Here is a 144179-nt window from a genome sequence, read left to right as displayed (position 1 = left end):
GAGAAAGACCAGTTTAGCGACGGATGTTTTCAGTTAGCGACGGATTAAATCTGTTGTTAAACCAAGAGATTTTTCGTCCGTCGCAAAATTACGTCGCAAATTGCCCATTTTGGCGTAGTGTTAGTTGACTGAGAGTGACCACACATTCTTGCCCTATTATTATCACCGTGCTTGCGGGTCCTGCTTATGCGGGGATAATGAATTCCACGGTTGAAAGATTCTTAGGGCCCACACACTGATGTTTATTACCCAACCTGTTTATTAGATCAGGCAGATATGGATGAATGGAAAAAACAAATATTAAGTTGATTCAAAACTTTTGTGTCCCTCAAAAAATTTTCAACAGTGAATATTCAATTCACACTATTTCCTGAGGTGTGGTCCACTTAAGCTTTGGATATGCTTCTTTTTTAGGCTAAATTCCTAAAATTATGTGATAAAATGAATGGACGGAGTGGATAAAATAAATAAATCAAGGTGAGCTCCACCCAGTTACTCAGCATGCAATCCACTTCCGGTACACGTTCCTCGTGACCACGCATGGTCAGGCCAGCTCTGTAAATTCCGGTATCAATTGGCTAAAAGTGACCGCACACTCTTACCGTACGGGTCCTGCTTTTCCATGGAAACGGATTTGCTACTCCCCCTGCCATAGTCGGTGCTCCATGGGCCCACCACTATGTATGTGTTTCATCCATTCGGTTCATCCATTTGAGAGGGACCTAAATCTTAGGTGGACCACGACAATAGGAAAACAATACTAATTGGATATCCACCATTAAAATCCTCCTAAGGCCCACTGTCCTGTATATTTGACATCCAATCTGTTGATTAGGTAATAGGAAAAAAAAACAAAGATCATCTTAATCCAAAACTTTCATGGCTCCAAAAGTTTTTAACGGTAAACGTTCATTCAACATTGTTTCCTATAATGTGGTCCACTTGAGATTTGGACATACCTCATTTATGGTCTCACACCATAAAATGATCTAGATAAATAAATGGACGGTATGGATGAAACATATACATCATGGTGAGGCCCACATAGCACCGACCACTGGGCTATTGGTTGGTGGCAGGGGGAGTAGCCATTCCGCACACACTTTCCACATTCCAAACGTGGTCACTATCTTCATGCTGGTGCCTGTACTAAATGTCTCTTGAGAGTGGGGAAGAGATGGTACGTAATTGTCTAGAAATCAATAATTGCCTAAAAAACAAATGAAGAAACGAGACACATGTTACATGAAGAGACGATACGTAATTGTCTAGAAATCAATAATGATGCTCAGACGAAAGAACGTGAATTGTATGGTCAGCAACACTATTTCCTGTGCTGGGTCTACTTAAGCTTTGGGCATGCTTCATTTTGGAAGCGGATTGGATATGACTGGTGTATGTTGATGTAGAGAGGTTCGCAGACAGTTACATGACCAAGATGGATAAAAAAAGGCCCGACAACCAAAGTAATCCAGACCATCGGACCTTAAATCAGATGTATCTCGTAATCCGGAATGAGTTACTAGACGTAAAATATATGATTTTGGGGTAAAACGAACTACTTTAGCCACCCAACCCTGCTACGTTGGGTTACCTAAGCTGGATTTGTGAAATACTACCAAATCGACAATCATTTCCCTATTTTAATTCCGTTTTTACTATAAATAGTAAGTTTTAGTTTGATTATAACTCTTCATCCGTTGAGCTTTAGGAGTTGCGCCCAACGCGAAAATAGCTTAGAAAAATTAGGAGAACAGCTTGGTAAAGCCAAATAGGACACTTAGTATTTTTAGCCGAAAACCTTGCGCACTAGTAGACATCACGACCGTTTATAAATAGTAAGTTTGCTATTTATAGTAAGTTGCGAACTCTAGGAGTTTTAGCCGCAGTTTGATTCTGATTTCTCTCCCATTGCTTAGTATCCCTATTTAAAGGGTTGTTAACCCGTTTTTATGCATTCATCAATCAATTTCGAATTTATTAGAATTTATTTCTATTTTCTTGCTTTCTTTCCTTGTAGATTCGAGAAGTCTCTATGAGGAGTACAGAGAAATTCCTCTTGAGGAAGACGGTGCTCGACCTCACGTTCTCCCCAGCGTTAGTTTGGTATCAAAGCGAGGTTTTCTCTTGGATTAATGGCTTCTAACGATGGGTCGGGCAACAATCGCATAGACGGTTAAGGGTGTACACGAGTTGATTCGAGTCGAACTGGGCTTAACCCGGCCCGGCCCGGTCACCAGCCAAACCCAGCCCGAACTCGGCTCGGCCCAGTCACCAAGCCAATATGTCCAACCCGAACTCGGCCTGGTCAACAATCGGGCGAGTTCGGGCCAGTTTCAGACCTTACAACAAGTTTATGGGAAGGGCTTTGACAGGTAAACCGCGTCCCATTACAAGGCTCTCGTTCAACGGTTTAGATAGTTGAACTATGGGATGAATGGACACATGAAGAAGGATTGCACAAATCCTAAAGCGAAGAAAGAAAATTCAGATGCTTCTTCCAGGAAGGCCTGTTGTCACATCTGATAAAGAGTCAAGCACAGGTGATGTGTTGTCTGCGTCTATGATCGACACTTGTTTGATGATCGTAGAGATGAGTGGATCCTTGACACAGGGGCATCATATCACATAACTCCTCATCAAAGTTGGTTCACCAGTTACAAGGAATGCAATGATGGACAGGTTTTTATGGGTAATGACAATGCCTGTAATGTTGTGGCTATTAGTATTATAAGCATCATGATGTTTGATAGGGTGGAGCGTACCTTGACTGATGTCAAGCAAGTTCCTGATTTAAAGAAGAATCTGATTTCTCTTGGTGTACTTGAGGCAATGGCCTGCAAGTTTACTGGATTTAATAGTGTCCTTAAAGTATCTAAGGGAGCACTGATAATCATGAAAGCATAAAGGCACAGAAACCTTTACAGGTTGATAGAGAGCACTTCAACAGGTGGAGCTGCATGACTGTAGCAAATTCCACCTCTGCACGTGTGTGGCATGCTAGGCATGGGTTTTTTTCTTTTTTCTTTAATTATTTTTTTAACACACGCACACACACCCCACACACTCACGCTAGTGGAATTTCACCACCTATGGGTACTCGAACCCTTGGCCGGGAGTTGAAACTCCTCGGAGTCTAGGCATGGTTACATGAGCAGATAAGGCATAAAGGTTGAGACACGCAGACAGATATACGGATTAGGTGGATCAACCATCTATGAGAAGATCACACCACATAATCGCAGGTAACCGACGAGGTAAATGGACGACTCCAATATCGCATATGCTCTCGTTAAAGACGAAGGGGATCCGTTTACTATTCAGATGGCTCTAGGTGAGCCTGGTGCTGAGAAGTGGAAGGTGACTATGGACGATGTGATGGACTCGTTGTACCAAATCGACACATGGGAGCTGGTGGAGTTTCCAGTGGGTCGGAAAGCGATTGGATGCAAGTGGATCTTTAAAAGGATACAACATAGATACAGAGCGAGGCTGGTAGCGAATGATTATGCTCAGAGAGAATGGATCGACTTCTCAGAGATATTCGCGCTGGCGGTATTGCATGTGTCTATTATATTCGTATTAGCACTGGTTGCCCAATGCGATCTCGAACTGGAACTGATGGATGTGGAGACCGCACTTCTGCATGATTAATTAGAAATATTGTTATTCATGAAGCAAGTTGTACGACCTATCGCCTAGGCAGTGGTATAAAAAATTTGATTCTTTCATGTTGAGTTAAAAATTTACTCGGAGTGAATACGATCACTGTGTCTATTACAAGACATTAAGTAATGACAAATTCATCATCATAATATTGTATGTTGATGATATGTTGATCGCTAGTCATGATATGTCTAAATCAACATACTGAAGACTTGGTTATCGGACATTCGAAATGAAAGATGTGGGGGCTGAAAAGAAGGTTCTCGGCATAGATATTCATAGAGACAGGAAGAGGAGCAGACTTTGGTTATCAAAGACAGAATACCTTGAAAATATGTTGATCAAGTATGGGATGGACCAGGCAAAGTTAGTGAGCGTTTCATACACGGCTCACTTCAAGCTTTCCTCAGGACAATGTCCCAAAACAGATGAGGAAAAATAGGATATGTCTCATGAGTCTCATTCGAATGCGGTTGGCTGTGCATGCCATGGTCTGTATTAGATCGGTTATTTCAAAGTCAATCGGTGTTGTGAGCAAATACCCCGGCAGACAACATTGAGAGGCGGTGAGATGGTTACTTCGATACATTCGAGGTACAAAAGACTACGTCTTAAGTTTTGAGAAGACAGGGATAAAGTTGGTAGAGTATGTGGATTCAGACTATGCAGGCGGTGTGGATTTCAAAAAGTTAACTTAAAGTTACTCGTTCGTACTAGCAGGTAGAGTAATTAGTTGGATGTCAAAGCTTCAGTCCGTGGTGGCTCTTTCCACGACCGAAGAAGAATACATGGCAATGACAGAAGCGTTTAAGGAAGATGTTTTGTTAAGGGGCATGATAAATCAGTTGGAGCTTCAGCAGGAGGCTGTGCTGGTTAATTGTGACAACGAGAGTGCTATCAATTTGGCTAAAAATTCTGTTTATCGCTCACGTACTAAACACATTGATGTTCGTCGCTACTTTATCTGACAGGTGCTTGAGGAAGGAGGCATAACACTGGAGAAAATTCACACCAGCATGAATCCGGCAGACATGCTCACCAAGGTTGTTCCTATAGAGAAGTTCAAGTTCTGTGCAATTTCTGTGGGCTTGGCGATGACATAAAAGGAATACGGAGTGTGCACAAGAAGTATTGATTGAAGCTATAATGTGATGTAGAAATAAGAGAAGAGGTCAAGAAACTACACGTTTAAAAATTAAAGACATCTGAAATGTTCGATTAGCCCTGAGAAAGTTTGGCTCGAAATCCAACAACAATGAATTTGAAATTTTTGAGATCTTCGACTAGTCGAAGGTGCCCTTCAACTAACCGAAGCCCTGCTTCGCCTAGTTGAAGGTTATGTAGACTGTTCGCGGACTACGTAAATTTGAGGCGGTTTCTACACTATTTCAAGTTGGTGCAAAAGTGGGGTTTCCTAAACTATAAATAGGAGTTCCTAGGGCTATTCTAACACAATCCTAAGACTTTCTAAAGTATTCCAAAGGGTTTCTAGAAGAGGTTCTAGGGTTGCGAAGGATGTAGCAAGCGTGAGATTCAAGCTTATTTAATCAAGTAAGTCTTTTCTCTTTGTAATATATGCTTTCATAGTGGATTTCTGTCGCTTTGCGCCGTAGTTTTTTCCTTAAAGGGTTTTCCACATTAAATCTTTGTGTTCTCTTATATTTGCTTAGTGCTCTTGGATTGTTATCTTAGATCCATCTTTGTGTGATTCCACAACACAATCCCTAAAAGCAGAAATTACAAAGAGAAAGGACTTATCAGACTTGAGCAATCCTCAAATCTCTCCCTTGCTCCACAATTTTAGAAACCTTAGAACCTTTTTAGAAAGCCTTAAAATCCCTTAGAATACATTCCAATCCCATTTACACCCATATATATAGTTGTAGAAAGAATCTCAAACAAAATAGGAAATAAATCTCGTGCTTTCACAATTTTGCGAAAAAAATCTGCCGAGAATCTGATTAGATTTAAGACATCAAATACAACAAGGGCATTGGGTAACCGCCCAATTCAAGTTTGGGCTGGAATTTTGGGCTTGCCCAGGCAACTTGGTAGCGAGACCCACATGAGCTTTTGTCTTGGGCAAATCGCTTCATCATTTATCTTCCTGGATGACTTGCCACGTAATCTGTTTGTGCATGAAAAGGATAAAAAAGCCGAACCTACACGTGCCATGTTGAACCTACAGAAACAAAGAGGAGAGAATGAGAGAGAGGAATGAATGGTAGAGATGGAAAGGAGTGGTGCGAGTTTGGTGGTGTTGGTGTTAGTGGCCTTCCTTGCCACTTGTCTTGCGCTTCAGTCACATATTTGGAGCAGGCTCTCTCTCTCTCTCTCTCTCTCTCTCTCTCTCTCTCATTTTCCGAGGGTGGAAATGGGCCACGTCCGTCGGCACATTTATTCTCAGGCCCGGGCTAAGTCCATACATCCATTTGTTTTTCAAGCCTGAGCCAAGTCTGCACGCAATCCTAGTACCTAGGGCTATCTAACTGGTAAGGTTTAAGCCAGACGAAGTCTGTCCATGGCTAGACCGCATGGTAAAACCAACGCCCGAGGCCATCGGGCCACCCATTCACAAAACATGTCCAAGTTACGTTGGGCTCGCCTGAGGATCATGGACCCAGTGAGCCATTACAATCCATCTTCAGCCCATTGCCTGAGAAGCGAATGGAAGCCCATCAGTGTTGTATAAGCCCGGCCAAGACGCATTTGCATGTTGGGTCTTGGGCCTCGAGACAGATAAGAGCTAAGGAAAATTACCACAAGCTACGTCGTGAGTCATGTGGAATGTGTGCATGCAGCCATGCACTAGATCCATCCCTCCAATGTGCTACTGCTTGGACATGAAGAACATTGGAACGAATGTGCACCATCCGATATGTTCATTAAGTGGGCCCCATTAGGTAGGTTCTCTTGTTCAGTTGGCAGGCAAGCTTAGCTCATCAGGTGGTGTACATATGAATATTGAAACTGGACCATTGGCTAACCCTTGTAACCATTCGTTTGTTTTTTTTTACACTATGGACGATCTGATGAGCGGACATTTTGATTCTTGGCCCAGGAATTCTACACATCGGGGTCCACATAAAACATGCTTGGATCAAATACACGTGCAACTTGTTAGCACATGGGGCTAGGCTATACGCGCACGTGAGATTAGCAAACCTCTCTCTTTCCGTCGGATTCTCCCCGAATCATTAACTGACTCACCAAGTCGCATCGGATTTGGTATTACCCAAACCGATTCGATACCACGAGTCCCCTGGGCCCTTCATGTGTCGGAAGTTGGGTAGAGTCTACCTAGTAAGATGACTGTGAGCACTTATTCGAGCTTACGACATGATCTAAAAAATGAGATAGATCCAAAATTTAGAGGAACACACTACTGTAAATAGTGGGGATGGAGATCACAGTACCATTGAAACCTTCCCAGGGCCCACCTATTTATATGCGATGAACTGAAAACACAAATAGTAGCCAGACCCAAAACTTTTGTGGCACTTTCAAGGCTTGTGGGTGTTACATCCTCACTGTTTCTTGCAGGGTGGTCCATTTGGGCTTTGGATCTGTCTTGTTATTAGGAACCTGTTCTAACGTGAGTTGGAGAAGCAGAGGGACGGGGTAAATTTCTCACAGACATTTGGAGCCCACGCAACCAGATGGGATACCCCTGCGGGCCCCACTCTATGGGGCCCACTGTGATGCATGTGTTTTATACAATCTGTCTATTTTACCAGCTTTTTTTAAGGGCATGAGCCCATAAAGTGGATCTTTGAAATATCTTGGGGCACCATGGTCCACTTTGATCTTTAGATTGCCTCATTTTTAAGCCCATGCCCTAGCATGAGCTGGAAAATAAATGGACGGGTGGAATTCTCACAACCATTAATGTAGGCCCATGCACGGTTCAAAGAAGAGAGAGAAGACGGAGAGAGAGGGAGAGAGAGTGAAGGGGAGAGAAAGGACGGTGGTTCTGACGGTCGTACGGTGAGGTAGGTGGGGTCGGTGAGGTTTTAACAAGAGAGTAATGCTCTTATTTTAAAAAATGAAATAAATGCGGTTTTACTTTTTAATAACACGTGTACTTCTCTATCCTACCCTTGTACTGTTCAACCAATGCACACGCATTATACATTGAGATAAATTGTTAGATTAAAAATGAGTTTTGTCAAGAAACTAATAGATGGAATGGTGTAATTACTCACTTGCTAATAAAGCATTCCTTAAATTACCACTTATCAACAATTGTACTCTTAGTAACAAGTTTTAATGCACATAAGAATTTTTTTATGGTCAGTCATAACGTGTTTCTTGTAGTGTAGTCCACCTGATATTTGGATTTACTTCACTTTTGGGCTCATGTCCTCCCAATGCTCTCGTGATATGAAAAAACAATTGGCCAATATGGATATGTAATACATACATCAAGTTGGGCCTCACAGCTAGGGCCACAGCTTGTTAAGAGGTACAGCCGTACAGGCAGCATCTAAAGGGCGGAAAGGTGAATAAACACTGTATATCGCTTCTTTTTCAAATGAAATATAAAACGATACGTAGCCTACCAGATGGGCTATGCCTTCATGTTCATGTCAAATCTACTCTATACATCAGGTAGCCCATTAAATTTTATGTATAAAGACAAAATATGAAGGCTAACATTGATTCAAGTGGGCCACACAAATGGAAACTGTTTTGAGGACAGGTGTTGCCCCGTACTCTTTTCGATATGTGGTCCACTACAATCACGTGTTGACAAGAAATTTGGTCCTAGATTGGTGTGATGAAGTGGTGGAATAGATGGATTTCAAATGCATATCACAGTGGACCAACTAAAAATTTAATGTCAAGAAAAGAAGATAATTGCATCCTCAGGCAGTTAAAAGACTCTGCCCTTGTGATCTGTGGGCCCCACTATGATGTACATAATTTATCTACACAAGTAGTAAATTTTCTATAATTACTTTAGGGCACGACCTCAAACATCAAGTTTATCCAAATATCTAGTGTACCACATCACAATAAAAATTGATGATTGAACATGTGCCCTATAGGTCCATGTACTGATTATGTACGTCACACCATTTTGGATCAAGCTATATTTGTGCTTTCCCTTCTTCCAGGCCTGTGTGACCTAATCAAAGGGTTGGATGGCAACATTACAGCGGCCCCATGTAGCTTTTCATGATAGATGTTCAATTGTAAAACAATTGTATGGTCCACTTAATATTTGGATCTACTTCATTTTTTTAGCTCATTTCTTAAAATAATTATCCAACAAGGATAAATGGCCTAATCAAACAAAGCCATTATTGTGTAGCCCACAACAAAGTCCCATTACACATGGATTCAACATAAGTACCTCCCCACGATATGAGGGTTCAATTAATTTAAAACAAGGGGTAAAATAATCTTTTGTACAAAGATAACAATTTAACCCATTTGCAAGATGTTAGTCAAAGTTAAAATAACAAGTTTTTGACCTTATTTTAAAATAATAAGTAGGTATTTGGAAAACATTTAAAAGCAGGCATGTCTTTTACAATAGCTAGTAGATAAATAGGATGGTAAATGGCTAAAACTCTTAAAAAATATAAAACCAAAACCAAATAGGCATAAGGAGGCTAACAGCTAATAACAGCAAGCACCTAAATAGCTAATAATTTAAAAGGCATGCAATGCCGAAAGAATTTTAGAAAATAGGTCTCTTGGATGCCTATATAAGTCACTCCAGCCAGTAAGATCACTCTCACGGTAAAAATCACTCTCTTGGATGCCTAATACACATCGTTTTATATTTTTAAAATACCAAAGTTACTCTCATTAAAACTCCACCTACTTCACACACCCACGTACAACCCTCATAAAACCCCTCATCTCTCTCGTTCTTTATCTTCCCTCTCTTTTCACTGCACGTGGTCCACCTGGATGTTTGTGAGAAACCCACCCGGTCCATCTGTATGCCCCAAAATGTTCAAAGAGAGCTCAAAGGTGGCCCCAAAAATTTTCAATGGTGGCTATTCAATCCTCACTCTTTCATGTCGTTTGGCCCACTGGAGCTTTGAATCAACCTCATTTTGACACCGATGCCTTAAAATACGATGTCAAAACAGATATTGGACATCCTTTACCCCGTGAATGTTTCAATGGTGGCATTCAATCCCCACTATTTCATGTTCATTTGATCCACCTAAAGTGACTTATATAAGCATTCAAGAGACCCTACTTCACCTGCACATATACAACCTTCATAAAACCCCTCCTCTCTCTCTTGGTTCTCTTCTATTCCCTTATCGGGACATGATCACTTATATAGGCATCCAAAATACCCATTCATGACACTTTTGGACCATTCAATGCACATTTTGACCAATTTTAAACTGATCATGTTATTTTAGCTTAATGCGGAAGTCCTAGAGATCTTGCTATGCATAGGACATAGAGATCGTGGGTTTAGAAGGCTTACCTGAGACGCCATAGATGAAGAAGCAAAATACCAGAAAAATAATGCTAGGATCTTCCTCTCCTTCACACCCGTTTGTAGAACAGTAGATGGGATTTATCTTTCTATGATGGTGTAGGATCGGGGACGTAGCTAACTTATATAGATTATGTGGGGGTGAGAGTTTGAAACCCATCACAACTCTCTCCCACGGCTCCACACTGCTTATCCCAGTCAAACTCAAATAGCTTTGCGTATCAAGCTTTAACATTCCAACCCCTTATGCATTCATACGCAGATATTTTGTGTGAATCACCCTAAATTGGGGTCCACTGGTTTACCCGATCACACAATCCAACTATCAAGACAATCTAGACCGTTGATTAATAAGGCTCATGTTCACTCCCCAAGTATAGGGTTGTGATGTAGTAATAAACTCGGTAAGACCGAGGTCGAATCCACAGGGACTGATACCTGTACGTTATCTGAAACCAAGTAGAACTAGAACTAGACTAAGATGTGATCTAAACCAAATAGAATAATTGTGGAAGAATTATCTAAGACTTTAAGTAATTCAAAGGAAGGAAAACTAGGGATTCAGAGGATCCACTCGTAGAGATCAGGGAGATCTTTTTCCTGCATCAGGAATCATGGAAATCAAACTGAACTTACTTGATCTGGTTTTCAAGAGATGAAAGGTGTATGAATTAGAATGGATTCCATCACCAAACCTTGCCCAGGAGACAAAGCAAACAACAGAATTAATCTAATTACCAATCAATCAACATGCCATGAAAGTTAGGCAGAGTACCGTCATCCGACCATGCCCATAAGACGATGGTGAACAATAGGGCTTCCTGACTTCATAAACATGAAAAGGAGAAAAGGAACATGCTCAAAGCTATCACAGACCCATTGTAATTTCAGTCACAATAGACCATTAAAAACTACAAACATTCCCTTAACAATTAAACCATAATCAAGTTCAATTCACGATTAAATAGTTAACCCAGCAATCAGAGTCTCCCATCTCACTACAAGCTTCACCTCTTAGCCCTTGCTAAGAGGTTTAGCCCGTCATGATGCGGGCTAAATTCTAATTAAAAGAAAAAGAAGAAGAAGGAGAAGAAGAAGAAGAAGAAGGAAAAAAAAACAAAGCAAGGAAGTAAAGTAAAGGAAGAAAAAAAACTTCTCTCTCTTCTCCTTGTCTTCCCGTATCCAGATCATGTCCCTACGGCACCCCACCTTGAATGCTCCAAGCGCTCCCTCCTTCACGTTTCTCTTTCTTCCTGCTGTCCTCTCAGCCTTCCCAGCTCCACGTTCGGCAGCCACCTTCTTCCAGTAGCCTTAGCAAAAACAGCCGCTGCTCTCTCTCCAACCCACGTTCCCAACAGCCCCCACTCACTTTTTTTCTTCCCGTCCTCTCGTTTTTTTCTCCTCCCTTTCTTTTCTTCCTTTTCTTCCTTTAATAGCAGCAAGGCCGGTGGAAGGGAGTCCCGGCTGGAGTCGGTGCGTGAGGAGACTCCTTTCACAGCAAGGAATCGGCAAAAGAAGCGCGGGTCAGCTTACGCAGCCAGTAATCAGAGACTTCGTGCGGCCCGCTGTTCACTTTCTGATCAATTCTGCCAGCGTGGAAGTGGATGCATCTTCCCTCTCTATCATTTAGACGGTTCAGATCATCGAGAAGATTGATGATCGTGGCCCACAACTCCCCCGAATCTCCGGATTTCCCGGACGCGCGTAAGGCGTACGCAGAGGCGCTGACGTGTTCGGTGGGCCCCACAGAGGTATTTTTGAAGAAATCCACCCCGTCCATTGGATTCAGGACGAAATTTCGGTCAAGAATGGGTAGTTTTGAACGTCCATTGACGCGAAATCAGAGAAGAAATCTTCCAAACATCAATTTGAACGTTGCAGGGCAGTCCACTTATGGCCTCTGTATCGTGCACGTGTGCTTGCATGGGTCCAAAATTTTAGCATGGGTTTGAAGAAATCATGGCCCTCTACAAGATGGCTGGCTTGGATCATCCGAAAATTTACGCTATGGGGCCCACTACCATCCGCAAAACGGTCCGTCCGTCTTGCCGCGTGAAACGGCCACCGCCGTATTTGAAGAGGAGATGCGGGTCAGCGCTGCTGACCCGCGTAGCGTGGTTCGGTGCACGGCCAGTGCCGTGTACATGGTGTACACGCACTGGCCCTGTGGGGTCCATCGTGATGTATATGTAACATCCAATCCGTCCATCATCTTTAGTACTTCCATTAAAGGGGTGAGACCAAAAGTGAAGCATATCAAGATGTCAGGTGGGCCCCATATCATTATTTTGGTAGCTGATCTGTCCGTTGGGCTGCTCCCGCGATGATCCGACGGATGAATTTCGACATGTACGGTTCATTTAGAGTCCTTAGGCCCTGTATAGAGTTTTGACCTGAACGGATAGTGGGAACCCTATGATCTTTCATTATGAACCAATTTTGGGCCACTTGAACTTCAGTTACTTGATTTTCACGGATCTCCGGTGTGTAAATTCGATGATCTTGGTCCCCTGGGGTCCGTCCCATGCTTTAGTGTCATCAGATCGGTAAATCCATGCTTTTTAGTGTCCTTTCCCAGTCCAAGCTCATGAAGACGCCCTGCATCACAAATACAATTAAATTAGGCTATTAAACGGTGTCATGCTTGTAAATCCATACAATAAATGGGTCTGATATGCAATATTTGACCCTCAACACAACCCCCAACCAGCATTTTGCTAGTCCCGAGCAAAGTATGCGAAAAATAAGTTGAGAATTACAGGAGAATTTCTATGAACTCGAGTGATTTTGGAAAACAATCTAGATATTCAGAATTCAACAATTCATGAATGTTGGGCCTTACTCTCTCCTAGACTCAAACACACGGTAAACTTCATTCAAAGTATTAGTCCCTTAATTAGAAATAATCCTAAACATTGAGTTCCACAGATGTAAAGTGTAATCCCAACTTTCAACATTAATATTCAATTCTTTATTTCAGGATATCGTTGGTAATCAACAAGAGAATTCATAATAACCAAAGCTTGCCTCAAAGATCATCTTTTCATTCCTTCAGTTTTTTTTTTTTTTTTTTTTTTTTACACTAAAAACAAAGAAGGGGAATGAAGTCCACACTTATAGGGAGCAAACCTATAGTGAAGATTCTTTGCCTAACCTTTTTCAACGGTATCTCTTCCTTTTAATTGATCTTGACGGGCAATTGTTCAAGTTGGTTCCTTCTATGCTTACTGATCCCCAAATTAACCCTTCAGTTTTAAACTGAAATCTTGATGTGTAAGCGAGATGTGACATGTGAAATCATGACTCAATCAATGTTTACAACTTCTAATCATGGATTAATAATTAAACTTAACTGTGGAATCTAACGAGCAACTGAATCCAAGAGCAGTAAATCACCAACATTCCATATCCTGTGATTCTAAATCAAAGATGGTTGTCAAATCACTTTGAGTTCACCAGAAAGTCCAGAAAAAATTTAAAAATTTTTCACACTTTTTGCTCAAGATGAAAGAACACTGATTAGGTAACCTAATCTCCCACCCCCAACTTAAAAGCTACATTGTCCTCAATGTAAAGGATATGAGTATGGAATGCGCATAGGACAACAAAAGTAAAGAAAAAGTGAAGGGAAGATAGTACCTGGATGATGAATCGTGAGAGACTTTCCAAGAGATCGCAGCATGGAATCCGGTCGGCACGAGAGAGAAAGTGACACAAAACTAACAAGAATAAAATCCTACCTATACCACTTTCGCAGGTGCTCTCGATTGCATTTAGCGCATGCAACAAGCCTTTAAACCCCTAGGTTACCCCTAGTGGACGAGTTGTAGTCTCGTGAGGGTTTGCAGTAATGTTACCCACAAACATTGAACTAATGAATGAGAAAAGTGAAATGAAATGAAGAACTGGGTTGCCTCCCAGGAGCGCTAAGTTTACCGTCTTCAGCCAGACAAATAAAGCAACTACCCTAGACCTAAGAAAACACGAAACCTACCTATACCTCCATCAGACTAGGAGATCAATCCTGGTAAACAGGATCAGTCAGAGGCATGGACATGTCCTCTGAATCAAATTTCTCGACAAATGGTTTCAATCGATGGCCATTGACTTTAAATTCCTTGCCATTGTCGGGATCTCTTATCTCAACGGCCCCATGAGGAAAAACAGTAACAACAATGTAAGGGCCGGTCCAACGAGATCGAAGCTTACCCGGGAAGAGATGTAATCGAGAATTGTACAAAAGGACCTTCTGACCAGGCGTGAATGATTTTCGCAAAATGTGTTGGTCATGAAATGCTTTCATCTTGTCCTTGTAAATTCTCGAATTATCGTACGCATCATTCCGGATTTCTTCAAGTTCATTCAATTGAAGTTTGCGTAGCGAGCCAGCGTTGTCCAGATTGAAATTAAGATTTTTGATCGCCCAGTACGCTTTATGTTCCAACTCCACAGGCAAGTGACAAGCTTTTCCATGGACAAGTCTAAAGGGAGACATTCCAATAGGGGTTTTAAAGGTATTACGGTATGCCCATAAGGCATCGGTCAATCGGATTGACCAATCCTTACGATCTGGGTTAACCGTTTTCTCCAAAATGTGTTTAATCTCCCTATTGGAAATCTCAGCTTGTCCACTTGTCTGCGGATGGTATGGGGTGCTTACCTTATGAGAGATACCGTATTTCTTCATTAAGCTCTCGAATGGTCTATTACAAAAGTGTGAGCCCCCATCACTAATGATGGCTCGAGGCGTTCCGAATCGAGAAAGGATGTTTTCTTTTAGGAATTTAATGACCGTGCGATGGTCATTCTTTCGACACGGAATCCCTTCAACCCATTTAGTGACATAATCCACTACGAGCAAAATATACAGATTTCCAAACGATTGGGGAATGGTCCCATGAAATCGATGCCCCAGAATCAAATGCTTCAATGATAAGGATGGGATTCAAAGGCATCATATTTCGACGGACAATGCTCCCAATTTCTCGACAACGCTCACAAGCTTTGCAAAACTCATGAGTGTCCCCGAACATAGTGGGCCATAAAAGCCACACTGCAGAATCTTGGCCGTGGTCTTTTTAGCGAGAAAAGTGACCACCACAGGCCTCGGAGTGACAGAAGAGATGACGCTCTGATGCTCATCGTCCGGTACACATCTCCTTAGAATTTGGTCCGCAATATTTAAATAAGTAAGGATCATCCCAGAAAAAGTTGCGCACCTCGGTGAAAAATTTCTTCTTATCTTGCGCAGTCCACTGTGTCGGTATGGCACCTGTAGCAAGATAATTAGCAATATCAGCGAACCAAGGTGAATGGGAGACTCTGAACAGCTGTTCATCGGGGAACATGTCATTGATATGGGTCGCCTCAAGGGAATCAGAGGTATTAAGGCGAGAAAGGTGATCAGCCACTACGTTCTCTACTCCCTTTTTATCTTTAATTTCCAAATCAAATTCTTGGAGTAGAAGGATCCATCTTATCAAGCGGGGCTTAGAATCATTCTTAGAAAGAAGATACTTCAGTGCCGCATGATCTGTATATATAATGATCTTGGATCCGATCAGGTAGGACCTAAATTTGTCCAAGGCGAACACTACGGCTAAGAGTTCCTTTTCCGTAGTCGAGTAGTTCACTTGGGCAGGATTTAGAGTTCTACTCGCGTAATGAATGACGTAGGGCTTCTTATCTTTTCTCTGGCCTAGGACTGCCCCAAGAGCATAATCAGAAGCGTCGCACATAAGCTCAAAAGGAAGGCTCCAGTCGGGTGGCTGCATGATAGGTGCAGTGGTTAACGTGCCCTTAAGCTTGGTGAAAGCTTCCTGGCATTGCTCAGTCCACTCGTACGGAACATCCTTTTGAAGAAGATTACATAAAGGACGAGAGAGAAGACTAAAGTCCTTTATGAATCGCCTGTAAAATCCTGCGTGTCCTAAAAAGGATCGCACGTCTCTGATGTTCTTGGGTGGAGGTAGGTTAGAGATAAGATCTATTTTTGCCTTATCTACCTCGATTCCTTTGGACGAGATGATATGCCCAAGGACAATTCCCTTCTGAACCATGAAATGACACTTCTCCCAATTGAGTACCAAGTTCTTCTCTTCACATCTTTTCAGCACACATTTAAGACTTTCCAAGCACTTGCTGAAAGATGGACCATAAACAGAGAAGTCGTCCATGAAGACCTCTAGATATTGCCCTACCATATCAGAAAAGATACTAAGCATACATCGCTGAAAGGTAGCAGGGGCATTACATAGTCCGAAGGGCATCCTTCGATAGGCAAAGGTGCCGTAGGGACATGTAAATGTGGTCTTTTCCTGGTCTTCAGGGGCTATCTCTATCTGGTTGTAGCCCGAATACCCGTCAAGGAAACTGTAATAGGAATGACCAGCTAACCTTTCCAGGATCTGATCAATGAATGGTAAAGGGAAGTGGTCTTTCCTCGTGACGGTATTCAACTTCCTGTAGTCAATGCACATTCTCCAACCAGTAGTGACTCTAGTTGGCACGAGTTCATTATTAGCATTGGCTACGATGGTGATTCCGGACTTCTTAGGAACCACTTGAGTTGGACTCACCCATTGACTATCAGATATAGGGTATATAATACCCACATCCAATAGTTTAAGAACTTCGGCCTTAACCACTTTCTTCATGTTGGGATTTAGTCTACGTTGTGGTTGCCGAGCGGTTTTTGCATTATCCTCAAGATATATGCGGTGAGTACAAATCGAGGGATCGATTCCCTTGAGGTCCGCTATCGTCCATCCTAGGGCTCCTTTATGCTCAATGAGAGTAGATATAAGCATACTCTCCTGTTCTTTCTCCAGGTGGGCAGAGATCACCACCGGGTATGTCTCATCTTGACCCAAATATGCATATTTCAAATCAGAGGGTAAAGGTTTTAGGTCAAGCTTCGGCGGCTTGAGGTTAGACGGTAGAGGCACTACATCAGTTTGTGGTAATTCTTCAAATTGTGGCCTCCATCGGTTAACTTCAAGTACCGGTGCAGTATCAAGCAAGGCGCACGTCTCCCTAATCATGTCATCATCAAAATCATGGGAGTGGGCCAGGCACGTCTCTAGATGGTCGGAGGATAAGGTCAGAGGTGTCGTATCTTCCACGAAAGAGTCAATCATGTTAATGTCGTGGAAATCGTCATCATCCTCTGAGTTGCTGCCGTTATTGAAAAAAATGTTTGACTCCAATGTCAAATTTCCAAAAGACATAGTCATGATACCATTCCTGCAATTGATAATTGCATTTGATGTGGCAAGGAATGGGCGACCAAGAATGACAGGAATCTGAGTGCTCATGTTATTGATGGGTTCAGTGTCCAGGATGATAAAGTCTACAGGGTAGTAAAATCTATCAACTTGGACCAACACATCCTCAATTATCCCTCTTGGTACACGAACAGAGCGATCAGCAAGTTGTAGTGTGGTTAGGGTGGGTTTTAATTCCCCCAAACCTAACTGTTTGTATACCGAGTAGGGAATCAAATTGACGCTCGCTCCTAAGTCAAGAAGTGCGTGATCAATTCGATGGTTCCCGATTACACATGATATGGTTGGGCTACCGGGATCCTTGAATTTCTGCGGCACGTCTTGCTTCAGGATGGCACTCACTTTCTCAGTCAAGAAGATTTTCTTTTGAATAATTTTCCGTCGCTTGGTCGTGCATAAGTCTTTTAGGAATTTGGCATATGAAGGTATCTGTTTAACGACATCAAGCAGAGGAATGTTGACTTTCACCTGTTTCAACACCTCTAGGATATCCTGAGAGTTAGAGAGAGGTTTTGGTGAAACCAACCGTTGGGGGAATGGAGCAACTGGCTTCTCTAAAAGTTCTGGTTCTACTTTTTGTGGGGCATCACTGGATCCATCATTGTTGTCCTCTTTTGGTTCTTGAGGCTTTTCGGGCCTAACCGGAAGAGTTTTATCAATGATCTTCCCACTCCTAAGAGTGGTGATGGATTTAGCATGTTCCATCTGATTTGAAGAGCTGGGATCATTATTCTCGTACTGCGGTTTAGGATTGGGGAGAGGTTGTGCAGGAAGCATCCCCTTTTCTATAACCGTCATACGAGAATCTATCTTTTGCATAAAATCTGTAATTCCCCGCATTGCCTGAGCCAGCTCTTGTATGGGATTTTAAACCGGTTCCTCTTGAGGTTTCACTTGATTTGGATTTTGATTGAAGAAACCTGGAGGAGTTGCCGTTTGTCCATTTCTCCAACTGAAGTTTGGATGATTTTTCCAGCAAGGATTGTATGTGTTAGAGTTAGGTCCAGTAAAAGGTCTTTGATAATTATTTACGGCATTGGCTTGTTCATTCAACACTCCTCGAAAGGCAGGTATTGTAGGACAGTTTTCAGTTGTGTGAATGTTGCAATCACAGATGCCGCAAACAATTTCATTGACCTTATCCTTCTTTCCTTCCATGGCCTCAACTTTCCTTATGAGCGTAGTCACCTTACACTTGAGATCATCCTCTTCTTTCAAGAGATATAATCCACCTTTCTCCTTTAATTGAGTCGGCCTAGACGTGGTGTTCGACTTTGGGTAATAGTCCCAAGATTGTGTTTTTCACAAACTATCGAGGTAGTCCCATACCTCGTCAACATCTTTATGAATGAACTCTCCATTACACATTGTCTCGACCATTTGGCGCATGGAAGATGTCAGTCCATCATAGAAAAAATTTGTAATGCGCCACGTTTCAAATCCGTGTTGTGGGCATGAACTGACCAAATCTTTGAACCTTTCCCAACATTGAAAGAATGTTTCATCTTCCTTTTGGGCAAAGTTCATGATTGCTTTTCTGAGGGTAATCGTTTTATGATGTGGGAAGAATTTTTTTATGAATTCCCTCTGCATGTCGTTCCATGTGCCAATGGATCTAGGACGCAGTGAATGTAACCACGTCTTAGCTTTCTCTTTTAAGGAAAAAGGAAAGAGTTTCAGCCTAATTGTATCTTCAGATACATTAGGAAAACATAATGTAGCTATTATTTCATCGAACTCTTTCAAATGTAAATATGGACTTTCAGATTCAAGTCCATGGAATTTGGGAAGGAGTTGGATAACTCCTGGCTTGATGTCCATTTGTCCTGTGTTTTCAGGAAAAATCATGCATGAGGGCGTACTCACTCCCGCCGGTTGTAGAAAATCTCGTAAAGTACGAGGCGGGGGTGCCTGTTGCACCTCATTCTCATCTTGGGTATCCTCCACCCTGGGTGGGAGTAGAGGAGGTTGGTCTTCAGCCATAACTTCAGTTAACTCAGGGGATTTCGAGCGGTGTCTAATCCTGCGATGGATAGTCAACCCCTCAACTAATCCTCCTTCAGTCAAGAGACGTCGAGTGTTGTCACGGGCCCACTTGGGCATGAAACACTCGCAGCCCTCAATCAAATTCAAAGTCTAATCCTAAGAAAGGAAAAGGAAATCTAAAAAGAAAAAAGAGAGAGGGAGTTGGAAAGAAATTACCAAATTGATGCCCCTAAGTTAAGGACCTGCAAAATAACACAAAAATAAGTTAGATTCTAAAAAGAAAAATAACAGTAAATCAATTTCTAAAAGAAGGACTTTTTAAAAGAAAGTGGAGATTTCTAAAATAAATTAGGAAAGATCTAAACTAAAAAGTAGATTATTAAAAGAGAACTGAAAGATAGGGAGTAGGGAAAGAGCTTACCAAATTAGAAATTTCTATCTTAAAGGCCTACAAAATAAGAAGGTTAGTTCCTAAAAAAAAATATTCTAAAAATAAATTAGGAAAATAAATTAGATTCTAAAAGTGCTAGAATTAGAAAATTTCTAAAATTTAAACCCTAATTCTAAAAATATGAAAAAGTAGAGAGATTAGGAAGGAATTACCAATTGAGAAACTTATGTCCAGATCCTACAAAATAGGAAACAAGTTAGTTTTGAACTCAAATAGAAATAAATAAATAAATAAATAAAACTAAGGTCAGTAAAATCCTAATCTTAAACTAATCTTAAAACCAATTAATTTCAGAAAATCGTAACCGTCAGTCCCCGGCAACGGCGCCAAAAACTTGTTCACTCCCCAAGTATAGGGTTGTGATGTAGTAATAAACTCGGTAAGACCGAGGTCGAATCCACAGGGACTGATACCTGTACGTTATCTGAAACCAAGTAGAACTAGAACTAGACTAAGATGTGATCTAAACCAAATAGAATAATTGTGGAAGAATTATCTAAGACTTTAAGTAATTCAAAGGAAGGAAAACTAAGGATTCAGAGGATCCACTCGTAGAGATCAGGGAGATCTTTTTCCTGCATCAGGAATCATGGAAATCAAACTGAACTTACTTGATCTGGTTTTTAAGAGATGAAAGGTGTATGAATTAGAATGGATTCCATCACCAAACCTTGCCCAGGAGACAAAGCAAACAACAGAATTAATCTAATTACCGATCAATCAACATGCCATGAAAGTTAGGCAGAGTACCGTCATCCGACCATGCCCATGAGACGATGGTGAACAATAGGGCTTCCTGACTTCATAAACATGAAAAGGAGAAAAGGAACATGCTCAAAGCTATCACAGACCCATTGTAATTTCAGTCACAATAGACCATTAAAAACTACAAACATTCCCTTAACAATTAAACCATAATCAAGTTCAATTCACGATTAAATAGTTAACCCAGCAATCAGAGTCTCCCATCTCACTACAAGCTTCACCTCTTAGCCCTAGCTAAGAGGTTTAGCCCGTCATGATGCGGGCTAAATTCTAATTAAAAGAAAAAGAAGAAGAAGGAGAAGAAGAAGAAGAAGAAGAAGGAAAAAAAAACAAAGCAAGGAAGTAAAGTAAAGGAAGAAAAAAAACTTCTCTCTCTTCTCCTTGTCTTCCCGTATCCAGATCATGTCCCTGCGGCACCCCACCTTGAATGCTCCAAGCGCTCCCTCCTTCACGTTTCTCTTTCTTCCTGCTGTCCTCTCAGCCTTCCCAGCTCCACGTTCGGCAGCCACCTTCTTCCAGCAGCCTTAGCAAAAACAGCCGCTGCTCTCTCTCCAACCCACGTTCCCAACAGCCCCCACTCACTTTTTTTCTTCCCGTCCTCTCGTTTTTTTCTCCTCCCTTTCTTTTCTTCCTTTTCATCGTAATTGAGGAAAAGAACAACCTACATGTAGCTCTTAGTGACTCCTTTCACGAAGGAATCAGCTTTCGTATTTAGCTTCTCAGGCAACTTGATTAGATGAGTTTTGATCAACTCTGCCAGCGTGGAAGTGGATGCATCTTCCCTCTCTATCATTTAGACGGTTCAGATCATCGAGAAGATTGATGATTGTGGCCCACAACTCCCCCGAATCTCTGGATTTCCCGGACGCGCGTAAGGCGTACGCAGAGGCGCTGACGTGTTCGGTGGGCCCCACAGAGGTGTTTTTGAAGAAATCCACCCCGTCCATTGGATTCAGGACGAAATTTCGGTCAAGAATGGGTAGTTTTGAACGTCCATTGACGCGGAATCAGAGAAGAAATCTTCCAAACATCAATTTGAACGTTGCAGGGCAGTCCACTTATGGCCTCTGTATCGTGCACGTGTGCTTGCATGGGTCCAAAATTTTAGCATGGGTTTGAAGAAATCATGGCCCTCTACAAGATGGCTGGCTTGGATCATCCGAAAATTTACGCTGTGGGGCCCACTACCATCCGCAAAACGGTCCGTCCGTCTTGCCGCATGAAACGGCCACCGCCGTATTTGAAGAGGAGATGCGGGTCAGCGCTGCTGACCCGTGTAGCGTGGTTCGGTGCACGGCCAGTGCCGTGTACATGGTGTACACGCACTGGCCCTGTGGGGTCCATCGTGATGTATATGTAACATCCAATCCGTCCATCATCTTTAGTACTTCTATTAAAGGGGTGAGACCAAAAGTGAAGCATATCAAGATGTCAGGTGGGCCCCATATCATTATTTTGGTAGCTGATCTGTCCGTTGGGCTGCTCCCGCGATGATCCGACGGATGAATTTCGACATGTACGGTTCATTTAGAGTCCTTAGGCCCTGTATAGAGTTTTGACCTGAACGGATAGTGGGAACCCTATGATCTTTCATTATGAACCAATTTTGGGCTACTTGAACTTCAGTTACTTGATTTTCACGGATCTCCGGTGTGTAAATTCGATGATCTTGGTCCCTTGGGGTCCGTCCCATGCTTTAGTGTCATCAGATCGGTAAATCCATGCTTTTTAGTGTCCTTTCCCAGTCCAAGCTCATGAAGACGCCCTGCATCACAAATACAATTAAATTAGGCTATTAAACGGTGTCATGCTTGTAAATCCATACAATAAATGGGTCTGATATGCAATATTTGACCCTCAACAGCTCACCTTATAGAGTTCTTACATTCTCCCACTTGGCCATATTGAACAATGCCAATGGTTTATCTGTAAAAATTCTTTTGAAAAATTAATTTTGATTTTAAGAAAACATCCAAATGATTGACTAATGCAACTGTTGGATAATACGGGTAATGTTATTCAATCTAGTCCATCAAGACTGTCAGTATCGAATCGCGGTAGTCATCACAACATTTAATCTAGGCGAAGTAAGGCTAAACGTTGTCACAAATACCAACAATTTTGATGACATAGATCTGAAACTAGGAGGTGTGGTATAAGGATTACATACTTAGTGTGATGATGTGTGCCTATTCTTAAGAGGTCCTGAAGCTTTCAAAATGTCTCCAACGAGACATGACTAAAGTTCTACTTACTCAAATTAGATTGCGCATACTAAGCGAGAAACATAAATAAAACTTTATATCAAAATCATAAAAACTGTATATAATGAGATCTCTAAATGTCTGTGAAAATCAAAGTACGCTCAACTCCCATTAACTGAAAATATCTGTAGGATCAATGACTCTTATGGATGTCACATGCTCCTGAAATGACGTGATAGGGAGCCCTTTAGTGAGCGGATCTGCAATCATCTGCTTAGTGCCGATGAACTCCATGGACACTTGATGATTCTGAACTATTTTCTTTACAACAAGATATTTATGTCGATATGCCTCGACCTTGATGAATGCTTGTTGTTACTAGAGAAGGAAATTACAGCTGAATTGTCGCAAAATATTCTCAATGGTTTCGAGATATGCTCCAGTACCCGCAAACCTGAGAAGAAACTCTATAACCATAATGCCTGATTAGATGTCTCGTGACAGGCAATGAATTCAGCTCCCATGGTGGATGAGGTTGTGGTAGACTGTTTCACGCTTTTTCAAGACACAACTTCTCCAACCATCATGAAGATGTATCCTGAGGTAGACTTTTTAGTGTCAACGCAGCCTGTAAAATCTGCGTCTGAATATCCAATCAATTCCAATTGATTAGATCTTCTGTATGTGAGTCTGAAGTCCTTCGTTCTCTGTAGATATCGTAACACTTTCTTTGCAGCTATCCAATGTTGCATTCCTAGATTAGATAGGTATCTTTCTAACATTCCAACAACAAAAGCAATATCCGGTAGCGTACAGACTTGAGTATACATGATGCTCCTTACTATTGATGTGTACGAAAATTCCTTCATTCGATTATTTTCCAAATCATTCTTTAGACACTGGAATAGGCTAAATTTGTCACCTTTCACAATGGGCGACTGTTCGGAAGCACAATTTTGCATGTCATATCTTTCGAGTACCATAATAATATAGGCCATTTATGACAGGCTGAGCAGTCCATGTGATCTGTCATAGCGAATCTCAATGTCGATGACATAAGAGGCGTCACCAAGATCCTTCATTTCAAATATTTGAGATAAGAATTTCTTGGTATCGCTCAACATCACTGCTAGCCAACAGAATATCGTCAACATACAAAATCATCATAACGAACTTACTCCCACTGATTTTAATGTAGATACATTCATCTGCAGTGTTTTCTACAAAACCATATGAGGAAATTACTTCATGAAACTTTAGGTACCACTGTCGCGATGCCTGTTTCAACCCATAGATGGATTTCTTTAGTTTGCAAACCAATTGTTCTAAGTCATTAGCTACAAAACCTTCGGGTTGTAACATGTATACATTCTCATTCAGATCCCCATTGAGAAATGTTGTCTTTACATCCATCCGATATAACTCTAAGTCCATATGAGCTACAAGAGCCATTATAATCCTGAATAAGTCTTTCTTAGATACTGGTGAGAAAGTCTCTTTAAAGTCAATGCCCTCACGCTGGTTAAAACCCTTGGCAACAAGTCTTACTTTATATCTTTCGACATTACCCTTGGAGTCTCGCTTAGTTTTAAATATCCATTTACAACCAATCGGCTTTATTCCAGTGGATAACTCAACAAGATCCCATACTTTATTATCCCTCATGGATTTTAACTCATCTTTCATGACATCAAACCAACGAGAAGGATCAGCACCTTATTTGACTTGTGTAAAGGATTTAAGATCCTTTTCCACCCCTATGTCAAAGTCGTGCTCTTGTAAGTATACGATGTAATCGTCTCAATTTACAGGTCTTCTCTCTCTTTCGAGTCTTCTTAATGGTTCAGCCTCTAGGGTGCGATTTCCGTTTTCCTCACAAATGGGTTGTATTTGAGGCTCATCGTGGTCTTCTACAGTGATTACAGGGTCGACTGTAGCATTTATATCCACGTGATCTTGAGTGACTATGACCGGAGTCACAGTCATTTCTTCCTCAAATACAAAGTTTCTTCTGTTCGTGCTCTCACTGTTTTCAGTGTCCTCAATGAATCTGGCATTCCCAGTCTCAACAATCCTGATAGAGTAGGAAGGGTAGTAGAATCGAAAACCTTTTGATCTTTCTGGATATCCAATAAAGAAACAGTTTATGGTTCTATGATTGAGCTTCCTTTCATGCGGGTTGTAAATTTTGGCCTCAGCAGGACATCCCCAAACGTGTAGATATCGGAGACTTGGTTTTCTCCCATTTCATAGCTCAAAAGGGGTTTTGCTTATTGTCTTGCTGGGGACCCTGTTAAGAATATGAACTGCGGTTTTGATCGCATCACCCCACAGAGATTCTGGCAATGTCGAATAGCTAACCATGCTTCGCACCATATCCACAAGGGTGCGATTGCGCCTTTCAGCCACACCATTCTGCTTTGGAGTACTAGGCATAGTGTACTGGGCGACAGTGCCACAATCATGTAGGTATCTAACGAATGACCCTGGATTGCGTTCTGATTCGTCATATCTGCTTAGTATTCACTACCATGGTCAGATCTGAGAACTTTAATCCTTTTATCGAGTTGATTTTCAACATCGGCCTTATAGATTTTAAAAGCATTCAGGGCATCTGATTTCTCACTGATAAGGTAGAGGTACCCAAAACGAGAGTAGTCATCTATAAAGGTAATAAAATATTTGTGTCCACTCCATGAAGCCGTAGGGAATGGTCTACAAATGTCCATATGTATCACCTCTAAGAGACCTACACTCTTTGTTGCACATTTCTTTCTAGTTCTGGTCTATTTTCCTTTTATGCAATCAATGCACACTTTATAATCGGAGAAGTCTAGAGAATGGAGAATTCCTTCTCGCATAAGCCTGTCCAATCTCTTACGAGATATATGACATAGTCGCCTATGCCACAACATGGAGGAATTCTCATAGTTTAGCCTTCGCTTGGATCCTACTTTATTTCCATGTAGGGCATTAACATTATAGACGTGTGAGGCAATCAAGTCTAACTGGTATAAGTTGTTCACCATAAAGCCAGTTTCAACTTTAATCGAATTAAAATAAATACTAAAACTTTTATTCTCAAATTGAAATGAATATCTCAACTTATTCAAACGAGAAATAGAAATTAAATTATGCCTTATAGAAGGCACACAAAATGTATCTATTAAATCCAAAAAATAACCAGACTCTAACTTAAGCCTATAGACTCCAATTGCCTCCACGTCTACCTTGACACCATTGCCTATGTATACTGAGCGCTCTGCATCAGTTGGTGGCCTGACCTGTAGTAATTCCTGCATAGAAGTGCATATGTGAATAGTAGTTCCCAAATCCATCCACCAGGAATCCACCGACACATCGGTCATATTAGATTCAAAACAGACAAGAACAGAGTTATTACCTTTTTTTTATGAGCCATTTCTTATACTTTTTGCAGTATTTCTCTAGATGACCCACCTTTTTACAAAAGAAACAATTATTGCCTTTAGCTCGTTTGCGGTTCGATCCATTTCTTGATTGATTCTCATGGTTTCCTGATGGAGGACCAGAGGATCCATTATTAGAACCTTGGTTTCTTTTCCTTTTCCCTTTACACCCATGTCCTGAGGTCACCATATTAATATTTTGTACTTTGCCCAACTGCCGAATCCTATCCTCCTCTTGAACGCATTGAGAGATCAGTTCGTCTAATATCTACATGTCCTTTAGAGTGTTCTAGTTCACCAAGAATGTACCGTATTGAGGAGATGGGTTGTTCATGATTAAGTGAATCAGTTGGTCATCAGTAAGTACAAGGCCTAGAGAGCGGATCTTAGATACAACTTCGATCTGCTCTATAATGTATTCATGGATATTTCCTTCTCCGTCGTAGGATGAGCGAGTTGATTTATTCAAAAGAATACTCACTTTAGTTTTATCAGATTTCTTAAATCGTTTTCCCATTTCAGTTAGGAAAGCTTTGACATTATCTACTTTAGGCATGACACCTTTCATAGACTCAGAAATCGAGTACTTTATGACTTTTAGGCACATATCATTTGATCTAAACCATGCCTCGTAACGATTAATGTTTGATTCAGGGGCATCATGAGATGGTTTTGGTGGTTCTGGTGTTATCAGGGCAAGGTATAATCGCAGGCAACCCAAGACAACTTCAATGGATTCCTTCCAATAAGTATAATTAGATCCATTTAGGGTAGAGATGTGGTGCGTACTAGTTGGAATTGAGACTGAAATGGAAGAGATATATATACTCACATTAGTTCATTATTTCATAAAGCAATTCATGAATATAAACAAATATCAGGCAAAGATAATCAATTCAATTGCTGAGGGAGGTATCAACTGAATCATCCAAGATGAAGATGGGCCCAACCATCATATCCTGGTGAGGATCTGTTACATCATCATCATTCCTCTTGTGGGAGGTAATGATAATATGTCAGTGATCCTGCTAAACATGAAGCTAAGCAATGCTAAATATGTAAATATGAGACACTCGATACCTGTGGGTAAAATGAGTCTTTCAGCTTTACATTAATGGCGCCATTTACTCCACCCATTCATATCTCTGCTAAAAAATGATCATTTGTGTTTTCGTCACAATCTGCATGGAAACCGAACGCAACTGTATGCAATCCTCTAAATCTCAAAATTCACAAGTTTGAATTCGTGAAAATTTTCACTGATTGAGGTCACTATGGTGGCTAACACAACCAGATCCAATTCCATGAATTTAGACTCAGGATTGCAGTTATAATCTTGCCTCTCAATGGATTATATCTAAATTAGTCTAATACGGCTCACAAAGTGGTTGGTATTAACCCTTAGAAAATTAGAAACTTTTAAAGTGTAACAGATGATTATGTTCCACTTTTCCTTATTCTTAAAAGGTCTATATCAACTCTTAAAAGATGGATAATGGACTCTTAATAATGCCGACTCAAGACTCTGTATAATTTGGACATGTTCAGTGAGCATAACAGTTTTAACTATCGACATTCACATGATAGATGGTCAGCATGGAAATTTGGATGGATAGATGCATGCGTAGGTGTCCATGAGATGGATACCTCAATCCAAAATTCTTAATACTTATTAGATCATCTTCTTGGTAAATGAGTTAGGTTATATGCTTTGATTGAATAAACAGACGGTTCAGATCATTGCTCAAATATGGAATAAAATCCAATGGCCCAAAATATGGTCAATGGGCCCAAATAATAGGCAAGGGCCCATCAACACAAACAAGTAAACGTTAGCAGGTCCTAAATTCGGACCTGCAAGCCAACAGTCAGGTCTGCTGACCCGATTCCATATATAACCTCTTTAGTCCGAAAAAAGGGGAAGAAATCCCTAATTTCATTCCAACGACGATGAGCTGCAGAGGGTTAAGGCAATGCTCTCTCTCTCTCTCTCTCTCTCTCTCTCTCTCTCTCTCTCTCTGGGCCAGCGATCGGACGTTGGAAGTGAGAAGATGTTGGACAATATCCCCATAGTTTTCGGCGATAGGCTACTTGCAGATGGGCTGGATAACGAGTGGCATATTCACCGGAATCTCTAGAAGGACACCGAATAATGGAAGAGAGGGAAGATCGAGAAGAGAGTGGTGTGGCTGAAGATCAATCTACTGTTTTCCTCTATCACAGTCAACATAGGCGGCAACAGAGGAAGTAGGTTCGAAATCTTAACTTGTGATTTAGGTATTTCAAAATCCCTAATCCGTGACTAAATTTCGAGATGTAAGATCTGAAATCCCTATAGTAATTTGGGAATCACAGTCCCTAATACTGAGATTGGAGATTAAAATCCCTAACATGATCTAATTTTGGGGTTGTAAAATCCCTGATGGATGCTGGATTTGGGATTCGAAACAGAAATCCTTGACTTCTGATATGGGATTCGAATCGAAAATCCCCAAATTGCTGATCCGAGATTCGAAATCCAAAAAATCCAAATCTGAATATGGGAAATAGAATTTGAAATTCCCAATTAGGGATTCAGGTTTCGAAATCCCTAGACATTGATATGGGATTCGATTTCGAATTCCCTAATTGACTTCTGGATACAGGGATTCGAAATCCCTAATTTTAACTGGATTTGGGGTTGAACTAAAATCCCCAATTCTGTATTTGGGTTTTGAAATCCCTAATTTTGGACTTGGGATTCGAAAATCCCTAATTATTAATACGGGCTTCGAATTGAAAAAAAAACCTAATTACCAATATGGGTTTCGAATTCGAAAAACTTTAATTTCTAATATGGGTTTCGAATTGGAAAACCCTACTTTCCAATATGGGTTTCGAATTCGAAAAACCTAATTTGAATCTGAATCTGTAATAGATGAATTCGATCATCCATACATATGCATAATGGCTCTGATACCAACTGTTATTTTAGCTTAATGTGAAAGTCCCAGCGATCTTGCTGTGCATAGGACATAGAGATCTAGGGTTTAGATGGCTTACCTAACTAAGATGCCATAGACAAAGAAGCAGAATACTAGAAAAATAATGCTAAGATCTTCCTCTCCTTCACACTCATTTGCAGAACAGTAGATGGGATTTATCTTTCTACGATGGTGTAGGATCGGGGACCTAGCTACCTTATATAGATTATGTGGGGATGAGAGTTTAAAACCCATCACAACTCTCTCTCACGGCTCCACACTGTCTTATCCCAGTGCAAACTCAAATAGCTCTGCGTATCAAGCTATAGCACTCCAACCCTTATGCATTCATACGCAGATACTCTGCGTGAATCACACTAAAGTGGGGTCCATTGGTTTACCTAATCACACAGTCCAACTATCTGGACAATCTAGACCGTTGATCAATAAGGCCCACCTTATAGAGTTCTTACAGATCAATGTAACTGTTAATTCACTCAAAAATCATCTTAATTTTGATCTGCAATATAGGTTTGATCGACCGCCGTTTGGGCACAATGTTAGCATACCATATCAATCAATCAACTTAGCAACCATTTTGCACGACCCAAATCCTTAGTCAGACCCATAGTTTGCAACATGGCTCTACTTGGTTTTGGATCACATTCAGAAAACTTTAAAGGCTTCTTATGATTCTTGTGAAGATGCGTAGGTAAAAAGTGCACCGAAGGCACTCAAGCAGCCCTATTGCTCACATCGTGTGTGCTTGGATGGTGTTACACACTATTCTGGTGAAGTTTGGCGCTTACATGCAAAAATATCATCATCTAAGGGGGTGTTTGGCACGTGGTATTATATGGGATTAGGTGGGATAAAATTAATTGCATTTGGTCCCGTGCAATTCCATCCATCATCCTGGTAGGATGGAAAAGGTTGGGATTAGGTGGGATGGAATTGCATTTGATCCCATGGAATTGCAATTGGTCCTATGTGGGGTTTTTGTGAATTTTGAAATCCACTATACATGTGGGCCCCACATTCCTACATATGTTTATCCATGCCGTCCATCCATATACACCATTTACACGTGACATTCTAGTTATATATGTGTACAAGTGACTGTCGTTGATTACAATTCCATGGCCACCTAACAAGATTTTGGTTCACCCAGTGTTTTCCCTATAGCAAGAATTTTATTCCAAACATGGGATTGGATGGCCATGATACCATGGTATTTCTAGACATGCAATCAGTCCTTATCCACTGCCTCTTGAGCGTGGGATAAAAGTGGCATGTGGTTGCCTACGTGTTACTTTTTAATTGGTCTCATTGATTGTTCCATCATGTATAAATGGGAGATGAAGGGCTGGGAAAAAGTTCAAGGTGATAAGAGAGATAAGGGTTTCTGCAAAGGATAGGTGGACATTGTGGAAATAATCCATACATCATCATGCATGGACTTATAGAACTTGCTCACATCTATAAAAAAATTTAAACATTTAGGGTGGAGGCATCCTAATTCAATAGGAATCAAATGGAAAGTCATCTGACCTAATTACAGCCTTTCCGATCCTCTCAAATACAGGGTGAAATTTGTATGGTACCAAATGCAATTCCATCGGTCCAAATTTCATATAACAACGTGAGCCAAACGCCCCCTAGTGAGCCAAACGCCCCTAAGATTCCTTGTGATCCTTGTGAAGATGCCTAAATAAAATGTAATAGCGATATTATCACCGTGCTTGCGTGTCCTGCTCAGTAACCAATGAAATCTCATACATACTTTCCACGTGATAATTATCTTCCCACTTGCGCCTGCGCTTCTTATTCAATGCCTCTTCAGCATAGGATAGAGGTGGCACGTGATTGCCTAAAAATAAGGTTAGAAAAAGAAAAAGAAAAAAGAGGGAATACACGTGTTATTATTCAATTGGTCCAATTGACTGTTCCGTGGTGTATAAATGGGAGATGAAAGGCAGGGAAAGAAGTCGGAGCTACAAGAGAGAGAAAAGTTTCAGCGAAGGGAGATGGGAATGGAGAAGAAAGGTTTGAGCGTTATGTTGATAGTGGCTCTCCTTGCCACCTCTTTCCTGCAGCTTCACGCTCGCGTGGACTTATTCACTCCACTTACTGCTGGAGGTAATATAGTGCTTTCATCCTCACCAAACACGTGTCAAGCATGTAGGAACGCTGGGTCCATCAGATCCGGCTATTCCCATTGGTGGATTGAACTGCCTAACCGTCTTATGTCTTTTGGTTCAGCCCCTTCATTTTTATTTTTATTTTTTTCTGTTATGCCCAGCGAGTCAACAGTGGCCTGGGCTCCTTACCACTACATTGAGATGTATTGATCGGATCCTCCAACACGTAAGAACCTTGACACCAATGCGTGCCATCCGTTAAGTGGGCCCATTACGTAGGTTTTCTGGCTCAGAAGGCAGACAAGCTTGTTCATGAGGTGGTGTCCACATGATCATTATATCTGGACCATTGGCCAACCTTTCTAGCCATCCATTTGTTTTGTACACTGTGGACGATCTGAAGCTACCTAATTACTGATTCTTGGGCCGGGGATCCTATACATAGGTGTCCGTCTAAAATATCTTGTCATTATCCTTACTTTTTTCTGTGGTGTGGTCCACTTTAGCCTTGTATCTACCTCACTTTTGGGCTTATGCCCTAAAATGAGCAGGCAAAATGGATGGATGGCATGGATCTAACAAATATATCATGGTGACTATAGAGTCACGCCACCAAGCAAACTGCTTCCTACTAAAGTTGGGTCGAATATCCCGGTGGTGGGTGCTGCAGCCAATAAGTTTCCGGCTATGTTGGGCCGGTTCATCTATGATTCCAGTGGTTCCTGACTTCACCTGGGTTCAAACCAGCTGAATGGAGTCACGGAGTGCTTTGACCATGCCATGAGTAGATCAACCAGAATGATGAGATGCTTTCAAGCTATCTAAGAATCCAAACCATGCATCTTGTTCGTCTCCTCAAGTTCACCGTACATCCAACAGTTAACCTGATCCAAAAGCTCAGTTGGGATACACCACAGGGAGAAATATAGAATCACTCGTAAAAACAATATATTTAGGTGGTTTGGCCCACCTGAATTTCAGAATGGTCTGAGGTTAAGTCATGTCCCTTCATCCTGTTGTGGCACATCAGATGAAGGGGTTGGATGGCAAATAAACAACACGGTAGAGCCCACATTTCATCTTGAAGTTTCTACAGTGGACGTCACCCTCCCAACTTCCCACATTGGTACCTTCGGTGTTATCACCTGAGTTGTAATTTGATATTTAAGCCTAACACGGTGGGGCTCAGGCTGGATGGCAGTCCCGCCTCCTGGTGGGCCCAACACAGCTCCAACACGTGCTAGTTACTAATGAGTTGGAAAGCATGTGATGAATTCCCAAAACCCATATTTACTTCCTCAAATCCACACAGAAGATATGATGGTTAGTGGTAATGATGATAATATTAAAATAATAACCGTTCACATTACTAATGCTTTTTCAGTACATGGCGGAGAAGATGAACCATGTTGTAACAGGTGCCTCGCCCTTTTAATCTGGCCACCGCGATATGTATGCACCTATGTGAAGAACTACTGCCCCACGGAATGCAAGAATGATTGCCTTTGCACCAAGTCCATACCCCCCATATGCATATGTACGGTAATCAAGGACCAATGTGAGATTTGCGCGAGCCCAGGCATTGAGAAGTAGCAAGGATCCACGTACCGGTCTCTTATATATGTCTAAATAATGAAAAGTATCTTAGGATGATGCTTCGTCTGGGATGACCGGTTCTCTCTGTAATAGGCAGTGTTATTATTGGATAACGCGCCAGTGTTACTTTATATTTCCTATTCTGTAGCTCTCTTGATGAATGGATAGGTTGATGTTGACTGGGTTGGAGACTGACTGGAGAGCCTTGGTATCCAATCAAATCGGGTAGGATTGAATCTGAGTTGTTTTGAACTAGTCATATGTATCAGATAAGAGTCTAATTAAAAGAATGAGTTATAACCTGTGGCCTCTGTTAGGGCTGGCACTTAGAAAAAGGCTTACTAGCATTAACCTGCATGAAATCAACACCATCCATTAGGTACACCACCTTTTTTGCCCTTATCTCAAAACACCGGTGGATTCAACACTTTAGGCGAGCCACCCTATTAAAAGTATACTTTAAACTCCTATATTCACATGGTGTGGCCCAATTAAATTTTGAAATTAAGTGATTTTTATTTTTATTTTAAAAAAAATTCATCTTGACAAGGCACATCAGGTGAATGGATTGGATTGCATATTGATGCCAAGTATGCCTTATATTTATGGTGGCATTTGTCCATGGGCAGCTGCATTCAAACATCATGAAAGAATTCAGCAATTCAATTTTAAGAAAGCCAAATGCATTTCAAATGACATATTCAAATTCAGAAAAGCTCTATTAGGAGAATAAACCAATTGTAAACTAAACCAAAAGGAAAATGGCTCAAGTCATGTTACAGAATTATTTTCTTTAAGACGGTATTTGTCTCCACTATGAATTGCATCGAGACAGCTTGTGAAGGTTACCAGCAATCTGTTGCCAATATACAATGAAGGCTAGTTTCTCTTAATTAATTTGCAACAATCAATGTAGGTGATCAATCCACGTCACTCTTGAAACAAACCCAACAAAAAGAGCATATTGTATTATGTTTTTGGAGTTGATTATACATAGATAGAATACTCCCAAAAAAAAGAAAAAAATGGCACGAAAAAACATAGAATTTTAGAAAATACAATTTCACGGAGAGCTGTATTGGTATTGATGGCAAAACCTACATCTGGACCTGACTTATATAAGTAAGAGGCCTTGCACATGCTAGTTCATGACAGTCTTTGACCATTCAATGCACATTTTGATCTGCCGTGCAGGCACGATCGACGGCCACTTAGGTGCAATGTCAATGGAGAGCTCAACAAATCAACTTAGGAACCATTTCGTACCATCCAAATCCCTAATCAGACCATGGTTTGCAACACGTACGGCTACAATCGAGTCTGGATCACATTGGTAAAACTTGAAGGCTAATTGAAAGTGTACCAAATGCACCCAAGGTGCCCTATTACCCAGAGCCACATGTGAACAATTGGTGTTTCGTACTATTCTTGTGAAGTTTCAAACATTGACCTTGCATGGCAAAATGCCATCACCTTACTAACTTTCTAAATTCAACTCTTAGCAAGAAATAAATTTTCACAGTTGACTGTTTTCTATGTTCCGTGTTATCGGTCATTAATTACATCAGTTTGATTTTCTCCCTCCAATAGACTGAGTACCACACAACATAACTTTTAATATGTGGTACATTTCTTTGCCCCACCATAATTTGTGCATTAGATCCTATAACACCTTGTACTTTTGCGTACTCGGGTGTTACCAATAATCCAAATTTTGCATAACGGTGCGAAAACACATAATAACCTTAGCATTAGTAACCATCATTTAATAAATCACAACCCACCACTGAACCTCAACCGATAGAGTACAAAATCCACTATTTCAACCATCAATTTAAAATAAGTCGATAACCGTAAGTTGAGGCCTATTTATTATGACCCGCTTACAAACTGAAATAGCCAAATCTTTAGTCAAAGCCATATAGGAGAAGGGATAAACGACACTGATAAGGGTGGACCCACAAATTATAGAGGAGTGGAAGAAGTGAAACAAAATAATAATAATAACAAAAATGATAAGTGATAATAAGGTTATTAATGTATAATAGGACATCTAATCCCTAATCCAACCATCTGATTAGGATAATAATTGTTAATTTTTCCTATGATCAACTAAGGACCACTAGGAACCATGAAGATCAAATCTGAAGATGATCTGAATGCCGGATTTACGAGAATCCACAAGTAGGACTCAAAATTCAATTGTATGGCCCACCTGAGCGTTGGATCCGCCCCACTTTTGGCTGGATCTGCTACTTGAAAATATATAACATCCTAGATGGCGTGGATCTCAAAAGAACATCATTTGAAAGGCCCAAATCACCAAGTCCATTGTTCACCAGTTTTAAGGTTAAGTTGGGAGTAAACACAACTGAGATTTACAAGCCTTGAATCCCGCTAATAATCACGGTATGGATAGCCCTTGGGCCCTTAAAACCCTTTTGATTGGTGGTGATCAAATCTAGAAGAAATCCAACCGTTGGATTAGCGTGAATCATTAGTTGTCCGTGAGATCACAAGTGTGGCTTACTTACAAATTAAAATAATTTAATTCTGATTAAAGCGCTATAAGGGATGAGTGAATAAATAAATGGTGCTGATCAAGATGAGACCCACCTAAACAACTTTAAAATAAAATAAAATAAACTAATAGTAATGATTATAATAATAACAATATTAAAAACATTGTAATTAAGTATAATGTGTATTAGGCCATCCGATCAACAATCCAGCCACAAATTTCTAGTTTGGTGGTCCCTTGGTCCCTTTTAACCGTTGACGATCGATGTCGGAATGACTTTATCCTCAGATCAACTTAAATCCATGAATAGGGCCCAAATTAAGTTATGGGACCCACATAAACTTTAGATCTACCTGATATTTGTCCAAAGGCTCTGAGTGGACTCCTAGGAACGAATGGATGATGTGGATAAGGAAAAACAGATAAGTGGACCCCACCTCTAGGTCGTGAACGTGCACAACAGAGTGTGCACCTGCTGTGCACTGAGCCAAGTGGCTCGGTCCGATGCCTCTGACCCGTGCCTAGCCAAAAGAGGCAAAGACCTCTCCTGTTTTCCCGCCAGCGTACGTTTCAAACGGACGGACGTTTTTGCTCAATCAATGGCCCACCATCGTGTCCCACATGATCAATCTGAACCGTCCATCGTTTTCAGAGCTTGGGTATTACTAAAAAAAACACTTTTTATGCGTTGAAGTCCACGAGGATGTGCACAGTTCCAGCTGAACTGGGCATGCGTACAAACAAAGTTGTGTTTCCAGCCCTCTTAAAACCGATCGTTTGTGATCTGCATGGGCCACATTGAGCCAATCCAAACCGTTCATGTTGTAGGTCTCTTAAATTCATCCAGGATGGTGGACCTAACATAATTTCATGCATACGTGTGTGTGCTGAAATCCGGCCCAAAAACACCATCACACGACCCGTTCCAAAAGTGGAAAACTATCCCCACCGTTTTCTCCGGCCAGATGTTGTGATCCGTGTAAGGATCTCTCCTCCAATCACAGATCCCTGTTTTAGACCATCCAAAACTGTCTTAGAGTTTTCTACCTGCGGTGAAGAGAAACCACGACCGGTTTCATATTACTGGTGGTATTTGGAGCCGTTGCAAGGACAACACCATCCGAGCCACCCATTTCGGATCCTACGGTTTAGGATAGTTAGAGAGACCCCATACATAGCTACAGATCGAGCGTATTAGGGTTCCTCACCATTCCTCGTGACCGGAAGGAGAAAAACAGCCGTTTTCTTCTTCCGTCAAAACCACCACCTAAACGTTCATGGAGCTTCGATTTGAGGCATCCATAAGCTTCACAGCAATGATTCAGACCCTCCAGCATGCTCGTTTCGAAGGAACGTGCTCAGTAGTGGAATCCGCCATTAATGGCTAGTCATCTTCCTCGCCAAAACTCCATGCACGACCACCGTTTCGGCTCACCGAGTTGCTGCGATTCCAAGCTGGTTCAACCTCAGATTGTAGGTGGGTGGAAGGAGAAGAAAGAATGGGGATAAGTGGGAGGTTCGGCTCGAGCTGGGATGCACTGCACCGCGACTCACTGCCAACTCGAGTCGGGGCGAAATCGGGTTGAGCCTTGGGGTCTGCTGAGAATCCAGAGAAGCAAAAAATGAAGAAGATCTTGAGAGAGAGTGAGCTGAGTCGAGTCAGGGCAATTGAGCCGCTGCCAACTCATTTCAGCTCGAACCAAGCCTGTGACTCGTTGGCTGACTCAGGTGAACGATCTGACTTGCGTTTGGGGTCCAAATGGAGTTCCGGACTTGCTGGTCATTTCAGAAGAAAGGGAGAGAGAATAGAGAGGTGGTGCGTGTTGCACCAACTCGACCAGGCCGAGGTCGGCCTGAGTTGGGTCCGGGTCAGGCCAGGGATCTTGCCGGTGTGCTGGTCCGAGTCGGGTCTGTTTCGGGCTATGCTAAGAAGCCAACAAATGTAAAAGAAGGAAGAAAATGAGAGAAGAAAGAAAGAAGAAGATAGGATGGAAAGGGAGTTGAGTCGGGTTTGGTTGCTGCCGAGTCAACTGGACTCGACTCGATTTGAGTCACAGTTCGGTGATTTGGGGCCCGCCTGGTATCTGAAAATGCTTCAATTTTGTTCTCAACGCCTTAAATGGAGTGACACATCAAATGGACGGAGCGGATGTCTCACGAACATCACAGTGGACCCTACATATACAGTGCATATACATAGTGTACACGCAGCGGCCGTGCACCAGACGGTCAGCCCGGTCAAAGATGGGCTGACCCGTCTTCTTCTTACACAGGGACAGCGGACGGACGCTACCCGTCCATTTTTGGCTAGTGGGCTCTACTCATCAGCTGGTTCGATGATCTGAACCGTCCATTGCATCAAGGGGGTAGCTACAACCCTCACCAAGCTCACCTTTTGGTCCCATGCACGTGTACGCACGTGAATTGTTAGAGAATGCAGGATGAACGGCGGAAGAAAAATAGCAGTGAACTGCACCAAAACTCGACAAAAAATCAATCCATTCTGACCAAAATTTTGAGAGGAATCTGATTAACGAGGTGGATTTCATCAAAAGCATCACTGCGAGGCCCACTGAACATGTCAGCACGATGACGTGCGAATAGCGTGCGTCCGTGAAAACTGAAATTTTCGAGGAGTTGCATGGCCCAAATCACAATATTTTCAATGATCTGAACCGTCCATCATGTAGAGGACCCAAGAAAGTCCTAAGAGACGGTGTTTCTTTGGAATTTGAGCGAGGAAAGTGGCGATTTTTGAAGCCCCGAACTTGGCTGTCTGCGATAGCTTTCCAAATCCGATTTCTACCACTCCAACTACTCCAAATATAAAAAGAGTTCCAAACGTGGAGGAGGGTATGGAATCTGGAGGGCAGCCAAGCTTTTTGGACGTGGAAGAGAGAGTAGAAAATTTGTTTCCTTTTCCTTTTCTTACTTCTTTTTGTTTAATAGAGATTTAGCCTAATCATGTTTAAATTAGGCTAAAACTCTTAGCTAGGGCTAAGAGGTGAAGCTTGTAGTCTGATGGGGGAATCTTTCACTTGTTCTTTTTGTTTATACTGAATTGATGTGGATTTTAGTTTATTAATGAGAATATTTTTAGTTTTTATTGGTCTGTTGTGACTGAAATTATAATGGGTCTGCGATAGCTTTGAGTATATTCCTATCTTTTTTTTTTATGTTTATGACGTTAGGAAGCCCTGTTGTTCACCATCATCTCCTGGGCATGGTTGGATGATTTTCTCAGTTATGATGATGATTGTTAGAATTTTAGATCATTTATTTACTCTGTCTCATGGGCATGGTCTGGTGATGGAATCCATTCTAAGTCATATACCTTTCATCTTTTTAAAATTATATCAGAGGAAGTTCAATTTAATTTCCATGATTCTTGAAGCAGGCATAAGATTTTCCTGATCTCTACAAGTGGATCCTCTGAATCCCTAGTTTCTTATCTCTGATTTCTCTTAAGTTTTACATAATTATTTCACAATTATTCCCTACATTCCATTTGATTTAGATTTCATCTTAGGCTAGTTCTATTTCTACCTAGTTTCCGAGTTTATTACTACATCACAACCCTGCACTTAGGGAGTGAACATTGAGTAGTGATCTAAATGGATCATTGATGTGGACCTACCATCTAGAGTTATTATTTCTAAGTGATTTTCGAGTATGGTCTTTTATCACATGGTTTTAATATTTACCCTATGTGACTTATTTTGATATTTACCCTATGTGGCTTGTTTTGATATTGGCCCTACGGAGATTTGTTTTGGTATTTTTTCTCTATGGGTTCGATGTTTTATACTGTGCAATCATACGATGGTAAGCCCCATATACTGTAATATAGTGGTCACTAGTCGACGGGTTTCCATTAAACATCCTAAAATGGTAGTCTCATGAGACGGGGATTGTGGTATGAGACCTATGCCCTAGTTGTCGGCCTACGCTGGTGACGAGCCCCCGTAGTGACCTTGAGCATATTTAAATTGGCTGTTTGTAACTGAACTAATAATGGTTTGGCTAATCATGCATACATGACACAGACCAGCATCTATTATTATTGTACGAGCCCACTGTCTGCACGGATGAGCATCCCCAGGGCGATGATTGCATTCACGCATCCATGCATCTAATAAGACCCGCATCATGTATTATTTTGTATGCTTTATTTTATAACTATGCTTTCCTAATGCGGCAGTGGGTAATCTTGAGGAGAATTCACACTAAGTTAGCTACTCATCCATCAAATATATAACCGTACAAATAATACAAGTGGCTTAATTGAGTTTCAGGTTTAGGCTGATAAGGATCAGAGTATCACTGTTGAAGATGCATGATTGTATTGTCAAGAGTTGCTACATGGTTTATAGTCCTAGATTTGTTATATATATATATATATATATATATATATATATATATATATATATATATATATATATATATATATATATATATATATATATTGTTACATATAATATCATTTCACTTGTAATTGTAAGTTTGGGACATTTGTTTGTAGCATCATTATGGGCAACTTCTTGTATATTTCAAATGTAAATGAAATTTTCTTTTATGCTGATTTGTTTACTCTTAAGCTCATCTACTTACTCTAAATGAAGAAAAAAAAATGTATACTCGAATTTGACCATCCTTTAAGGTTAGCACTCAGGTTTTTAGGAAACGAGTCATATACTCGAGTCCTGAAAAGTCGGGGCGTTACAGATCCACACCATTCATTATTTTTTCTAGATCATTCTAGAGCAAGAGGCCAAAATGTGGCACATCCAAAGCTCTATCCGACCACACCACATAAAGTAGCAGGGATTGAATTATTACCCTTGAAATCTTCAAGGGTGCACCGTGAGGTTTACTATTGGATGTACCTCATTTTTGGACTCACGCTTTGAAATGGTCTGAAAATAATTGATAGGTAGTATGGATCGAACACAAATTATGGTGGGCCAGAGAAGCTCCACACGATAAAAGTTAAATTTTGTACTGCAATTTTTATTTTTTATTTTTTACACACGCGCACACACACCACCACACACTCACGCAGTAGTGGGATCCTTACTCTTCCACACGTTAACAGCTAGATTGTGTACTATGATTTCCATCATGAAAACCTTCCTAAGGCCCATAGTGATGTTTACTTATCATCCAGCCTGGTCACACTACATCTATACAAGTAAAAAGACAAATATCAAATTGATCTAGAACTTTTGTAACACCTAAGAAATTTTTAACAGTGGACGATCAATTCACACTATTTCTTATGGTGTGATTCACTTGGGCTTTGGATATACTTATTTTTTAAAAAGCTAAAGTCCTAAAATGATCTAGTAAAATTAGTTGATATGAGATGATAAAATAAATAAATCATGGTAGGCCTCACAAAGATTACTACCCATACTGAGTTGCTCATTAGCAATCTGCTTCCAGAATACCTGACTTAGGGCGTGTTTGTTAACGCTGAATTTTTGCACTTAACGCGGAATTGGGAAAATGTTCCGTGTTTAGTGGTGTTTGTTAATGCATTGTTAACGTGGAAGAAGGAAAGCGCTAAGTGGTTTTTCACTGAATTCTTTCCGTGATAGGACTCTGTCTTAATGGCGAACGCGGAATGCGCTTCGTGATTTTTCATTAAACAAAAATTTTTGCTTCCAAAATTACCCCTTTTCAAGTTATTAGGGCAAATTTTTTTATTTTTAATTGTTTACGCAATACAAAATCAACCTTTAACCCGTGACCACCATGATTTATGTGTTTGATCCATACCGTCCATCAACATTTTCAAATCATTTAAGGTGTGAGCCTATAAAAGAAGCATGTCCAAGGATTAGACCACAAGGTGGGGATTGAACGTCCACCGTTAAAAACTTCTTAGGAGCTGGAGAAGTTTCGGATCAAGCTGATATTCATGTTTTCACTTCATCCACGTCTACATGACCTAATGAATAGGTTGGATGGTAAAAATTAAAAAAGAAGAAAACATCACAGTGGCTCTTAGAAAGGATTCAACGGTGGATGTCTGCAGCATCCTTTGGTGTGGTTCACTAAAGCTATGGACCTGCTTGATCTTTCGTATCATATATTAAAATAATATGAGAAAAACGATGAACGGCTTAAATAAAATACTTACATCACGGTGGGCCCCACAAAGCCCTGTCCAAACGGTAATCCGTCCGGGCGGGGGTAGGATGCAATCCGCGTTCGAAGCAGATGGGCTGGGACGGATTGGGAAGCAGAATGGCTGGTGTATTGATGTCAGCAAGTTCTGTAGTTCCCATCATGACGTATTTGTTATATCCAAACTGTCCATCCATTTTGCGAGCTCGTCGTAAGGCTTAAGCCGAAAAATAAGACAGATCTAAAGATAAACTGGACCACACTACAAATAGCAGTGGGGGAATGAATGTCTACCATTGAAACCCTTTTGGGGTCACAGAAGTTTCGGATCAATATGAAATTTGTTTTTCCTCCTCATCCAGATATTTTTGACCTTATGAGTAGATTAGATGGAAAATAAACGTTATACTAAGCCCTGCGAATTTTTTAACAGTGAAAATCATTATCCTGCTATTATTTTTTGTGTGGTCCATTTGAGTTTTGGATATGATTCATTTTTTGGATAATACTCTAAAATGATCTTGAAAATTTGATGAACGGTGTGGATATAATAAATACATTATTGTGGGGCCCATGTAACTTTGATCTCTTTAAACCGTTCGTACAACCCGACCTCGAGGAGCATCGGAAATGGATTGGCTACTCCCCCTACCACCAGTTCCGTGGCTTGTGGTCGGTGCTCTGTGGGACCCACTATGATGTATTGGTTTCATCCATTCCATTCATCCATTTTTAAAGATCATGTTATGGCTTGATCTCAAAAATGAGAGGAATATAAATCTGTGACCCCGATGGGTGTTTGTCGGTTCTCTGTGGCCCCGATGATGTATGTGTTTCATCCATTCCGCTCATCCATTTTTACATATCATTTTATGTCTCTGTCCCAAAAATAAGAGGGATATAAATCTCAGGTTGACCACACCACAGGAAAACAATAGTGATTGGATATCCACCATTAGAATCCTCCTAGGGCCCACTGTACTGTTTATTTGACATCCAATATGTTGATTAGGTCATACATGGCCAGATGAAGTGAAAAAACAAAAAAGATTTATTGATTATTGTCTTGAAGAAGCACATAAGGGTGGTAGGTCAGGTCAAGCTTGACCAAACAAGCACGGAACAAATTATTATATCCAATATGCAAGAAGAAATTGCTGCCACACTTTTACATGCAAATCATTAATTTTTTTAATCTGTTTTTATGAATAATGATATTTTAATTTTCTATTAAGTACTTTATAGTTGATTTGAATTAAATAGAATACTTTTATTTTTATTTAATAAAAAATAATTTCTTTATAATGTAAAGCATTTCCAAACAGGAGATAGATAGGGGCAAATGTGTCAAATTAACATATTTCAGACATTTTTTTTTTTTTTTTTTTGTTTTACACATGCACCCAACACACACCGTAGTGGGATTTCACCACCTATGGGTATCGAACCCAAGACCTCGTGTTGAAACTCCTCGAGGTCTACCACTAAGGCAAGGACTCGAACCCTCGGGTCGTTGCTCTTACTCAGGTGGTAGACTCTCGGGAGTTTCAACGACTGGTTGAGAGTTCAAGTGCCCATATATAGGTGGTGAAATCCCACTACGGCGTGAGTGTGTGGTGGTGTGAGTGCGTGTGTAAAAAAAAAAAAAAAAAGACTCGAACCCTCAAATTCAGTACCTAATTTTCAGACCTCAGCCATAATTACCAAATAAGTTTTTCAACTTTATATTCCAAATTCAGTTAGATTTTAGATTCAGTCTTTAGACTTCAGATAATACCCGTTAGTATGAGTTGCTCATTAGCCATATGCTTCCAGAATAACTGATTGGGGATGAGTTGATCATTAGCAATCTGCTTCTACGATACCTGACTCGTGACGACATACGATCATGCCAATTGTAAACTCCCGTCCTAGTTGGCTGAGAGTGACCACACAGTCTTACTATATTACTATCACCGTCCTTGCAGGTCATGCTTAAGCGGGGATAAAGATTTCAAGGGTTGAAAGATTCTCGGGCCCACACACTGATGCTTATTACCCAATCGTGTTCATTATATCACGCAGATATGGATGAATGGAAAAAAACAAATATTAAATTATTTAAAACTTTTGTGTACATCAAGATATTTTCAAGAGTGAATGTTCAATTCATACTTATTTCCTGAGGTGTGGTCCACTTAAGCTTTGGATATGCTTCATTTTTAGGCTAAAGCTCTAAAATTATACCATAAAATGGATGGACAGAGTGGATAAAATAAATAAATCACGTTGAGCACCACACAGTTACTCAGCATGCAATCCACTTCCTGTGCACGTTCCTCGTGACCACGCATGGTAAGGCCAGCTATAAATTCCAGTCTCAATTGGCTAAAAGTGACCACCTTCTCTTACCGTACGGGTCCTGGTTCTGCTTATCCATGGAATCGGATTGGCCCCTGCCACCAGCCACTGTCGGTGTTCTGTGGGCCCAATGATCTATGTGTTTAATCCATTCGGTTCATTCATTTGAGAGATATAAATCCCAGGTGGACCATACAGCAGGAAAATAATAATGATTGGATATCCACCGTTGAAATCCTCCTAAGGCCCACTGTACTGCTTATTCGACATCTAATATGTTGATTAGGTCATAGAGACCCAGATGAAGGGAAAAAACAAAGATCATCTTAATCCAAAACTTTTATGACCCCAAAAAGTTTTTAATGGTCAACGTTCATTCAACACTATTTCCTTTAATGTGGTCCACTTGAGATTTGGATATACTTCGTTTATCGTCTCATGCCATAAAATGATCTAGAAAAATAGATGGACGGCATGGATGAGACACATACATCATGATGAGGCCTATATAGCACCACCAACCACCAGCCATTGGCTGGTGACAAGGGGAGTAGCGAATCTGTTTCCCTTGTCCATTGAAATCACACACACTATTCACATTCCAAACGTGATCACGATCTTTACCCTAGTGCATGTACTAACGCCTCTTGGGAGTAGGGAAGAGATGGTACGTAATTGTCTGCCAATGAATAATTGCCTAAAAAGACAAACGTAGTTGCCTACAAATTAATAATTACCTAAAAAGACAAACGGAGAAACGAGACACATGTTACATGATGAGATGGCACGTAATTGTCTAGGAATCAACGAAGACTTTCAGATGAAAGAAATAATATATTGGTGGGCTAACTTGGGCTTTGGGTGCTTTATTTTGGAAGCGGATTCACTATGGCTGGTGTATGTCCTGCTCAACAGCCATTGAAATCTCTAGAAGCAGATTCACCATGATGCATGCTGTCCACATATTTTTACAGATCATTTTATAATATGAGAATATAAATAAGGTATATCCAAATCTCAATTAAACCACATAACAAGAAACAATGTTGAATGAGCATCCACCATTAAAAATATTTAAGGGCCATAAAAGTTTTGGATCAAGTTGATATTTGTTTTATCCCTTCATGTGGGCTTGTATGACCCAATCAACATATTGGATGTCAAATAAAAAGTACAATGGCCTTAGGAGGATTTTAATAATGGATATCTAATCACTATGGTTTTCCTTGTGGTGCGTTTAACCTGATATTTATATCCATCTCATTTTTTTTTGGATCAAGCTATAAAATGATCCGTAAAAATAGATGAATCGAGTGAATGAAACACGTACAAAATGGATGAAACCTTCCCAGAGCCCACCTGTTTATATGTGATGAACTGAAAACACGAGTAATAGCCACCAGCCAATCTGCTTCCGTAGCCAGATCCAAAACTTTTGTGGCCCTATCAAGGCGCGTAGGTGTTCCATCCCCACTTTTTCCTGCTGTGTGTTCATTTTAGCTTTGGATCTGTCTTGTTATTAGGAACATGTTCTAACATGAGCTGGAGATCATGTTGGAGAAGTGGAGGGACGGGTTAAGTTTCTCACGGACATTTTGGGGCCCACGCAGCCAGGGATACCCCTGCTGGCCCCACTCTATAGGGCCCACTGTGATGCGTGTGTTTTATACACCGTGTCCATTTTACTAGCATTTTTCAAGGCATGAGCCCCGAAAGTTGACCGTACAAAATATCTTGGGGAACCATGGGTCCACTTGGATATTTGGATTGCCTTATTTTATTTTTGAGCTCATTCCCTAGCATGAGCTAAAAAATAAATGGACGGGTGGAATTCTAACAACCATTAATATAGGGCCCAATGTACTGTTCAAAGAAGAGAGAGAAGACGGAGAGAGAGGGAGAGAAAAGACAGTGGTTCTGAAGGTCGTACGGTGAGGTAGGTGGGGTTTTAACCAGATAGTAATGTTAGCATTTTAAAAACGAGACAAATGTCATTTTACTTTTTAATCGCACGTGTACTTTTCTCTCCTTACAAATGAATTTTATCAAGAAACTGATAGATGGGATAATTTGTTTCCAACCAACAACTATATCTAGGAAGGTTGGACGGTGTAATTCCTCACTTGCAAATAAAACATTTGGTAAACATTGGTGATTGAACACGTGCACTATAGCTCCCTGTACTGATTATGTACGTCACATCATTTTGGATCAAGCTATATTTGTGCTTTCCCTTCTTCCACGTCTGTGTGACCTAATCAACAGGTTGGATGGCAAGTCAACATTACAGCGGCCCCTTGTAGCTCTTCATGATAGATGATCAATTGTAAAAGAACTGTAGGGTCACCTAATATTTGGATCTACTTCATTTTACTTATTTTTTTCTCTTTTCTTAAAATAATTATCCAACAAGGATAAACGGCCTGATCAAACAAAGACATTATTATGGATACCACAACAAAGTCCCAAGATTCAACATATGTACCTCCCTACCATATGAGGGTTCAATTCATTTAAAACAAGGGGTAAAGTAATCTTTTTACAAAGATAAGTACAACTTAACCCATTTGCAAAATGTTAGTCCAAGTTAAAATAATAAGTTTTTGACCTTATTTTAAAATAGTAAGTGCGTATTTGGAAATGATTAAAAGCAGACATGTCTTTTACAATAGCTAGAAGATAGATAAGCTGATGAATGGCTAAAACTCTTCAAAAATATAAAACCAAAACCAAATAGGCATAACTTATGCCGCATAAGGAGGCTAACAGCTAACAACAGCAAACACCTGGATAGCTAATAATTTAAAAGGCATGCAATGCTCAAAGAACTTGAGAAAATATCTCTTGATTGCCTATAGAAGTCACTCAGCCGATAAGATCACTGTCACAATAAAAATCACTCTCTTGTATGCCTTTTACACTTATGGTTTTATATTTTAAAAAACCAAAAGTTACACTTATTAAAACTCCACCTACTTCTCGCACCCACGTAGGACCCTCATAAAACCCATTATCTCTCTCGTTCTCTATCTTCATTATTTCTTTTCAAAGCACGTGGTCCACCTTGATGTTTGTGAGAAACTCACATGGTCCATCTGTTTGCTAACTCATGCTAAGGCATGGCCCAAAAATAAGGCAGATCTAAAGTTCAAAGAGAGCTCAAAGGTGGCCCCAAAATGTTTCAACCATCATAAAACCCCTTTTCTCTCTCTCCGTCTCTCACATGTTCTCTTCTATTCCCTCATCTGAACCTGACTTGTTATACAGGCATCCAAAATACCCATTCATGACACTTTTAGACCATTCAATGCACATTTTTTTCAAACTGATCAATGTAATTGTTAATTCATACAAAATTCATCTTAATTTGGATATGCAATATAGAGGTTTGATTAACTGCTGCTTGGGCACAATGTTAGCAGAACATATCAATCAATCAACTTAGCAACGCATGACCCAAATCCCTAGTCAGACCCACGGTTTACAACATGGCTCTACTGGAAATGGATTGGCTACTCACCCTGCCACTAGCCAATTACTAGTGGTCAATGCTCTATGGGCTCCGCCATGATGTATATGTCTCATCCATGCCATCCACTCATTCTTCTACATCATTTTATGGTATGAGTGCAAAAATGAAGTTGATCAAAGGGGATTGCACAACATTGATTGAATGCCCACCGTTAAAAACTTCTTAGGGGCCACAAAAGTTTTGGATCAAGCTAATATATATATTTTCCAAGTATGTATGACCTAATCAACATGTTAGATGTCAAATAACCATTGCAATGGGCCTTAGGAGGTTTTTAATGGTGGACATTCAATCACTACTGTTTTCTCATGGTGTGGTCCTCGAGAGTTATATCTACCTCATTTTTAGGGTTAAGCCTTAAAATCATCTTGCAAAATGGATGGACGGCATGGATAAAACATATGCATCATTTTTGGGGTCAAGCCCTAAATTATCCTTCAAAATGGATGGATGGCTAGGATAAAACACATAAGTCATGGTGGGCTCCACATAACACCGACCGGTAGCCACCTGGCTGGTGCCAGCGTCACTAGCCTAACCGCATCCGGCTCTACTCCGGTTTGGATTGCATTGGCAGGATGAGTAAGTAAAAAGTACGCCGAAGGCACTCAAGCAACCCTGTTGCTCACGTCGAGTGTGCTTGGACGGTGTTTCACACTATTCCGGTGAAGTTTCGCACACTGGCCTTACATGCCAAAATATTATCATCTAATCCACTTTCTATATTCAACCTTGGTAGGAGATACGTTTCCACAATTAAAAAAACACGCCTGGAAATAAAAGTTAAGAAATAAAACAAAGCTAGAACTGAATATTTTCATTTTTAAAATAATAAATTAAAAATGTGATGAACAGCTATCCACCCAGTGCTGCGTCAGCTGTAGTACCACCTTACTCATTGACCAGTCCTTACCGGCTAAGAGATTTTTATTTTTTATTTTTACCGTCAGAGGCTCTATTACCACAGTGAGAGTGATCTTAGAGACTATTACCACAGTGACAGTGATCTTACCGGGAGCATCCCCATCTCACTCTATTATCACCGTGCTTGCGTGTCCTGCTCGATTATCAAATAAATCTCATACACACTTTCCAACATGATAAGTATCTTCCTGTTCACACCTGCGGTTCGTATCTACTGCCCCTTGAGGGAAACGGATTGGCTACTCCCCCTTCCACCAGCCATTGGCTGGTGGTTGGTGCTCTGTGGGCCCCACTATGATGTATGTGTTTCATCCATGCCGTCCATCTATTTTATAGGTAATTTTATGGTAAGAAAAAAAAATGAGATATATCTCAATCTCAAGTGGACCACATTAAAGGAAAAAATGTTGAATGAACAGGCTAACATGGAGTTCTACAGTGGATCGTCACCCTCCCAACTTCCCACATTGGTACCTTCATATTTTAGCCTAACACGGTGGGGCTCATCTAATGAACAGGCTGGATGGCAGTCCCACCTCCCTGTGGGTCCCAACACAGCTCCAACACGTGGTAGTTACTAATGAGTTGGAAAGCATGTGATGAATCGCAAAACCCATATTTACTTCCTCAAATGCACACGGAAGATATGATGGTTAGTGGTAATGACGATAATATTAAAATAATAACAGTTCAAATTACTAATGTGTTGCGTAGCACGCCAACAACGTAGTGAATCGAGATCCAATCTCCGGCCTCACTAACAAACGATAAACAAGAAAAAATATATACTAGAAACATAATCAAAGCATTCTAAACAAATCATAAGACAAGATATACATGAAAAAATCCCAACAAGGGTAAAACACCATGGATGCAAACTTCCACTAAAAAAAAAAATGAAGATTACAAGGCAATATACTAACCTCTCCCTAGGAAGTACAAAGAAAACCCTTTGCCCAGACCTTAGAATTATTTCTCATACCCTAGAAAAGCCCTAGAGACACCTATTTATAGTTTAGGCAACTTTCCTTTCGCACCTCTGCGTAAACCGACTCAAAAATCTGCAGTCCACATCAAATTTGGAAACGAATCTGTATAGTAGGCTGCTCGACCGGTCGAGCGGACACTCGATTGGTTGAGCATGGGCCTCGACTGGTCGAGTACCGCGAAACCAAAAAATTGATGCTCGCTAGACTTTGAGTTGAGCTAGTCCACAACTAGTCGAGTGGGCCACTCGACCGGTCGAGCAAGGCACTCGACTAGTCGAGTAGCCCCCAGATGTGGCTTCACATCTCAACAATCTCCCACTTGGAGACACATCGCTATAAACAATCGTCTTCTACATCCAGAGTGTACCACCTCCCCGTCTTCAAGCATGAAGACCAATCAAAGCTGAACAGAGCTTCAACTTTTCTCGTGTGACCGCCTTGGTTAGCATATCCGCGGGATTCTCACTTGTATGAATCTTCTTTAGAGCAATCGATCCATCTTCTAGTAACGAACGTATGAAGTGATATCTGATGACAATATGCTTAGTCTTTGAATGAAAGACTAAATTCTTAGCCAAGTGTATTTCACTCTGACTGTCACTGTACAGCTTGCAATTTACGTACTTCTTACCCAACTCTTCCGTGAAATCTTGCATCCATACCATCTCCTTGCACACTTCTGTAACCGCAACATATTCTGCTTCCCTCGTACTGATAGATATTATCTTCTGTAACTGAGAGACTCAACTGACTGCAGCACTACCCAAAGAAAAAACATAACTTGTAATGTTTCTTCTGCCATCGATATCTCCTACCAAATCTGAATCCACATAGCCTTGTAACTTGATTTTTGATCCTCCATAACACAGCCCTACATCCTTAGTACCTACCAGGTATCTGAAGATCTACTTCACAGCTTCCCAATGCTCCTTCCTGGGGTTGTTCATGAACCTGCTAACAACTCCCACTGCCTGAGCAATGTCTGGCATCGTGCTCACCATAACATACACGAGACTCCCAATAGCTAACGCGTATGAGACTTTAGCCACGTAGTCCCATTCCTCTTGCGTCTTTGCCCCCTTGCTCCTTAGATAGCTTAAAGTGGTTAGCTAACGGAGTGCTAACCGGCTTAGCACCTCCCATATTGAATCGATCAAGTACCTTGGCTATGTACTCTACCTGTGATAAAACTAGTTTCTTGTTTTCCCTATCCCGCTTTATCCTCATGCCTAGGATTTGTTTTACAGCTTCTAAATCCTTCATGGCAAATTCTCTAGACAGTTGTCTTTTGAGATCTGAGATATCCTTCGTGCTTGAACTGGGTACAAGCATGTCATCAACGTATAGAAGAAGGATGATGTACGACGTATCAAACTTCTTCAAATAGCAATTGTGGTCTGCATGACATCTCCTAAAATCGTTTCCCGACATGAAACTGTCGAACTTTTTGTACCACTGCCTCGGGGCTTGCTTCAAGCCATATAAACTCTTCTTCAGTCTGCACACCTTATTCTCCTTTCCTGGTGCCACGCATCCTGTCGACTGATGCATATATATATATATATTATTCAAGGTCCCCATGAAGAAAGGTTATCTTAACATCTAGCTGCTCTAGATGTAAGTCCTTTGTAGCCATTATACTCAAGACCATGCGAATCGTAGACATTTTCACCACAGGTGAAAATATTTTAGTGAAATCGATACTACCTTTTGTTGAAACCCTTTCACAACCAGTCTAGCTTCGTGCTCCTCCTTCAATTTGTAAATTCACTTGTTATGAAGAGCTTTCTTACCTTTGGATAGAGTGACTAGCTCCCATGTACGATTAGACTTAAGGGAGTCTATCTCATCATCTATGGCCTGCTCCTACTTAACCCGTGTATCTGACTGTAACACCTCTTCAAAACACTCTGGTTCACCATTATCTGTCAACAGTAGATAATGTAAGGAGGGTGAGTATCGGACCATGGGTCTCCTCTCCCTAGTAGACCTCCTCACAACTAGTGTCTGTGGCTCTGCCTCATAATGCTCCTGTGCATGATCATCTTGTGGCGCTATAACACCCGTGTCCAGTAACTCTTCAAACTCTACGAATTCTTTCTCCTTTGTCTTATTTTTCTGCACACTGTCCTTATGCATTACTTTTTCATTGAAGACTACGTCCTTGCTTTTGATGATTTTCCTGTTTTTTGCATCCCATAACCTGTAGCCAAAATCATGCTCCCCGTAGCCTATAAACGTGCACCTCCTGGACTTCGCATCCATCTTGTTTATGTGCGCTGCATCAATGTGAACATATGAAGTGCAACCGAACACTCTGAGATCTGCAAGGTTCACTTCTTTCCCAGTCCACATTTCTTCTGGTAGTTCACCATTCAATGGTACTGAGGGACTTCTATTGATGAGATATGCGGCAGTATTTATAGCATCTGCTTAAAAGGTTTTGGACAACCCTGCATGTAACCTCATGCTCTTGGCGCGCTCAAGGATGGTCATGTTAATGCGCTCAGCCACACCATTCTGTTCCGGTGTCCCTCGAATCATTTTCTGATGTTTGATTCTATTTGCTGCACAATACTCCTCAAATCTCTTATCACAGTATTCTCCCCCATTATTTGATTTAAGACATTTTACTGTTTTACCTGTCTCATTTTCTACCATAACTTTTCACTTCTTAAATACATCAAAAACATCAGATTTATGCTTTAAGAAATAGACCCACAGTTTTCTAATAGCATCATCAATAAAAGAAATAAAAAAACGTGAGCCACCAAGAGAAAATACCTGTGCTGGTCCTCACACATCAATGTGTATAAGCTCCAACAGATGCATCTTTGGAACGCGTCCTGTCTTCTTAAAACTTACCCTGTTCTACTTGTCATACATGCAGTCCTCGTAGAATTCCAAGTCAATAGACTTCAGCCCTAGTAGCTTCCCTTTTGACAATAGCACTTTCATCTTTTTCTCACTCATATGTCCTCACCTCTGATGCCATAACTGCTCATTCACTCCAGTTGATGCGACTGCGAGTGAACTATACGATCCTGAAGTCATGTACAAAGTACCTTCCTTCTTACCTCGAGATATCGCCAAGGCACCTTTTGTGATCTTCCAGGAATCAGTAGTGAATGTTGTCACATAACCAGTATCGGCCAACTGCCCCACTGGGATCAAGTTTCGTTTTAAACTCGGTACATGTCTGACATCCTTCAATTTTAAAGTCGTTCCGTCTTTCTGATTGACATGAAGGTCTCCCTTTCCAACAATACTGCACAGCTCATCATCATCCAGGTTAACTCTCCCAAAGTCACCTGATACATAGTTATGCAAAACTTCTTTACACGAAGTGGCATGAAACGAAGCACCCGAGTCTATAACCCAAGACTCATTCCTCGCATCAAGAGACAAGATCAATGCCTATGTCACACTCCTCAGATAGATTCACTGAATCCTTCCCACCTTGAGAGTTTCCTTCTTGTTTCTTAAGAGCCCTGCAATCACGTTTCATATGCCCCTTCTTGCCGTAATGTCAACATCTGTCTTTGTCTTTCGGTCCCTTGGACTTCTTCCTCGACTTAGAACGTCCGTGTTTATTGTCTCATTTGTTCAGCGATCTTCCTCTTCCTTCAACATTTAGAGCATTCCCTGAATCCCCTGAAACTCCTGATGCCTTTCTTCTAGATTCTTTGCTGAGAATTAGACCGGCCACATCATCGAATTTCAGCTTTGTCGACCCTAAAGAATTGCTCACAGCAATTACTAAACCATCCCAACTGTCTGACAAACTGGACAAGATCAATAACGCCCTAACTTCATCCTAAAAAATAATGCTAACGGATTCCAATTGGCTCGTGATTGTATTGAAATCGTTTAGATGTTCAGCTATGCTCCCACCATTTGACATCTTCATGTTGAATAGCTGTTTCATAAGATGAACCTTGTTGGACGCTGAGGGTTTTTCATACATGGTAGTTAGGGCTTCTATTAATTCTTTTGTGGTTTTCACGTTCGATATATTGAAGGCTAGACAAAGAGAGTCGGATCGTTCCTAAAGCCTTCCAATCAAATAAAAACCATTCATCATCTGTCATCCTTTCTGGTTTCTTCTTTTTTTTCTCCTAGAGGAATATAGAGGCCCTTCTGATACAGATAATCCTTCATCTGTATCTTCTAAAAGGCAAAGTTTGAACCATCAAACTTCTCAATTCTAGTCTTCCCTTCTTCCATCATCGCTCCCAATAGAACTAAACCGATAGCTTTGATACCAGTTGTTGCGCAGCACGCCAACAACGCAGTGAACCAAGATCCAATCTCCGGTCTCACCCACAAACGATAAACAAGAAGAAATATAGACTAGAAGTAGAATCAAAGCATTCTAAACAAACCACAAGAAAAGATATACATGGAAAAACCCAAAAAAGGGTAAAAAACCATGGATGCAAATTTTCACTATGAAGAAAAATGAAAATTACAAGACAATATATTAACCTCTCCTTAGGAAGTACAGAGAAAATCCTTTGGCCAGACTTTAGAATTATTTCTCATACCCTAGAAAGGTCTTATGGACACTTATTTATAGTTTAGGTAACTTCCCTTTCGCACCTCTGCGAAAACCGACTCAAAAATTCGCAATCTGCATCAAATTCATAATGAATCTGTGTAACCTCGACCAGTCGAATACCGCGGAACCCAAAAAACCGATGCTCGCTGGACTTTGAGTCGAGCCAAATGTGGCTCCACATCTCAACATAATGCTTTTTCAGTACTTGGCGGAGAAGGTGAACCATGTTGTGACATGTGCCTCTGCGCCTCTACCCTCGCTTTTAGCCACCACAATGCCAATGCACCTATGTGAAGAACTACCGACCCTCGGAATGCAAGAATGATTGTGTTTGCACCAAGTCCATACCCCCATATGCACATGTATGATAATCAAGGGCAATTGTGAGATTTGCATGACCTCAGGCATTAAGAAGTCACTACGCCAAAACTGCGGATTTGTGATGGACCAAATCCGTCGTAAAACCAAATAAACGACGGATTTCGTTCATCGCTGTTTACTGGGTCATTTTTTCCCGACGGATAAGGTCTGTCTCATATTACTGACGGATAAGATCCGTCGCAAAAAAAAAAGGTCTCGCTGAAATTCGGAAAAAACCATCTGAATTAGTCGTCATTAATAATATTAGCGACAGATAAGGTCCGTCGCTAATATGAGGAGAGCGACGGACCTTCAATCCGTCGTAATCTTGTTCAGAAATTAGCGACGGATTTGTCCCGTCGCTAAAATATTGGTGAATTAAAAAAAAATCGTCAAATTATTTATTTATTTTTTTATTTTGAATATTACACCTGATAGTCATTCAAAAAATAATTCACACGATTGTTTAATAAGAATCATATTTATTTTTAACCTTAGTTCTCAACAACCGAGGCGAAAGCCTTTAGCCATAGTTGTCTCGGTTCGGGTAACTGAGGTAAAGATAGATTTAGCCTCTGTTAGCATCAATTGAGGCTAAATTCAATTCATTGTCAGAGAAAATTATTGAAGTGAGCTAGTGCCTTTCTTAACCTGCAATGACAATCAAAATTTCAATTTTGTGCATTTCATGTTGGACTCGACAGTAGTTGCAATTTGGGGGCTAGTCCCTCATCATGAACAGAGCTGACTGGGGCTATCTTATTAAATTAGTATTATTGCAGTTCAATTCAATGGAACATATCAACACAACTTCAGCATGAGGGTGACCTGAAAATTCGTGGATTGGACCATAAATACATGTTGGAGAAGGTGGTGCACCTTGCTGCTTCAACCTCGAACTTGAGAGATGGTGGAGTGACTGGTCCACATGGCGGCTACTCCTACCTTGCTTAAGAAAAATCATGCTTGGTAAAGTGCTATTCTTTGTATCCATACCACCACTTTCATGTATGTGTGGCGTAAGATAATGTTGTTTAATATACTCTGCAGCTCGAGCACCCCTGTGGCCTGAAGATACAATATATGCATAAGATTAACAAAAGAAAGGCAAATACACAACAATCTAGAGTACAAAATAAAATATACTTCGGAACAGTTGCAAGCACAAACTAATATCAGCTTCAACTAATTTTATACTCTCCAGCAACATTAGTAATGCAAAGCAAAAGAAAGAAGCCTACAATTTCGAGGCATTCAAGCCTACAATTTTGAGTCAGAATGCCTGACAACGAAGTGGATGTTCCATATTAGAAAACATTCAAAAAAGGAATTAGGTGAGTCAAGGTATTAGAGCACCCGATTGGGGCCTTTGATCCATACCATTCATCTCCATCATTCTCATCACAAGCACCACCACGTTGCCACATCACCACTGCAGCCACACCAGCCGTCACCTGCAAATCCGGCAAAACCCTGTCTCAGACACTACTTTGCTAGACCAACACTCATATCCGCCATCATTTCCGTCTCTAAGATCCCATTCGCAGCCCACAATCTCGCTCTCTGCATTTTCTTCAGCCATCACCGCCTTTGCTGAAGCCCATCTCCATCGGAACCCTTGTGAGCACACCATCAGGCACCCTTTCCATTCAGATCCGGCATCCCTGCTGCTATTGCTGACAGGAAACAACAACACAGATTCACCACTGCAATTACTTTCACCCACAAGTCTTAGATCCAGCGACTTCTCTAAACTCAGGCGCAGAGAGAAAGAGAGAGAGAGAGAGAGAGAGAGAGAGAGAGAGAGAGAGAGAGAAGGAGAGATGGAGGGAGAGACGCAGAGAGAGAGACGCGGATGAGAGAGGGGTTGGTTAGGGCAGGCGTCTTAACCAGTCAAAACTTAGAAGTTTTTAAAGGTGGGGTCACTCTCCCCACTTTTTTCTCTGGTGCGGTCCACTGGAGCTTTGGATGTGACTCATTCTTTGGATCTTACCCTAAAATGATCCCTCCAAATGGATGGACGGCGGGGATACAAAACATACATCATGGTGGGGCCTACAAAACTTGGTGACGTCACTTCAGTAGCCGTCTCCCCAATGGACAATCGCGCCCTTGAGAGAGGGGACGAGTGACGTAAGCGAGTTCTGTGGGTCCTTTCATGAGGTATGTGTTATATCCAAACCGTCCATCCATATGGTGAGCTCGTCGTAAGGCTTAAGACAAAAAATAAGACAAATCTAACTATCAAGTGGACCACACGATCGAAAGCATGTGGGGGATTGAACGTCTACCATTGAAACCCTTTTGGGGGTCATGGAAGTTTTGGATCAATATGAAATTTGTTTTTCCTCTTCATCCATGTCTTTGTGACCTTATGAACCGATTGGATGGAAAATAAACGTTATGGTGGGCCCTACAAATTTTTTAACAGTGAAAATCATCACCCTTGCTAGTATTTGTGGTGTGGTCCATTTAATCTTTGGATATGGTTCATTTTTTGGATTATTCTCTAAAATGATCTCAAAAAATGGATGAACGTGTGGGTTGATCCCAAATTTTCAATAAATCCAAAGCTCAAATGAACCATGCCACACGAAATAGTGTGGAATAATGAATTCCACGGTTGATACCTTCCTTGGGCCCACAGTAATGTTTATTTGCCATCCAACCTGTTCATAATATCAAAAAGATGTGAATGAAGAGAAAACACAAACATCTGCTTGATCCAAAACTTCTATGGCCTCCAAGAATTTTTCAATGGTAGAGGTTCAATCACATTATTTCCTGTGGTGTGGTCCACTTGAGCTTTGGATATGCTTCCTTTTTGTTCTTTAGACCTCAAATTATCTGTTAACATGGATGAACGGAGTGGACAAAATTAATTAATAACGGTGGACCCCACAAAGTTTACTCAGTATGCTAAGGGTAATGAGTAACCTAAATATAAGGGAGATGGGTTTCCTTAAAACATTCATAATCATATATTGGGCATGCCTAAATGTGATTCACATATCCAACCCACTCATTATGTGTGTCCCACTTGGATGAGGGGTCAGACCAAGTTTCAACCGCATCCAAAACTCATGTGGGCCCCACCAAGTGCTTTTATATTTTTTAGGATGTCTTCACATAGTTTTAGACGGTATGACCCACCTAAGTTTTGTATACGGATGATTTTTGAGATATCTCATGACCTAAAGGGGACACATCAAATGCACGGTGTTGATGTTCAACACACATCATGATGGGCCCCACAAAACTTACAAAAATTCTTAGGTTCTCACGAGGTCAATAAGTTCAGTCACAATTTTGACCTGAATATTTGGCCCATTTTACATGTTCGGTCCATTTACTCTATTTTATTGATCAATACCCTCAATTTTACTAGTTACTCGCCCCAATCAGGTTACATATGAGAAAGATATTGGGCATACAAGATTGATCAACAATTTGAGTGAAATTTGATTTAAACATTTGAAGTTATTTACTCTTCAATCTAAATATAGACTGGTTATATTGTCCACAAATGGTTAAATGTTCAATTAGTGGATGTGCCTAATAATTTATCAAAAAATATATTTTTTTCCACAGATAAATTTCAATTTCCTTTTAAAAATAACATTTTTTTCAAAATATATATTTTTTTACTCTTAATTTTTCTTTGAAAACTTTTAACAAAATATCATTTTTATTATAAAATATTTCAAAAAATAAATTAAAATACAAATTCTGAATTTTTATTTTCAAAATATCTTAAATTTTCACAATTTTTAATTTTTTTCCCAAAAATTTCAAAATGCCAATTTTTTTCTTCAAAAGCATCATGTTGTTTTCAACTTTTGAAATTTTTTTGTTTTAAATTATATATATATTTTTAAAAATATTAGTGTTTTTACAAATAACCTTTTCTTTTAATTTTGAATTTTGAACATTTTCAATTATTTTTCGAAATCACAAAATTTTTCGACTTATTTATTTTTCGTTTCAAAATGTTTGTTTTTTGATAAAGTATCGATTTTTTAATATCGTTTTACTTTAAAATTTTCAATTCTTTTTCACTTCTCCATTTTTTTAAAAAGCATTTTATTCAAACTTGTCAATTTTTATTGAACTTCACAATTTTTTTTATTTGTTTTTTCAAATTTCAAACTCTCATTTTCTTTTTAAAAATATTTTCATTTTTCAACATTGTGAAAATTTCACATTTTTTAAAATATTTTTAATTTTCTTTTTCAGGATATTATTTTTTCTCAAAATCAAATGCTTTTTTTTTTTTTTCAAATTTATCATTTTTATTAAATATTCTTTTTTGTTCCCACAAAATAGATTTTTATTAAATCACGATTTTTATTTTTTCAAAATCTAATTTTTTTTTTCAAACATTGTTAAAATTTTTAAACTTCTCAATATTCTTTGTCATGTGATATTACAAAACATTTAAATATTAGTTTTAAATTAAAAAGTAAAAATAAAAATTCCACTCATTTTATATAAAAACAAAATAAATTTTCTTTTTGCATTCAATCAATTGTTAAAAAATAATCTTAGATACAAATATGTACATATAAACCACTGAAATTCTATTAAAAAACAATTATTAGACTACAAAAATACTTAATTTTCCACCATATTCAAAAAAAAAAGGAAAAAAAAAAAGTCGAAGGCAAAAGTCCTTTTACGACGGACCATGATCCGTCGCAAAAGTAACTGAAAAGCGCACCATTTGGTATTTTGGGCGGGAATTTGAGTTGTTCATTGTCATCAAATCAAAATTTGCAACGGATTTCGTCCGTCTCCTAGTTACGACGGACAAAAATCCATCGTAAATACGTCGTAAATCAAATTTTAGCGATGGATGTGGGTCCGTCGCTAAATTCCACGACATTCGGACTATGATTCGAGAAAGACGAGCTTAGCGACGGACTTTTTCCTTTAGTGACGGATTAAATCCGTCGTTAAACCAAGAGATTTTTGTTGTCGCAAAAATACGTCGCGAATTGGCCATTTGGGATAGTGAGTAACAAGGATCAATGTACTGGTCTGTTATATATGTCTAAATAATGAAAAGTATCTTAGGATGATGCTTGGTCTAGGATGACCGGTTCTCTTTGTAATAGGCAGTGTTATTATTGGATAACACGCTAGTGTTACTATTTCCTATTCCGTAGATCTCTTGATGAATGGATAGGTTGATGTTGGCTGGGTTGAGACTGACTGGGAGAGTCTTGGTATCCAATCAGATCGGGTAGGATTGAATCTGAGTTGTTTTGAACTAGTCATATGTTTCAGATCAGAGTCTAATTAAAAGAATGAGTTATAACCTATGACCTCTATTAGCTAGGGCTGGCACTTGTAAAAAGGCTTACTAGCATTAACCTGCATGAAATCAACACCATCTATTAGGTACACCACCCTTTTTTGCCTCTATCTCAAAACACTGGTCAAATCAACACTTAAAGCGAGCCACCCTATTAAAAGTACACTGAAAACCTCTATATTCACATGGTGTGGCCCAATTAAAATTTGAAATTAAGTTATTTCTAGATTATTATTTTTTTAATTTTTTAATTTTCATCTTGACAAGGCACATTAGGTGGATGGATTGGATTGCATATTGATGCCAAGTATGTCTTATATTTATGGTGGCATTTGTCCATGGGCAGCTGCATTCAAACATCACGAAAGAATTCAGCAATTCAATTTTAAGACAGCCAAATGCATTTCAAATGACATTCAAATTCAGAAAACTTCTATTAGGAGAATAAACCAATTGTAAACTAAACCAAGAGCTTAAGTCATGTTACAGAATTATTTTCTTTTAGACGGTATTTGTCTCCACTATGAATTGCATCGAGACCACTTGCGAAGGTTACCAGCAATCTGTTGCCAATATACAATGAAGGCTAGTTTCTCTTAATTAATTTGCAACAATCAACGTAGGTGATCGATCCACATCACTCTTGAAACAAACCCAACAAAAAAGAGCATATTGTATTATGTTTTTGGAGTTGATTATATATAGATACAATAGTCAAAAATAAAAATAAAAATGTATGGCACGAAAAAATAGAATTTTAAAAAATACAATTTCACGGAGTGTGTATTGGTATTGATGGCAAAACCTACATCTGGACCTGACTTCTATAAGTAAGATTTGTATAGCCCACGGGAAGTTTTCAATGGTCAATTACCACAATTTCCTGTATCATCGTCCACTTGAGATTTGTATCTACTTTTTGAATTATGGTGTAAAATGTGTTTTCAAAATGCATGGATGGTATGGATATAAGGCACATACATCACAGTGGTCCCGTAGTTAGGGATCTCAGCCACCTCACTCAAATTCTGTTGCCTTCGACCTAGACGATCCTCACTAGAGTTGTACACAGTTGAACGAGTCGTGCCTCGTCCGGGCTACACCAGCTTGAAGCTGGCTTGGCTCGGTCCTCGAGCTTGACTAGCCGGTTCAGCTCGGCCTGGTCAATAGCTCAGGCCAGTGGCTCAGGCCAACTTGAGTCGAGTTTGGGTTCGAGTTCAAGCCTACAAGTTGGGTTCGACTTTAGGTTTTAAGATATATATATATATATATATATATATATATATATATATATATGGGAATGCTCACCTGGGAACCAGTTCGCATGGAGGTCTTACAAACTTTTTTGAGAACATATCATTCGTGATGAGTCTCAAATATCTGAACGGTCCACTTGAAGCAGAACCTCATAAAACCCCTTGATACCAAGTTTCACTTTGAACCAAAACTATGGTGGGCCATGAAAAGTAAAAACAGTTTCTTCCCTTGATTTGCATTTCTCTTTTCTATGGCTCACCATAATCTTAGATAAGAGTGAAAATTTGTCCCTTGGGGATTCATGGGATTCCGCATCTTATGGACCGTTTGGATTAGACGCCCATGACACATGTGCAAAAGTGCGCACGTGCATAGGTGAGCATGCCTATATATATAATTTATTTCAATATATAAATATTAACAAATTATTTATATTAAGTGAATCCGATTTGATTCAATTCGAATCGAGTCAAGTTCGACTCAAGTCGAACTCAGTCTAACTCGCACTTGGCTCAAAAAATCTGCTCAACTGAACTCGAACTCAGCTTTAGTCCAACTTTTTCGAATTGAGTCTAGCAAGTTTACTGACCTAACTCGGTTCCGAGATCTCTAATCCACACTCCCATTAAAAAGACCCCTTGAATGAAGCTTAGATTGAAAATAAATTAGAAAAATAATCGTTTCATCTTTTTAAATTAAAAAGACATGACTGTCCAACTCTCCAAGATGGTGCTGCGTCTGCTGCAGTTACGTGTTTCATTCAAGTAATTTAGTTGGCTTTTATCCTACTGAGCAAACTCTAGAAGGCTCACCTTGAATGTATGTGGTTTATCCATGCCATCCATACATTTTTCAAGTTGGTCGAATCCAAAATTGAAGTATATCCAAAGCTCAAGTGAACACACCACAGCAAACCTTCCAAGGCCCATAGTGAGGTTTATTTTTAACAGTGGACGATCAATTCACACTATTTCCTATGGTGTGATCCACTTTGGCTTTGGATATACTTGCTTTTTTAAAAGCTAAAGTCCTAAAATAATCTCGTAAAATAGATGACCTGAGATGATAAAATAAATAAATCAGGTTGGCCCTCACAAAGTTTACTTCTCATGCTGAGTTGCTCATTAGCAACCGAATACCTGACTCATGACAACTCACGATCATGCCAGCTGTGAACTCCCGTCCTAATTGGCTGAGAGTGACCACATTCTTACCCTATTATTATCACCGTGCTGGCAGGTCATGCTTATGTGGGGATAATGATTTCCACGGTTGAAAGATTCTTAGGGCCTACACTGATGTTTATTACCTAACCTGTTCATTAGATAAGGCAGACATGGATGAATGGAAAAAAAACAACTATTAAATTGATTCAAAACTTTTATCTCCTCAAAAAATTTTCGACAGCCAATGTTCAATTCACACCATTTTCCGGGGACATGCTTCATTTTTAGGCTAAAGCTTTAAAATTATGTGATAAGATAGACAGAGTGGATAAGATAAATAAATCATGGTGAGCTCTGTCCAGTTACTCAGCATGCAATCCACTTCGGGTACACGTTCCTAGTGACCACGCATGGTCACGCATGGTCAGGGCAGCTGTAAATTCCAGTCTCAATTGGTTAAAAGTGACCACACGCTCGTACTGTACGGTCCTTCTTATCCATGGAAATGGATTGGCTACTCCCTGCCACCAGCCCGGTAGCTGGTGGTCGGTGCTCTGTGGACCCCACCATGATGTATGTGTTTCATCCATTTGAAAGGGATATAAATCTCAGGTGGACCACACAAAAGGAAAATAATAATGATAGAATATCCACCATTAAAATCCTCCTAAGGCCTACTGTACTGTTTATTTGACATCCAATCTGTTGATTAGGTCATATAGACCCAGATGAAGGGAAAAAACAAAGATCATCTTGATCCAAAACTTTTATAAACCCCCAAAAAGTTTTTAATAGTCAACATTCATTCAACGCTGTTTCCTGTAATGTGTTCCACTTGAGATTTGGTTATACCTTACTTATGGTCTTATACCATAAAATGATCTAGAAAAATAGATAGACGGCATGGATGAGACACATACGTGATGGTGAGGCCCACCTGGCACTAACCACCAGCCATTGGTGGGTGGCAGGGGGAGTAGCGAATCCGTTGCCCTTGTCCGTTGAAATCTCACACACACTTTCCACATTCCAAATGTGATCACTATCTTTACCCTGATGCCGGCAGTAATGCCTCTTGAGAGTAGGGAAGAGATGTTACGTAATTGTCTACAAATTAATAGTTGCCTAAAAAGACAAACAAAGAGATGAGACACATGTTACATGCCGAGATGGCACATAATCGTCTCGAAATCAATATATAATGACTTTCAGATGAAAGGACGTGACTTGCATGGGCAGTAAAACTATTTCCTGTGGTGGGTCCACTTGAGCTTTTGGCATGCCTGGCATGTCTTGCTCAATAACCAATGAAATCTCTGGAAACGGATTGGCTGCTCTCCCCTGCAACCCACCAATGGCCGGTAACCCACCAATGGCCGGTGGTCGGTGCTTTGTGGGCCCACCATGATGTATGTGTTTCATCCATACTGTCTATATATTTTTGTAGATCATTTTATAGTATGAGAACATAAATGAGATATATCCAAATCTCAATTGAACCACATCACAGGAAATAGTGTTGAATGAGCATGGGCCATTATAAACTTTTTAGGGCCATAAAAGTTTTGGATCAAGTTGATCTTTGTTTTTTCCCTTCACGTGGGCTTGTATGACCTAATCAATAGATTGGATGTCAAATAAAAAGTACAATGGGCCATAGGAAGATTTTAATGGTGGATATCCAATCACTATTGTTTTCCCGTGGTCTGGTTCACCTAATATTTATATCCATATCATTTTTTGGATCAAGCCCTAAAATGATATGTAAAAATGGATGAAACACATACAAAATGGATGAAACCTTCCCATGGCCCACCTATTTATCTGCAATGAACTGAAAATAGGAATAGTAGCCACCAGCCAATCCACTTCCATAGCCAGACCCAAAACTTTTGTGGCCCTATCAAGGCTTGTGGGTGCTCCATCCTCACTGTTTCCTGCAGTGTGTTCCATTTCAGCTTTGGATCTGCCTTATTACTAGAAACATGTTCTAACATGGAGCTGGAGATCATGTTGGAGAAGTAGAGGTACAGGGTAAATTTCTCACATACATTTGGCGCCACTTTGAACCAAAACTATGGTGGGCCATGAAAAGTAAAAACAGTTTCTTCCCTTGATTTGCATTTCTCTTTTCTATGGCTCACCATAATCTTAGATAAGAGTGAAAATTTGTCCCTTGGGGATTCATGGGATTCCGCATCTTATGGACCGTTTGGATTAGACGCCCATGACACATGTGCAAAAGTGCGCACGTGCATAGGTGAGCATGCCTATATATATAATTTATTTCAATATATAAATATTAACAAATTATTTATATTAAGTGAATCCCATTTGATTCAATTCGAATCGAGTCAAGTTCGACTCAAGTCGAACTCAGTCTAACTCGCACTTGGCTCAAAAAATCTGCTCAACTGAACTCGAACTCAGCTTTAGTCCAACTTTTTCGAATTGAGTCTAGCAAGTTTACTGACCTAACTCGGTTCCGAGATCTCTAATCCACACTCCCATTAAAAAGACCCCTTGAATAAAGCTTAGATTGAAAATAAATTAGAAAAATAATCGTTTCATCTTTTTAAATTAAAAAGACATGACTGTCCAACTCTCCAAGATGGTGCTGCGTCTGCTGCAGTTACGTGTTTCATTCAAGTAATTTAGTTGGCTTTTATCCTACTAACTCTAGAAGGCTCACCTTGAATGTATGTGGTTTATCCATGCCATCCATACATTTTTCAAGTTGGTCGAATCCAAAATTGAAGTATATCCAAAGCTCAAGTGAACACACCACAGCAAACCTTCCAAGGCCCATAGTGAGGTTTATTTTTAACAGTGGACGATCAATTCACACTATTTCCTATGGTGTGATCCACTTTGGCTTTGGATATACTTGCTTTTTTAAAAGCTAAAGTCCTAAAATGATCTCGTAAAATAGATGACCTGAGATGATAAAATAAATAAATCAGGTTGGGCCTCACAAAGTTTACTTCTCATGCTGAGTTGCTCATTAGCAACCGAATACCTGACTCATGACAACTCACGATCATGCCAGCTGTGAACTCCCGTCCTACTTGGCTGAGAGTGACCACATTCTTACCCTATTATTATCACCGTGCTGGCAGGTCATGCTTATGTGGGGATAATGATTTCCACGGTTGAAAGATTCTTAGGGCCTACACTGATGTTTATTACCTAACCTGTTCATTAGATAAGGCAGACATGGATGAATGGAAAAAAAACAACTATTAAATTGATTCAAAACTTTTATCTTTTCAAAAAATTTTCGACAGCCAATGTTCAATTCACACCATTTTCCGAGGACATGCTTCATTTTTAGGTTAAAGCTTTAAAATTATGTGATACAGTAGATAGATAGAGTGGATAAAATAAATAAATCACGGTGAGCTCTACCCAGTTACTCAGCATGCAATCCACTTCGGGTACACGCTCCTAGTGACCACGCATGGTCAGGGCAGCTGTAAATTCCAGTCTCAACTGGCTAAAAGTGACCACACACTCTTACCGTACGGTCCTTCTTATCCATGGAAATGGATTGGCTACTCCCTGCCACCAGCCCAGTGGCTAGAGGTAGGTGCTCTGTGGGCCCCACCATGATGTATGTGTTTCATCCATTTGAAAGGGATATAAATCTCAGGTGGACCACACAACAGGAAAACAATAATGATTGAATATCCACCATTAAAATCCTCCTAAGGCCCACTGTACTGTTTATTTGACATCCAATCTGTTGATTAGGTCATATAGACCCAGATGAAGGGAAAAAACAAAGATCATCTTGATCCAAAACTTTTATAAACCCCCAAAAAGTTTTTAATAGTCAACATTCATTCAACGCTGTTTCCTGTAATGTGTTCCACTTGAGATTTGGTTATACCTTACTTATGGTCTTATACCATAAAATGATCTAGAAAAATAGATAGACGGCATGGATGAGACACATACGTGATGGTGAGGCCCACCTGGCACTAACCACCAGCCATTGGTGGGTGGCAGGGGGAGTAGCGAATCCGTTGCCCTTGTCCGTTGAAATCTCACACACACTTTCCACATTCCAAAAGTGGTCACTATCTTCACGCTGGCTCCTGTACTGAATGTCTCTTGAGAGTGGGGAAGAGATGGTACGTAATTGTCTAGAAACCCATAATTGCCTAAAAAACAAAAGAAAAGACGAGGCACATGTTACATAAAGAGATGGTACCTAATCGTCTAGAAATCAATAATGACTTTCAGATGAAAGAACGTGAATTGCATTGTCAGTGTTACTATTTCCTGTGGTGGGTCCACTTGAGCTTTGGGCACGGTGGCTGGTGTATGTCCTGCTCAATAGCCAGTGAAATCTCTGGGAAACGGATTGGCTACTCTCCCCTCCAACTTGCCAATGGTTGGTGGTTGGTGCTCCATGGGCCACACCATGATGTATGTGTTTCATCCATGTTGTCCATATATTTTTACAGATCATTTTATAGTATGAGAACATAAATGAGGTATATCTAAATCTCCAGTAAACCACATCACAGGAAATAGCATTGAACGAGCATTGACCATTAAAAACTTTTTAGGGCCATAAAAGTTTTGGATCAAGCTGATCTTTGCTTTTTCCCTTCATGTGGGCCTGTATGACCTAATCAATAGATTGGATGTCAAATAAACAGTACAATGGGCCATAGGAAGATTTTAATGGTGGATATCCAATCACTATTGTTTTCCCGTGGTCTGGTTCACCTAATATTTATATCCATATCATTTTTTGGATCAAGCCCTAAAATGATCCGTAAAAATGGATGAAACACATACAAAATGGATGAACGGAGTGGATTAAACCTTCCCCCGGCAAACCTATTTATATGCGATGAACTGAAAACATGAATAGTAGCCACCAGCCAATCCACTTCCATAGCCAGACCCAAAACTTTTGTGGCCCTATCAAGGCTTGTGGGTGCTCCATCCTCACTGTTTCCTGCAGTGTGTTCCATTTCAGCTTTGGATCTGCCTTATTACTAGAAACATGTTCTAACATGGAGCTGGAGATCATGTTGGAGAAGTAGAGGTACAGGGTAAATTTCTCACATACATTTGGGGCCACGCAGCCAGGGATACCCCTGCTGGCCCCACTCTATGGGCCCACTGTGATGCACGTGTTTTATACCCACTGTCTATTTTATTAGCCTTTTTTAGGGCATATGAGCCCTAAAAGTGGACCGTACGAAATATCTCGGGGAACCATGGGGGCCACTTTGATCTTTAGACTGCCTTATTTTTAGCCCATGCCCTGGCATGGGCTGGAAAATAAATGGGCGGGTGGAATTCTCACAACCATTAATGTAGGCCCATGTATGGTTTAAAGAAGAGAGAGAGAGAGAGAGAGGGAGAGAGAGAGAGAGAGAGAGGACACTGGTTCTGAGGGTCGTACGGTGAGGTAGGTGGGGTTTTAACCAGTGAGTATTGTTTGTATTTTAAAATGAGATAAATGTCATTTTACTTTTTAATCGCACGTGTACTTTTCTCTCCTAGACAATATTCGCCCACCCTTCCATCTCGCTTGTACTGTTCAATCAACGAACACGCATCCAATGTTCCTTTTGTTGTATTTTGTTTTAAAATAATATTAAAGTTTGATTTTCAAATTTTTGGCGATTTTCCTCCACATTTAAATTTTGGTGTTTTTGAGGTGTGATTTTAGTCCCACATCGGATTTGACAAAGAAAACTGTCTTGTATATAAGATAGTCTTTTTGCCTTGGGTTTGAGTCCTATTCGGAGTTGCGTCTTTTCGTTTCAAACTAGAGAGGTGTGTCTGTTCCAGTTGGTCGCATCTGTTGGATTTAAACCTAACGGGCCTAACCTTTTATAAAGGGTCCTTATGCACCACTTCGAAGTCTATATAAAGACTTGATTTATGTTTGAAAAATACGAAAATCCTTCTCTTTTATAAAATTCTTTCTGATATTCTGGTTTAAGAATTTTGCTGAGTTCATCGCTGAGTCAATTCAGCACTTTCGGATTAAACTGCAAGTGGTTCGAGCCCATGTACAGTGAGTGCACCGCTGGGACCAGGTCATAGTCATTGTATCTTGGAGGTCGATTGCTCTCTAAACCTGTTGCACTTGGAACGCTGTCCAAGAGGAGAAAATTCGATTTCAAGCTAAGTGACTCAGTCACTGTCACGCCCCACACTCGGTAACCGGACTCACAAAGAACCCGATGGCCGGTTCTGGCCGTAACAGCCTCCGTAGTACCCCGTTCTCGGCTCTTGAGGTAGGTTCCGATCCTGAGATCCTACAAGGAGGATTTCCATAACAATGTAATCATTTTCAATACAAGCATACCCAAGATCATAGCAAGTACATCTGGAAATAACAAAGGATACACATCACAAAATTCACTAAGAATTTGAACTTTTACAAGCTTACATCAGATCCGAAAGGACATACATAAGATTATGGAAAAAGAGAGAAAAGGGTCAGCAACATTGGAGTCCTCTTTACTCCACACTTTGCTGCTACGTCGCCTGCCTAGAGTCTCTTACACACATCAATCATGCATAAGCTTATAGAAGCTTAGAGGGTGGTGTAAGTGTGTGTCAATGGTGTATAGAAGAATAGCAGGAGGTACAAGGAAAGAACATGCTCAATAAGAATATCACTAGCCTTACCAAGGCTTATCATGAATACCATGCAATGAGTACTGGGCGCCATACCAAGGCAATGCATGAAGGGGCTTACACAGCCAATGTTAATGCGATGCAAGTAATGCCAGTGTTCATATCCAATCCACATATCAAATACATTTCTAGTCATAAGGAAATCACTGGGGTCCATTACACTGCTGAATGACTACCGCTCTACAGACCCGCACAGTCAATCGAGCGTAAGAGACCTCACTACCTGCCTGTGGACAGCCAATCACCAACAAGGCCTGACGGTAGCGGACCTATTTCACGAGCTGTTCAGACTCAGCCTAATAATGGTCTCCCTCACAAGTGGATAAGGCCACATCCCTATCCAACAGACTACACGACAGTGAGAGTCACGACCTACAGGTGTAAGGCCCTCGTGCGCTCATGTTTCCACCCGGTCAGGGCATTGGAGCTGATCCCTGGAACCATGGAAGTTTTGAAAATTTCACCCATGGATATCTTATGCACCCAGTATGCTTAAACATCATTTCTGGTGTCCATACGTCCAGCCATCCACGAATATCCCTGTGGAAGTAAGGCCCTGATGAAGCGAGGGCGAATGTCGATCATACTATGCAATGTCAGATGCATGAATCACACAAATAGCCATGCATCATACCCAAACATCCAATGTGCTCTAGAGGGAAAAACTCCATCCCTCACAATATTCTACCCAATGGCATAACCATGACCAATCACATCTCAGCCAAGCATGCATATGAAGCATATGGGAGTGGGCCATGAAGATGAACAAAATGCCAATGCGATGAAGATGTTCTCCCCTCTAACCAATAGGGTCTAGGTACTTAGACCGTTTCCCAAAAGGAATACAACCTCAAGTGGGGGCTCAATAGCCTGGGGTAGCCCACGAGACGAGATAGATAATGACATGGGCCTAAATAATAAGAATGGGCCTAGCAATGGTCTATGGTGGACCTTTAACCACCCATAGAAGCAAGAATAGGCCTAACAAGGGCCTAGAGGGGCATATCAAGGTGGGCATTCAACCACCATTGTCCCTTGAAGGTGGCCTAATAATAATCTGCCAAGGATCAAGGCCCGTTGCCCGAGCATCACCATGAGAAAGAGATAGGCAGCATACATATAAATACATCACATGTTGGGCCTCGATAAAGTGGTCCAAGGCTACACATAATTCATAGATCCAATAGGGGCAATATACAACCAAATCCACATGCAACAATATAGGTCCATAAGGAAGGTTAGGGCCCAAACATAAGGGCCACCAAGTCCATACATTGTGGTGGGCATAGTGGGCAGCCCATTACTCCAACACATGGGCGAGAATCGTATTCAAGATAAGCAAGTTGGGCCTTACAACCTAGCCCAAGAATTTAGTTATTTTGGTGGGCAACTAAGGGCCCAACCACTCATACATTCCAGCCCATTAGCCCAATAGAATACCATGGAGAATACAACCCAAGAATCCACGAGGCCTATCTAAAGGGTCCCAGCCCATTTAGGGTTACAAGGAGTCCAAAATCTGGTTACATATAAGTACCCATATAGCCCAACCAAGGTAGGCCTCAATGATGCATTAATTAAACCTAAAATTAAGGGTGTAAAGGCATAAATCATCCCTATAAAATCCTCACAATATGATAGGATATACAACACATCTAAGTGGGCCCACAAGGTAGGCTGGACGCCCCAACCTGGGCATCCCTTCCTGATGGGCCATTCCAGGCCGCGCCATGGTCAGCTCAAATGTCCGTTGGGTTTGAAATTTTACAGGGTGATACTTCCATGGGTAGGATACACCCTCACAAAATTTCAGGATTTTTGAATATTCCTAAGTATTTTAATTAATTTAAATAAAACAGTCTGTCCAGAAAATTAGACTGACCTGGACTTCCCAACGTGGTGGGCCAGTCCGACCCTTACCACGGTGTGCACAAGGGTCCATTAGCCCTGAAATTTGGTAGATGGGTCCTACCATGGGTGATCCACCTTTTTGTAAATTTTTATAATTTTTAGACACCCAAAACTATTTTAATAAATTTCGGAATTCCAACCTTTTTAGGGTGGAATGTTGCTGGAAAAATAGCTGTCCACTGTCCTGAATTTGGGTCATCCAAAGGGATGCGTTCTGGGCCTCCAAAATTCCTGAAATTTGGGCTCAAGGTCCCTCATCAAGCCTACAACAAGGTGGGACCCATAAATATGGCCCACCTTCTGAGAAAATATTTTTAAAATTTTATTTTTATGAAACTATGCTGCTGGACTACACAACAGAATTTTCTGGCAACCTACTATTTTGGATGCCCAAATGGGATCTATTGGCCTTAAAATTTTGCAAGTAGGTCCTACCATGGATGGGACACCTTTCTGAAAAATTTTAAAAATTTTGAGTTAATATAAGTATTTTATTTAATTCATATAAAATATGGACAGCAAGGTCCAGATTTTATTTTTCTGCTGCAGCAATGCTGCTATCCCTGACTTTTGCACCCCATTTGAGTGGGCCCAGGTCTATGTAAATTTGGAAAAATGTAAGGCCAACCTTCCTATACAAGTATACATCAAGGTGAGGTCCACAAAAGTGGCCCACCATTTCAAGATCAGGCTGATATTTATGTTTTTCCAGCAAACAATGTGGCTGGACAGTCCATAAAGATCTGGACCGTCCACCCTCCTTGGCCCACCCTTTTGGGTGATCAAAAAGGGACGTTTGAAGGTGAGGTTTAACATACTTTCAGGTGGGGTCAACACCTTAAAGAAAATTTTAGAAAATCAGGGAAAAAGAAGCCACAAACAAGGCCTACAACCCATACGTTACAGCATAAAAAAATTCCAGCAATCTGGACAGCAACATGTTGCTGTCTCGATTAGGCCATAACCTTAATAAATGGAAAACAAATCACAGATTTCACAAGGTGGGGTTCACCCTGATTTGTCATACACCCCTTAACCTCAAATTCCTTCCAAAATAATCCTTAAAATCAGGCCCAAAGGCCTTCCAAATCAAGCAACAAAACTAGGCAACATAGTTGGGCCTGGGTGTCCAACAACTTGGGCTTGGATGTCCCAAAAATCTAAAGGACCTGGTTGCATGGCACATCAGGTGGAGCACACACATCGTCACATCCAAACCACAGAAAGGGAAGGAGAGAAGAAGAAAGGAAACATGCCGGCCATAGGGAGGGCTCCGCTACTATGAACCCTCCACAATGAAGAAATCAACATGTACATGCAAGATCAAAAAGGGTCCCATACATGCATGGGCCCTAGCTAGGATTCTAAGGTCTAGATGACCCATGATACATAGATGAAGGGAAAAATCGCATCAAGATGGGGCCCATGGAGAATGGCCCCATCAAGATCACATGCATGCAAGTGGTGGCTAAAGACCACATCCAAGGAGTGGTGTAGGACCTCCACCATTGATGTGGTGAGTCTTACACTCTCCATATGAAATAACAAAAGATATATGAAGAAAAATAATGTAATCTATTCTACATGCTCACCCACATGATGAATCTTCAAGATTCCTCAACCACCATACTCTTCAAGCTTTAAGGAAGAAGATTCTATAGTGATGATGTGATTTAAAGGGTTAGATTAAGGGGGAAGAGAGAGGAAAGAGGGCTGGAAATTTCAGCAATGGTGAACGTCCAAAGCTTAGCAAGGAGAAGAAGAGAGAAATGAAGAAAGAGGGAGAGAGATGGGAGAGTTATAGCCATGAGAGGAAATGCTTGTTTAAAAGAAATGATGGGTTTGGAGAAGAGCAAAATACTCATTGCTCATGGGGTAGGGTAAGTCATAATTACCTTAAAAACAACATAACTCATGATTATTTGTTGGAGAAAGAAATCTCATGCTTGCTTAGTGGTTACAGGTCCATAGACAAGGCCATAGGTCATCATGAAAATGTTGATGTCATCACCATTGGCCAACGTGCACATGGGAAAACGTGTAAATCATATGGGTCCCACCAAAAATACGATCAACCGTCCAAATGATGCGCGACCCATAACTTTTGATGGACATATCGGATTTACACATGAGATGTGGCGTTGGAACCGCGACGATGATGTGGTCGCAATGGCATAGGTCTCAAGTCAATTCGAGTTGGGTCTACGTGACCGAACAAAGGATGACTGCAAATACTATCCGAGAGTCGCAGGTGGCCGAAATTTGACCGGTAGGATCGCGGGACCAAAATTGACGGAATGCATACTCACATACACATGCACACATGCAAACTTGGGTCGGGTCTCACAGTCACGCCTCGACTCAATTCAATAAGTCTTCGTTCTCAAAAATTTTATTTTCTTTTTTGGTTCTCGATTTTCAATAGTCCACTTAATTCAACCAAATATTCCAACAATTTTAAAATCGAATTCGTTAAATTACATAGACTATTGTTACAGTAACAGTAAATGCTTATGCTGAGTTAGCCAAATTCGAACCATTCGCTGGACAATGCTTTAAATGGTGGAAACAGAAACTGATGTTCTCATTGATCACCCTTAAACTTTCATACATACTATCTGAATCATTTACTATAGATCTAACAAATCAAACCAAAGTAGTAGATGAAAATAATTGTAAAAACTATCTTTTAAACTCTTTATCCAACGAACTATATGACGTGTATGCTTCTTATGAATCTACTAAAGATATATGGATTGCTTTAGAAAATAAGTATATATTGAAAGATGCAGGTGCTAAGAAACATGCAATTGCTAATTTTCTTCATTATGAAATGACAGACGAGAAACCTGTCACAAATCAGATTCATTATTTTTAAAATCTAGTTCACGAACTGTCAACTGAAGGAATTAAGTTGGATGAAGTATTTCTGTCAGAAGTGCTAATATAAAAGTTACCACGCTCATGAAAAGAATATAATAATAGAATGAAACATAAAAAGAATGGCATTTCTTTGGAAACTAGTATCGTACACATACGAATAGAGAAAAATCAATAGAATCAGGGACCAAAAAGAAAATGGAAATGAGATAGATTCAAAGGCGAATCTTGTGGAATCAAGTCGAAAAATAATAAGAAAAAGGGCAAATGCCATAACTGTGGCAAACCCAGACATTACGCAAATGAATGCAGGCTCAAAAAGAAGAATACAAATAATCAATTCAAGAAAAAGAAAAATTGCTATAACTGTGGAAAGCCTAGGCATCATATTAAAACATGCATGCTTAAGAAAAATAAAGATAAGCCGCAGGCTAATCTTATAGAAACAGGCAATGAGTCTAACATGGTAGTAGCTGTGGTGTCAGAAGTCTTTCTTGTAAATAACTTGAAGTGGGTACTATACATTGGTGTAACTAGACACGTGTGCAAAGATCGTAGCATGTTTACCTCCTACCAAGTATCAAGAGATGATGAACAGGTGTTCATAGGTAATGCTAGAATATCTTCAGTTGTAGGGAAAGAGAAAGTACTTCTGAAACTCACTTCTGGAAAGACTCTGATGTTGAATGATGTCCTACATGTACCCAGCATTAGAAGAAACTTGGTCTCTGGTTCGTTTCTTAATAAAGCTAGTGTCAAGTTAGTATTTGATTAAGACAAGTTTGTAATGACTAAGAATGGAACTTTTGTTGATAAAGGATACTGTAGTGATGGTTTATTCATTGTAAATGTATCCAATGATAATAATAAGAAGACATCGAGTTTTGTTTATAACGTTGAACCTTTTTATCTATGACATAGTAGATTAGGTCATGTGAATGTAATATTTTTAAAGAAAATGAAAAGATTAGGTTTATTACCCAATATATCTAATGAGGAATTTGATAAATGTGAAACATGTGTAGAATCAAAATTCATTAGAAAACCTTTTAAACTAATAGAAAGATCGTCTGTTTTATTAAAGTTGATAAACAGTGACTTAGGTGATTTTAGAAATCACATGTCTAGAGGTGAAAAAAAATATTACATAACTTTTGTAGATGACTACTATAGGTTTACTAGAATTTATCTGTTAAGAAACAAAGATGAAGCTTTAGATGTTTTTTCTAAATACAAAATTGAAGTTGAAAATCAGTTAAATGTAAAAATTAAAAGACTTAGAACTGATTGAAGAGGTGAATATGAATCTTCTCAATTTAAATAATTATGTGAAAACAGTGGAATAGTTCACGAAACTACAGCTACTTATACACCAGAACAAAATGTTATAGCAGAATGTAATAATAGAACTTTAAAAGAGATGATGAATGTTATGTTAAATAGTTTAGGCTTACCCTCAAATATGTGGGGAGAAATAATTTTATCTACTTGTTACATTCTAAATAGGATTTCTTCTAAATCTTCTTAACAAACATCTTATGAACTTTGAAAGAATCACGTTCCTAGTTATAAATATATTAAAGTGTGGGGGTGTCTTGCTAAAGTAGGATTATCTAAAACTAAGAAAAGAAAGTTAAGCCCTAAAACAACCGACTGCGTATTTATAGGGTACACACAAAACAGTGCAGCCTATAGGTTTCTAGTTTTAAAAAGTAAGGATAATATTCTAGATACTAATACAATTATAGAAGCTAGAGATGTAGAATTCTTTAAGAATGTATTTCCTATAAAATTAAAATCTATAAGAATAGAGGAAGTCAATGAATCAGATATCGCGTCTACTAGTAAAAATGCTTACGAGAAAGTAGTAGAAGAGATACAACCAAGAAAAAGTACTAGGGTTAGAAGAGAAACTAACTTAGGAGATGGTTTTTTTACCTTCTTAGTAGAAGATGATCCTACAACCTATACAAAAGCAATTAACTTTCCAGATGCAACCTTTTGGAAGAAAGCAATAAATGATGAGTTGGAATTTATAATATCTAATAACACTTAAGAACTTATAGACCTACCATATGGAAACAAACCAATAGGCTATAAATGGATATTTAGAAATAAACTAAAATCAAATAGAACTATTTATAAATTTAAGGCTAGGTTGGTAGCAAAAGGCTTTAAATAAAAGGAAGGAATAGATTACTTTGATATATATTTCCCTATAACTAGAATTACAACTATCAGGGTCTTAATAGCGATAACCTTCATATATAAACTGGTAGTATACCAAATGGACGTTACGACAACTTTCCTAAATGGAGACTTAGAAGAAAAAATATATATGGAGCAACCTGAGGGTTATAAGATATCAGGTAAAGAAAATAAAGTATGTAAACTAATTAAATCACTATGTGTTCTAAAGCAAGCTCCTAAACAATGGCATGAAAATTTTGATGGTATTTTAAAATTAAATGGTTATCATACAAATGATATAGATAGATGTGTATATAGTAAAATTTCTGAAAATGATTATGTTATTATATGTCTTTATGTTGATGACATGCTTATTTTTGAAACTAATATTAAATTAGTTAATGCAACTAAGAAATTCTTGTCATCTAAGTTTGACATGAAAGACTTAGGAGATTCTAGTATAATCTTGGGTATTGAAGTAACCAGGAAAGATGGTGTTATTATAATATCACAATCTGATTACATTGAGAAGATATTGAGAAAGTTTAACCATTTTAACTATTTACCTGTCAGTACTCCTTATGATTATAGTGTGACTCTCATGAATAATACAGAAAATAAGGTATCTCAATTGGAGTATTTTAGAATAATTGGTAGTCTCATGTATCTAATAAACTGCACTAGACCAGATATAGCTTTTGCAGTAGGAAGGCTAAGTAGATATACACATAACCCTGAAAAAGATCATTTGAATGCCTTGTCTAGGATTTTGAGATACCTAAAAGGCAATATGGCCTATGGTTTACATTATAATGATTTTTCTACTGTATTAGAAGGATATAGTGATGCTAACTGGATTAGTGATTCAGATGAGACAAAATCCACTAGTGGATATGTCTTCACTTTAGGTGGAAGAGCAGTCTCTTGGAAGTATACCAAGAAATGTATCCCTTGGTCGACTATAGAATCCGAGTTTATTACCTTAAAAAAGGCTAGATCAAAAGCTGAGTGACTTAGAAATCTCTTAGCTGATATACCATTGTTGCCAAATCCTGTATCGACCATGTCTATTCATTGTGACTGTCAAGCAGGTATAGTAAAAGCAAAGAGTAAAATATATAATGGAAAGAGCAGACATATTAGACTCAGACACGACATAGTGAAACACATGTTGCGTGGAGTCATATTTATTGACTTTGTGAGGTCAGAGAAGAATTTGGCAGATCTTCTAACCAAAGGACTATCTAAAAGGTTATTCAATGATACATCGAAGGGAATGGGGCTGAGCCTAACGTATGAGCTGCCAGTGTCGGCAACCCAACCTATATTAGTGGAGATCCCATGAGATAGGTTCAATGGGTAAACAAAAAGACACGAGGTAGACAATTGCACTGATTTATATGAGCCCCTTCTATGGTGTACAGTGCGAGTAGAAGGATGAGTTTTTAGAACTCTTAATGGATCCATAGTCATATAATTGGTGGTGTATACTGCACGTGCTCACGCATGTGGGGCCCAATGTAATGTTTGTGGGAAATCTGCACCGTCCATCCTTTCCTTCATATAATTCCAACCACCAAAACCAAGTTTGAGGCAGTTCCAAATATCAGGTGGGCCCCAAAGTGAAGATTAATGGGCTGATCTGTCCGTTGGACCACTTCCCGAGATCCTCAATGGCTGAAATTTAATATGTGCGGTTAATTTATGGACCTCATCACATGTATGAAGTTTCGAGTTGATCGGATGGTGGAAACCATGTGATCTTGCATTCTGGACGTCCTTCGGGCCCCTTTGGCTTGCTTTCCTCAAATCTCAGGCGTGTAAAATCTTCACTATTGGTTTTCTGGAATCTATCCCGTGCTCTGGTAATTTTGGAGTGCTAAATCCATGTTTTTAACATCATCTTTCAATACACACTCCTGATTTCATCCTGTAACAAAAACACGAGTAAAATCTGGCATTAAACATTATCATGTATGTAAAATTAGGAAATTACTGGGTCTGATATGCGATATTCAATACTCATCACAACCCCCAACTAGCATTTTGCTAGTCCCGAGCAAAACATGCGAAAAATAATTTTAGAAATAAAAGACGATTCCTGTAAACTCAAGTGACTTGTGAACAGATAGCTGAGATGTGAAAATTCTAAGATTCATGAATGGTAAGTAGAATTTTCTCCTGAAATCAAGCTCACAGTAAACTTCATAATCAAGTTCAACATATTAATCCATTAATTAGAACATTCCTAAACATTGAGTTCCACAGGTGTATAGTATAATCTCAGCTTACAATCATTAAGAGTTCCAATAATCAATTTCATGCTAAAATTGGTAATTAACAACAGAATTCCTGACAACCAACACTAGCATTTTAGATTAACCTTTCAGCCTTCATTTTTTTTTTCTTTATGAACAGTACGCCAAGGAAGGGAATCAAATCCTCACCTACAGGGAGCAAACCTATGGTGAAAACTCGTCGCCTCATTTTTTTATAAGTCAACTATGGAGAATCAAATTTACACCTATAGGGAGCAAACCTATGGTGAAGATTATGTGACTTAGCCTTTTAATTCTTCTTTTTACCAAGTTAATCATTCAGTTATCGAACCAAAACTTAATGTGCAAGCGAGATGTGATATGTGAAATCATGACTCAATCAATGTTTACAACGTCTAATCATGGATTAACAATTCAAAATTGACTGTGAAATCAAGCAGATGGCCGAATCCAAGAGTCATTAGTTACCAACATCATGTACCTTATAATGTTAAAATCACAACTATCCTTCAAAATCACTTTGAATTCAATAGAAATTCAGAAAAAATTTTAAAATTTTCACAAATTTTGCTCAAGACCAAGAAAATACTGATTAGGTACCCTAATCTCCCACCCCCAACCTAAAATCTACATTGTCCTCAATGTAAAAGAAATAAACAAGCAATGCACATGGGACAACGAGAATAAAAGAGGAGTGATGAAAAGATAATACCTGGATGGAGAATCAAGAAGCTTTCTCAAAATTTGTGAAAAATTTCAACGTGAAAGTGAGTTAGCACAAGAGAGAAATCAACATAAGCAAAAATAACAAAAAGAAAAACAAAAGAAGATCCTACCTATACCACTTTCGCAGGTGCTCTCGATTGCATTTAGCGCATGCAACAAGCCTTTAAACCCCTAGGTTACCCCTAGTGGACGAGTTATAGTCTCGTGAGGGTTTGCAGTAATGTTACCCACAAACATTGAAATAACTAACTAAGAAAAATGAAAATGAATAAAAAACAATACAATAAAGCAAAAGGCTGGGTTGCCTCCCATGAGCGCTAAGTTTAACGTCTTCAGCCAAACAAGAACGGACCATGAATGAAATAATCTTTATAACCAGGGTCCGCCAAAGAAATTACCTCAACACTTTCATTAACCGATCCCAGACAAGTGATGTGAGTTCCCATGAACTGTGCTATCTGAAATAAGGCAACTGACACTGTCGTCAAATAATTTAAGGAATTCTGCTCGAACGACTTCTTCTATGTTAGGATCACGCTTCCTTTGAATGTTATGCGATATTACCACAGCATGATCCATCCATACAGTGGGGCATACTCCCTGGATTTTTTCTATTTTCCGTTCAATTGCTGCTTTATATGCTCTAAGAACATTAAGCAGCCTGCTCGCCTTTGTCTTCTCAGAGTTACAAACTGTGCTGTCAGGAAGAGTCTCAGAGGGATGAAGAGGTTCCACTTTCGCTCTCCATTTTTCAGTCTCCAATATAAGAGTAGAGTCGAGCAATGCATTGATTTCATGGATGGGACTATCAATGTCAAAATCCATGCCCGATTGTGCTAAGCAGGTCTCAAGAGGATCTTCAAAAGATGTACGGAAGGATTCCTGCACAAGGCTCTCGATCATGTCCACTTCAAATATGTCATCCAAATCTGAGGATTGTTGTCCTGCATTAAAAACATTGAGTTTAATATTCACGTTACCAAAGGACAATTTCATAACTCCATTCCTGCAATTGATAATAGCATTAGATGTGGCCAAAAATGGACGACCCAAAATGACTGGGATTTGACTAGTATCTATAACTATGAAATCCACTGGAAAATAAAATTTATCAACCTGAATTAACACATCTTCAATAACACCCCGGGGCACCTTGATAGATCTATCGGCTAATTGTAATGTTACCTTAGTCGGTTTCAACTCACCAAGTCCTAGCTGCTCATAAACCGAATATGGTAACAAATTGACACTCGCCCCTAAATCAAGTAATGCCTTCCCGATCTTATGATCTCCTATGCCGCAAGAAATGGTGGGAGCTCCTGGATCCCTAAATTTAGGAGGGGTGTTATGTTAAATCATGGAGCTGAGCTGCTCTGCAAGGAAGACTTTCTTATGAACATTCTGCTTATGCTTTTGAGTGCATAAATCTTTAAGAAACTTAGCGTAAGCAGGGACTTGCTTGATAGCGTAAAGCAACGGGATGTTGACTTGCACTTTTTGAAACACATCCAAGATTTCATCAAAGTTATTTCTTTTCTTTATTTACGTTGAGGAAAGGGTGCTTTGGGCACATAAGGTGGCACATTAGTGGCTCTTGGAGAGTCAGAGAGCTTTTGGACTTTGGATGCATTGGTATGGCTCTCTGCTTCATCTTGATCTTCTGTTTTAGAATTTGATTCATCCCCAGGCATCTCTATTCTGTTATCAATCTGCTTGCCTGACCTAAGGGTAGTGATCGATATTGCCCGTGGTTGGACTTAGAGCCAATCTCATACTGTCCCTTTGGATTAGCCTCAGGTTGGCTAGGGAACTTGCCCTTCTCTCTCTCACTCAATGTGGCAGCTAGTTGACCCATTTGTACTTTTGGCAATGGATTGTGCATTTGCATGTAAGCTTTGCTGGTTGGCCAGTAAGGTTTGTTGGGTGTCTTTTTGGAATTGGGGAGAACTCTGCATGAAAAGATGGAGTGTATCCTCAAGAGACGGTTTCCTTGATTGTGTAGGCAGTTGTTGATATTGTGGAAACTGTCGAGGTTGTTGACTGCCAACTTGGAGGTGGGGTTGCATGGGAGGATTTTCAGATGGTCCTCCTTGTTGTGGTCCTTTTTCCCAAGAGAAATTTGGATGTCTAGCCCACCTTGGGTTGTATGTGTTCGAGTAAGGATCATTCCCAGATTTTTGAAAAGTGTTCATAGCATGAACTTGTTCAGAGAGAAGTTCTGGGAATGCTGCACCAGATGGACAAGACTGCATAGGATGGGCAGGACTAGAACATGTGGCATATGCCTCGACTTGAGCTGTTTGTGGTGGTCCATTATTTAATACCAGAGCATCAACTTTCTTTATCAGGTTATCAAGCTTGGCGCTCAGCTCTGGCATGACTCCTATCTCATATATACCACCTCTCTTTTGTGGTTGGGGACTTCTGTCACCTCTATTTGAATAATCCCATTGCTAGGAATTTTCGCACAAGGTTTCAAAGAAGTTCCACGCTTCGACATCACTTTTGGTCATGAATGACCCTCCACTGGTGGCATCAACCATGCGATGGTTCTGTGGTGTCAGACCATCATAGAAGTATTGAACTTGTTGCCACTTCTCAAAACCATGGTGAGGACATTTAAGAAGCAAGTCCTTCCATCTTTCCCAACATTCATGAAAGTGCTCGCCCTCTTTTTGTGTGAAGTTAGTAATTTCTCTACAGAGGGCATTGGTTTTGTGAGCAGGGAAGAACTTGTTTAAGAACTTCTTAGACAGTTGGTCCCATGTAGTGATAGATCTAACTTCTAGAGAATTCAACCATGCTTTCGCCTTATCCTTCAAAGAAAAAGGAAACAGGCGTAGGTAGAATCGTCTGAGAAGTTTTGGAACTTAAAGGTGGAGCAAATGTTTAAGAATTCTTTCACATGATGATATGGGTCCTCCTTGTCCAATCCATAAAAGGATGGCAACAATTGTATGACTCCAGGTTTAAGTTCAAAGTGTGCTGCCGTAGTGGTTGGCAACACTATGCATGAAGGCGCATTAAATTGGACAGGAGCTGAATAATCTTTGAGAGCTTTAACTTCAGTCTCATTCGCCATTTCAATAGGATTATTTCTCAATCTTTCACGAATTGTTCTTTTAATCTCAGGATCAAGCGGTGCTAGTTCTATATTCAGAGATCTACGTCCTAGCATAAACTATGTTATTGCAATGTAAGAAAGAAAACTAAACTAAGAAGCAACCTAAGAGAAATAAAACTAGACCTAGATTCTAAAACAAGTTAAAACTATGTAAATAAGAATGGGAAGAAAGCACCCGGAAAAGGAGATGATTGATGTCTGAAGAATAGGGAGTTCCTCCTTCACTTTCAATTTGGAGATCTATGTTAGAATCTAACTTAGAAATTTATGTCAGGATCCTACAAAACAGGAAATAGGTTAGTTTCTAAAATCAAGAAAAGAACTCTAAGTTAGAAAAAATCCTAAGCTATGAATTATGATAAGAGAGAATCCCAAATTCAATTTGGAACAAGACAGTCCCCGGCAACGGCGCCAAAAACTTGATGTTTTATTTAAACTAACACGATTTAAATGATATTTAAACTCGCAAGTATACGAATCAGATGCAGATACGGTACGTATTACGAGATCGTTCCCACGAGGACTGGTCGTCACAATTCAAATCTATGACTCTCCTTAACTAATCCAACAGATAATGGAATGAACTACTAAGCACAATTTTAGGGGGAAAAAAAACAATTAAGAACAGGGAAGAAAATTCAATCAGAAAGAGAGCACTAGGACTTTCGAATCCACCCCTAATTATCCTAACCCTTGTTTTGTCTGTTGATTCACCTTGATCTAGATTGATACCACTTAAATAGAGAAAGCACAATCTATGTCCTTAATCGGGCATACAGACTGTCTAATTCCTTTAAGCAATGCCATGAATGACATATTCCATATCCTTAGTCGGGCATAAGGGATGTACAATTCATTAAAGCATCCTGTTTCTTCCTCTATAGGAAACCTGTTCTTGATCAGACACAAGCACCTATAATAAGCATCCAAACAACATCCATATATATACTTTGGTCAAGTTCATAGATGGAGAAGTATAGAATTTAAACCCATAAAGCCCACTTAAAGAAAGAAACAAATTAATTGAAATTCAAAGTAAATCCAATACAAGAGCTAATCAAATTAGGGGCTTCATCTCAGCCCTAGCTGAGAGATTAGTGACCCAAAAAATCCATAAAAAATATTAAATAAAATTCATAAAAAAAAACGTCAAACCAAACAATCTCTCTCTCTCTCTTCTTTCTTCTCTTTCTTCTCTTTCTTCTCTCCCTTACTCCAGATCTGGAATCCCGTCATTCTGAATGCCTTTCCCACGTCCAAAACTCCCCTTTTATAGCTGCTGGATGGCTAGGGTCGGTGGCAGAGTCGTAGAAGGACTCGGAGTATAAATTTTCGCAGCCGTGATCGGTGGGCCCCACAGAGGTATTTTCTGGAAAATCCACCCCGTCCATTGGATTCAGAACGAAATTTCAGTCAAGAATGGGTGGTTTTGAAGGTCCATTAGCGCGGCCCACAGAAGAAATCTCAAAAAACTCAGTTTTGAACGTCCCGGGGCAGTCTACTTTTGGCCTCTGTACCGCACACGTGTGTACGCATGGGCAAGGAATATCAACATGGTTTTGAAGCTCTCGAAGCCCTCTACACGATGGACGGATCAGATCTTCCGGAAGGTTGACGAGTGATTTCTACAAAAACTGGCAGCGTCCGTGCGTTTCGCGGACGCCAAACCGACACTGCGATGATGGTTGGGTCCATTATTGGACTTTTCACAGGAATCCACGCCGTCCATTGGTTTCAGCTCGAAAAATCATGGTTTTGGGGTGGATTCGGTGCAGCCCACGTGGCTTTCTGTCTTGCCGTCCATCCTGCGTTTGTACGGTTAAAAACCGATCTATGCTATCATTTGAAGTTTTTGCCACCTAGGCAATGCTAATGGTCTTCATGTAAACCTGATGAACGGCCCGGATCATGCATTTGGGCAATGTGTGGGGCCCACAACTGAGGACAGCCGTCGGCAGCGTTAACGCTAGAAACGGCTGTGCCGATTTCGACGAAGACGCCTCGGGTCATTGCTTGCGCTGACCCTTCAACCGTCCGGTGTAGCGCCAGCGCACATGCACTTTATGCACGTGCTCACGCATGTGGGGCCCAATGTAATGTTTGTGGGAAATCTGCACCGTCCATCCTTTCCTTCATATAATTCCAACCGCCAAAACAAAGTTTGAGGCAATTCCAAATATCAGGTGGGCCCCAAAGTGAAGATTAATGGGCTGATCTGTCCGTTGGACCACTTCCCGAGATCCTCAATGGTTGAAATTTAATATGTACGGTTAATTTATGGCGCCCATCACATGTATGAAGTTTTGAGTTGATCGGATGGTGGAAACCATGTGATCTTGCATTCTGGACGTCCTTCGGGCCCCTTTGGCTTGCTTTCCTTAAATCCCAGGCATGTAAAATCTTCACTATTGGTTTTCTGGAATCTATCCCGTGCTCTGGTAATTTTGGAGTGCTAAATCCATGTTTTTAACATCATCTTTCAATACACACTCCTGATTTCATCCTGTAACAAAAACACGAGTAAAATCAGGCATTAAACATTATCATGTATGTAAAATCAGGAAATTACTGGGTCTGATATGCGATATTCGATAATCATCACAACCCACAACCAGCATTTTGCTAGTCCCGAGCAAAACATGCGAAAAATAATTTTAGAAATAAAAGACGATTCCTGTAAACTCAAGTGACTTGTGAACAGATAGCTGAGATGTGAAAATTCTAAGATTCATGAATGGTAAGTAGAATTTTCTCCTGAAATCAAGCTCACAGTAAACTTCATAATCAAGTTCAACTTATTAATCCATTAATTAGAACATTCCTAAACATTGAGTTCCACAGGTGTATAGTATAATCTCAGCTTACAATCATTAAGAGTTCCAATAATCAATTTCATGCTAAAATTGGTAATTAACAACAGAATTCCTGACAACCAACACTAGCATTTTAGATTAACCTTTCAGCCTTCATTTTTTTTTCTTTATGAACAGTACGCCAAGGAAGGGAATCAAATCCTCACCTACAGGGAGCAAACCTATGGTGAAAACTCGTCGCCTCATTTTTTTATAAGTCAACTATGGAGAATCAAATCTACACCTATAGGGAGCAAACCTATGGTGAAGATTATGTGACTTAGCCTTTTAATTCTTCTTTTTACCAAGTTAATCATTAAGTTATCGAACCAAAACTTAATGTGCAAGCGAGATGTGATATGTGAAATCATGACTCAATCAATGTTTACAACGTCTAATCATGGATTAACAATTCAAAATTGACTGTGAAATCAAGCAGATGGCCGAATCCAAGAGTCATTAGTTACCAACATCATGTATCTTATAATGTTAAAATCACAACTATCCTTCAAAATCACTTTGAATTCAATAGAAATTTAGAAAAAATTTTAAAATTTTCACAAATTTTGCGAGGTTTTTCGCACATAGGGCCCACATTGGAAGAATCCGCTCTAGCCATTGCACTCTAGGGCTCAAGACAGATCAAACGAGTCCAATAACCGATGTTTTTCGGCACATAAAAAATGTCAGGGTGACTTTCAACGGTAGAAACCACTATTTTACATGCTATGGCCCGCCCAAAGATCGGATGGACTTCATTTTTCAGCTCAACGCCTAAAATGAGTTGGTAAATAGGATGGATGGCATGGATTGAACTCATGCATCAATGTGGAGCCTACAGAAGTAGCCCACCCCAAATGTGTCTTAAACCAAGCTCATATTTGTGTTTTCCATTCAACGTCCAGCGTCCCTGGACGCTGGACAGTCTGGACATAATAAATACATTGAGGTGGGCCCCACCTATGGATGTGGGCCACCAAAGAAGGGGTTGGAGGGCATGGGAAATACATACATCAAAATGGGGTCCATCCGAGTGGGCCACGTGAACACATCATCATGCACACAAAAATATATGGAAATGAGAGGGAAAGAGAGAGAGAGAGAGAGAGAAAGGGGGTGGGACACGCCTGATGGAGGGCTCTGCCACTATGAGCCCTCCCTTGTAAGAAATCATACATCAAGTGGGTCCCATTACACGTGGGCCCATCAAATCAAGGATCAATGGTGGAGATCCCTTCTCCACCCAAAATGGACGGTCTAGTTGACCTCTTTCCATGCAAGGAAAATAAACATCATGATGGGGTCTATGGAGAATGGCCCCATCATGGAATGATCATGAGCATCAAGGTGGGCCATCGGCCACACCTAGGGTCCAAAGTGAGATCCACACCATCAATCGGTAGGCCTCACTTGGCCCATCATCAAAACATGAAAATCTATCCTAATAAGCACCCACCGTTCGATCTTCTCTGTCCGTTGGAACGTCAATCTCCTTGTGTTTCGCTTTGATGGAGGGAGATGAGAAGTGGATGGCTTGGATGAATGATTTTTGGGATGGAAAGTGGGCCACCAATATCACTTTTCTCTCTTGGAGGAGCTTGGACGTGAGCCTCTTCTCTTGCTTAGGAAAAGTGATGAGAAAAGAGAGAGAGAGAGGGTTGTAAGGAGAGAGAGTAGCTTAGGTAAGTCATGATTACTTGTAAGGGAGGGTGGTTAGCAATAAATGTTTATAAGAAGGATAGGGGGTAGGGTGGCTATAGTTAGGGTAGGGTGGCTATAGCTAAGGTAGGGTGGCTATAGCTAGGGTGATGTCATCCATCACCCTTATGATTAACTAGAGATTGGTGCCACATGGGATGGGTGGGTCCTGCAATATGCGGTCTACGACCATTATAATGCACGGTCCACATCTTATGATCTAAGTGTCGGGTTGGCACACGAGACGCGGTGTTGGAACCGTGGCAACGGTGCGGTCACAATGGTACATGACTCAGATTAAGTTGACTCAAATCTACAGGATATGACTTAAGATCGCGGGCAAATGTCGATTATCGGTGGCGGGTTGCCGAAATTCGACAGGAAGGATTGCGGGATTTATCGAAATAATACGGAATAGGATACGGGTCTTACAGATGTAGAAGTGGAGGCCACTTCTTATGAGAATCTAGGTGAATTTTCTAAAGCGCTCATGAAATTCAGGTAATGGTATATGGGCGAAACGCGCCGAAACGCAGAGTCACTTACAGAGGAAGAGTTGTGTGAGTGGCATGTACTTGCGATATACATTAAAAGGATTCAGGTTCAAGACTATGGTGTCACCTAATTCTTGTAAACATGTCTAGCTTACTCTAATGTCGGTTCAAGTCTATGGTGACACCGAGACCATTGCATAACTATTACGCTTTAATCCGAAAGAGTTTTATTTTAAAATATATGGAGGATTATTGTATTTTGTTTTAAAATAATATTAAAATTTGATTTTTAAATTTTCGGTGGTTTTCCTCCACATTTAATTTTTTGTGTTTTTGAGGTGTGAGTTTAGTCCTACATTGGATTTGACAAAGAAAACTATCTTGTATATAAGATAGTCTTTTTACCTTAGGCTTGAACCCCATATAGGGGGCATGTGAATTTGGTTCTTGAGGGGAGGGGGGCTATGCCAATAGCTCTAATCTATGCCATTGACTACACACGCGCGCCCCCCGAGCCGAGCCATGTCGAGCCGAGCCAAATCCGAGTCCGAGTCCGTGTACGCGTGCGCTTGCGCAATGTGATGGGCTGGGCTAGGCGTGGGCATGGGTGCCGGTGCAGTGTGAGTGTACTTGCATGGGTGTGTGTGTGTTCCAGTTGGTCGCATCTGTTGGGTTTAAACCCAACCGACCTAACCCTTTGTAAAGGGTGCTTATGCACCACATCAGAGTCTATATAAAGACTTCCGATTTATGTTTGAAAAATACGAAAATCCTTCTCTTTTATAAAACTCTATCTGATATTCTGGTTTAAGAATTTTACCGAGTTCATCGCTGAGTCAACTCTGCACTTTCGGGTTAAACTGCAAGTGATTCGAGCCTATGTACAATGAGTGCACCGTTGGGACCGGGTCATAGTCGTTGTATACTGGAAGTTGATTGCTTTGGAAACCTGTTGCACTTAGGACGCTGTCAAAGGGGAGCAAATTCGATTTCAAGCCGAGTGACTCAGTCATGCCTCGACTCAATTCAATAAATCCTCTTTCTCAAAAATTTTATTTTCTTTTTTTATTCTCGATTTTCAATAGTCTATTTAATTCAACCAAATATTCCAACACCTCTTTCTCCCTTACTGTGTTCACCCAACATCGCACGCATTCAATACCTTAAAATAAATTGTTAGATTAAAAATGAATTTTGTCAAGAAACTTATAGATGGGATAATTTGTTTCCAACCAACAATTATATCTAGGAATGTTGGATGGTGTAATTCCTCACTTGCAAATAAAGTATTCTATAAATATTGGTGATTGAGCACCTGCCCTATAGCTCCCTGTACTGATTATGTACGTACGTCACATCATTTTGGATCAAGCTATATTTGTGCTTTCCCATCTTCCAGGTCTGCGCGCGGTTTGGATGGCAATTCAACATTACAGTGGCCCCATGTAGCTTTTCATGATAGATGTATTCAATGGTAAAACAATGGTAGGGTCCACCTAATATTTGTATCTACTTCATTTTTTTAATCTCATTTCTTAAAATAATTATTAAACAAGCTTAAATGGCCTGATCGAACAAATTAAGACATTATTGTGGAGCCCACGACAGTCCCAGTACACGTGGATTCAACATAAGTACCTCCCCGTGATGTAAGGGTTCAATTCATTTAAAACTTGGGGTAAAATAATCTTTTTACAATGTTATCACTACGCCAAAATTGCTGATTTGCGACGGACCAAATCCGTCATAAAACCAAATAAACGACGGACTTCGTCCGTCGCGTGGTCCGTCGCTGTTTACTAGGTTGTTTTTTTCCCTTGACGGATAAAATCCGTCGTCTAATCTGCAACGTACAAGGTCCGTCGTACCATAGTGATGGATAAAATCCGTCGTAAAAAATAAAAAATCCGTCGATAATATTCAAAAAATTAGTCGTCACTAAAAACATTAGCGACGGATAAGGTCCGTCGCTAATATCAGTAAGCGACGGACCTTAAATCTGTTGTTGATTTTCAACGGTCAGAAATTAGCGACGGATACGTCGCTAATATGAGTAAGCGACGGACCTCGAATCCGTCGTTGATTTTAAATGTTCAGAAATTAGCGACGGATTTGGTCCGTCGCTAAAATATCTGTAATAAAAAAAATTATCAATAAATTATTATTATTATTTTTTTAATCTTGCACCTGATAGTCATTCAAAAAATAATTCACACTATTGTTTGATAAGAATCCTATTCACAAAATTGGTAATAACTTAATTCAATAAAAGAGGAAACGACCTAACTAGCCCACTCCCAAAATTGACTTTCCCTCCTAACTAAACACTTTTCCCCCTAAACTAGGACCCATACAAAAGAAATTACCTGGAACTTCAGCTGATGGCTATGCCTTGTCTTGAATTGGCTACTTATCTTCTCTTGTTCAACCTTCTTTTGAGCCCTTCCTGCATATATTACAAACAACCAAATTCAATCCAAGAAAAGCCTAGTTTAGTCAACCCTTCATGTATTACAAATAACCAGCTCAAATCCATGAAAAGTGAATAGTTTAATCAACTGAAACCAATTAACAAAATAAAATATTAGAATTTGGGTGCTTGGGTATTGCCCTTGCTTGTCCTAAGCGCGGCACAAGCCAGAGCTTTGAAGGGACCATCATTGTGTATAGGCTTACCCACACCTTCCATCCATTTTTCCATATCATGTTATGATACAAGCTCAAAAGGGGCAAGTTCAAGGCCCAAGCAGGTACATTGTTGAAACTTTCCTAAGGCCCATCGATGTTTATTTGCCATCCAACCTCTTTACAAGGTTTTTGTAAATGAAAGAAAAACAAAAATATCACCATTGAAACTTTTGTAAGGCCCATCGTAATGTTTATTTGCCATCCAACTTATAAGGTCATGTGGACCTAGATGAAATAAAACAAAAATATCAATTTATTTCTAAACCTCTTTAACATAATGTTCTTACTCATGCCTTAGTGGTAGACTCACTCACCGGAGTTTCAACACGAGTACCGATTGTGGTGAAATCTCACACTCGTGTGAGTGCAGGGTACACACTACTGTGGTTTGAGTGTATGGGTACATGTGAGGTATGTGCAAGGAAAAGGAAAAGAAGAAAAACAAAAACCTATTTGAATATGTAGACATGACATAGGTTTTGAATCCTTGGTTGATGTGCTTTGTAAATCTTAGTACTGCCTCGAAAAAGAAAAAGGAAATAAGAAACTACAATGCTATTGAACCTTCAAACCTCTAATTTAATGGACACAGGCAAATGTTCATCATTCATTTAGAGGTTTGAATTAATTCGAGTGGAAATCAGTTTGAAATCTAGTGAACCTCTAATTTGTGTTGGAATGCATTTGAATATCTAATTTTATTTTATTTTTTTTTTCAATGGCAAATTTTGTTAGTAACATATTTGAATGAATTTGAAATAAGGTACTTAAGAGCTGTTTATTTTTTTCAATTACACTGCATATACTTATAAATGGACCATCTTTGTTTCTTACCATTGTTTGCTTGATGTAAGAATTTTGGCCTCCAAAACTATGTGAATCCTTCCCTCTAAAATAGAGAATTCATGGATTTCTATACTGATAAAAATTGTAGAGCCCACAGTGATGAATATGTCATATCCATGCCATCCATTTTGTACCGCCAGCTCATTTCAGTGCATAAGAAAAGAGAGAGAGAGAGAGAGAGAGAGAGAGAGAGAGAGAGAGAGAGAGATCTAAAGCTCAAGTGGATCACACCAAATGAAATAATGGTTCTAACAGACTTCAACAGTTGAAAGCCAAAACCTTTCTGATGCCCACATGATGTTTATTTGTCATATAATTTGTTCATAAGGTCAAACTAACATGGATATATAGAGAAAATAGGACCCAACCAAACAACTTTCATAACTCTCTAAGAGGTACTTTTTAGAGAGATTTTCTTAATCTATATAAAGAGAATGATTACAATCCTTACAACTATATACAATATCTTTTGCCATTTTAAATTTTAGATTACAATTATGCTAGATTACATGAGATGGAGAGATTATCAATTGAAGAATCTTGGCCATCTTACCACGTGAAGAGTCCTTATATATTGAAGACTCTTTACCACCAATTATAAGGTCATGATATGATTTCTAAACCCTGTAAAAGAAAATAAAGCAAACAGATGATAGACACACAAAACAGTAAACAAAACTTGTGAAAGAATTAAATACATTGGCAGCAACTCATAGTGCCCATCTTCAAATATCAAAATTAGGGAAATCAACATGTATTTTCTCATAGTGCTATCCTTAAACTGAAAACCATCTCAGCACCAAATCTCACCATTTGCAATAGTTTATCTTTATTAACAGCATCACTAAAAGGACAAGTGTAAATGGAAGTACTTGAGTTTGTAAAACCAACTTGTATTAAAAGGTGCAAAAATACCCCAAGCATGGATTTCAAATGTTGGGAAAAGGAAAGGTGGATCCCTTATCATTTTCCTTGTGCATGCATAGAATGTTAGTGTGATTGATCATCACACACACACACAATGCCTATCCTGTGGAGGGGTGTAGGATCTAACTTGTTCAAATGGGTTGGGAGGAGGATCCAACTCGTTCAAATGGGGATCCAACAATGGACAGGAGGTGCCCCAAAAATCATCCTATGTCGAGTTTGTGGGCTGAGTTACCAGCCTGGGATAACAGCAAACGTCGTATATGACAGACTTGTTTTGCTAATTCCATACATGGCCAATGCAGGCATGTGTGGATGTGCAGCAGATGATAAGATTGTAGCCGCTCATTTGTCCATCTGATGGCAGCCTGGATGTTCTTGATGTGTGGGAATCATTGGTACGTGTGGGAATTAGCAAAATAAGATGAAAGCATGTCTGGAAACTAAGAAAAACATGGCTATCAGCAGTTTTAATTTGTTATAGGAATTTATATAAACAGGAATCAGTTGACTTCCCACCTAGGGAAGATCTTCGAGAGTTGTCCAATCCACCGGTTATTGATTGCCTCCTCAACAACCTTGCATTGGCTGCCTTCCCATCATTAATATTACTTTTGCTGTAGATAGGAGAACATGTTTCCAACGGATCCTAACGATTCCTGTAAATCAACAGGTTACTATTTTAGACCCACCATGCTAGATTGGACACATACTTCTGCTATGCCCACAAACAGCTCCACATTATAGATAGGCCCCACCATGCTAGATCGGCATGGTGAGCCACACGATCGGAACGATGCACTGTTAAAAACAGAAGTGCGCTCCAGTGACACCGGTACAACGGTAAAGTTATGGTAGTACCAGGGAGATATGAGGCCCACATGATGTATGCAGGAAATCCAACCTGTCCATCAGATGCGTGAGTTTGTAAAACCAACTTGTATTAAAAGGTGCAAAAATACCCCAAGCAAGTATGGATTTCAAATGTTGGGAAAAGGAAAGGTGGATCCCTTATCATTTTCCTTGTTCAAGTATCTTGCACTCCTGTTTCTACAAGGATCCACCTATCATAGCTTCAATACAACTGGAAAATTGCAGCAACTTTAAGGAATATACAACCACATCTTTAAAAAAAAAAAAAGGGCTGAAGACACAATTATTTAGAGTTTTGGATACATGAGATTTTGGCACAAGGCCATCTAGAGTGCTGTCCAATCATATCAACAGTCTACATTCCTAAACCCTATGACCCACTTGTACAAACTGAAACCTCATGGCACTCTATTCAACGAGGCATTATCTAATACCTTGGGGTGTTATTCTGAAATTTTATTATTTGAAAAAAGAGAGATTATGTAAATAAGAGAAAATTTGAAACTGGATACTAGCTGATTCGAATATGAAGCAAGTCCAGCATCTCCATCTGGAACATACATCATTAAACTTTTAGACATGCTGTTATGGATGACACTCCTAGTTTTAGACAATAAAAACAAGAAATGATGAAACAAATATTTTCAACTTTCAAGAAATTCAAAACATTCCAAGAAAAAAAAGAAGAAGGAAAGAATGCAATTCAAGAAATGATGAAACATCCTGTAAATTAAAAACAAAACGGGGCAGGAATAGAAACTCACTAGCTGAGATCATCTGAAACCTTGCATGTCTAGGAATCGAGCTCAAAACCCCACTCATAGTTTCATCACCCCCAACAAAAAGCATTCCTGTTCTCAGCAAATAGGCCACAGCTAAAATCAGAGCCAGATGTTATGGACATGATCTTGCCTCCAAATGCATGAGAGGTTGTCATGTTGTGACCCCAACAATCAATCAGAGAGATGTTCATGTAATTCCCTTTGGTTGGGAATCTTAGATCACATAGATGGTGGTCCTCAACACTAATTTCTCTGTAAGAAGACACTTCCACCATATGTTAAGGGACACCCATATAACAATCTGTCTTGTCAATTTTATCAGCTTATATATATATATATATATATATATATATATGAGAGAGAGAGAGAGAGATAAATAAACAACATTCAAATATAAAATAGAACCAGCAACATAATGCTAACATGGAATGAAATGTGTAAGATCTCACTTGATCGGATTGTCAACTACAACCTCACTAACAGCTCGAGCCACTCCTCATCCTGAAAAAGCACTAGCCCCAAATATGTAAACCTGCAACCACTCCGCTGATTCATACTATGCATCAGTCCTATACAAAAAATCGGCCAAGTTTTGCATTGACTTGGCCAATCCACCGGGCCATGAAAACTTAGCCGAGTCAATATTTGTCTTATAAAATTAGTTAATAAGAACCATTTTTTTAAGGTGAACAGCTTTTCTTTACTTCTACAATAGTCACTAGAGGCAATGACAAGTACTCAAGAGGACGAAACTGTCAAGTGGTGTTGAGAAAAAACTTGTCAAGGATAAAACCGCAGTACTCACCTTAGTCAAGACCTGCCTTCTGCCTTCTGTTGTTCAAAATCCCATGCTGTAGAATTCCATTGCCAATGCCACTAAGGAAAAAAAAAAGGAAAGAACAAATCAACTTATAAAAATATTTTCACCAAGATTTGACTGTCCATTCAATATAATGCCTTATATCTAGAACTAAGCTAAATTCCATTGCCAATGCTTCTGTTGTTCAAAATCCCATGCTGCAGAATTCCATTGCCAATGCCACTAAGGAAAAAAAAAAGGAAAGAACAAATCAACTTATAAAAATATTTACACCAAGGTTTGACTGTCCATTCAATATAATGCCTTATATCTAGAACTAAGCTGAATTCCATTGCCAATGCCACAAAGAACCATTTACCAACATGCTAACTATTATAAAAGAATTCAAAGAAGAAGGTACAAAGTGAAAATCACAAAAACAATGGGAAACAGAAAAATGAGAAATCTTAGTATGGAAACAAGATATTCAAACAATCAGTTCTACCAAATGAGAAATTGCAAAATCTGTCTTCTTCGACAGATATCAGCAGAGCACCAAATACCATTCTAAAATATAAGATTATTATAGAGAGAGCCACCAATCAACACAATTTCAAACTTCATTTATTTAATCAAAATACCGATATATAGAGAATGACTTAGAAACGGTGTATAAGGTGGAAAAATAACATCCTACCATATAATCACATGTAAGATGGAGCCATCCATTGTAGTATCCAAATCAAATTTCAAAATTCAAACAGAACATTTTCCAACATAAGCTGGCAACTGTTAAAGTTAAAATACATTTTTCAAGAAAAATCAGAAATTCTTATTGGGGAGTGGATGAAATGATGCTTGGTTCTAATTGAGTACCTGTAATAAACTTCTCCTGCATTGGAGTCTGTGGCTAGTCTAATTATTGATTCCACAAGATAGTCATCAACGTTAGAAGTATTTATATATATTGGTGATGAAAAAGAATGGGTTCATTTAAGATAATACTAGAAAGGAGTCATCTTCAAAGTAACATAGGCACAAAAACATGTAACTGTACTAGACAATTAAACCTGTCACTGTTGGAAAATCCGACATGGTGCTATATATGACTATGTGATAGTGTTGAAACATATATTATTGTTATGCTGATGCTGATGCATATAGAAAACCTATCCAAGGAAGGTGAAATCAGTACAACAGGGAACAAAACAACCTCGTTTTCTTGGAGATAATTGTGTAAAACTCGTATCATGAGTAAAACTGGAGTGTGCAACATTCTTTGAGTGATTAGATTTGTAGAAGCAACACTTTCATGGAAGAAACTTAGATGCCCAAAAAGAAATTCCAAAACCATTAATTAGGCAGTTTTTAGAAGCACAAGTGAATTGAATTACAACCATTGTTTCAAGTGGAGAAGATGAAAGTTATTAATGTTTCCCAGTAACGTGAAATAACGAAGAACTATCCATTGCATTGGTCCCTTACGTCACAGGATGTGATATTTCTTTCACAGAAAAATAACACAACAATACCCTCATCTTGAGGCGTTCAGTTTTTGCTCACATGTGGATACCACCATTATGTATAAAAGGTATCCAATCTGTCCAGAAGGGTCACTCCATACTTCCACTTCAATTAGAGTTGAAGGGCTTCTTCCTCATTACAAACACTACTAAAAATTATTAGTTTTTGACATTTCCTATTTGACTGAACAACACACTTCCAACTTGATTCTCTTGGGCACAATCCAAATGAACTATATATTTTTTAAATATTATTAATATATACGATTCTTCTATAGATACAATGAGTTGCACCATACACAACCTAAAAATGGTTATCTTTCAATGAAAATTGAATGAAATTTTATTGAGAAAATAGATGAAAGGAAGCAATGAGGGAATGTAGACAATATACAATGGAGAGGCTAAATGTTCCAACCTAATTTCCAAGAATCAAGATTTCTATCTAAGATTAGTGCAGCAACAGCTGACTGAATGGTGCTTCATATAGATTTACATCCAGAACCTATATATATCTTTCAATTTCAATGAACAAACTATCAAATCCCGACATCAGGACAAAAACCAACTTCCAAAACTCTATGAAGCAGTCGATCAAACAACTGGTGTGTACTATTGCCTTGAAAACACAACCAAAACCAACGTTTCATATTGCCAAAAAAAAAAAACAGAGAAAAAAACTCTGATATATTTATGCATGTATTTCCTCTGATTTTTTCAATGCTGCTCAACAAGAAACAACAAAACCAAGTGTTTGAATCTTCCCATCATTAGTAGTATGGTTAAAGAAGTTACTGAAGAAAAGACCCTACCAGGTGCATGCACCCAATTTTCTTCTTGAAAATTACATGGACCAGGAAAGTTACGGTGCATTTGAAAGTACAACCACAAAAAAATCTTTCCGGGTGCTTGCTGGCAATGTCCTAAAAACTCAAAGAAACAAATGATAAGTGTTCCCAAACTGAAGGGGTTCTAACTCCAACAATCAACCCCCTTATGGAGAAATATGAAATACATAGAGAAGTAAATGAAAGGGTGCACTAGCTACAACAAAAAAAAAACCCAATAAATTACAAAAATACCTAAACCGATCCTCCTTGTTGCTGCATAATCCTAATCACTCACTGACGCCATAATCTCCACGACGATTCCTACCAAAATCAAATCAACCAGACGAGAATTAGATCTCCAGGTCCTTAAAACCCTCTCTATACTGTTCACAACAAAAACCTTAAATCCAGCTCCAAAAACCACTTCTGATCCTCAAAAAAACCACAAAAACTGAAAAAATAAGGACCAGATCATAGCGCCAACCGCTCCAAGCTTGCAAACTCTGATCGTCGAAAGATTGATTGGATGAAAGGCTTGAGAATCATTGTTCTTGTTGTAGGTAGATGTAATGAGAGAGAGAGAGAGAGCAGATTTGGGATTGGGGGTTTTTTTGGGCGCGGCTCTGTTTTTGAGCGCGCGCCCAAATTTAGGCCGGAATCTGGTATGGCTCTGTGGGCCCCAACATGGTGCGTGTCAAAAATCTACCCCATCAGTCAGATGCACCATCCCATGGCGGCCCTGGGATTAAAAATAAAATCAATCTATGACTCGTATGAGCCACACCACATACAAAAGTTGAGAGGGGTTACCCTCCATTAAAACATTCATAATTATTTTTTAGGCCCACCGAGATGTGGTCCACAAATCCAGCCCATCCATTATGTGTGTGCCACTTGGATGAGGGATCATACTAAGTTTCAGATGCATCCAAATTTCAGGTGGGGCCCACCAAGTGCTTTTATATGTTTTAAGCATGTCTTCACATGATTTTAGATGGTATGGCCCACTGGAGTTCCGTATACAGCTGATTTTTGGGATATCCCATAATTTAAAGGGGACCCATCAAATGCATGGTGTTGATGTTTGGCACATGTCATGGTGGGGCCCACACAGCTTGACCTCATGGGGACGACATGGATTAAACACAAAGGTCAAGCTCTGTGGGCCCCACCATGACATGTGTCAAACATCAACACCGTGCACTTGATGGGGCCCCTTCAAATTATGGGATATCCCAAAAGTCAACCGTATACGGAACTTGGGTGGGCCATACCATCTAAAATCATGTGAAGAAATACCTAAAACATATAAAAGCACTTGGTGGAGCCCACCTGAAATTTTTATGCATATGAAACTTGGTCTGACTCCTCATCCAAGTGGGACACACATGATGGATGGGCTAGATTTGTGAACCCCATCTCGGTGGGCCTAACAAATGATTATGAATATTTTAATGGAGGGTAACCCCTCTCAACTTTTGTATGTGGTGTGGCCCAAAAAAGTCACAGATTGACTTGATTTTTAAGCCTTAGGCCCACCAAGGAATGGTGCATCTGATTGATGGGGTAGATGTGGGCCCACTTTGATTTATATATTGTATATCCATATGATCCATTTGTTTTGCCAACTCATTGTTGGATATGAGCCCAAAAATGAAACATATTCAAAGCTCTGGTGGACTACACCACATGAAAACAATAGTGATTGGTTATCCATTTTTAAAATCGTCGTAAGGTCAATTGTATTGTTTATTTGACATCCAGTCTGTTTATTAGGTCATACGGGCCTAGATGAAGGGGAAAAACAAAAATCATCTCGATCCAAAACTTTTATGGCCCCCAAAATGTTTTAAACAATTGACACTCATTCAACACTGTTTCCTATAATGTGGTCTATTTCATATTAGGATATGCCTCATTTTTTGTCTCATGCCATAAAATGATCTTTAAAAATTGATGGATGGCATAGATTAAACACATACATCATGGTGGGGCCCACAGAGCACTAACCACCAATCATTGGATGGGGTCAGGGGGAGTAGTCAATCTGCTGCCCTTATTTGCAATGTGGTCCATTTAATCTTTCGATATGATTCATTTTTTGAAAAATTTCTAAAATGATCTTGAAAAATGGATGAACGAGGTGAGTTGATCCCGAATTTTCAGTAAAATTTTCTCAATAATTTCAAAATGCTGATTTTTTTTCATCAAAAGCATCATTTTGTTTTCAAAATTTTTCTCAAGCGTTGTTAAAAATTTTCAACTTCTCAATATTCTTTTTCATGTGATATTACAAATCATTTAAATATATTACTTTTTAATTATAAAAAACAAAAAAAATCACTCATATAATATAAAAACTATATATATATATTCAGAATATCAAAAAGATATAAATGAAAAGAAAACACAAACATCAGCTTGATCCAAAACTTCTATGAATGTTATTTTTAATGGCGGACGTTCAATCCCCACTTTGTAGTCCACTTAAGCCTTGGACCCGCCCCATTTTTTAGTTAATATCTTAAAATGATTCGATAAAAGCGTTGAACGATATGGAGAAAGTCAATCCATGACTTGGGTGGGCCAAGAGCTTAAAAATAAAGTCAATCCATGACTTAGGTGGGCCACACCACATAATATAGTAGAGAGGGGTTTCCTTAAAACATTCATAATCATATATTGGGCCTGCCTAAATGTGATTCACATATCCAACCCACTCATTATGTGTGTCCCACTTGGATGAGGGGTCAGACCAAGTTTTAGCCTCATCCAAAACTCATGTGGGCCCCACTAAGTGCTTTTATATTTTTTAAGATGTCTTGACATGGTTTTAGATGGTATGGCCCACCTGAGTTTCGTTTACGGATGATTTTTGAGATATCTCATAACCTAAAGGAGACACATTAAATGCATGGTGTTGATGTTCGACACACATCATGATGGGGCCCACAAAACTTATTAACATCAATTCTTAGGTTCTCACAAGGTTAAGTTGGGTCATAATTTTGACAACAATATTTAGCCCATTTTACATGTCTAGCCCATTCACTCTATTTTACTGATTAATACCCTCAATTTAACTAGTTACTCACCCCAATTAGACTAACTACATGTGAGAAAGATAATGGGCATACAAGATTAATCAACAATTTAAGTGAAATTTGATTTAAACATATGAAGTTATTTACTCTTCAATCTGGACTAATTCGATTATCTAAAAACGGTTAAATGTTCAATTAGCGGATGTGCCTAATAATTTATTAAATTTTTTTTCACAAATAAATTTCAATTTCCATTTAAAAATAACATTTTTTTTTCAAAATGTATATTTTTTTACTCTTAATTTTTCTTTGAAAACTTTTAACAAAATATCATTTTTATTATAAAATATTTCAAAAAATAAATTAAAATACAAATTTTGAATTTTTATTTTCAAAATAATTTTTATTTTTTTCCCAAAAATTCCAAAATGCCGATTTTTTTTTCTTCAAAAGCATCATGTTGTTTTCAACTTTTCAATTTTTTAAAAAATATATATTTTTTTTCAAAATCTTAGTGTTTTTATAAATAACTTTTTCTTTTAATTTCGAATGTTAAACATTTTTAATTATTTTTCAAAATCACAAAATTATTCAACTTATTTATTTTTTATTTCAAAATATTTGTTCTTTGATAAAGTATCGATTTTTTAATATCATTTGATTTTATTTTTCAATCAAATTTTATTTTGAGTGAAAATAAAATAAAATTTCGTATTTAAATTTAATTTTCAAATTTCAAACTCTCATTCTCTTTTTTAAAAGATTTTCATTTTTCAACATTGTGAAAATTTTCACATTTTTAAAAATATTTTTAATTTTCTTTTTCAGGATATTATTTTTTTCTCAAAATCAAATGCTTTTTTTTTTTTTTCAATTTTATCAATTTTATTCAAAATTCTTTTTTGTTCCCACAAAATAGATTTTTATTAAATTACGATTTTTATTTTTTCAAAATCTATTCTTTTACTCAAACATTATTAAATTTTTTTGACTTCTCAATATTCTTTTTCATGTTATATTACAAACCATTTAAATATTAATTTTAAATTAAAAAATAAAAATAAAAATTCCACTCAATTGATATAAAAATAGAATAAATTTTCTTTTTGCATTCAATCAATTTGTTAAAAAATAATCTTAGATACAAATATGTACAATTAAACCACCGAAATTCTATTAAAAAACAATTATTAGACTATAAAAAAACTTAATTTTCCATATTCTTAAAAAAATGAAAAATATTAATGTTAAGGCAAAAGCCCTTTTACGACGGTCCATGATCCGTCGCAAAAGCAACTGAAAAGCACGCCATTTGGTGTTTTGGGCGGGAATTTAGGTCACAAAAGCGAATTTTGCGACGGATTTCGTCCGTCGCCTATTAACGACGGACCAAAATCCGTCGTAAATACGTCGTAAATCAGATTTAAGCGACGGATTTTGGTCCGTCGCTAAATTTAGCGACGTTCAAACTGGATTATTGACAAACACGGGGTTAGCGACGGACTTTTTCTGTTAGCGACGAATGAAATCCGTCGTTAAACCAAGAGATTTTAGCGACGGACGAAGTCCGTCGCAAAAGTACGTCGCAAATTGGCCAATTTGGCTTAGTATAACAATTTAACCCATTTGCAAGATGTTAGTCAAAGTTAAAATAACAAGTTTTTTTACCCTATTTTAAAATAATAAGTGGGTATTTGGAAAATGTTTAAAAGTAGGCATGTCTTATACAATAGTTAGAAGATAGATAGGCCGGTGAATGGCTAAAACTCTTTAAAAATATAAAAACAAAACCAAATAGGCATGAGGAGGATAACAGCTTATAACAGCTAATCACCTAATAGCTAATAATTTAAAAGGCATGCAATGCTAAAAGAACTTTAGAAAATAGGTCTATTGGATGCCTATGTAAGTCACTCAGCCGGTAAGATCACTCTCACGGCAAAAATCACTACTCTCACGGTAAAAATCACTCGCTTGGATGCATCGTGTACTTTTGGTTTTATATTTTTAAAATACCAAAGTTACTCTCATTAAAACTCTACCTACTTCACACACCCATGTGCAATCGTAAAACCCGTTATCTCTCTTGTTCTTTATCTTCTCTCTTTTTGACGCACATGGTCCACCTTGATGTTTGTGAGAAACCCACCTAGTCAATCTATTTGCCAACTCATGTTAGGGCATGGCCCAAAAATGAGGCAGATCCAAAGTTCAAAGAGATCTCAAAGGTGGCCCAAAATGTTTCAATGGTGGCTATTCAATCCTCTCTTTCATGTCATTTGGCCCACTAGAGCTTTGAATGGCCTCATTTTGGTGCTGATGCCTTAAAATAAGATGTCAAAGCAGATGGATATCCTTTACCCATTAATGTTTCAATGGTGGTTTTCAATCTCCACTATTTTATGTTCATTTGACGCTCCTAGAGTGACTTATATAGGCATCCAAGAAACCCTACTTTACCTGCCCATATACAACCTTTATAACACCCCTTTCTCTCTCTCACAGGTTCTCTTCTATTCTCTTATCTGGACCTGACTTATATAGGCATCCAAAATACCCACTCATGACACTTTTGGACCATTCAATGCACATTTTGACCAATTTCAAACTGATCAATGTAACTGTTAACTCACTCAAAAAATAATCTCAATTTGGATCTACAATATAGGTGGATCTGCAATATAGGTTTGATCTACTGCCACTTGGGCACAATGTTAGCAGATCATATCAATCAATCAACTTAACAACCATTTCGCACGACCCAAATCTTTAATCAGACCCATGGTTTCCAACATGTTGCTACTCAAGTTTAGATCACATTGGGAAATGATGTAGGGATGAACTTGATGAGGTCAATCACTGTCTTCCTCAGCTTCTTTGGAATTCTCACCAAGACTTCTCAAATCCACGAGAAAAGAAAGTAAGAAGGTAGAAATAAATTCTAATAAATTAGTAACTTGATTGATTGATTGATGAAATAAACGAGTTCACAACCCTTTAAATAAGGATACCAAGCAATGGGAGAGACATCAAAAGCAAACTATAACTAAAACTCTTAGAAATTGCAACTACTCTAAATAATAAACTTACCATTTATAGACGGTTGTGATGTATACTAGTGTACAAGGTTTTCAGGCAAAAATAATAAGTATCCCATTTGGCTTCACCAAGTTTTTCTTCAAATTATTCTAAGCTCTTTTCATGTTAGGCGCAAGTCCTAAAGCCCAACAGATGGAGAGTTATAATCAAACTAAAACTTACTATTTATAGTAAAAATGGAATTAAAATAGGGAAACGACCGTCAATCCCGGGATATTTCGTAAATCAAGCTTGCGTAACCCGGCATAGCGGGGTGGGGTAGCTAAAATAGCTCGTTCTATCCCAAAACCATATATTTTACGTCCGATAACTTATTTCGGATTGCGAAATATGCCCATTCTAAGGTCCGAGACGGTCTGGATCACTTCTGTCATCGACCAGGCCTTTTCTGATCCATTTTGGCTATGAAACTGTCCGCGACCTCCTCTACATCAGTAAAACTTTAAAGGCTTCTTATGATACTTATGAAGACATGTGCTTCAAACTAGTTGGGTGAAGATTCACACATTAATGCCCTTACATGCCAAAATATCATCATTTAATCAACTTTCAAAATTAGAACTGAATCATTTCATTAAAAAATAAAAAATTAAAATTAAATGCAATGAACAGCTCTCCACCCAGTGCTGTGTCAGCTGTAGTTAAACCCTACTCATTGACTAGTCCTCGTTGGAGATTATTATTATTTACCATCAGAGGCTTTATTACCACTGTGAGAGTGGTCTTACCGGGAGCATCCCCTTCTCACTCTGGAAACGGATTGGCTACTCCCCCTACCACTAGCTAGGTGGCTGGTGATCGGTGGTGCTCTGTGGACCCCCACCATGATGCATGTGTTTCATCCATGCTGTTCATCCATTTTTACAGGTCATTTTATGCCTTGGTCCCAAAAATGAGAGGGATATAAATATCAGGTGGACTACACCACAGGAAAACAACAATGATTGGATATCCACCATTAAAGTCCTACTAAGGCTCACTGTACTGTTTATTTAACATCCAATCTGTTGATTAGGTCATACAGACCTAGATGAAGGGAAAAAACAAAATCATCTTGATCCAAAACTTTTATGGCCTCCAAAACATTTTCAATGGTTGAAGTTCATTAACCACTGTTTCCTGTGATGAGGTCCACTTGAGATATGGATATACCTCATTTTTCATCTCATACCCTAAAATGATCTAAAAAAAATAGATGTAGGGTACATCATGGTTGATCCCACGGAGCACCCACCACCAGCCATGGGCGGGTGGCAGGGGGAGTTGCCAATTCGTTTCCTGCGGGACGTGGATTAGCTACTGAACTCGACAGTAGGAGTCTCGCTACTGAAGTTACGTCACCATGTTTTGTGGGGCCCACAATAAAGTATGTATTATATCCACACCGTCCATACGTTTGGAAAGATCATTTTAGATCATGATGGAAACAATTAAGCAGGTTAAAATGTCAAGTAGACCCACCATAGAAAACAGTGGAGATCGAACGTCTACCATTAAAAACATCTTTCGGCCACAAAAAGTTTTCGATCAAGCTGATATTTGTGTTTTCCCTTAGTCCATGTCTTTGATAACTTTTAAACGATTTGGATCTCACATAAACATCATGGTATGCCCTAGGAAGGTTTCAATGGTGGGTCACTGTCTCTACTTTTTTCTGTGGTGGGGTCTGCTTGAACTTTGGATCTACCTCATTCTTTGGAACATTAACTAAAATGATCTCTAAAAGTGGATGGATGGTACAGATATAACACATATATCATAGTAGGGCCCAAAGAATATAATGACGTCACTTCAGTAGCTAACTTGCTACTGTCGTGTTCAGTAGCTAATCCACATCCTTCCTGTGCAACCCAAGATTCTTTTGAGAAATCCCACCTCCTCCATCCGTTTTGCGAGCTAATTTGGGGATGTGCAACCAAGGAACTACCTGCAAAAGGCTTTCAAGGATATCCGTGTCCGCCAATGGAATCTCATATACACTTTCCACTTGATAATTGATAAATATCTTACTGCTCGCAATTGTGGTTCTTACACAATGCCTCTTGAAGGATAAAGGTGGCATGTGATTGCCTAAAAATAAGGTAAGAAATTGACCATACTCGCCTCAAAGTTTGGGCAAATTACCTAGAAAATTAGGTCATTCCATATATTACAAGAAGGGCCTTCTGACATGCTTTCGAAAATTACTTGGACCAAAATGCCATTGTCCTTGTTTCAGTAGTTGTATGGTTTTCTAGAGAAGAGGAAGTTACGTCACATTTAATGCCAACAAAGTGATGTGTACGGAATCCCTTTTTTGCATGCGGGCAAGGACCAAGCTCATGGGGCCCACATTGATGTACGTGTCTAATCCGTGCCACCCATTATTTTTGCCATGTCATTTTAGGGCTAGGGCCCAGATATCAGCCTGATCCAGAGCTTATATGGGTCACATAATAGAAAATAATGGTGACAATGGAACCCACTATTGAAACTTTTCAGGCTCACTATGATGCTTATTAGAAGTGGACACTGCCCAAGTCAGGACTTTTTTAAACCTACGTGGAGAAGGCCGACAAGGTGGACATAATAGATCATCCCATTGTGGGCCTTAAGCTATGGTACCAATGGTTTGGTAGAAAAGGACGTGAACACGTTCAAAACCACGGTCCATACAACATGACAACCACGACCCATATAACATAGCAACTACGACCTATGCAAACCATAACCCAAATGGGCCCACACTCATGTATGTGTATAATCCATTCCGCTCATCCTTTTTGTCATGTCATTTTAGGGCTAAAACCCCAATATCAGCCAAATTCAGTGATTTTATGGCCCACAAAATAGAAAATAATGGTGACTGTTGAAAGTTTCCATGCTCACTGTGATGTTTGTTAAATGTGGACATTGCCCAAGTTAGGACTTTTTGGGCCCACGCCGAGTTGACCGACAAGGTGGATGGATTGGATCACCCCCATTGTGGGCCTTAAGATATGGTACCAATGGTTTGGTAGAAAAAGAATTGAACACGATGAAAACCACGATCCATATAACATGACAACCACGACTCATATAACACGACAACTATGACCCATGCAAACTACAACCCAAATGGGTCGCAGTTGTATGGATCGTAATTGTCATGTTATATGGGTCTTCGTTGTCTTGTTATATGGGTCTAAGTTGCATGGATCGCAGTTGTCCTTTTATATGGGTCGTAGTTATCCTGTTATATGGGTCGCGGTCCCAGTTGACCTGTTATATGGATGGATGGTGCGGTATATCATAGTACAGCCTAGAGAACATGATGACGTCACTTCAGTAAATGACTTGCTACTGTTGTGTTTAGTGGCTAATCCGCATCCTTCCTGCGCAAGGATGCTGGTTGGGCCCACCGAGATTCTTTTGAGAAATCCCACCTCGTCCATCCATTTTGCGAGGTAATTTTAGGATAATGTGCATCCAAAGTAACTTCTTGCTAAAGGCTTTCAAAAAAATCCATGTCGGCCTATGAAATCTCATACACACTTTCCACGTGATAGTTGATAAGTATCTTACTGCTCGCAATTGCGGTTCTTATCCAATGCCTCTTGAGCGTAGGATAAAGGTGGCACGTGATTGCCTAAAAATAAGCTTTGAAAGAAAAAGAGAGAAGGAATACACGTGTTACTTTTCAATTGGTCTCATTGACCGTTACCTCGTGTATAAATGGGAGATGAAGGGCAGGAAAGAAGTCGGGAATATAAGAGACATAAGAGTTTCAGCAAACGGTGGTAGGAATGGAGAAGAATGGTTTGAGCGTTGTGTTAATGGTGACTCTCCTTGCCACTTCTTTCCTTGAGCTTCAAGCTCGCGTGGATTTGTTCAATGCATTTACTGCTGGAGGTAATATGGTGCTTTCATCCTCACCATACACGTGGCAAGCAGGTAGGAACGCTGGGTCCATAAGATCTGGCGATTCCCATTGGCGGATTGAACTGCCTAACCGTCTTATGTCTTTTGGTTCAGCCACGTTCATGTGGGACGTTTCTGCTCACTCCTGTTTTAAGTTTCTAACCGTCCATTCGTCGCACACGTTCCTTTATTTTTATTTTTATTTTTATTTTTTCTGTCATGCCCAGCGAGTTAACAGTCACCTGGGCTCCTTACCACTACATTGAGATATATTGATTGGATCCTCTAACACGTGAGAACCTTGGTACGAATGTGTGCTTGCAGGTCATGCCAGCTGTAAATTCCCATCCTAATTGGCTGAGAGTGGCCACACACTACCAGGTCATGCTTATGTGGGGATAATGATTTCCTCGGTTGAAACACTCCTAGGGCCACACTGATGTTTATTACCTAAACTGTTCATTAGATCACTTCATATATGGATGAAAGGAAAAAACAAATATTAAATTGATTCAAAACGTTTGTGGCCCTCAAAAAATTTTCAACAGTGAACATTAAATTCACACTGTTTCCTGAGGTGTGGTTGAGCTTTGGATATGCTTCATTTTTAAGCTAAAGCCCTAAATTTATGTGATAAAATGGATGGACAGAGTGGATAAAATAAATAAATCATGATGAGCTCCAGCCAGTTACTCAGCATGCAATCCACTTCGGCCTGGCATGGTCAGGCCAGCTGTATATTCCAGTCTCAATTAGCTAAAAGTGACGACACACTCTTACAGTGCGGCTCATGCTTGTCCATTGAAATCTAATACACTTTCCACATTCCAAACGTGATGGTACGTAATTGTTTAGAAATCAATAATTGCCTAGAAAACAAATGAAGAGACTAAGTCTTGTGGGAAAGAGATGAAAGAACGTGGATTGCATAGTTAACAACGGAAACGGATTGGCTAGGGGTGTACACGAACCGTGCTAGCTCAGCTCGCTTGACTTGACTCGAAATAGATTGTTTCGACTCAGTTTGAAGTTGAGATCGAGCCAAGTTAAGCTGATTTTTTTAGCTCGAAAATAAGTTCGAGCCGAGATTGAGCTGGCTCAGCTCAACTCGACTCAGATCAAACCCAACTTAAATTGAACTTGGATCGAACCAGTTCAGTGACTCCGTTACTTTAATATTGATGTTGCTCACCAAGGGTTTGATGAAATGACTCAACGAAGTGTGGCCGATGGCAAGGAAGATATATATGTGAAACAAATATCTTTTTTTTTATTATTATTTTTTATGTCGTTCAAAAGGTGTTTTAGAAAATACCTATAAAACCACTATTATTGTTTTACATACAATGAGATTTTTGAAGGTGAACTCGGCTTGAACTGGCTCGATCTGGCCAGTCATGCTCAAGGACCAAGCTGAGCCAAGTTCGAGCCGAGTTCAAGTAGTGGCCAAGCCAAGTCGAGCTGAGGCCAGCTCGTGTCGGTTCAACTTGATGTACACCCCTACTAAGAGCTGGTGGTCTGTGCTCTGTGGGCCCCACCATGATGTATGTGTTTCATTCATTCCGTTCATCCATTTTTACAGATCATTTTAGGGCTTGATCCCAAAAATTAGAGGGATATAAAACTCAGGTGGACCACACCATAGGAAAACAATCGTGATTGGATATCCACCATTAAAATCCCCCTTAGGCTCACTGTATTGTTGATTAGACATCCAATCTGTTGATTAAGTCATACAGACATAGACGAAGGGAAGAAAACAAAGATCATCTTGATCCAAAACTTTTACATTCCCAAAAAGTTTTTAGTGGTGTACATTCATTCAACACTATTTAAAGTGGTCCACTTGAGATTGGGATATACCTCATTTTTGGTCTCATATCATAAAGTAATCTATAAAAATAGATAAACGAAATGGTTGAAACATATACATCATGGTGGTGGTGGGTCCCACAGATCACCCACCCACCACCAGCCATTGGCTGGTGGTAGGGGGAGAATCCCTCTCGGTGACACTGTTTCCCGTGGTGGGTCCACTTGAGCTTTTGGCATGCTTTCATTTAAGGGGATTGGCTGGTGTACCACCAATATGGCTGGCGTGTCTTGATCAGTGACCAATGAAATCGCAAACCTTAGCCTTATGCGCCATCAACTAGCCGGCTTTTTATATTCAACTTTTAATAGGAAATAATTTTCAAGATTGAAAAGGCACGTTTGGGAATAGTTTTAAATGTAAGTTTTGAAAGAAAATAAAGCTTAAAAACCAACAGCATGGTGCTGCGTCAGCTGTAGGTACAGCTTACCCACGATAATGCGGGGTTGGGCGAACTCGAATTCGGTAATGACCCATCGGGGCTGGTTGGTGCTAGAAAAACGTACGGGGGCCTAACCATGATGTATGTGTTTTTTCCACTCCGACCATCAATATTTTCAAATTATGTTAGGGCGTGAGCCTAAAAATGAGGTAGATCTAAATCTCTGATGGACCAAACCATAAGAAATAGTGGTGATTGAATGTCAACCATTAAAGACTTCCTGGGGCCACTAGTGTTTTGGGTCAAGCTGATATTTGTGTTTTCTCATCATCCAGGTCTGTGTGACCTAATCAATAAGTTCGGTGGAAAATAAACATTATATAGTGGGCCCTAGGAAATTTTCAATGGTGAGAGTTCAATCACCACTATTTCCTGTGGTGTGCTCCACCCGAGATTTAGATCTGCCTCATTTGGGCTCATGACTAGTTGGAAAAATGGATAGACGGCATGGATAAGACACATACATCATGGTAGGGCCCATGGAGCTAGCATTTCCCGCACCCATCAGTACCAAGTCCGGTACTGGAGGTGTCACTACCGAAGCCGAGTCCATGTTAGCTATTGGATTCTCATAGCCACTTTCCACATTCGAAACGTGGTACGTTCGTGTCTGCCGTTTGTAGTCCGTGACTCTGCAGCGTAGGAAAGAGTAGCCCGTGATTGCCTAAACAAATTTAAAAGAAAAGGAAAAAAAAGCCGGCAAGACGTGTTACTTTTCAATTGATCCTCTCCACCGTTCTCTCACGAATAAATAGGAGATGAATGTGAGATGAAGGGCAGAGAAAGAAGTCGGGGCTATAGCAGAGGTAAGGGTAAGCGGAGTTTTGCTGTTTTCTTAAAATCGGAGGAATAGAGAAGAAAGCTTTGAGCGTGGTGTTGATCGTGGCTCTCTTTGCCACCACTTTCCTTGTATCTTCACGCGAGCTTGGAGGTAGTATAGAGCTTCCATCCTCATCATACACGTGGAAAACGTGTAGGATCGCCGGGTTCATCAGATATGGCTGTTCCCGTTGGCGGATTGAACGTCCCTAACCATCTTATAGCTTTTGGTTAAGCCCCTTCCTATGGAACGTTTCTAGGTTCTTTGCCTAGCTTTGTTTTAAGTTTCCAGCGGACGCCGATTGCCTGGTGTGTCGGTGGTGTTTTGACGTGGCAAAGTCCCGTGGGCCCCACCATGATGTATGTGTTATATCCACACCGTTTATCCTTTTTGTGAGATTATTTTAGGGAACAATCATGAAAATAGGCAGATCCAAAGTTCAAAGTGTACCACACAACAGAAAACAGTGGGGATTGAACACCTACCATTGAAAAGTTTGTAGAGGCCACGGAAGTTTTAGATAAAGCTGATAATTGTGTTTTCCTTTAGTCAATGTCTCGGTGACCTTATGAACAGGTTGGATGACAAATAAACATCATGGTGTGGTGTGTGCTAAGAAGGCTTTAATGATGGGTGTCATTGTTCCTATTGCTCTCCATGGTGTGGTACACTTGAGCGTTGGATCTCCCATATTTTTTTTTGTCTCAATTCCTGGATATATAAGGTAAAATTGGTAGGGCCTACAGAACTTTGCCACATCAACACACCACTTGGTCGGTGGTGTGTGGCACACCACCCAATCCGGGTCGGTTTCTAAAGTCCATAGGCGGCCCCACGTCGCACACGTGCCTCGTTTTTTCTGTTATGCCCAGCGAGTCAACGGTGTCCTGAGAACAGCGTATAGTACGGCCCCATACACCCGCTCCCACATGTGAGAACCTCGGCATGGATGTGCGCTGTGTAGAGGCTCATCTAATGGACAGGCTGGACGCCAGTCGCACCTTTTTGTGGGGCCCAACACAGCTCCAAAACATCCAGTAATTACTAATGCGTTCCAAAGCATGTGATTAATCCCCAAAACCCACATTTACTTTCTCGTGTATTACACTTGAAGATAAGATAGTTTGATTAGTGGTAATGATGATAATAGTAAATAATAACCCGACATTACTAATGCTTTGCAGTTGATAGCGACGAAGGTGGGCCATGCTGTGACCGATGCCTCTGCAATCTATCCAACCCACCACAATGCCAATGCTTCGACGTGAAGAGCTACTGCTACCCCTCATGCAAGAGTTGCCTTTGCAACTGGTCCATTCCCCCTCAATGCCAATGTTTCGACATTAAGGACCACTGTGACAAGCCTTGCACGGCTACGGGCTCTGTGAACTAACGCAGAGGTAGACCGCCGTACTGGTCTCTCTTATATATATGCCTAAATAAATGAAAAGTGTCTTAGGATGATACTTGGGCTGAAATGAACTTTGTTATTATTGGATGATACATCAGTCTCGTTGTTGCTTTATGCGTTTGTTGTGTGTGCGATCTTGACCGTATGATTTGTACAAGCTTGTTCCACCGAGTCTTAAATGCATGAGCTATTAATGTCCATTGGAGCGGACCAATCTTATCTTTTATGGGTTTTATGTATATCTATTGGGATCATTTTCTCTAATGTCGGGAAAACAACATAACCTGCGTGAAATACACGCCATTCATCAGTAACAAAAACTCATCCTATAAAAGTCACACCGAATGCACCATGAGAGCATTAATTTGGGCCTGGATAAAGATGGACCACAAGTCCAAGTACGACTGTGGACCGCTGTACACGAGCCAAACTAAGTCAAGCTTGACACAGCCCGGCTGGGTACCGCAGGCAGCCTACCTCAGCTCAAGTTCAGCTCAGCACAGTCTTTGAGCTGTACTACTTAACTCAGCTCGGTTCGGCCAATAGCTTTGGCCAGCAGTTGCGACCATGAATCAAATCAGGTTGAAACATTCAGCTGTTGATGGACAAACTTTGCTGGAACGCTCAATGGTAGTCCCTTCCAGACTGCCCAAATCCTCACGAGTGAATAGAAAGTTGGATCTACATTAAATCTCACCTGTATCGCCCCATCTATCGTAAGCCAGAGTAGGATCATCATCTCCTGCATCCAAGTTCTTCTGACAAGCATACTGTCGAAGGATTATTTTTCATTCGATTTTGATGTTGCTTCATACATCTTTCAATAAGAATTTTGAAAGTTCGAATGAAGTTCCATGATTCCTCGGGTTCATCATGATTCTCCATATGTAACGCATATGCCCTATACACATTTAAATGTACACAGAGCAATCCCAACCATTCAATTTGTGGGCCAGTTTAGATAGGAACAAATCAATGCAGGAATGCTTATATGATGCATAAATTAGTAGTATATGTTTCGGTGTTTATTTTATTCCACATTGATCAACTTTATAAATGGGGACCACACCACTGAATAGTTTGGATAGAATCATTTGCACACCACGCGTGCAATAACTCTACGTGTGCATGTGGATACATACAGTCACCTGTCGTAAAGAAAAGCTCTATATATATGTAGACTTTTGCTTAACTTCTCCGTACATATGGCTATGCATCCTACCAGCCATTAGCACTTGTGGCCTAGCTGTGTACTTCTTTTTCAAATTCAACTATTTATTGTCTTAAATTCAAAAATAACCTAGTCAAACTGAATTTTTAAGGTAATTTGTTGAGTTGAGGGCGACCGAACCTAGTCGAATTGGGCTGAGTTTCGAGTTGATTTAAATCAAGCTTAAGTCAACTCATACTACACCCTGATCCATAGCTCAAGTGGTAGACTGAGTGAAAGATACCTCATTTCAACACTGCGTTCTTGGTATCAATCCCTAGTGGGGGTGGCTAACAGTGAAGTGTGAACTAACAGTGGGGTGTGCTAACAAGCTAAAAAAAAAAAAAGTCAACTCGTACTCTACTTGATATATATATAAATTGAGCTCAATAAAATGAGACCCAGCTCAAATCTAGTTTCAAGTCAATCGAGATTAGTTTTTTTTAGCTGAGTCAAGTGAGTAAACCAAGCTAACTTTGTTCATGTACAACTCTATCGTAACCTTTTCAAATTCTCAAACTCACACCCAAATCCACGGCTCAAGTGGTAGCTTGAGTGAAAGATACCTCGTTTCAACACTGAGGTCTTAGTATCGATTCCTGACCGGAGCTGGCTAACAGTGAAGTGTGAGCTGACATTGTTTGCACTAACAAGCTAATTAAAAATAAAAAATAAAAAATCTCAAACTCTTATTCTCTTTCTCCTTCTCAAACTATTTTTCTCTCCTCTTTCTTTTTGCACATTTCCTAAACCTCCAAAATAATCGGAGTTTAGATTTTCACCCAGTTAGGTAGAGATGAGATTGAATCGATTCAATTTCAATGTGGGATTTCTTCCTTTTCTCATCTTTTTTTTTTTTCCTTACTCTTTATGACGGCTTCATCAATGGTTCCTTTTCTCATCTATGTTATTTTTTTCCTTTCTCTTTATGACAGCTTCATCAATAGTTGTTTCCTCTTTGGATGTCTACCACTCTCTTCGTACATGTGGTACATGTGACCATCATGTGTGGCGCTTTATAAAAGGATATTAACCATCCCTGACCATCATTCTCGTTTTCTAGTTCATTGTCCACCCATTCTATGTCATTGTCCCCAACGTATGCGGCATTAACAACCATCTATCCTAAAGCATTATGCATGTGTTGTTGTGCCACATGAGCGCCACCATTTATCTTTTATTTTGTTTATTGCATTTTACTTTATTTGTTTACCTGGTGATCTACGACGTAAAGTTAATTCACATTTTTATTTTATTCACTGCATTTTCATTGTATTTATCTACATGGGACGACTTAGCTTTGCAAGGTAAGGTTAAATAGTTTCATTTCTCTTATTTTCGCTTACCCAACCCTTATGGGTTATTCGAAGCACGATCAAATATAAAAATATATACCAAAACTCTACTAAAATTTTAAAAAATAATAAAATCTTGTGAAGTGGAGACCACACATTATGCAGGTATAAACGAATGCTTAATCCCTTCCTTTTCCGTCATCGAGGCCCTTACTCAGAATTTATGGTCGCACACTTGAGTTAGAGAATCATGAGATTTCCCGACTCTTAAGCGATTCTACAGTTTTTAGCTGGCCATAAATTTTAAGCTTTATTTAACTAGTGGTAAATTCGAATTAAATGCATTTTTAAAACTGAGTCAATAACATATTCTGCTTAAACCAATAAATCAATACTAAAGCTAAGAAAGTGAGGGCATCGCTGTACTCGTGCGAGGGAGGTCTTCATAGTACCCCACGTACCACCAAAAGGAGAGAGGGAAGACTAAGAGAAAACGAGAGTAGGTTTTCTTATGGTCATACGGTGAGGTGGGTGAGGTTGGTGGGTTTTTATGAGCGGTAATGTTGGTATTTTAAAAATATAATATGAAAAGCATATATGTAAGTAATAGTTAATGATAGTGACTAGCGAGCACCTATATAGCTAACTGTTTGAAAGGTATGTGGTGCGGAAAGAGCTTGTAGAAAGCGGGCAATTGTTGCTCTATCGGGAAAAGTATAAGTGACTTTTTTGAAAATAAAAACCCTAAAAAATGAATGAAAAAATTTTGACAAAGAAAGCTAAATTGCAAAAAAAACAGTTTTGCATAGAATTGTGTTGGCACATGTGGAAAAACCTACATCTGGACCTGACTCATATAAACATCCAAGAGACCCTTATAGATTCTTGTTGATGGCATTTCCTACTATTCAATGCACATTATAATCAATTTCAAACTGATCGAAATAACTGTTGCTTCACCCAACGATCATCTTTGGATCCACTGTCACTTGGGTGCAATGTTAGTAGACCACTCAACCAATCAACTTAGCAATCACTTCGCACCATCAAAATTCTTAGGCAAACGCCTATCATTTGCAACATGAATCAAGTCATGTTTGGATTGGGAAAGCCTTAAGGGGCTATTTGGTGTGTTTATTGTGGTGTAACGGTCCACTCTTTGGCGAGAGTGTTGTATCGAGCTGTCTAGTGAATTTGTGAATAGGATTATGTCTCTAATGTTTACAAATCACAATCAAGCATTAGAACTATAAATCATAAAAAAGTCATAAATACTACTTTTTCAATTTTATTTTTTTTTGAAAAAAAAGGCCCTCAGAGCTTCTATTCGCTCAAATTACTTCCATTTATATTTTTTATCTTAAAAAATATAGTAAGAGTGATCAAAATTTATTATAAAATGATCTATGAGAGTTTTTAGAAAAAAAAAAAAAAAGAGGAAAAAAAAAAGCAAAAAAGAAAAACAAGAAGAAGAGAAAAATGGATTTAAATAGAAATAAAAAAGTGGTTGTTTTTCAACCTTGATAGGGGTAACGGTCATTATGCCCTGTAACGGCTTGTATGGCCATTGTAACGGCAGATATGGTTCCAAAATATCAACTGCCCTGTTTCATCCCTGTATCACATAACGGTTATGGCCGTTACCTATACATATCGGCCTTTATAGGCGTATCATAACGGATACGAAACACATTGACGAGGAGCCTGATGTCAGAGATTCGCAGTTTTTCCGAGACGACCTCCAGAAGCGCTGACACCTACAACCAGTCCTTGGCCCTTCGAACAATGGAGAATCGACATCAGAGGGCCACTCCCAGTGGGAAGAGGCCAGACCAAGTTCGCTGTCGTGGCCGTGGATTACTTCACGAAATGGGCCGAGGCTGAGCCATTGTCGAAAATAACCGAACAGAAGATCATTGATTTCGTGTGGAAGAACATTGTCTATCGGTTTGGAATACCCCAGACCATTGTTACCAACAACGGAAAGCAGTTCGACAATAATAGCTTTCGTTAAATGTGTGGCAACCTTGGGATCAGAAACGTGTACTCATCGCCCCACCATACTCAAACGAACGGGCAGATTGAGGCAATCAACAATATCATCAAACACCACCTTCGGACTAAGCTCGATCGAACTAAGGGAACGTGGGCTGAAGAACTCCTGAAAATATTGTGGGCATATCGAACTACAGCACGAACTGTTACGAGCGAAACTCCTTTCTCCCTTGCTTATGGCTCAGAAGCTGTCACCCCGGTCGAGATCGGGTTGCCTTCAGCCCGAGTCAGTTCGTTTAACGAAGAGGATAATGAACAACTCCTAGCACTCGGACTCGATCTTGTGGACGAACGAAGAGAAAGAGCTCGACAACTTACGAGAGCTCGGCAACAGTGGGTTACTCGGTTCTATAACGCCCGAGTAAAGGTCAGACGTTTTCAAGTGGGAGACATGGTTCTCCGAAAGACATTCCTTAATACTAAGGAAGTCGGCTCAGGAACACTGGGACCGAACTGGGAAGGGCCCTATATTGTCTCAGCCACTATTCGACCAGGGACATATCAGTTGGAAGACCTAATTGGATGACTACTATCTCACCCGTGGAACGCCGAGCATCTGAAAACCTATTACCCCTAAAGCAATGAAAGAGACTCAGGAAAAATAGGCATGTAAACTGAGTAAAAAATGAATAAAATGAAACTGATCATATTCATTTATCGGTATGTTACATCGAGTTATATCTTACTTCGGCAATACATTGTTAGACTAGAAAGGGGCAAAAGAAAGATCAGCCACAACGTGCGAATGTCTTCTTCGGTTAATGCTATTCTCGAGCTTGTCCGGAGCCGATGTTAGTGCCACAAATGGAGCTGATGATGGTACTAAAAACTGAGTTCCCAGCAAAGCTGGTGTTAGTGCTAAAAATGGAGCCGATGATGGTACCAAAAATCGAGTTCCAGGGCTCTCAAGGGTCATTCGGAATGACCTCTGGAAGCTGAACCGCTTCAGGCTCGACCCTGGTACCACCTGCAACATCGTCAGGCTCAGCCGCTTCAGTCGCTGGATCCTCGGGAGGCCCATCCTCAAATTTTGAGAGGTTAAGGTTGGAAAAAAATTACTTCACCACTTGGATGCAAGCTTGGTAGCCGCTCGCATATAGGCGATCTCTCTCGTCCTCAAACTCCGAAGACTCAAGGAAGTCTTTTACAGCCTTCTCTCCCGCCTCTTTCTTGGCCACCTCGAGCGTCGTTTTTGTATCGGCCTTCACCCGGTTTAGCTTATCCTCGGAGGCGTCACGAGCCAGTTTAAGTTGCCGACTCTCATCAGCAGCCCCTTTTAGCAGCTGAGCGATTCGAGTACATTCAGCTCTAGCATCTTCAGTCGCCTTCCGAGCCAAGCTCAACTCGCTAGTTAAGCGGCCGACCCTAGTCGAGGCGATTTCAAATTGGGCTTCTGCCTCTGCTGCCCGTCTCTGAGCCGCTTCGATGTCTATCACATTTTTCTGAGCCTTCTCAGCCTCTGTCAGGTCTACGCTGGCTCTCAGTAGGCAAGGAGCAAGCTGCATAATAATAAAAAATATTACTAAGTCCGATTAAAGCTGAAAGAGACAAAGAGCTAGAGAATAAAATTTGAAACCCCACCCGGAGCAAAACCTTTGCATCATGGAAGAGTATCCGACTCCCAGGAGCTTCGAAGATGGAAGCGAATTCCCTTTCACTCCTGGCAGAAACAGCCCAAGGCACCATATCTGCCACGGCCCGATGCTCCTGCGGAGCGACTCCTCCCTTGAACTCTCCCCTCTCTGCTCCTCTCTTCGCCCCGAGACTCGTTCGGCGACCTGTGCTTGCTCGAGAGTCGCTCGGGACTCGACAGGAACGTCCTCCACCTTCTCTTCAGGGTCAGAAAGATCGACGACGGGCGGGACGGCCGAGGTAGTGGCGACTGGGGCAGAAGGCTTCTCGAGCAAGGGAGCAGTCTTAGCCTTCTTTGGGGGCCGAGGCTCCGACAGAAGGATTGACCTAGGGGGAGCCTTTAACTTCGACGACCTCAAGAGGGGTCGAGCTTCGGCCATTTCTATTGCAAATAAAACGCGGAATCAGAAAAATTCAAAAAGGATGTGCCTGAGTAATTCAGAGTTACCTGTTACGGACGAGTCCACGCCCGAGAGAAGAAGACGCTCCTGCTGTAAGAGGGACTTCCAAGACCTGTCTTCAGGGCTCAACGTTTATAGGTCTCTGATCCGAGCTAATGCGTTGACTGCTAGCTTCGGCTTTCTCTTGGAGATATCTGCGGAAGACTTTCAGTTAGACTTAAGAGGAGTTTAGAAAAAAAAGACCAGGAAAAAGGCGTGCCGAATCACCTACTTTAGAGAACACCCGAGGAACGAGGGATTCGAATAGCCCAGGCTTGGCAATTTCCAAGCGACCTCATGCTTAAAACCACCTCTCTCCAGTGTTTGTTAGAGGTAGGAGGGTCGGTTATCAAAGAACCACCCTTGTTTCGCCAAGCACTCAAAAAATACCAGCCGGGCTGCGAAGTATTCGGCCGAACTTGGTATAGATAGAGGAATTCGTCTACAGTCAATGGGGGCTGTTCAGCCTCAGCCCACAACATTGCACATCCAAACAAGTTCCTCCACCCATTTAGGACTATCTGCCTGGAAGCAATTCTGAGCCGGGAAAGAAAATTCAGAACAATAGTTTGTAAGGGTAGACACAAGCCACATTGCATGATGACTTGAAAAATTACGACCATCCCAGGAGGGGGATGGTCGAGCAATTCATTCAGAAGCGAAAATTGAAGAATTACTGAATCAGGGACATGATACCTTATACGGGTCCTATTTAAGCCCATCTTAGTCAAAACTGAGGGAACCGGCCCCTTTTGTTCATCTCCGACCTCCTCACTCTCGACAGCCTCTCCTTCTTCAGCTGCCGACTCAGCAAATCGAGCCGATCTCCGTAGAGGGACTGACTCAGCGGTTCCCCCAAACTCGGCCCTCATCGGTCTCCTAGGAAGAGCCGACTCAAAGGTTCCTAATTCTTCCTCCTCTTCCTCTAAGTCATCCCCTGGGGAAAAGGGGGTGGGTCTGCCCGGGGCATGTCTCAAGATAGAGGGGCCCTCCGGGGTAGGGCGTTCCGCCGGGGTCCTACTGGACATCCTAGCGGTGAGCTGGAAAGACTCATTGACACTCATCGCCATCTTCGCCAGTAAGGAAGGCGATTTCGAAACATTCCAAAAATGCTTCGTTTCGCCCTCATCACCAGAAATCTCCTCCTGAGGATTTAAAGGATGCATAGTCACTGAACGTCGAAAAGAAAAATGGGGAAAGATAAGACTCACCGGAAAGACGATAAGCACACAGTTGAGGAGGAGGGAAGAAGGCAAGGACGGAGAAGAATGGTAGACCACAAACACGGCTGAGAAGAGAGAGGAGAATGGGAGAGGAAAATGAATTGGGCAGACGAAAGTGCGAAAGTCGATCCCGCTCCTCCTTTTATAGCCGAGCCACGTGGTAGCAGTATTTAAGGAGGAGTCAAATCGACGCCTATTTCGACTCCCCCACCCGACACGTGGCGCACGCAGACTGATGCAAGTAACGTCTCCGCCACGTGTTTGGCGCTCATAAGCGGACGAAATGACTTGATGGCTATTCGCTCGTGCGACCTCGAGTAATGATCCGTCGCACGTCAAGAACGACACAAGAAGCAATAAATACCTCATCATAACCTCGGTCTGCAATACAATACTCCTTGGTGCCGATATAACTGACACAAGGAGTAGGGGGCTTATTGTTGAGGAAAATAATATGATAAGTCCGGAGACTCGGTTATTTTATGGACTAACTCTATTAAAACCGACTGAAAGATCCGAGCCAACAGTTTGGTCGAGCAAGATAAAGCCAAAGGAGAGACTTGTTCGAATTTGTCGAAAATGAATCCCGACCGAAGTGGAGAGTCGAGAGCCTTAGGCGAGTATAGGGCACATCAAGTTAACTCTGTTAACGAGGCAACAATGTCTAAAGAGACCTATTAAAAGTCCCAAATCAGAAAGCCACCTGACCGATTATTAAAACAACCCATGTATGGTTGGTTGCAGTATCGGCTATCGGATAGAAGGAAAACATCGGTCCTGAACCGACCCAGTTTTGTCCGGTAATAGTCAAAAAGTCTCCTATGTAAGCCAGCCGAGATTACGAATCTATTGAGGCCGAGCCAAGCAAAGGAGAGACGGCGTAATCTTAAACACCGTCCCAAGAATCTTGTAGAAGGATCCCCGGTCCCGAAAATCTCGGGATCGGGAAGTATCCGTAAACAAAACACCATCTAAATCAAATCTCCAAAATATCGGGAAAGAATCCGCATACGGCGGGATCCTCCTTCTCATATAAATAGGAGCGACTCTAAGGATGAAAGGTACACAAAAAACCTCTCTCCCGAACTCCCTCAATATAATACGACCCAGATTCCTGGCCTGACTTTGGCATCGGAGGGTCCCCTGCTCTAGCAGGGTCTCCTTTGTCTTCTTCCTGTGCAGGCACTCGACGGCTGAGGAGGGACGACCAGATTTTTGCAGCAACATCTATATATATATATATATATATATATATATAGAGAGAGAGAGAGAGAGAGAGAGAGAGAGAGAGGCATGCTCACCTGCGCACATGTGCACCTTTGCACACATGTCATGGGTGTCGAATCCGAACGGTCCATAAGATACAGAATCCCATGAAACCATAGGAGGTAAATTTTCACCTTGATCTAAGATTCTGGTGGGCCATAGAAAAGAGAAATTCAAATCAAGGGAAGAAACTGTTTGCATTTTTATGGCCCACGGAAGTTTTGGTTCAAAGTAAAAATTGGTACTAGGGGGTATCATGAGGTTCTACTTCATGTGGACCGTTCAGATTTTCGAGACTCATCAGATATGATGAGTTCTCAAAAAAGTTCGTTCCTAGTCCGTGCATGTGAGCATTCCACTATATATATAAATTTTCGAATTTCTTAGAATTTATTTCTATTTTTTTTTTTTTTTTTAATTATCGTGGATTCCATAGATCCAAAGAAGCTCGTGGATTCAGAGTGATTATCCCCTTGAGGAAGAGGGTGATCAACCTCATCAGATCCATCCCTGCATCACGTTACATCACTTTAGCCTTGGATCTGCCTCACTTTTGGGCTCATGCCCTAAAATGATCAAGAAAAGTGGATGGATGGCATGGATCTAACACATACATCATGGTGACCCCACAGAGTCGTGCCACCAAGCAACCCACTTCGGGTTAAATTGGACCGAATATTCCTAGTAGTGGGTGCTGCAGCCGATAGGCTTCTGGCCATGTTGGACCGGCTCAGCCACGATTCCAGCGGTTCCTGCCTTGACCTGGGTTCAAACCAGCTGACTGGAGTCGCTGAGTGTGCCACGAGTAGATCAACCAGAATGATGACCATGCATTCAAGCTATCTCACAATCCAAACCATGTATCTTTTGTGCCTCCTCAAGTTCACTGTACAATATCCAAGAATTAAACTTATACAAAAGGTGGGATACACCACAGGGAGCAATGTAGAATCACCCATAAAACCTGTATATTTAGGTGGCTTGGCCCACCTGAATTTCAGAATGTTGTGGCACATTAGATGAAAGGGTTATTGGATGGTGGGGCTCATCTAATGGACAGGCTGGATAGGTGGGACCCAACACGTGGTAGTTACTAATGAATTTGAAAGCATGTGATCAATACCCAAAAACCAGATTTACTTGCTGAAATCCACACCATCCACACCAGAAATTATCACGGTTAGTGGTAATGATGATAATGGTAAAATAATAACAGTTTACGATGTTAATGCATTTTCAGTTGACGGTGGTAAAGATGAGCCATGCTGCAACGAATGCATCTGCCCTCTCTTCCCACGGAAATGCTATTGCACCTATGTGCAGAAAGGGAGCTGCCCCGCCCCCTGCGGGAGTCCTTGCATTTGCGACAGGTCCGCATGGCCTACATGCGGCTGTACGGTAGTCAAGAACAGCTGTGCCAATACTTGCAAGACCACAGGCATTGAGAAGTAACAAGGATCATCGCACCGATCTCTCCTATATATATGTATAAATAAATAAAAAGTATCTTAGGATGATGCTTCGTCTGGGATGAACGGTTCTCTGTAATAGGCAGTGTTATTACTGGATAACACGCCAGTGTTACTATTTCCTATTTTTGTAGCCCTCTTGATGAATGGATAGGCTGATGTTGGATGGGCTGGGATTGACTGGATTGAATCTGAGTTGTTTTGAACTAGTCATATGTATCAAATCAGTACTCACCTGAGTTTTAAAAACATGAGCTATAACCTGTGACCTCTGTTAGGGCTGGCAAGTCTTATCTTTTTTGGATTTTATATGCACGTGGAAAAAGGCTTACTAGCATTATTTTCTTTAATGTGGGGAATTCACTTAACCTGCATGAAATCAACACCATCCATTTGGTACACCACCTTCTTTTGCCCTTATCTCAAAACACAAGTTAATTCAACACTTTAGGCGAGCCATCTTATTAAAAGTATACTTAATTAAAACCTCTATATTCACATGGTGTGGCCCAATTAAGTTTTGGAATTAAGCGGTTTATAGATAAAAACAAAATTTTCATGTTGATGAGGTACGTCAGGTGAATGGATTGGATTGCATATTGATGCCAAGTGTGGAATGTGTTGAGCATTTCATGTAAGACTCTTTAAGGTGGGTTGAATTGATCAACGGTCTAGATCTACCTAAGGGTTAGATATTGTGATCCGGCTTATTGGTGAGCCCCCAATCTATTTAAAGACACCTGCAATCTGTTTCCATCCACCAATATGTGGGGTTTAAAAACACACGGATCTGAGTCCTGTTTCAATGACTCAACCAGTTATAAGATGGACTCTGACCCAAGTAAAGGATTAAAAAAATAATAATAATAAAATATTTGATTGCACTAAATTTCAAGACTCTTGATATTTAATATTTTCCTAGCAACGCTACTGCAGGGCCTATAGGCAGGGTCGTTTCAGACTGGGCAGCGCAGGGGACATGCCAGGGCTTTAGGCTTACAGAACAAGGGCCCAGTTAAGGCTAACTGGACCAGGCTCTAGCTGGACACTGGGATTGTGGTTTGTCATGTGTTTTTTTGTCCTGATGACTAATTGTATCAGGTGTAGTGTAGGACTTGGATGTGGCCCAGCTGACGTATTTAATAGTATTGGATTTGTACTTGGCTAGTGAGCCCACTAACTAACAATATTAGACTTTGGGCGTTTGTTATCGTGAAAAGGGTACCAAATGCACCCAAGCTGCCCTATCACCCACTCCGCCTGTGAATGGATTGTGTTTCGCGCTATTTTTGTGAAGTTTCCAACATTGGCCTTCCTTGGCAAAATGCCATAACCTAACTTTCGACTATTGAGTACGGATGTTTATGACGTAGGCACAGGAAAATTACGTGCCGTTGCTTCTCATTAGTCTGTCATCGCCCATTACACCAGCTCACAACGCACACTAATTTTCTCTCACACAACTTAAACTTTTATCGTGTGGAACATATCTCGGCCCCATCATGATTTATGCATTAGATCCATACCGTCCATCATTTTTCTAGATCATTTTAGAACATGAGCCCAAAATTGAGGCACATCAAAAGCTTAGGTGGACCACACCACAGAAAGTAATGGAGATTGAATGACTACCGTTGAAATCTTCCCAAGGTGCACTACGAGGTTTATTTGCCATCTAACCTATTCATAAGGTAACACAAGCCCGGTTAAAAGGAAAAGGCAAATATCAACTTGATTAGAGTCTTTTGTGACTCGAGAAGTTTTCAATGGTAGGTATCCAGTACCCACTATTTCCCGCAGTGCAGTGCGGCTTACTTGAGCCTTGGATTTACCTCCAATTTTGTCTCAAGCCCTAACATGATATGAAAAAATGAATGAACGATTTACATTCGCCACATATTGTGATGGGTCCAAAGATGCTCTACAAGCTTTTGGTATTATTCTCTGGAGAGTTTGCTGGGCAAGTAACCGACTTTTCTTGACATGTTAAATTTAGGGAGTCCACCATGATGTATTTGATTATGAGGAAAATAAAAGTCAAATAGAAGGCTAAAGTGGACCAAACTATAGGAAACGGTAGGAATTGGATGCCTATTATTGAAATCTTTTTTGAGCTACAGAGGATTCTAAGACTGCAAATAAACCTAAAGGTCAATCCTATGAAGGTTCCAACACTAGTTTATTCAACCTCCACTGCTCTCTGTAGTGTAGTCCACTGGAGCTTTGGATGTACCTCATTTTTAGGCTCACACTATAAATTGATATGAAAAAATTTGATGGATGGTGTGTATCTAACACATAAATCACAGTGGGCCAAAGAGGTTCCACACGTTAAAAGTTGGGTTATGTACTACCTGATCTGTCCAGAGAGAGATTTGGCATGTTCAGTGAGCTGGTATCATAGTGAATGACGTGGACCCGATGAGAAGCGATAGTGTAGGAATTCTATGGGCCCGGTTTTGGTGGATCCCCATGGGGCCACTTGGATGGATTTTCCTTACATCCACACTGTCTATCCATTTTGACAGCTCATTTTAAAGCATGATCCAAAAAATATAACCCAAGCCAAATCTTAGGTGGACCATACCAAATGAAACAGTCGGATTGAATCCTCACCATTAAAAGCCTCATATGCCACCCAAATGTTATTTTTCATTCAACCTTTTGATAAGGTCACAAAGATCTGGATGAAGAGACAATACAAATATGAGCTTGATCTAGAACTTTAATGACCCACGAGAAGTTTTTAATGGTCACCTGAGAACTGGATCTGCTTCATTTTTTTATCATGTTCTAAAATGAGTTTTCGAAATGTATGGATCACTTGGATATAAGCCACATACATCACAGTAGCTCTCACATTGAGGGATCTCACCCACCTTGCCCAAATTCCGTTGCCTTCAATCCATACTATCCTCACTCTTATTAAAAAGAACCCTTCTACAGTAAAGTTTTCAAAAGAAAATAAAAAGGAAAATGAATTTTCCCAAGACGTTCATCAAAGAAAATAAAAGTCCAATAGAAGGCTCAAGATCCAAGACGTTCATCAATTGTCTGATCTTCTAAGTTCCCTGACTCAAAATAAGGATGGTCCACATGATAATTGTACAAGCCTGATTTTTATGCCAGATATCTCTACACTGTATGCCACCTTATCAACATCTTGGATCTCACGCCCGCTAGCTAGGAAGTTGGTGTAGATGGGCTAACTTATACCCACATTCATGCTTATCTAACCTCCATGAAACAATGTGGATCTGACCTAATCGGCATCTATAGAAAAGACAATGGAAATTTTCCTAACAATTTGTGGACGTTTTATCATTGCATAGAAGAAAAAAAATATGTACACACAAGGTTGAGATTTAAAATTATAAATTTTATTTAGATAGCTAACTTGTATATGAATGCACTTACCCGTTGGCATGAGGTACCTAATCCTTTTCCCTACAGACCTGTAGAATACCAAAACCAAAATATCAGAAGCAACCCTATCACCAACCTATTAGTATCTTCTTGTAAAAATGATTATACACAGACTGCCAATTCTTTGACATTGCATAAGATTCAGCAATTCACAAGACAGTTACTATATTTTTGTTGTTTGAATATGCTAGGAGACCTGGATAGTGTAGAAGACGGATAAATCCCATGGGTGCACCAACTTGCTCAAAGAAGCTTTCATCCAAGTTCAAAGCCAAAGCAATCAAAGAGATTAACCTTTTCCCCACAGTCCTGTGGAAGAGAGAGAAATCCATTATTGCCATAATCTGCAATCCCCTTGAATTGTTATTAGTATTACACAGAAACAAACAAACAAAGAAAAACCATTTTTTCTCAAAAATCTAAAAAGTTAGATCTAGAAAAGTAGCATAAATCATTGATCCCACTCTTTACAAGTTAAGCGCATCAATAGTCCAATACACATCGAGAAATGTTGAAACTTACAGGATCTTCTCATAATATGATTCCATTGCAGCTCTCCAATGTGGCAAAACACCTACGGTTTCCTAGACAGTAGTGTGAAGAAGGGAAAGAAACTTGCTTAAGCATCTAATCCTGCTTGGTCACCAAGTCATAAAACCTCATCTAAAAACCACAAAAATATAGTTTTTAACCACAAAGGTAAGAAGAACAGAAGACTTGCATGCATTTGGTCATTTGAAGAAGATATATTACACAAATGTCCATCTGAAGGTTCCATGGTGCACATACCATGCTAGACTACTCATCTAATGGGTAAGTTTCTGGGCTATCATTCATTTCTAACATTGTGGCCCATAAGATAAATGAACCATTTATACACTATCATTTCTAACATAAGATAAATCAACTGGGGCCTGGCTCATGACTATGATCCTCTGCCTTTTCTCATGCATGTACTCAGTTTGTGCCACACTGACTCTGAACAGATGTGGAACCCACATCGCTTCTTTCAACTTGAGCTGGAATGTGTGTGATTTGCATGCTGAAGCAGAGGACATTTGAGCCTGTGATTTCTCAAGTGATGGTTCCACCCATTTCTCAAGCAGAGGACATTTGATGTGGTATTCATGGAGCTCCCTACAAAGATATTCATTAGTTGCTTCCAGCCAAGAATTACTTTCTTTGAGAACCTACACAGCCAGACATCAAATTAATGATTATAATTCAGTGCAAACTCTTTCAAGAGAAGTTGAGGGTGAAGAATTGACGAATTGAACATGAAATACATGCATGGCAGTAATTCTTACCCACAATCCAATACATGAAATACTCGCTATGACCCTGTGGGAAATAAACCACACAGCTTCCAACAGCAGGCAAAGACACAAGAGGGCCAGCGCATGCATGCCAAAGTTCAGAATTCAGGCATCATTTTTCTCCTGTAATATATCCCACATTTCAGACAACTAGCATGAAAATAGACAGTCAAAATTGATTAGAGGAAGGCGTAATACTTGCCTTACAAAGCTCAAGTTTTCCACCATCTTCTGTTGCAGAACATTTGCATGAAAGAGTCACTCCATGTTTGTCAAGCACCTACATTAAATAACAAAAAAAATAAAAATAAAAATAAAAATTAAAAAAAAAAATCCTTTGAGCATTACAACTTCATCTATTCAATGGAAACTGGTAACAAGTTGTGGATGCATCCAAAAGTGTTCTTGAACTTCTCTGCCTTTAAAGCAAATTAACAACAGATTGACAACTAACAGAATGTGCATAAATGCAATAGCGAGTAAAAGACCTCTCTGTTCTAGCTTGATACAAGACCACAACAACTTGCAGATGATTTCAGCAAAGATTGAAATTCCTCTAGAATAAACAGATACCATGGAACCATGATAAGATCTCAACAGCCTCTCAAAATTTCATGCAATTTCTACAGAAAATTACCTGACCAATGTCCTCACAAACAGCAAGTTCCTCATGACCATATGGATACCTGTGAAGCATAAACACACCATCTATCAGCTAATGCAGGACACCTAGTGTAAGCTCAGTCCCAATACTGCATGAAATAAACAAGATAAAAGCTAACTTGATAATTTAAAGAAAAGCTGATTTTGAGTTATAGGACTTATATTGCCCCAGATCAACAAATAGAAATAGAAGAATGCGAGATATAGATGCAGGTAAACATTTCAATAGACATTTGCCATAGCAGTCATTGGACTGCAGGCATGCTCAGAATTAGAAAAAAGAAAGGGTTTAAGGCTATTAAAAATGTGCTTTATTGCCATTTTGGACCACTTCAACTATGGACTAGTGGAAGCCCATACCCAACACCCAAATTTTTGCACCTGAGGCCCAAGTCTATCATGGGCTTTGATATCTAAGATAACTAGAGACCCATAAATTATAAAATCAAATGGAAAGCCAAGCCCAGACCAGACCAGTTACAACCATTGTTATCAAAATTGACAAAAATAAAAATATAAAAAAGTTCGGAGAAACAAATATGTATGTATATATTTTTTAAAGGTAAAGGCCATTTTTCACTGATATTTTTTAAAATGTACACTGAAAGCTCTTTTTTTTTTTTTTGTACACTGAAATTTGACCAGATTCTCAACTTGGCAATCACATTCCGGCCAAACCAAGGAAACCAATCTCCTGAATCAATCATAAAGTTCTTGAGCATTGGTTACAACATAGTGACATTACTTAGCTTGCAGGGTTCTGATGTTACCTCTTCCTTGATTTCTTCATGTTGGACTTTTGATCTCACAACCATTTCTTGGTATGACCTCATCTCAAATTTCAGCTTTGATTTGCCTTAATCAGGTTAGTTCAAATTTCTGCTCCCTTGTGCAGATATTAATGCCATAATTTTGGAGAAACTGCAAACATAGGTATCAAAGCAAAGTTTCAAAATTCCTTCAAACTTCGTGAAAATTTCCCCATAAATTTCATAAATTATCAAAATTCAAAGTGCTTAGTGTTTCATTGGCAGAGCTGCAAGAAAGGTATATGATGTGATTCACAATACAAAACAAATACAATTCTGAATATGAAACAAAGAAAAAACTAAATCAGAGAACTCTATGAAAATAGGTACACACCAAAGTTCTTGCTGAATATTGGACCTGCCTATTGTGACTTACAAGAGCTATCGTGATTTATAAACAAATAAATAAAAAAGAAAAAGAAAAAGAAAAAAGAGTGTGCTTTGAATGAGGTTTCAAGTGCACTTATAAGCAAGGTTTCAATTAGTGGAGTGCGCTCACCTCATACATAGAAATGAGGCACATTCGAGGTATAAAAGACTACGTCTTAACTTTTGAGAAGACAGGGACAAAGTTGGTAGGGTATGTGGATTCAAACTATGCAGGTGGTGTAGATTCCAGAAAGTTAACTTCAGGTTACTCGTTCATACTAGCGGGTAGAGCAATTAGTTGGATGTCAAAGCTTCAGTCCGTGGTGGCTCTTTCCACGACCGAAGCAGAATACATGGCAGTGACAGAAGCGTTTAAGGAAGGTGTTTTGTTAAGTGGCATGATAAATCAGTTGGAGCTTTAGCAGGAGGTTGTGCCGGTTAATTGTGACAATGAGAGTGCTATGAATTTGGCTAAAAATTCTATTTATCACTCACGTACTAAACACATTGATGTTTGTCACCACTTTATCTGACAGGTGCTTGAGGAATGAGGCGTAACACTGGAGAAGATTCACACCAGCGTGAATCCAGCAGACATGCTCACCAAGGTCGCTCCTACAGAGAAGTTCAAGTTCTGTGCAACTTCTGCGGCTTGGCGATGGCATAAAAGGAAAACGGACTGTGCACAAGAAGTATTGATTGAAGCTATGATGTGATGCAGAAATAAGAAAAGAGGTCAAGAAGCTACACGTTTAAAAATTGAAGACATCTGAAGAGTTCGACTAGCCCTGAGAAAGTTCGGCTCGAAGTTCAACAATAATGTATTTGGAATTTCCGAGATCTTCGACCAGTCGAAGGTGCCCTTCGACTAACCCAAGCCCTGCTTCGACTAGTTGAAGGTTACGCAGACTGTGCGCAGACTGCGTAAATTTGAGGCGGTTTCTGGACTATTTCAAGTCGGTGCGAAAGTGGAGTTTCGTAAACTATAAATAGGAGTTCCTAGGGCCATTCTAAAACAATCCTAAGACTTTCTAAAGTATTCCAAAGGGTTTCTAGAAGAGGTTCTAGGGTTGCAAAGGGTGTAGCAAGGGTGAGATTCAAGCTTGTTTGAATCGAGTAAGTCTTTTCTCTTTGTAATTTATGCTTTCATAGTGGATTTCTGTCGCTTTGTGCCATAATTTTTTTCCAAAAGGGTTTTCCACATTAAATCTTTTTGTTCTCTTGTGTTTGCTTGGTGCTCTTGGATTGCTATCCTAGATCCATCTCTGTGTGATTCCACAAAACAATCCCCAAAAGCAAAAATTACAAAGAGAAAGGACTTACCAGACTTGAGCAATCCTCAAATCTCTCCCTTGCTTCACAATTTTGGAAAGCTTAGAACCTTTTTAGAAAGCCTTAGAATCCCTTAGAATACATTCCAATCCCATTTACACCCATATATATAGTTGTAGAACGAATCCCAAACAAAATCGGAAATAAATCCTGCGCTTTCACAATTTTGCGAAAAAATTTGCGCAAAATCTGATTAGATTTAAGACATCAAATACAACAAGGGCATTGGGTAACCGCCCAGGTCAGGTTTGGGCTGGAATTTTGGGCCCGCCCAGGCAACTTGGTAGCGAGACCCACGTGAGCTTTTGTCTTGGGCAAATCGCCTCATCATTTATCTTCCTAGATGACTTGCCACGTAATCTATTTGTGCATGAAAAGGATAAAAAAGCCGAACCTACACGTGCCATGTTGAACCTACAGAAACAGAGAGGAGAGAATGAGAGAGAGGAATGAATGGTAGAGATGGAAAGGAGTGGTGCGAATTTGGTGGTGTTGGTGTTAGTGGCCTTCCTTGCCACTTCTCTTGCGCTTCAGTCACATATTTGGAGCAGGCTCTCTCTCTCATTTCCAAGGGTGGAAATGGGCCACGTCCGTCGGCACATTTATTCTTAGGCCCGGGCTAAGTCCGTGGGTCCATTTGTTTTTCAAGCCTGAGCCAAGTCTGCACGCAATCCTAGTACCTAGGGCTGTCTAACTGGCGGGGTTTAAGCCAGACGAAGTCTGTCCACGGCTAGACCGCATGGTAAAACCAACGCCCGAGGCCATCGGGCCGCCCATTCAAAAAACATGTCCAAGCTACGTTGGGCTCGCCTGAGGATCATGGACCCAGTGAGCCATTACAGTCCATCTTCAGCCCATTTCCTGGAAAGCAAATGGAAGCCCATCAGTGTTGTATAAGCCCGGCCAAGACGCATTTGCATGTTGGGTCTTGGGCCTCGAGACAGATAAGAGCCAAGGAAAATGACCACAAGCTACGTCGGGCCCGCCTGAGGATCATGGACCCACCACAAAGTGGGCCTGACGCTCCCAGTTGAAACCCCATTAAATTCATTGCCAATGTTCACTTGATGAAATGTACACATCTGTATGCATCAGATGATGATGATGAATACATGCTGTTAAAGAATTTCCTTAAAGCTCTAATTGTCTTTTTTTTTTTCCTCGTAGAAAGATTTTTAATGGACGCCATACAAGTAATAATAATTAAAAAAAAAAAGTAAATCCACCTTTAATTAATTATTCTAATTTTATATTCATATTTTTCATTGACAGGAGATGAGCATGTTGGAAATGGAGAACCATGTTGTGATGAATGCTTCTGCATAAAATCCCGTCCTCCAGTGTCATTGTGCCGATGTTAAGACATAACGCCATGAGTCATGTGGAATGTGTGCATGCAGCCATGCACCAGATCCATCCCTCCAATGTGCCACTGCTTGGACATGAAGTTCTACTGCGACAGGCCTTGTAAGCCTGCCATCTACCAGCCATAGATGTTTCCAATGGTGAGCGTGTGAGCGTCTTGATGCCTACGAAATGGGGCAAATCGTGTGGGCCTCACCATGATGATGAGCTGTTGACATTCACTTCAACCATCAGATGCATCAAATCATGTTAGGGCCAGGACTCAAAATTTGAGAACTATAGGGGAAACAGTTGGGAGGAAACTCCCGCCATTGATTTCATTAGGCCCACCTGATATGTAGTGTAACATCCCGAAATTTTAGGTGCGAGTTTACCTATACATAAGGATGTACGATTACACTTGTTCAAATCTACACTTGTAGATCCATTAATATTTATGTGGTTTAACCTGAATCTAACCATAGGGAGCATTTTTCAACGGTTGATTAATAGGACAAACCCCTTAATACCTTAGAATTCTCACCCGTTCATCAAACCGACCGTTAAATCAATTATTTATCACTAGATGAGGATATCTAACCGACCGCTTTGAATTTGGACCACTTGATCAAAGTAAAGTAACTACTAGATCTTCATATCTACTCATACACACGTCAAATTAACATTCTGATCCGTTCATCTTATTTGTCAATTATGAATATGCTTAATTTACCGTTAAAATCATAATCTACGCATTTTACACCTGTGAACCAATAACTTGAATCTAATAATATACATTTCTAACATATATTGCATCCAAAAACTACTTTATACATATCAATTTACAAAAATGACCGTACAATAACCCATATATATGATTAACATTTTAACCATCTACTTATTTAAAATTTAGACCATCAATTGATCATCCATCACAGTCAGATCTGCCAACTGGACCATCCAAATATCAAGATGAACCATTTATTAGGGAGATCATAAGATATACATCAAAACTACCGGTTAATTTTTACATAGGATGTCAGTAAACGTTATTTTGAGTTATAAATAGGCACAAGCCATTAAATATGCATTTTGGTCATCCTTGAGAGATCAAGGCCCAAACTTGGTCTGTTTATAGAGCACGTAAAATGGTGATCTTTGGTAAAGTTTCGCTCTAAATCGACGGTCTAAATAGAAAATATTTAAGTTTGAAATTTTTTTAGTAGAAATGTGAGATAAGACTCATCCGTCTCCACGATACAGATATTATATAATATATTTATAAAATAAAATTTAAAAATTAAAAGAGAGAGAGAAAGAGTAGCATACGTTGCTGGGGTAACCAAACAACCCACATTTCTAACGTACTTCACGCGTGGGAGTTATGCAAGATAACCGGACCCGCCAACCAAACACAATCTACTCACAGAGCTAGAGCCCAAGATCCCATAAATCTGGTCCGTACATCATTCTAAACCCACAAACCTAACCATCCATTTTGAAATAATCCAGCAAACTACATCTATATTGTTGAAATTAATAACCACTCAAAGGTAACTCAAGATCAAACGATCGAGGTTGTCCAAACATCTCGACCCTTGCCCCACTATCCAATCATCCATCCCTATATCATAACCATCCAGCCATCAAAAACACTTCAAAAGTCCAACCATTTCATTCACTTACACAAAACGTAAAGTTAACGTGAGTAGGAGGTTCAGCTATACGTATTTCCCTACTACTTTTCATATTCTCCAGCTCACTTAGATTTTTGATCCACTTCATTTTTGTGTTCGTGTCCAATCATGAATGGGCAAAACAAATGATCAGGGTGGACCCCACCTGATTTTACAGTTGCAGGAAATATTTTCTTCGGCAAGTATACCACTCACCAGCCTCCCGTTTCCTTCTCCATTTTCTCCTCCTACTTCTTCTCTAACTCGCAGCCAATTAGATAACCGCTATCATGATTTTAGTTTCAAATGGCTATACAGTGGGGATTCCTAATCCACTACAAATCTAAACCGTAGATCAAGAGTGATCATCCACTCATCCATTCTATCCAAATCCCAACCATCTTACAATCCAATCCATCCCTCAATGGTCTAACTAATCATCAATTCCCAAATGTCATCGCACCCATAAAACCATGCGTCCATCAAACCATACAACCACCAATTCAGAACAAAAGATCTTCCTCCACTTAAGTGTGTGTGACTCATTCACATTGTATAACGGAGCGTCTGTACGATGCTACCCTTCACACATGGGTTCTTTAAATTCTGTATAATACTTCTATACAGAGATAGACGTTCCAGTATCAAAACTAGATCGAAGGAAGAGAAAGTTAAAAGAAAAACTGATAGAGAGAGAGAGAGAGAAATGAAGAAACTTTAAGTCGCCTTTGATACAGGTTAGTGATGGATATTTTAATTTTATTTTCTCATAATTTAGAATTATTCTTTAAGATCTATGCGATGAACGAGTTGGATTGACAACACGTTCATCGCATCGGCCTATTGATACATATGATGAAAATATTAAATCTTAGGCGAAATCTCTTACTATAGAGATTGGTGTGAGATCGCCTAGTTTAATTAGATTAGATCCATATTGACCATATGATTTCTAAGGTTAAGATATATCAAGGCCTCAAATTTTGGAGTGATCAAACTATTGGATGAGCAACATCGATCTTAATAAATGATAAATAATAAATCTTACATTTTATTCATTATGTGTAATCGTAAGATTAAAGAAAATTCTTATTTATGTGATTTTAGGAAGTCCTAATTCAATTCAAACCGTTGGTTCACGGAATCATCTCCACCACATCAAGGTGAGTGATCCCGATGTGTTTCCCATCCATCAAGTTAAAATAAATGGATTGTTGATGTGTCGTATTATTATCCCGATTTAATTGTCATGTACTCTTAGTTGATTTAAAGGACTGTGATTTCTGTATTAATAATGATATGATTTGATTAATGTGTTAGACTATATTAATTCAAATGTGATAATCGAAATAATCTATGCAATACATGATTCATGATTACTTGGTGCATCTATCAATTGCATGCACAACACGTGCTGGATTCCTGGGGGACCTCCCTGGATGGTATATCCTGGTAGAATTGTTACCAGAAGCCCACTATACTAGTAGAAGCCTACTCAAGGAGTATATGCGGGCCTTGCCTATGCCTACCAGATGGTAGAAGCCTGCTAAGGGGCAGATGCGGGTTGACGGGTTTCCAACTCAAGCAAGTGGACGGATTCCCACTTGATGCATTGATGCATTGCATTTGCACTTTTCTTTAAAATTTATATTGTGTATGATTATTGGCATTCTATTATAATTTAATATAAAGAACCATGTCGGGAATTCTCACTAGGCCTGGTCAACTTATCCTTTTTATTGATGGAAAAACCGTACAGATGTGAATGAGGGTGAGCCGGTGGCTCAAAAACAGGAATACGTGGTCAAGCCGGAAAGGACTTAAGGGACACGTGGCCCTACTTGATAGAGGAAGAAGTTGCTGCCTTAGACTAGTCATGATATTTTTACTTTAATTATATTTGGTTTTCTTAGATTGTTAATCAATTCTTTTAAGTTGTTGGATATGTTTATTTCATTTCATAAGACCCCGAATGGGAGGGTCCTTGGCTATGTTTATGATTGATTATTGGAATAAATGATCATTTCTTATTTTTTGAGATGCTGTTGAGTATGAATGGAATGTAGATCTACGGTAGAGCTACTAGGTAGATGAATAATTGTGTAATTGAATGAAATTAGTACACTCAGTGTACGTGTCATGGGCTGAAACTCGGGTCTGAGGGTGCACACTCTGTATTCGAATTTCGGGGCGTGACATGTAGAATGTCCTTTTTTAGCATACCCTTCATCCAAGGCAGATGAAGGGCCTGAGTGGTCCAAATTCTACATACACGCATGGTGGGTATTCCCCTCTCAACTGTTTCCTTGGTGGGGCCCACCTGAATCAAAGATGGGCCTGATTTTAGGCCATAGGCCTAACTTGATGAGATTGAATATGATGGCCGAGTCGGATGTCACCGACACATCATGATGGGGCCACCCCATTTCGTGCGCACGAGAGCTCCGGTCGTGGATACCTGTATACATCTCTATCTAAATGTATGAGAAACGGCCAAGCAGCTTGTTTGATTTCGTGCCGTGAATGCTCGTAGTGTAGTTGTTGCTTTTGAGCTATCAAAGTCATCACAGCGGGTCCAGGGGTTCCAAATCCATGCTCCCAAACGGGCAGCATTCCCCTCTCAGTACCCTACTAATCATTGTGCTTGCGTGTCCTGCTCATCCATATGAATCTTACACGCACTTTCCTTGGGGGCTGTTTGGCGCATGGTATTAGATGGGATCAAGCGGGATGGAATTGCATTAACATGGAATTAGATTAGATGGAATTGCATTGGGTCCCGTGCCAATTCCACTCAATGTTAGCAAGTTGTATAGGTCCCACCATGAAATGTGGGCTATATCCATACCGTTCACCCATTTTTCGAGATCATTTTAGAGCATGGGCCAAAAAATCAGGTAGATCTGAAGCTCAAGTGGACCCCACCATAGAAAGCAGCGGTGATTGAATACCTACTGTTGATTTGACCCATAAGCGAGACCACCGCCCAAGAGCATGTCGCTGCCAGTAGCAGAACCCTGTATTTCTTTCGGAGAATCTCCCAATTGTTCCAGAGCAAATAGAAGAGATTCTTAAATCAGAAAGAATTCAATTCAGATGTAGGATACCTATCTAGAAGTTTTCGCAACTCCACCGTGGGAATTCGCTTCTCTATGGTTATTTCTACGTGAATCAAGGAGAAGGAAAGGAAGTCTTCAAATCACTGACTCAAACCCATTGTCAAATCCTACTGAACGGAACATGGAGGTACTTATGGCAGAACGGACCGATTTGGTTTCTCACAATAAAGTGATAGATGCAGCTATCATGAAACAACTTATTAGCAGATTAATAGATCACTTCGGAATGGCATATGCATCGTACATCCTGGATCAAGTAATCCCCAATAAAGAAAAGTCCCATTTTACCCTCTAAACATTTATCCTATTTTTGGTCAGTAGTTCAAAATTAGCTATGCTTCTCATCCACTCTACACTTTGACAAATGGGTCCGGACCAGAAATGATTCTCTCTTATCATTAGTCTTGTAATAGATATGATACACGTACAAATGCCCATATTAAGGCCAAGGAATCTCCATTATTGAATCGTTCAGAAACACAGTCCACCACTTAGGCATTTCATCGTACACATAAGAAGCGCAGAAATTGAACATCAAGGCGCACATTGAAGCAGTTAGAAATCCATATAAAAATGGAGTACATAGTTGAATGAACAAAACCCAAATATCAATATATGCCAAAGGGTTCATTGAGTAATCTCAAGATTATTATAAGGGATCGTTTGGATGCCTGTAAGTGACTGACTTATATGCTAACGGTTGAAATATTCAAAAAATAAAAAAAGGTGGAAGAGGGGGGAACGCACCTACAGCAGCAACAACCTCTCTTTCTCTGTGGAATTAGCGCAGCAGCTCCACTCCTCCCCTCCCATCGGCCAGACTCTCCGCAATCAACGGACAACTTGTCTGCTCCCCTCCGGTTCGGCAGCAATGTCGGGGGCGCGGATTGGGTACTTCCCCCACCAGGACCTAGCTAAAGACGAACGGTCCTGTCAGGGGATCCGTGGGGTCCACCGTGATGTATGTTTAATCTATGCGTCCATCTGTTTTTACGATATATTTTAGGGCATGAACCCAAAAAGGATGTTGATTGAAGGCTCAAATGGACCACACCAAAGGAAGCAGTGGGGATTGAATTCCTGCCGTTGAAAAGTTCCTAGGGCCCACCGCGATGTTTATTTGTCATCAAACCTGTTCAGGTCGCATGAACCTGTACGATGGGAAAACATAAATACCAGCTTTATGTGTCTCTCCTTTCCACCTCTTTCCTGGAGCTTCGCTGGCGTGGACTTCTTCACTCTTATAGTGCTTCCATCCTCGCCATACATGTGACGGATTGAACGTTGGAAGCGGATTTCGGACTGGGTAACTCAGCACGCAATAGCATATCCAAAGCTCAAATGGACCATACCACCAAGAAACAGTGGGGTCACTACTATTGAAACTTTCCTAGAGCTCATAATCATGTTTAATTGTAATTAAACCTGTTAATAAAATTGCACAAACGTGAATAAAGAAAAAACACAAATACCAACTTGATCCAAAACTTCCGTCTCCTCCCATAAATTTTCAATGATTGTTGTTGAATTCACACTATTTCCTATAGTATAAATGGTCCACTTGAGCTTTGGATATGCTTCCATTTTAATCTCATACTCTAAAATGAACTGGTAAAATGGATGAATGGTGTGGATAAGACATACATGGAATTCCAAATCTTTGAATAGGCCCAGCCCGAAACAGTTCAGAACCGGACCAGAACAACCCCAGGCCCAGCCCATTGACATCCCCACTCTTCATGGAGTTCCATGAAAGGTGCATGGGACGTCCCCATACACGTACTCCAATACATGAGAACATTGGAACGAATGTTATATGTTCGTTAAGTGGGCCCCATTAGGTAGGTTCTCTTGTTCAGTTGGCAGGCAAGCTTAGCTCATCAGGTGGTGTACGTATGAATATTGAAACTGGACCGTTGGCTAACCCATGTAGCCATTCGTTTGTTTTTTTACACTATGGACGGACATTTTGATTCTTGGCCCGTGAAATCTACACATCGGTGTCCACATAAAACATGCTTGGATCAAATACACGTGCAATTTGTTAGCACGTGGGGCTCGGCTATACGCGCACGTGAGATTAGCAAACCTCGCTCTTTCCATTGGATTCTCCAGTCAAAACCACGAATCATTGACTGACTCGCCGACTCGCATCGGATTCGATACCACCAGTCCCCTGGCCCCGCCCAACTGCACTTCATGTGTCGGAAGTTAGGTAGAGTCTACCTAGCAAGATGTCTGTGAGCACTTATTCGAGCTTAGGACATGATCTAAAAAATGAGATAGATCCAAAACTTCCCAAGCCATTGAAACCACACTACAGTAAATAGTTGGGATGGAGATCACAGTACCATTGAAACCTTCCCAGGGCCCACTTATTTATATGCGATGAACTGAAAACACAAATAGTAGCCAGACCCAAAACTTTTGTGGCACTTTCAAGGCTTGTGGGTGTTACATCCTCACTGTTTCTTGCAGGGTGGTCCATTTGGGCTTTGGATCTGTCTTGTTATTAGGAACCTGTTCTAACGTGAGTTGGAGAAGCAGAGGGACGGGGTAAATTTCTCACAGACATTTGGAGCCCACGCAACCAGCTGGGATACCCCTGCGGGCCCCACTCTATGGGGCCCATTGTGATGCATGTGTTTTATACAATCTGTCTATTTTACCAGCTTTTTTTAAGGGCATGAGCCCATAAAGTGGACCTTTGAAATATCTTGGGGCACCATGGTCCACTTTGATCTTTGGATTGCCTCATTTTTAAGCCCATGCCCTAGCATGAGCTGGAAAATAAATGGACGGGTGGAATTCTCACAACCATTAATGTAGGCCCATGCACGGTTCAAAGAAGAGAGAGAAGACGGAGAGAGAGGGAGAGAGAGTGAAGGGGAGAGAGGACGGTGGTTCTGAGGGTCGTACGGTGAGGTGGGTGGGGTAGGTGGGGTTTTAACCAGAGAGTAATGCTCTTATTTTAAAAATGAGATAAATGCCGTTTTACTTTTTAATAACACGTGTACTTCTCTATCCTATGCAATATTCACCCACCCCTCTGTCACCCTTGTACTGTTCAACCAATGCACACGCATTCAATACCTTAAAATAAATTGTTAGATTAAAAATGAGTTTTGTCAAGAAACTAATAGATGGAATGTGTAATTACTCACTTGCAAATAAAACATTCCATAAATTACCACTTATCAACAATTGTACTCTTAGTAACAAGTTTTAATGCACATAAGAATTTTTTTATGGTCAGTCATAACGTGTTTCTTGTAGTGTAGTCCACCTGATATTTGGATTTACTTTACTTTTGGGCTCATGTTCTCTCAATGCTCTCATGATATGAAAAAATAAATGGACAGTATGGATATGTAATACATACATCGAGTTGGGCCTCACAGCTAGGGCCACAGCTTGTTAAGAGGTACAGCCCTAGGGGCAGCATCTAAGGGCAGAAAGGTGAATAAACACCGTATATCGCTTCTTTTTGGAATGAAATACAAAACGATACGTAGGCTACAAGATGGGCTATGCCTTCATGTTCATGTCAAATCCACTATCCATGAGGTAGCCCATTAAATTTTATGCATAAAGAAAAAATATGAAGGCTAACATTGATTCAAGTGGCCACACAAATGGAAACCGTTTTGAGGACAGGTGTTGCCCCGTACTCTTTTCTATATGTGGTCCACTACAATCACGTGTTGACAAGAAATTTGGTCCTAGGAATTAAATTGGTGTGATGAAGTGGTGGTACAGATGGATGTCACATGCATATCACAGTGGGCCAACTAAAAATTTAATGGCAAGAAAAGGAGATAATTGCAATCCTCAGGCAGTTAAAAGACTCTGCCCTTGTGATCTGTGGGCCCCACTATGATGTACATAATTTATCTACACAAGTAGTAAATTTTCTATAATTACTTTAGGGCACGACCTCAAACATCAAGTTTATCCAAATATCTAGTGTACCACATCACGATAAACATTGGTGATTGAACATGTGCCCTATAGGTCCATGTACTGATTATGTACGTCACACCATTTTGGATCAAGCTATATTTGTGCTTTCCCTTCTTCCAGGCCTGTGTGACATAATCAAAGGGTTGGATGGCAACATTACAGCGGCCCCATGTAGCTTTTCATGATAGATGTTCAATTGTAAAACAATTGTATGGTCCACTTAATATTTGGATCTACTTCATTTTTTTAACTCATTTCTTAAAATAATCATCCGACAAGGATAAATGGCCTAATCAAACAAAGCCATTATTGTGTAGCCCACAACAAAGTCCCATTACACATGGATTCAACATAAGTACCTCCCCACCATATATATAAGGGTTCAATTAATTTAAAACAAGGGGTAAAATAATATTTTGTACAAAGATAACAATTTAACCCATTTGCAAGACGTTAGTCAAAGTTAAAATAACAAGTTTTTGACCTTATTTTAAAATAATTAGGTATTTGGAAAACATTTAAAAGCAAGCATGTCTTTTACAATAGCAAGCATGTTTACAAAACCAAGCATGTTTTTGACCTTATTTTAAAATAATTAGGTATTTAGCTCGTTTGCGGTTCGATCCATTTCTTGATTGATTCTCATGGTTTCCTAATGGAGGACCAGAGGATCCATTATTAGAACCTTGGTTTCTTTTCCTTTTTCCCTTTACACCCATGTCTTGAGTTCACTATATTAATATTTTGTACTTTGCCCAACTGTCGAATCCTATCCTCCTCTTGAACGCATTGAGAGATCAGTTCGTCCAACTTTTAAAGTGTAACAGACGATTATGTTCCACTTTTCCTTATTCTTAAAAGGTCTATATCAACTCTTAGAAGATGGATAATGGACTCTTAATAATGCCAACTCAAGACTCTGTATAATCTGGACATGTTCAGTGAGCATAATAGTTTTAACTATCGACATTCACATGATAGATGGTCAGCATGGAAATTTGGATGGATAGATGCATGCGTAGGTGTCCATGAGGTGGATACCTCAATCCAAAATTTTTAATACTTATTAGATCTTCTTCCTGGTAAATGAGTTAGGTTATATGCTTTGATTGAATAAACAGACGGTTCAGATCATTGCTCAAATATGGAATAAAATCCAATGGCCCAAAAATGGTCAATGGGCTTAGATAATAGGCCAGGGCCCATCAACACAAACAAGTAAACATTAGCAGGTCCTAAATTCGAACCCGCAAGCCAACTGTCAAGTCTGCTGACCCGATTCCATATATAACCTCTTTTGTAAGGGTCGTGAAAATTTACTAATAATAATAATAATAATAAAAGATATTTTATCTTATCTTTATTTTGTATTTATTTTAAATCAATCTTATCCCTATCTTAAACAGTATACTTTAAATATACCTCTAACCCTCCCAGCATCTCTCAAGATTCAAACACTCAGTCGTAAAAGAGTTCTAGTCAAATCTAAATATTAATAAAAAGGCTACCTGGGATAACAAAGAAAGGGAGAAAGAGAATTTTGGAGTGCTTAGATCAGGTATGTATATCGTCCTCCTTTTAGCATTTTTTTATATATTTAATATAATTTAATTCGATGTATGCAATGAACGGTGTGGATTGGTCACACGTTCATTATATTGAATTATGGATAGATGCCATTTAAAGGTGAGGGGAATCTAAAATTATGTAATTGTAGTTGGTGTGCATCTGATCAAATTAGATTAGATCTGTACGGATCATATGATCCTTAAGGCCAAAATATACAAGGGTCCTAATATTCAGATTAATCTAACCATTAGATGGGCCACATTAGTTAGATCTAGAAGTGGTTGATAAAGGAATCTTAGATATTTTACACAAGTGTTGGTATGATCACTTAGCGTAGAAGGTCGAGATGGGCCATTGGTGTATGTGTGGTTAGATCCACACCATTCCTCCAATGCATAGAGGCAAAATATAATAAGACCTCAAGAATCTAAATGATCTGGCCATCTGATGGGCCACCCCGATCAAGTAATTTCCATTCAATTTTATAATCTTAAAAGGGAAATAAAAGATAGAATAGAAATTTTAATTGTTTGATTATTTTGGATTTGGCCACTTAGGATGTTAATCAAAGGTGGGTCCCACCATGTAATATAAATAAATGAATAATAATATCGTTGATATAATTGATAGGACTCCGGAATTCAAATCAACCTAATTACATTACAGAGTCAATACTACCAAACTTAGGTGAGTAACCCAACTTGTCTCATAATTCATTAAAATTAAAATAAATCTTTTATAATTGTTTGATTGATTTACTGATTTGAATATTTTGATATGATAATTGTATGTTGAAATTCATAGGTAAATATTCTGATCAAGACAACTATGCCAAATATGAAAAATATGCATTTACATATCATTCATCATTCATTGCATTGCATAATGCATGGTCGATCATATGGCTCATCTTGGAAGAAATGTCGATCCTGGTAGAGCGTTACCAGATGCGGGCTATGTCCAATGTCACGCCCCAAACTCGGAAACTGGGCTCACAAAAAATCCCGATCGCCGAATCTGGCGTCGACAGCCTCCGTAGAACCCCATTCTCGGCTCCCAGCGCCCATTCGCCAGGTTCCGATCCTGGGATGCTACAAGGAGGATTTTCAACATCATTTTGATTCGTAATAAGCATAACCAAAAGCATAACCCACAACAACAACCAAAAACTCCATCACATTTCCATTATAATCAAAAACTTTACAAGTACAATGAGCATAAGGGAAATACAATGATGATCGACCAAAAGCTTCAAAAAGATCAGCCACGCGTCCAAGCCTCAACGCTGCTGCGATCCAACGTCACCTGCACGCAACGGTCGTGCATAAGCTTATAAAAAGCTTAGAGGGTGGTGAAAGTATATGCTCAAGGTGGTAATGTAGTTATGCGGTATCAGAGTAATGCGGAACATGCTGATGAATGCCAAGAATACCATTAGCCGTACCAAGGCCATGCAGTGCAAAATGCAACTCAAGCATGCAAATCCTCATCTAAGTCCACATGTCAATACGGCTCAAATCTGGAATATCACCGGGGTCTAGTACACTCCAAGCCAGATTGCCGCCCCATCGCGCGCAATAAGGTGAGTGGAAAAGACCTCACTATCCGCCTGCCAATATCGGGCTCGGCTCGTCAATAGCGGACCCATTCCTCGAGCTGGTCAGAATTGCCCCCTACTCTCGGGCGGGTAAGGCCGCACCCCCTTCCAACCGACCACGACACAGTGGTAAGCGCAACCGTCTGGTAATCGGCACTCAGCGCTCATGCATCCACTCGGTCTAGACGTTGGAGCAACCTCCTGGTGCCATAAGGGTTTAGGGACTTTCACCAAGGGATATCTATCGCACCCCATGTAGAACAGTATTTTCGGTATCCAATCCTGCCAACCACGATACATCTATGGAGGCTACAGCCCTGATGTCGCTAGGGCGTACAGTAACCATATCACACAATGCGAATGCATGAATCACACTATCCAGTCATACAACAATCCTGCGCGTATCGTGCGCTCATGTAGGGCAACACCCCCTGTACGGGAGCCCTTAAACAATCTGCCCGAAGGCTATGCTATGATCAGTCATTTCTCATATCAAGCATACGTATGATGCATATGATCATGAATCATGGAACTAAACATGTTATATAGAATGGATGATGTGCATAACGAAGATGGGCCTAGACGGCTTACACATAACACGTACAAGCTTAACAATGGGCCCTAGGGAAAGTCATAATGCGGACATTTAACCAACACTATACTTGCAATGCGGACGTCAAACCGCCATTGCTCCCAAGGTACAGCCCGATGTAAACATCATTACATAACCCATATCGGGATCGTACATTGCAATGGACCTTAGGTACATCCCATTGGGCCTTAAATACGTCAAATGGGCCATATCATATGGGCCTTATATTCATCAAGTGGGCCACATCATTGGGCCGCACCAATGGGCCCTATGTGCATTGCAATGGGCCATAACCCGTGGGCCTTAGAATGCATTAAATGGGCCTAATCTCATGGGCCTTATGAGTATCAAATGGGCCACACCAATTGGGCCCCATATGTACATCAAGTGGGCCTCAACCCATTGGCCCCATTACATCTTAATGGGCCTCGACCCATGGGCCCCTAATGCATTAAATGGGCCTTGCATCTATATCAAGGTGGGCCTCAATCACAGGCCACAAGCAAACTGAGGTGGGCCTCCCACCAATATTATATTAAATATGATATAATATATATAATATAATATATATATTTATATATATATATACACAATACATATGATATTATATATAATATAATATTATATATATATATATATAAATATACACACACACGCACACAACACACGCACGCACACACACACATGCACTCACCCACACAGTGGGCTCCACATATCACAGTGGGCTCCACGTATCACAGTGGGCTCCACGAAATTCATCACAGGGCTCCACCGTCCAGGTGGACGGTGAAGATAAAACACTTACATCACTGTGGGCTCCATGTGGGGCCCACCGTATTGTTTCTATGCCATCCAACCCGCTGATACCAGATGAAGATGAAGGGTGAAAACAAATTTCACCCCGATCCAAAACTTCGTGGACACCAAAAAGATTTCAAAGGTGAGGTCTAATCCCACTGTTTCTTATGGTGTGGGCCACTTGAGTCTTGGATCTGGTTCATTTTTGGGTGGGCCCACGTCAGGGGTGGCCCACCCTATGAACGGTTTAGATGGTGTACAAACATCAAGGTGGGGCCACTCTGGTAG

The 144179-nt window shown here is 40.0% G+C and overlaps 1 protein-coding gene, 2 long non-coding RNA genes and 2 other non-coding genes across 11 annotated transcripts; 3 read left to right on the top strand and 2 right to left on the bottom strand.

Moving 5' to 3' along the window:
- Nucleotides 1–18865: 18865 nt before the first annotated feature.
- On the top strand, nt 18866–18972 carry LOC131223390 (small nucleolar RNA R71). The gene has a single exon (XR_009160419.1). It is a non-coding gene; the product is annotated as a small nucleolar RNA R71 (small nucleolar RNA).
- Nucleotides 18973–30922: 11950 nt separating this feature from the next.
- LOC131218666 (Bowman-Birk type proteinase inhibitor C-II-like) lies at nt 30923–110942 on the top strand. 5 transcript variants are annotated; one of them, XR_009157802.1, is made up of 2 exons: nt 30923–31363; nt 54163–54209. XR_009157802.1 is itself a non-coding variant. In XM_058213352.1 (2 exons), exons 1-2 carry the CDS (start codon nt 31186–31188, stop codon nt 110708–110710), a joined length of 387 nt encoding a protein of 128 aa, XP_058069335.1. In that variant the 5' UTR covers nt 31171–31185; the 3' UTR covers nt 110711–110942. The 5 variants fall into 5 exon arrangements, 2 of the variants coding, with proteins under 2 accessions (XP_058069335.1, XP_058069327.1); XM_058213352.1 differs by lacking the exon at nt 54163–54209 and adding an exon at nt 110502–110942 and having other exon boundaries at nt 31171–31363; XM_058213344.1 differs by lacking the exon at nt 54163–54209 and adding an exon at nt 32750–33153 and having other exon boundaries at nt 31171–31363.
- Nucleotides 81326–81432, top strand: LOC131222090 (small nucleolar RNA R71). The gene has a single exon (XR_009159802.1). It is a non-coding gene; the product is annotated as a small nucleolar RNA R71 (small nucleolar RNA).
- LOC131218726 (uncharacterized) lies at nt 93401–96724 on the bottom strand. Its single transcript, XR_009157814.1, has 4 exons — nt 96628–96724; nt 96413–96481; nt 93814–93859; nt 93401–93540 (listed from the first exon to the last, which is right to left on the bottom strand). It is a non-coding gene; the product is annotated as an uncharacterized LOC131218726 (long non-coding RNA).
- A 13770-nt stretch (nt 110943–124712) lies between the features above and the next one.
- LOC131218718 (uncharacterized) lies at nt 124713–128039 on the bottom strand. Of its 3 annotated transcripts, none has more exons than XR_009157806.1 (3): nt 127494–128035; nt 126698–126746; nt 124713–124773 (listed from the first exon to the last, which is right to left on the bottom strand). It is a non-coding gene; the product is annotated as an uncharacterized LOC131218718 (long non-coding RNA). The 3 variants fall into 3 exon arrangements; XR_009157807.1 differs by lacking the exon at nt 124713–124773 and adding an exon at nt 124780–125053 and having other exon boundaries at nt 127494–128036; XR_009157808.1 differs by lacking the exon at nt 124713–124773 and adding an exon at nt 125060–125371 and having other exon boundaries at nt 126688–126746; nt 127494–128039.
- Nucleotides 128040–144179: the final 16140 nt, after the last annotated feature.

This window comes from Magnolia sinica, chromosome 1, assembly GCF_029962835.1.
Source record: "Magnolia sinica isolate HGM2019 chromosome 1, MsV1, whole genome shotgun sequence".
Classification (NCBI taxonomy): domain Eukaryota; kingdom Viridiplantae; phylum Streptophyta; class Magnoliopsida; order Magnoliales; family Magnoliaceae; genus Magnolia; species Magnolia sinica.
The sequence above is the reverse complement of the archived record's forward strand: the minus strand, read 5'-3'. Positions and strand labels throughout refer to the sequence as shown.

Excerpts from the sequence above, each read along its gene's own strand:
- LOC131218666 (XM_058213352.1), top strand. The coding sequence starts at position 31,186 with ATGGGAGATGAAAGGCAGGGAAAGAAGTCGGAGCTACAAGAGAGAGAA. Across the intron at positions 31,364-110,501 it reads CACTCCACTTACTGCTGGAG|TTGATAGCGACGAAGGTGGG; the intron begins GTAATATAGTGC and ends AATGCTTTGCAG.